Source organism: Vanacampus margaritifer, chromosome 4, assembly GCF_051991255.1.
Source record: "Vanacampus margaritifer isolate UIUO_Vmar chromosome 4, RoL_Vmar_1.0, whole genome shotgun sequence".
Classification (NCBI taxonomy): Eukaryota; Metazoa; Chordata; class Actinopteri; order Syngnathiformes; family Syngnathidae; genus Vanacampus; species Vanacampus margaritifer.
This window is the reverse complement of record NC_135435.1, coordinates 6,828,300-6,972,478: the sequence shown is the minus strand read 5'-3', so window position 1 is coordinate 6,972,478 and position 144,179 is coordinate 6,828,300. Positions and strand designations below refer to the sequence as shown.

Sequence of the window (144,179 nt, the reverse complement as noted above, 5' to 3'; positions counted from 1 at the left end):
GGCTCCTGGCTAGCTCAGCTGGAGATATTTTTATAGTTCTGGTGTTGGCCAAATTGTCACAATGTGGTTGTTTTTCTAATCTACAGGACACAAGGTGTCTGTTTTTTTTAAGCAGCAATTTGGAAGCGGCTGCAGTTTTCACATTCAGGTCTGAAATGATCAAAATTTATCTTTATCAGATGGGGGAATGACTGGTCTGTCTGTGTATGGTTGAAAAGGAAGTCTGATGTGAGAATGAAGTTTGGTGTGAGGAATTTACAGGCAGCGAATGAAGAGGATGGGAGTTGGAAAAATAAGTTCTACAAAGATGACAAAAGACGACCCTTATAGCAGAAATACGGTAAGTATGTTCCATCTCAGAAACAATTGAAAAGTATAATTTCTAGAGCCCATGGAATATGCCATTTAGGTGTGGAAGGAACATTGACACACCTAGGTGACATTTTTTCATGAGACAAGTTGTTAAAAATGAACTGCGGTGTTTATTTAAGGTATAAGTATAAATCTCTTCTCAGACTGTTCATGGCCCGGCCGGACATGAATAGTTCTGAGTTAAGATGATGTTGTTTTTAAATGATTTACACTGCTATAATAAGAAACCAGCGTTAAAAATACAGAAATTTGATGTACGACAAAGAGCAACATTATGCTCAGGCATTGGAGCTGTGGATTGAGACCACAGGTAAACACCCAGGCAGCTACCCTGAAGCTGAGATGATGTTCAGGACGGCGATGCTGAACGGCCTCCCAAATGAGGTGCAAGCGATTATGAGAATTGAAACTAAAGGACAAAAGGGGTACCATTACTCACAATTGCGCCCGGCCCCAGACTTTGTGCCTGCCAATGGTGAGCTTAAAGATTGACTGCCCGGACGGGCAGGTCAAGAGAGGGAATGTGACGATGGCGAGAATTGGATCAAAAATCGGACTCGGAAGTGTCTGAACAAAATCGACGACGATGCAAATGTTTAACTTTATTGACTATTTTGTTTGCAGCCTTGTGCTTTGTGTGGACTATGTTAGCGTTTGAACATATGGTGCGGGATGATAGAAGTGATGGAACGAAAGGAGAACGAGTGATGGTGTATCATTCCTGTAATGGAACGGTATGGTATGAAGCAGAGCAAGATGGTGGTAAGACGCTGACACTGACACAACAACGACTGTTAAATCTGAAGTGTAAACAACCAACACAGGTGAACACTTGGGTGACAATTTTCAACTGGACTCAACAATGGCTTGATTTGTTAGATAAATTGGCCAAGGAAAGTGCAGCCAATTGGATTCGGCCTTTCCACTGACAATTATGGAAAAGCAAAAGCCCATTTTTGACATCCATGTTGCATAACAAAATTTTACCTGCCTAAAGTTACATGGGAGTGGCCCTGGGATTGGAAACATCCAGGAGTCATGGTGTAATGAAAATGTGTCTTTGCCAGCAGGAATACCTCTCGCTCGTGCTGATGTTTGGCTGTGGTGTGGAGAGAGAGTGTTGTACGATAGGCTTCCCCCCAATGCCTCAGGTAAGTGCGCCCTAGTAACGCTGATCATGCCAATTAGTGTGACAGCATTAGACATGGCTAGGATAAATTGGGAAGGAGTTAGACAGTGGGGAAGAATCCCCTTCCTTGGGAGCAAGAAAAGGGACATGCAAGAATGGTTGAATGCAGGAGACCCCACATACATAGATGCAATTGGAGTTCCGAGAGGGGTCCCTGATGAATACAAATTGGTGGATCAAGTGGCGGCAGGATGGGAGAGTATTTTTCTGTTTATTACAGTAAACAAAAATGTGGACCGGATTAATTATGTCCACTATAATGTCCAACGATTGGCGAACTTTACCACTTCGGCACTCCAGGCAGTGCACGAGCAATTAGCAGCCACGTCTCTTATGGCATTCCAAAATAGAATGAGTTTAGATATGGTGTTAGCTGAAAGAGGAGGAGTGTGTGGTATTTTTGGGGAGCAGTGTTGTACTCTGATCCCCAACAATACATCTCCTGATGGTCGCCTTACTAAGGCATTGGAGGGTCTGCGCACGCTAAGTAATAAAATGAAAGAGCATTCAGGCTATCATGGTGTTATGCGGATGTTGTTATATTCCATGTATCAGATCATTGACTGTTAAGACAATTGAACGCACGTTGGGGCCACTACCGCCGGGTGGTCAGTATATGATGATCCCTCAGAAGGACCCCCAGGAAGCGGAGACAGCTGTGGCCCTCCGGGAGTCCGGGATGTGAGTATGTGAAGGTAGCCTCAGGGATCTGAGGCCATGAGAGAGAATGAAATTTTATATTGATTTTCTACTAGAATGAAAGTTTATACTGATTTTCTACTAGAATGAAATTTTTTACTAATTTCTAGTTGTTTATCGATTTTTAGCTCATGTTTAACAATAAAAAACAAGGTATTCGAGTGATGACCTCAGTCGTCTGAGGTCATGAGAGGGAATAAAGGAATATAAGAGTTTGTGTGCGTGGGGGTGAAATACAGGATGTGTGTGATTAAAGGAATATAAGAGTTTGTGTGCGTGGGGGTGAAATACAGGATGTGTGTGATGGATGTGGGCGTGTTAGGAATGGAATGTTGCCAACAAAGGATGCTAATTGCAGGGGGAGATGCAGAACCGTGATAAGATCAAAGTATGTTGTAAACCACATTTGTTTGACAACGTGGCGGAAAAGTACAAAACAGGAGAAGCCACCCAGTGACGCTGCGGATGAAGATCGGCCAATGAAAAGCAAGCTAAAGTTAAACTGCAGAAAACACATAGCCAATAGAATAATGCCAGGATGCCTTTGTTTCTGTGTCATTTAAATATTGTGTAGTATAACTATTCACTGGGGCAACTCGGATGAGACTACGTTGGCTGCTTGAGACAGAGACGTATAGAATTGTATGAGTAGGAACCCGGGACCCCAGCTGTTTGTATTAGATTTGAATGTTAGGAATAAATCCACTCGTGTGTGAAAATGCCGGCTTCCTGATACCTTTCTATTGCAGAACGAGCATGCTATTGTTGGATGGGTGATAGTTTGGTAAGGTCACAAATTGGAGTCAGATTATTAACTTAAGTTTATATTAATATAGAAATAAATTCCAACAGTATCACCAAGAGGCATTCTGCATGAAGACATTTCTTATTTGTTACAAATTTAAGAGACTTAAAGTAATTTTCTATTTCAATCAGATACAATTTGAACAAAGGTTTCAATTTAAAAAAATTTACATTTATGGATATAGAATTTTCCCCTTAAAACATACAAGTTATCCAAAGTTCACAATTTTTTGTTCTTAAACTCAAAGAACTCAAATAATGTTTTTGCTTTCCAATATAATCTTGTTTTTTGATCCACACATAAAATAATTTTTAATATCCTTCCAAAAAGCAGCACTAATGGGGCAATCAAAAAATAAATGTGTTTCACTTTCCGGTACAACTTTACAAAAACAACATTTGTCATCAATATTTACAAAATGTGAAACATACATGTTTGTTGGGTAAATATTATGTAATATTTTTAAATGTACTTCTCTAACTTCATTTGTAATGAAGAACGTAAAAGGAACAAGTCATGCTTTATTCCAACTAATAATTCTTAACTGAGCATTAAAAAAAAAATTCCCACGCGGCATCATTTTTTTGTATTACTTTGTATAGAGATTCTCTGATGTGTAGTAAGTGAAGGAAATGGGTGGTGCCGAAAAAATAACATGGAAGAAAATATAAAGGCTTCATGAAAGTGCAACCAAATGTGCAAAAATGACCGAGCTTTTTAGTGTAGGAAGGGGGCCCATAGGTGCTGAGGCAGGTTCCAGCAGCACGTCGACAGGTAGGCCCGGTGGAAAGCACATTTAATATGGCTCAATATTAGAGCAAGTAGTCCATACATTTAATGCAAAGGATTTGGTAATGGAGCATCATTGATTGATTGTTGTTGCAATGCTCACCATCAAGAAATCATCAAGAAGACCTCCAACTCACATAAGCACGTGTGTGTGTATGTGTGATGGGGGGAGGGGGTGGGCGTGTGTGAGAGAGATATTTATGTGTGTGTGTGTGTGTGTGTGTGTGTGTGTGTGTGTGTGTGTGTGGTTTTCTTACATCAATTGCTATTTGTCTTAAGAACACAATAATTAACATTTTTATGATCACATATACATTTATTATTAGCAACAGAAACATCAGCTGTTAAGGCCACTAGTGGAGGAAGTATTGAAGGACTGAGTGACTCCAGTCACGGTGATGAGAAGGTGGTGCCGTTCTTGTTGGAGAAGGAAGGGGAAGGTGTGTTGGCCTCATTAAAGGAGGAGGTGGAGGAGAAGGAACCGAATGAAGCAGGAGGTACTAGTAAGCAGACTTGTACAGATTGTGTTGGGCTCTTGTACTGGGTCGGCAATTGTCCTGTATTATGCGTAGAATTAACTGTTACACAATAATTTTACGTTTATGTTACATTTAAGTTTTATTTAATTTTATTACATGACAAATTAGCATTTACCCTTTTTACATAATTTTAACACAAACCTAGCAAATAAAACGTACGTGGTACATATTCATTAGTGTATTAAAGCCTATTTATTTGAAATGCATAATCCTCAGATTTATGTATTTAGTATTAATAAATAATAATTACTCCAATTAAGTAATAATGAGAGTACAGTGGTACCTTGGCTCACGAACTTAATTGGTTCCCACAGAGAGTATGTGAGCCGAAAAGTTTGTCTTCCAAACAAGTATTTCCCATAGGAAACCATTGAAATGAGAATAATCCGTTCCCAGGTCCCCATAAAACACAATTTTCTACTAAAAAAGCCTTAAAACTACACAAAATATACCTTATTTTATGTATAATAAATGTGCTATTGTATTGTAATTAAAGAAATACACTGTACTGTATAATAAAGTGTTTTTATTTGCAAAACTTGCAACTTGCCTTTGTAATGGTACAGTAGTTGAAGGCTTGATGGAATGGAGTGGGAGGAGGAGGGAGGGAGGGAGTTACTGTTTGGAAGGAGAGTCCTCCGGTGTGGCTTTTCTTCTTTGCTTCTTAGGAGACTCTTTATCCTTGTTGCTGACTAAAAACCTCTTAATTGACACCTGTTGCTTTCTGAGTTGTAAGGTCTTATGAAACTGAGGCATCACATTATCATTAATCATGTTGATGATTCTCATAGCCACAGTCTTTTCTGAATGGTACTGTTCGACAAAATCCTGCACATCACTCCACTTTGCTAACATGGTCTTGATGCTCTCACTTGATGCTGACAAACGCGCACCTCGTTCGTGTTTGTCGATGATCTCCTTCTTCTGCTCAACCGTAATTTTCTTCAATGTCTTCTTTGGCTTAACACTAGCCTTTTGTGGGGTCTTTTTCGGTCCCATGGTAGCAAAAGTACACTCCAAAAGTACTCCAAAATGTCTACTGAACACAAACCACGTCCGCACTCAAACAAAGGGGGCGACGAACTGGGACGCCGTGAGCGTGCGTCAGCTTCTCGTGATTTCTCGTGTCACGAGATTTGGTTCGTCCGCCGAAAACTAGTTCGTCAGCCGAGACAAAATGCTCGCGAATTTAATGTTCGTGAGGCGAAAAGTTCGTGAGCTGAAGCGTTCGTGAGCCGAGGTACCACTGTATTTATTTAAAATACATAAAATATATTGTTTGAATTGCATAATATTCAGGTTATCTATACAAGATGAATAGCATATACTTGTTTGAATTACGTTTTATTGATCTTATCTAATACAAAGAATTATTCAAAATACATGACATTTATGTAATTATTTTCCATTCAATACAAATGAACATTCAGACCGCCTTGTTGATTTAACAGATTTATTATAATTTACACTTCACCATTCAGGCATAGCCACTGTTAACCTTTAAATAACAGTAAAATGAAGTTGAATTTTCAATTGTAAAAACATTTTTTTTGCATACGATACAAAACATGACATTAGGCATAAAACAAGTTCAATAAACCCGTCAGAATAATTCATCTCAACTAGAGCAAAGTGCAAAACTCAGTGGAATAACTTGAATCACACACATGCACGGTAAAAAACAAGAAAATGTTTGAATGTAAAAAATATTAAGACAAATAAAATTCTTTGAAACACTTATTATGCAAGTTCCTTTTGGACGAAACTAAATTTATTAAATTAGTTATTTAAAAAAAATAATAAAAGGTGCAAATGTATTAATTAAAGCAACTCAAAATGAGTATTAATAATCTTTGTTTTTGTTTTGTTTTACAATTATGCTGATTTTGTAATTGTTTAGTGTAATAATTGTAATTCAATTTCAATTACAGTAATTTCTAGACTATAAGCCGCTACTATTTTCACTTGCATTCGACCCTGCGGCTAATACAAAGATGCGGCTTATCCATCAGATCAAAAGGGGGCGCACTATAAAGGAAGCGCAAGAGCGTCAGCAAAAGCAAAACAAACTAAGTGAGCCTAAATACAGTAGGAGAGACAGAATGAGTCTCAAGACAATTTGCGGGAACCCGGTGCGGTAACAATAAAACACCTGCGGCTTACACTCGGGTGTGGCTTATATAGTATTCCCCAAAATTAGCTAGCGCGGCTTATAGTTAGGTGCACCTTATAGTCCAGAAATTAATGTAATTGCACAGCCCTAACTGTATACTATATAATATATCATGTGGAGCAATTCTACATTTTTCAGCCCCATGGCCAGATTGACTCAAATTACAGATATGAATTAATACATGTTGCAGTACACTAAAAAAACTACTTGATTCTTTCAGATATAACCAGTCTTATTGGAGGTTGTGATGTCAAAGACACAGTTTGGCGTGGCAGCTCAGCCTGGCAAAAGGAGACAAATTTAAGAGGAGTGAATGGAGAAACATCTATGGCGCCCCTCGACTTAAAGGCTGTCCTAAATGGTCAATGTTCAGATTTTTCAACCTATTCAAATTTCTGTTGTCATATAATTTTGTCACATTGTATTTGTCTTGTACTAACAAAATGTTTCTTTATTAAATGTGTAGCGATTATTTGGGTTGCCGTAATGGCGAACGAGAAATTTAGAGAGTACTGAGGGGAGTTGTAGTTTCCTCAGCAACCTCTAGGAGCACCACGTTGACTTTGCTTGTTTGTAGGAGAAAAATAAACGATAAAAATCCTATTATCAAGTATTTATTATTTGAAGTTGCTACTTTAGTTAATCATAGAGTTCTTTGCTTTAAAAAAGAGAATTACTAATCCACTCAGAAAACACAAATGATTCAGCAGAAATTGAATTTCTAGACACCAAATGTATTTAGTAAACACACACATATATCAGTCACAGCCTAACCTATTAATGAAACTAAATAAAAAAAATGTGAATCAAAGATAAAAAGAAAACATGTAACCTAACAAACTAAAATAAAAAAGGTAGATGGGGAATAGAGATGGAAGCGTTGTGACCTGTCAATCCTTTTATATTTGAATCAAAGCGTTGCGTTAGTGGTATGGTCCGATTGCAATGAAGATGCACTTACAGACTGGTTCAAGTGCACGGGAAAGAGAGGGACTCGGCGAGCGTCAATCCTCAGTTGAAGAAAACTCAGTTGGAGGCGATCTTGGCAGTCGGCGCACACGCAGCTGGAATGCTGCACTGGAGTCTCTGGCTGATGGTGATTGGCGCACGACTGAGAGGCCGCTGCAGGTCTCGGGTTGGTGGCGAGGTGCGCGTGGAGGCCGCGACAGGTCCTTGGCTGGCACACGTGCGGGTTGGTGGTGATGTGCTTCCGCGGTTGAGAGGCCGCAGTCAGTTGGTTTGGGTGCTGCGGGGCGTCTCGGGCGCACGGCTGGAGCAGAAATGGGTCGCTGGCGCGCAGCGGCTCGGTGCCTAACAGCCGTCGTGGAACCGGGTCGGCGGGGCGCTGCGTGATTCAGAGAGCGGAAGGTAGGTGGGTCGGCTCTTGGCAGGAACAGCCACGTGTGTTTTGGGACGCGCATCCTTGCGTGATGCGTGCTTTGGGGGCGGTGCGGCGTGGCTCAAGTCCGGGGCTCACAAAAGGAAGGCACGTAGTCGCTCTCAGCTTGGTCGCTCTCAGCTTGGTCGCTCTCAGCTTGGTCGCTCTCAGCTTGGTCGCTCTCAGCTTGGTCGCTCTCAGCGTGTTCGGCGACCACGTCTCTCGTGATGGTCAGGAGGAGTTCGTGGGGCAAGAGGAGAAGAGGGAGAGGAGCGAAGAAGAGCGCAAAGTTCCTTCGCGCACCGGCCTTTAAACTGGTGTCCCAGGGGGTTGGAGTAGTAGGCCCGCCTCTTCCATGCGCTTGAAGCAGACTTGGTCAACTGAGACCAAGCTTTTTTTGGGGGGATCATTTTTTGATCAGAATTGACAAGCCAGATGCTTCATTTATCATTCTGAACACATATCAAACATTACCGCAATAATAAAGTTAATGAATCCGCTAAGCTTACACATTAGCTAAACATAGATGGCTGCAGAAGTTACACACATCATTCATTTGAGATAGACATACAGGTTGTGTACAAAGACAACCAACAGAAGTCACTTGATGTGAGTCAAGTACATAGAGTCCGTTTATGTCCTGAATTATGTAGACTTCAGATGAATTACGAGTGGCATTATTCTTGAGGATAATACCGATAGTGAGGGCACTGTACCGTATAACTTCCAAAAGGTGTTGTTTCCAAAAACACATGGCTGATTCCTGTGGATAGCCCAGACTATTAAAGTGGTCTGGTGACTGATAAGCAGTCTTATCGCTAGTCTGCTTGCTAAACAGGCTTTTAGATCTCGGTAGGCGCTGAGGTATGTGTTTCCTGTGGGTTGTAAAAACGAAATCCAGTCCCTGCTGGAGGGAAATTCAAAAGAGTTTTTCCTTATTTAACTGTCTCTGGTTGGGTTGAGAAAACACAGGGTTGAGGCTTGCACACACATTCCCCAGAGAGAAGTGTTTAAAAAGGCAAATAAAAAAAATTGAGGGTGACGGGCAATATTCGTTACAAATGGTTGTCTGTTTCAGATGCTGTCATAAAGAGCTGAGCTAGAGTGAGAGGTCACAACAGCCTCTCAACACGAAATTGAGAGCTAAATAAAGAGATTGTTGCACGCAGCAGACAGAAGAGGGAAGAAAACGGCAAGTCAGGATGAGTGACAGTTTAAAATTGGGGTTCAAGTCTGGAAATGTGCATGTTTTTAATGCGTCGTTTAACACTAACTGTTGTTTTTTTGAGGAATAAATGAATCGCCTTTGTGATAAAAAGTTAATTGAGAATGGTCTATTCATGTATATTTTTACTTTTCAGTTTTCACAGAAACACTCATGTACATACACATATTTCAGGTCTGCTGCACTAACTTTTGTTTCCATATCTATTTCTGCATTTTTCACTGGTGTTTCTGAAATGCTGAAACATACTACTCAACTTAATAATATAATGTTTTGTTCATATCAAAGCAGGGATCACTTGCCATTTTTAGCACTTTTTTTAATCCATTCAACAATTGCAACAAAGTCAGACTGTTCTAATAAGATGATTTTATCTAAATTTTTAACAGCAATCTGGAGTGTCATGTTTCAGCATTTTAAAAATACGGCTGGACAAAAGACACTGCACTCTCAAAAGAGAATTGTTGAATCAATTTAAGATTACGAATTGAATTGTTGACCAACTTAAAAAAAATGCTTCAACTGGTAACACACAATTGAATTATATTAGTCCAAAGTGAATATTGAGTTTAATTGTGTTATGTGTTCATTAAACTATTATATATTCACCTGAATTAAGTTAATCCTGTCACACCGCGGTGAGGCTGTCTTGTCATTTCCTGTTTTATTTTGAAAATTCTGACTCCTTTCGTTTCAGGTCACTTGCCTTTCCTCATGTGGTGTCAGTGTCAACCCTGATTCCTGATTGTGTCCACCTGTTACCCATTACCCTCATGTGTTAAATGGTCTGCGTCTCCCCTATCTTGTGCCAAAGTTTTTTCCGTCAGAGCCAGTCACAGTCCTCAGCCTTGTTGTCCTGTCTCTTGTGTGAACTTTGGTTTGTAACTTTGTATAGCCACAGTATAGTTTTAGTTAATGAGTGATATTGTTTAGGTTTGTAGTTTAGACATCCGACCTTTTGGAGCGCCTTTAGTTTAACATTTAATAACCTTTGTTTTTTTCCTCTAAATGAGGAGGTTTTTTTGTTTAATAAATATCTGCCTTGGCCTCTAGTGATGGGACGATGATACCTCAAGGAGTGTATTGACACATTACACAAACTGTATTGACACTGTAGTGACACTGTGTTGGTCACTCAATAGTGACCTCTGCTGTAGATCTAAATCATTGCAGATAAACAAAATGAAAATAAGATGGTAAAACGTGCATGCTGTAAACCTTAATATTAGCTTATGAATTTATATTTATAAAATAAATTTAATAAATTTTATTTATTCACTTGCTAGTCTTTTACTTAAAATACGATCTCATCTTTGTATAATTTCAGTTGGTCCATTTGCTTGCTGAGTTAAGTTGTTTATTAGATGCTCATATGAGTTGGCTTGTAAAATATAGCAAATTTGTATGTAATAAAATAATATTAATATAATAAATAAAATAAAATGAAATAAATAATAAAAGTTAAAATGTTTAACTTCTGTATGGGATTTTGTTAAAAGTTTTAAACCATATGTAATAACACACTAAAAACAGATTCTGTCATACATTTTTATTGAAAAACAAAAGTTTTTGAAGTGTGATTGCTCCAAGGCGATTTCTCCTCTTGGACACCAGTTCCCCTGCCTTAGAGAACAATCGTTCACAGGGAACAGAGGAAGCTGGCGTGCATAAATATTTAAGTGCCAGTTGATAAATGTGTGGATACTTTCTCTGATCAAAATGATTCCAGAATTGTGAAAATTTTCTAGAACGATCCATGAGTGGAAGCAAACAAAAATCCAACAGGCACAGGTACAGGTAAATTTACAGCAACAGCAAACAGTTTAATCTCCATCCAACAAACACGCAACATGTTGATACAGTTTGTCTACCTATAAATACAATTTGGCGCGGCACATCCAAACGACACACTTCCTGTTTCGGTCACGGGATTTTTTATTAAAGCGATACACGCGCCGATACGGGGTTTCACACTTGCGCACTCGGCACAGTGCTGGCGCGCCAGTGTTGTTCGTCCCATCACTACCTCAAACCACAGTATAGTTTTAGTTAAGGAGTGATATTGTTTTGTTTGCAATTTAGACATCCTCCCTTTTGGAGCGCCTTTAGTTTAACATTTAATAGTTTAACAGTTTTTTTTGTTTAGTAAATATCTGCCTTGGCCTCAAACCCCTATCTCTGCATCTGAGTCCTAAATCTGCCATGTCATGTCAGTACACTTTGGCCAGTATGGATCCAGCAGAGAGGGAGCAAATGGCCGCAGCGCTGCGAGCTCAGGAAGCCCGTCTATCCCAGCAAGAGGGATTTCAGACAGCCATGGCAGCGCAAATGGTCCAGCTCGCAGCACAGGTACAGGACTTTCTGGGTCACCTGGGTCGCACCACTAGCCCTCCTGCCGTGCCAGAGACTCAAGCAGCCATGCCGATTCCGCCTGTGCCGTATGCCAGGTCGGGGATCAAGCTAGCCTCCCCTGAGCGATTATCTGGGGAGCCAGGACAATGCAAGGCATTTTTGACTGACTGTGACATTCATTTTGAGTACAGCCTGATAGACTGGGGGCTTGTGAGACATTTTAGTGCCAAGACTGGGCCGCAAATTAAGCCCATTAAGGCTAGGGCACTAAATGGTAGTGAGTTATTCACCATTACACACATCACAGAACCCATCCAGCTTCAAGTTGGCAAACATAAGGAGCACCTAGTTTTTCATGTGTTTCAGTCTCCTTCGCAGACTCTGGTCCTGGGACACCCATGGTCGTGTGAACACCACCCAGATGTAAACTGGTTGACCGGTGAAGTTCTGGGATGGGAAAAGAATTGTGTGAGCCATGGGGTTGGTTCACCAATTCAGGAAGTGGACATTACGACTGTTAATCATATTTCTGTTAATTCCCTCACAGACTCTGAATACCCAAATCTGAGCATCGTGCCTCCTTGCTACCATCACCTCCAGGAGGTATTCAACAAGACCAAAGCCATGTCGCTCCCACCGCATCGTACCTATGACTGTGCCATAGAGCTGATTCCAGGTTCCACCATTCCCAAGGGACACCTATATTCTGTTTCAGGACCAGAGAAGGCGGCCCTGTAGGAATACATCGGAACTTCCCTGAAGGCTGGACTGATTCGTCCTTCGTCATCACCAGCGGGAGCGGGTTTCTTTTTTGTGGAGAAAAAGGATGGTTCCTTACAGCCTTGTATATGACGTTTTGAGAGACTTTCTGGACCAGTTTGTGTATGTTTAATTAGACGACATACTTATATACTCGTCAGATCTAGCCACACATCAAAGCCATGTTTCCAAGGTGATCAACCCGGCCGCTGGCCGTCTTCGCCTGCCTCGGTCCCTTTGTGTTCACCCAACGCTCCACGTTAGCCAAGTCAAGCCAGTCAAGGAGAGTCCCCTGGTTCCGGCTCCCTCGCCCCCGCCGCCTCCTGTGATTGTGGGTCAACAAAGTGAAGCGACTGCTGGCCGTCCGCAATCGGGGCTGGGGCAGGCAGTTCTTGGTGGACTGGGAGGGGTATGGGCCCGAGGAGAGACGGTGGGTTCCTTCCCGCTTCATTATGGATGACTCTTTATTTGAATACTTCTATAGGGATCAGCCTGGGCCGTCGGGAGTCGGCCCTAGAGTGAGGGGTACTGTCACACCGCGGTGAGGTTGTCTTGTCATTTCCTTTCCACTTCCATTTTTCGTTTCAGGTCACTTGCCCTTCCTCATGTGGTGTCAGTGTCAACCCTGATTGTTTCCCATTACCCTCATGTGTTAAATGGTCTGCGTCTCCCCTGTCTTGTGCCAAAGTGTTTTCGTCAGAGCCAGTCACAGTCCTCAGTCTTGTTGTCCTGTCTCGTGTGTGAACTTTGGTTTGTAACTTTGTATAGCCACAGTATAGTTTTAGTTAAGGAGTGATATTGTTTTGTTTGTAGTTTAGACATCCTCCCTTTGGAGCGCCTTTAGTTTAACATTAAATAGCCTTTGTTTTTTCCCTCTAAACGAGGATTTTTTTTTGTTGTTTAATAAATATCTGCCTTGGCCTCAAACCCCTATCTCTGAGTCCTAAATCTGCCACGTCGTCAAAGTTGGCCATTACAGTACACTGAAGAAAGTGGTGTTACAAGCAATAAATTGCAACATCAGAATGTCTACCTCACTATGTTCTTGGGTCTATTCATCACATTCGGTGGATCATGGATCAGCTTGCATGCATAAAAATACTTTGAGCAGCATCTTGGTTATACACCCACAAAAGCAAGTTATGGCGTGGTAAACCTAATCCCTGGACCTTAATCTAATAGAAACGTTTGGGGGTAAAAAAGAAATGAATAATAAAAAACGCTGTGTCTGTTTATCATTATTTTCATGCTATGGTTTGGGAATTTTGGTGAACAGAGGGGTTATTAGACCAGCTAAAAGCAAGTCTAATTTGTGGTGCAGGTGGTGTGACCTAATTTTTTTGTACAATTGATCGAGGTGCAGGCAAATTCTGAGCTTGGATGTCATCGAACCCTCATAAATAAATTAACTGAACTGAATTGAATTGTTATTGATGTTATTATTTTTTACTATTATTATGAATTAATTTTTTATCATCGATCACATTGGAAAATAATTAAATGCGCATTCCACAGCAGTAATCTGATCATCCTGCCCAACTTTACATCATCCACCCGAGGAGGTCTGCTTCGATTTTCCGCGTGAACTCCAGCAAATCTATTTCTGTTTCCGCAATGTCAAAGACCGAGCAAGCTGATTTTAAAGTGTATGAGGGGAGTCACTTACATTAGCTGGCAAGCACTCCCGCAACGGTGCCAACGCCCATGTCAAATTGTCAATTGTCAAATCATACTGGGTTGGAATAGGTTAGGTTAGATTTTTTTTTAACACAATGTTACATAGATAACACTGTTTGTACAATTAATACTGGTTTATTGATTCACAAGAATGCTAAATCCTGATTAAATTACTCTGAGATTGTATAGAAAAATAAAGTTATTTTGAATTATTGGGTGCGCTTTTGTTGAATTTTGCTTGTTTTGTAATTTTTATTTTATTGTGTTCTTGTTGTATGTTTATTACTGTTTTTGTTTTGTTTTCATTCTTTTTCATGTTCAAATAAACTCAGCCCAATACTGACTTTTCTTCTTTTTTTGGGAAAGTATCTAAAATATGGAAAAACTTATCTATGTTTTGATTTACTGTATATTATGCAATGTTTCCAACTGCTATTGTTTTGAACACAACGGGACCATTATTGCTTATGAACAAATGAGGTGACGTGGAATGCATAAGCTATGTAGTAACACCACATTCCCATGACACAGAAACAATCACATTTGTTCTCAAACTCTTATATGGAAAGTTCAGTACAAGTGCCTCAACGATGAATCAGTGACCGCTGGGCATATTATGCATATACTAACCACTATTTGTTTGTATTTTGACATAATTAATGTTGTTTGTATATACAATAATAGGCATAATAGGCAGCTTGAAGCAAGAAAGTTTTGTTTGAACGACCTTGTTCTGGGGTCATCCAATTTTATATCAAAGGAAAACATTCAAGGAAAATATGCATCATATATTAGTTCTTCCAAGACTTTAGCTCAGTAAACATTACATGACTAATTCTAGGTGTGTGTTTTTCTTTTTCTTTGAATTCTTTTTGCAAAAATTCTCAGTATTCCAACTGTATATCAACACAAGCTAGTTTTCATTTGTTGACAAAATTATGGCAGTGTGTTTTATTGTGCTTACATTTGATATTTGCTCAAATCTTGTACACTTGTGTGGTTCGTGAGAATGCTAAAAAAAAATAAAAAAAAAAACCTGAAAACTCACTTGAGAATGCTATCCCGTAAAAGAAAAGAATTTGACTGACAGGAAAGAAAACTACATATTTTTTTAAAAAGTCAGACACACCCTTTTTTTGAGACAAATATAATCAGCAAGAGCTGAGCAGAGCTGAAACATCCAAGAATTGGGGCTTTTGCAAGACAGGGAAACCTGCTCTCCACAACTGCATCAAAATTATTCTTGTTTTTTCCAATATAGAAAATTCACTCAATCAGACTGCAATCATGACTGCAATTTTTTCAATCATCATCCTACTGTCACTGATGGGCATTCATCCAGTAAGACCACAAAAGCATACATATTTTTGGCTTAAGCGCCATTTTTTAAATCTTGTATTAGAGAGAACAAAGATAATCTAATGAAATGCAATTGGTTTTAGATCACATGCAGGAGGAAGACGACCTACGTAAGTAAAACCTTGCTGCAATTGACACACAATCTTGCTGTAAATACACAAATGCAGAAGTAATTGTGCTATTTTTTATTTTAAGCAGCATTTGCTCCCCCAACAGAAAACCTAGGTGTCAGTCAAAGGGTGGAAAAGGCAAACGTTAACACAAGTAAGAGAACAATATACACACTTCGAATTGACTAATTCATCAAACTACAGTGTTGTTTAATAGATTTGGGGAATTTCTAGCTCATATATTAAAAGTGGACAAATCATCTGACACATTAAAGCGCCTATCATGAGTGTTTGAAATACATGTTTTATCCGGTGCCTGTTTGACAGCAACACGTCTGATACATGGTGACATTGCCCCAAACGTGCAAAGGAATGCAGATCCTTGCACAGCCACAGGATGCAAATGGAGAAAATATGAAAAATATGTCTATGTGCCCATCAGTATAGGCTCTGAATTCAGTAAGTTGCACATCCCTCTTTAAAAATTGTGTGTGCAAATGTTGTAAATTAGAGCATGAGAGAATTGTTGTTTTCATGTTTTCATACACGATCCCAAAAAGCTATATAATGCATACCTCAAGCTTAATCAAAGGTTTTACCCTTCAACTGTGAGAATCTTAAAGAAACCCTGTACTTGGTTGAACATTGCCGCTTACGGACAGTTCTGTACTTAACAGTACAAAATACCCCCAAGAAACGACACAGAAGGTATTTCGGGCTTGTTTTGTGATATTATTCAGCAGTATTAGAAACATCGACTTTCGAACGTAATAAACATGAACCTGATGACATTGACGCAGGGATAAATAGTTGGACCAAGCAGAGGAGCATCGCCTTCTGTCACAAAACAGTCTAAAATGCTTAAAATCAATTAATGTCCGAAAATTACACTCAACCATTGTTTCAATACAAAAGAGCTAATATCAATCCTTTACATTTATTTATTTATTTTGGTTTCTCATGGGTCCCTCACGCAATCCCTTTGTAGTGCATGCACCAATGACAGCAGTAGGAAGCACTGGCGGTAACAATTTTTTATTTTTTCATTTTAATTATATATATATATATTTTTTTACAATGAATGACATTTTACACTAAGAGCCATATTATGCCTCGTTTGAGCTTTCCCAACTATTGGTTGAGCTAGGTGTTGGTGTAGCACAACATATAATTATCGTATTATGTGTCAAGACTAGCTTGGGCGGCTGATGATGCAGAAGAGCGACAGGGACTAAGAATATGAAGATTATTACTACAGTGTAACTTTAAACAACTAGGCATGTTTGTGTTGAGGATATGGCATGTTTAAGAACCCAACAAGAAAGTTGAATTTGCAATGCAAAAAACAACAAAAAAACAACAGCATGTTATTTAATTATGAACTTAAAAGTACTTGGTATAGGTCTGGGTATCGACAATACTGGCACCAGTATTTACTTGGTAATCAATACCAAAATCTCAAGTATCGCACAGCTCTAGAAAGTAGTGATTATTGGACCATGCCCACTGAAGGACTTATTTATCTTAAAAAATTATTGCAAAGACAAATATGAGCTGCCAAAGTCATCCAGACAGTTACGGCGGAGCTAGCTAGCTAACTGGCTATCTTGCCGCACCGTGGCTTAAGTGAGTATTTTGCCTTCTGTCCCAAAAAGGTGTCTTCATAAGTTATATTTGTCCTTTTATATATATATATATATATATATATATATATATATATATATATATATATATATTTGTTTTAATGTTTACTCATTGTATCACACTTGGGTTCCAGAGGTTAAGTATCACAAACAATGTTATGAAGTTGTAAGTAGCACCAGCATACAGCAGTGCTTTTAGCTTCACGACAGGAGTCACAATTTGTTTTATTTAACCATTTATTTACCAAAATAGAAATGACATTTCAGCTCGTGTTTTTGTTGTTGTGGGTGAAAACATAATTTTGTTTTGAATATTACAGCATTGATGCATATGTGGTATGACCGACCTCAGTAGATACGATGACTTTCATTTGAGTACCCCAGATATAGTCCATGTGCTGTTGTAAATAAAGTCCATTTTCCTATTTAATGTACAGACTGTAAATTTATGTACTGTTGACCTCTGTGACTAAGACTGTGAATTGTGAAATTTGTTGTTGCTAAGAGAACACTTTTCAGCAGTTCAATATTTGTCTCCACACACCGTCAAGAGTGCACAATCATCATCCGTGCTTTACTGAGTTTCTATGAAACACCTGCATTCGCTTTATGTGGAGGCACTAGTGGCAAAGAAGCTACCTGCACTTCTTCTCTGGATCTGGGTAGGGTTATTCGCACAATACATTTAAAGCTATAGACAGTATTCACTGACGTCACGGGATGACGGGATCTCACAAGTCAGCGCCATTTGGTGTGTCTAGTTTTACAGTGCCTGCTGTTGTTTTTCCACCAAATGTTATTTTGCTTTCGCTAATGTCATCCTCTCACACTACTTGTAGGCCAATAAACAAGGATGGATGTTGAAGGTATTATTTGATTACTATATTAAGTGTAAACTTTGCGTGTTCCAAATAATTGCATTGAGATCTGATGAAGAAGGTTTCTTTGCAAAGATTTATTTAGAAGCTTCTAAAGACACAGTTAGGACACTCACGTCTGAATGCAACGTGGAGCCCCAAGTGTGTACTCGAATACAAAACATCCACTTATTTATAGTCAAAAGATAAAATGTTCCTCTTCCCACCTCTTGATTGAACAAAGGACAGACATGTCGACTCCTAGGTTGAACAAAGGTGTAATGTTGAACAAAGGACAGACATGTCGACTCCTAGGTTGAACAAAGGTTAAATGTTGATGGTAAACAGACATCTTTATACAGTTCCCCTTCTTGCTTGGGGGAACAGATGCAATCAGTATCTGACCCCAGACCTTCAGTCCCTAATGACAAGAGACTCTGATAACATCATGCACATTCCTATCTTCAATAGCTTTGAGGGTACGAAGATCAAATAAAGTTCACAAAATCACCATCCCACTGTATTCTTTTATACACTCATGATTATATCACATCTATATGCCTATAAGTAAATTCCAAAACAGCAAAACTATAAATTGAAAATGTTAAATGTCTTCAGTTCCCCCATTGAACTTCTATAAATTCAAAAACCGGACATTTAATCCCACAATAGTCTAGAGAGAAAGTCCAGCGCGGATATTGATCGTCGCAAAATGAAGCAATGTTTATGTGTGGAGTTCAGAAAATAAGAACAGCAGGAGAGAGAGCGAGCGAGAGAGAGAGGGTAGTTTAGCAGTCATATGGCATTAAAGAACAATTTGATTCCTTAAGAAATTTTCAGTGGAAGGGGCATATCATATGAAAAATGACCCTATGTGCCATATCTATATTCAACAAAATGTGTCACGACGCAAAAGAAGATGTGTTTGTGCAGTGAAGTCATCTCCTGGTGAAGATCCCCCCATGGAATAGTGCCTCGGAAAGCACTTAGCATCCTCCTGGAACAGACAGCCGGGGCATCTGGGTCAGCAGCTTAGTCAACCCCCTCGGTCGGGGTCAATTGATGTGATTGATGAGCCTGGGACCACATGTGGCTCACATGTGGTGGATGTGGCCCCCACTATCATGATCAGCAAACCAATCTGTGTGCAAAATCATTTTCATTTAGTCACTTATAACATACATAGTCTTCATTCTTTACTTTGAAAAGAGCACCTGGTAGTTTTTAGCAAATGTTAATTGTTTAAGTTCTGTAGGTCCTGGAACGTGCTGTTGCACACGGAAAAAGTTATTTTTGTTGTGGCATTCTAACAGAATCCGTTTAATGACATTTGCACATTCAATGACACAATAATGAAAGTCTTGTAGCCATTGAAACTTTATGAGGCCAATTGTTTAATATTTCTATTTTTCTTTAATGTCCTTGAGATCAGAGATAATATATTAAATCAAATATGTTTTAATCTCAATGCCTTTTCTATATCTTATGAAGTTTTGTTTGTTCAAATGGGTTCGTCTGATCCAATATTCCTAGGAAACCCTTATGATGGTAGATAATGATTAATCAAATATTTTACTATGATATGTACTGTTGTAGATTTAGCATAAATGTGCTTTTTGTCGTACATCAAATTTCTGTATTTTTAAATGCTGTTTTTTTATTATAGCAGTGTAAATCATTTAAAAACAACATCATCTTAACCCAGAACTATTCATGTCCGGCCGGGCCATAAACAGTCTGAGAAGAGATTTATATATATACTTATACCTTTAATAAACACTGCAGTCCTGCAGTTCATTTTCAACAACTTGTCTCATGAAAAAATGTCACCCAGGTGTCTCAATGTTCCTTCCACACCTAAATGGCATATTCCATGGGCTCTAGAAATTATACTTTTCAATTGTTTCTGAAATGGAACATACTTACCGTATTTCTGCTATTAGGGTCATCTTTTGTCATCTTTGTAGAACTTACTTTACTCCAAGTCCAATCCTCTCCATTCTCCGCCTGTAAATTCCTCACACCAAACTTCATTCTCACATCAGACTTCCTTTTCAACGATACACAGACAGACCAGTCATTCCCCTCACTCACATACTGTAGAAGTATCACTTCATTCACTCACATACTATAGAAGTATCACATTCAGACTAACTTATAGTCCTATATTTATTTAATTCAACATAACTTGTTTGTGTGCATACTTTCTTCGTGATACACACATACAGACCAGTAACTGACTCCCTCTCATCTGATAAGGATCAACTTTGATCATTTCAGACCTGAATGTGAAAACTGCAGCCGCTTCCAAATTGCTGCTTCAAAGAGGGGAAAAACAGACACCTTGTGTCCTGTATATATGAAAAACAAGCAAATTGGGACAATTTGGCCAACACCAGAACTACAAGAAGATCTCCAGCTGAGCTAGCCAGGAGCCATAAAAACAAAAGCCTTTGAGGCAAGAGTTTGTAATGCAAATTTGAATCCTGTTCAGGCAACTCAAAGTGAGAAAAACAACTCAAGCAGATGTAAATTAAGATACTGCAGTGGAGGACTTTTAGGGTCAGGAAGAGAAGAGAAAAAGATTTAAAACAACCCCATTAATCTATTGCAGGTCACAAATCTTCCAAATATCTGCCATCTCAACTAGTAAAAGAAACGAGTTATAATCAGAAAAACAAGACAAAATCCCTACTTTAAACCAACCAAAAAGTATTCTTAAAATGCTAATTAACCTCACCTCTTTTACAGAGTAGTGGGGGCTTGTAAAACACAGCAGGGAACTTTGTAGAGAGCCTCCCCATTGGATCCAAAGATCACAGTGCTGTGAGCTTAATCAAAATTAAAAAATTTAACCAGCAAATTCGCCATAAGTGTTCCACGTCTGAGTCCAATCTGAGAAGCCAAAGTTATAAAAGAGAAATGGGAAAATAAATTAGAAGACCAAATTCAACAAGCATTAAACAACGGAAAATATAGTATTAAAGATTGAAATAAATTTTATCCTACTCTAATTCACATAAGCCGTTTTCAATTTCCGAAACTGCGTTGCTATAGATCACATCTCCTTTTCCGACACAGTACAGAGTGCAAATGTACACACACAGACCAAAATATGACTCAAGGAGCTAATCTCAGATGACTCGAGAACTTTGAGTCAACAACTGGAGTTCATATTCCTTCCTGTCCTTGCAGATAGCAGCAGTTTATGCAGGGCAAAGTTGAAAGCAGGCCTTAGCTGTCACTGGAGACCCCTGACAGTTTCATCAAGACGGCTGTGATGAGAGTTCGAGATGTCTGCTCAAAGAGTTGATGGACATTTTGCTCAGATAATTTATAAGAGTCATTGAACAATCATATGGCGATCGGATATAGTGTACCATCCTTATCGCAGTCTGTTTGACCACTTCCCCTCCCGAAAGTGGCCTTCTGTGCAGCTTGCCGTCCACTCTGTGCACCAAGCAGAGCAGGAGAACGCTTGTCCATATTCCCAACAGCCAGGTTATTCCAGCACGTTTGAGACACCCAAGAACAACACCCCTCATCAAAGATTGAACCTGCCTGAAACATTTATACACTCGGAACAGACAGAGGGAGATGAGATCAGAGCAAGAGATCCTATCTGCTTGTTGTAATTTAAAAAAATAAAAAATAATCTCAAAAAATATATATTTTGTAGTTTTATTTAAATGTGTTCACTACACTATAGCAAGTAGTATTACTATATTTACGCATATGTCTACCATAGACTTCTTCTTCATTACATGTTACCTCAAATTATGCTTAAAATGTGACAGCTCACAGTCACCCTGGCCACTTGGAGGGAGGTCCTCTCAAATTTCAGGACTCCTCAGACTTCTAGAATGGGACTCAGATAAGGACAAAGGTTAAATCATTTTCACACCTACGAATGAGTTATCAGAGATGCAGGGGAAATATAAAAAATGAAAAGTCTTTATCAAAAAAAAAAATATTACTCCACATTCAAATAGAAGCAGAACCAATTAATAAAATAAGAATAGTGACCTGTAGTATCATCTTGGCCTCTATATCTTTCCGCTTAACAGGAACAATTTGATCTTAACAGATTAGCATCAGAAGACCCCCTGCTATTTACACACACACACACAAGATGACAACAAGGTGTCACTTTGACACAACAGACTACAAGTCTCCCAAATTGAACTACAGCTCCCAAATGGAGACAATGGGAGAGGGGAAAAAAAACTTATCACACACACTCCCCTGTCCTTTTTATTTAGTTTAATTTAATTTTAACAGACAAAAGTACAAATCACCACCTTCTTAAAACAGCAGCTCACCCCCACCCTTAATTCCACAGGCCTGTTTTAAAACAAGAGCAGGAGGAAGAGCTTAAAGAATTCTTACAGACAATAGAGGAATCCTCCCCCACAACAAAATATGCAGAATGAGTCTCTGCCAACTCCCAATCTCACACCCCCATTTTTTTAGGACAAAGGATTTTTGGAGGAGAAAAAAAACTACTTTCCACTCTTCTTTTTCCATTAAAACCTGCCTATCTTTCTGTCTTCCGCATTCTACAAACGCTATCATATCATATCTCACAGTCTCAACTCACCAAACTAGGTTCAGCATACACTCAACACAAACTCCTCAAATTAATTCAGTGACGTCTCACTTGTTGAACCAATTCAAAAGGCCATAATTCTCACCTCAACGTTGCTCATTTCTCCTCCAAAAAATAAAATAACCACAGACGAACACAAACATCTCCGAAGTGCACGGAGTCACTATAAAATACACCGTTACTTCGTCGAATAATAACTTCACCACGTACGTATAGCTCAAATGTCGACTTATTCGCGCACAATCCATCGCAACGTTACGGCCGCGACACAGACACATCGCGCACATTGTAAGACAAACAACGAAAAACCGCGTGGCCACAACACACACCACGGAGCTTAAAAAACAAACGCGTACACTCAACAATTCATTTCTAAACCAAGAGCTCTCGCTTGGTTCAATTTTTCCCGCGGGTCATCTCTCACAGCCAACACTTCATCCAATTTATGTTCCAATTTCTTAACAGATGCGGCTGCCCGCAGCTAACTCATCCTCAGCCTTAAAAACAGATTTGCGCGGTAGCGTCTTACCAAAAACTCATCTCCTGCGCGTGGCAACTCGTACGCTGGCAGAGCCGCTAGCTTAGCATCAGCCTCCTTGTTCTCAAAATCACTTAACACCGCCATCCGCGCAACTTTCACAGAGCTATGAAAGAGGAATAAAATTATTTTGTCCTCTTTGCGTGTTCCAAAAATGAAGATAGATTTAATGTAAGAAAAATACACCTTTGCAAAAATGATTTTTAATCAGTCAGAGATCTCTGGACAGATAACAGCCTCTAATTCATCACTTAAACAGGTGGGATTCAGAGCGTCAAATGTAGCTCTTCCTTGTGCACAACGGTTTCTTATAGTTAAAAAGACCTCCTGTCTTTCATTTGTAGACAAAACATACTCTCTGGGTATTTTTCCATGAGCGATGGCGAAAACAGAGTCAGGGGTGCGTGTTCAAAACTGATTCTGTTCTCAAGGACCAAATGTGTTTTCGCACAAAGCGCTGAGAAGGAACTTTTTTAGACTAAATAGTATGTCCCAGCTTAAGGTCAGACTATACGAAGTCAACACCACCTGCTCTGCCCAGGACACAAAACATCTCGACAAGGTCAATATAAAGAATTAAAATGTTAATAATGTGTAACAATGGTTAATAAAATGAAATTAAGTATTAAAAATGTTATAATATCTATCAGTCCACCCTTTGGGTTTATTTAAAATAAAGCCCAATAACTAAATATTTAAACATTTTTACCAAAGGATTCCAGCGGGATTTGCATCATCGCAATGGCAGGTGCAACAGTAGAATAAAGTAAAAAATAAAATAAAAAACATTCTTTTTAGCAGGAGAGGAGGTCAGTCATATGTCAAAACAATGTGATTCATCAAAATATTTTCTTTTCTTTTCTTTCAGTAAAATAAGCATATCATATATAAAGACAATGTGTTGTGATTATGTTAAAAAATTGTGGTGGGGGATCCCAAAAATAGCAAATTGGCATGACAGTCAGTATGAGAAAGAGTGTCATTATGTACGTGCAATTGGAGACGCGATTGAAGACTTGTTGTCGTTTGGGCTAGGGAAGTTTTTGTTGACGTTTGTCAGTTCCGTTTTCGTTCTTGCGTTTGTTTTTTAAACCGAGTCCTTCAGCTTTGCGATTGGCTGGCAACCTGTTCAGGTTGCACCCCGCCTACTGCCCGAAGCCAGTTGGGATAGGCTCCAGTACGCTCACAATCCTTGTGAGGACAAGCGGTCAAGGGAATGGATGGATGGATGGATCCTTCCGCTCTTTTAGAACCCACATCAACTGCCAGAGATGATCACCGGGCCCAAGGTGTGACTCATTCTTTGTGGAACGCCCCGGAAAAGGGACACATTCCTCCTATCTCCATTGGGTAATCCTCAGGTCGTCTGGTGGGAACTGGAAGCAGTTGAATGGCCTCTCAGCTGGCACGTCTGGTCACTGGAGCAGTTGACTGGTTTCTCAGTTGGCTCCCGCTGGTGGCTGGCTCCTGAAGGTGGGGGTTGAGCAGAAGGCGGACCCCCTGCTTGTCTGATAGGCAAGATGTGGAACCAGGTGCCCTGTGGACTGTACTAGATTGACCTTTTCATCACCTCATCTGGGTGCAAAATATTTTCATTTAGTCACTAATAAACATTTATTCACATCCCTTCTTTTTGAAAGAGCATTTTGTTAGTGTTATTAGTTAGGAGTTAGTAAATGTTAGTAAAGTTCTGTAGGCCTCTCCTGTGGGAAAAAAATTCTGTTTGTTGTGACATTCAATTAGGATCCAGCCTTTGGCTGACTTTAATGACCTAAGCACATTCATTAATGCAAAAAATGAAAATCTTAGCCAATTCAAATCTGACGAGGCCAATTTTGTTTACAGAATATAATGATTATTGAAATGTTTTATTATAATATTTACTGTTATAGATATGGCATGATTGTGCTTCCAGCCATTAAATAAATGCAACTTTTGTCAACAAATAAAATCAAAAAAATAACATCTAACCCCAGGGCCCCAGGGAAAAATAGAAATGGAACATATTCACCTTATTTTCACCGTTTCTGCCAAAACTTACTCCTTCTCCATGGTCAAGGAAATCCCTAATTGTCCTCCTGTAAAATTCATTCTCACGGACTATCTATAATTATCACATTAAGACTAACTTTTAATTTTATATTTATTTAATTCAACATGGACTGTTTGTGTGCTTCGCGACGATATACCCAGACCGACCAATAATTCCCCCATCTGAAAAAAATCGACTTAGAGAATTTTTCAGACTCTAATAATATACAAGTTCTGCAGTAAATAAATATTGCTTGTGTTTTTGTTTAAAAAAGAGGGGAAAATTTTACATTTAACCAGTAAATTCGACAATGCGCCCCAAGCAACGATTCAAATTTCAAAAGAAAATTTGGAAAATATTAAAAGACTAAATTCAATAAGCGTAAAATATAATAATTAAGATTGAAATAAATTTTATCTTATCTTTATTCACATTAGCTGTTTTCAATTTCTGAAACCACACGAAATTTACCTGTATTATCTTTTGTACTATAAAAATATTGTAGCTTAAGCCAATGAATTTTACAAAAAATCTCAGTTTTCAGCCAATCCATCAAATATTATTAATACATAAAGTTACCCTTAGTTTTAATGTTACCATTGAGCTTGCTAGTCCCCCTTGTTGATGTTTGCTTAAAAAGCTGACTGTTTTAAAATAGACAGAGATAAACAAATCAGATCAAATCAAAATAGACATCAAACGTTTTTAAAATGTAATAAATCTGTGTGTATAGAGTGTTGTTAATCAGTTCGTTATATTTACGAAATGTTTTACTGTAAATGTTATCACCTTATATCTGTCAAAAATATAGAGTGCAGTGTAAACAGTCAGTATCACATCATATGGTCTGGTATAACTAACTCAAGGGAACATTGTTGGTGGGGGCTGAGTCACCAGCGTAGTGGAGCAGTTTTTCACAGGACAGTTCGGGACGTAAGAATGCATTAAGGAAGCATTGGAGCAGTTTTTCATTTAAGACTTTTGCATGTGAGTTCAGGGTGCAGTCATTGTGGAAACTTTCCACCAGGTGGCGCCAGGAACCTCTGCTCTCCATCCGGTGGTGGTAGGCCGAGTAGGTGGAGTAGGTATATTTTGTGATGATGGCTGCATCACGCCCCTCTGGTGGTGGTCTTTGTTGGTGGGGGTTTTGTTTTGAAGAGATCTGTGTCCCGCTCGTATTGGTCCAGTTGACTTTGTTTTGAAATAATGACCCCGACCAATGACCCTCACTCGACTGAAAACATTAAAATCTGCCCCAACAGTATTTAGGTTATAACATGTCAGTAAATATTAAAAACAAAAAAACTTCCTTTATTTCAAAAAAAAAATTGAGATTTTTTTTTTTTAAAATAATAAAAAATAATAAAAAATAAAATAAAAATAATTAAAACAATGAAAGTTTACAATTTTAAATAATTGCTAATTATATGTCAATATTTGTTATGGTTTACAATATTTAATTTAATATGTTTTGCATACCTTCATAAATAATACTTAGGATGAGATAGGACAGATATACTCTAACAATTTACAAATGTAGTCAATTAATAAGTGTGTAGTTTTCAATTAATGTTTTCAAGAAACGCCTAGTCCGCTTTTTGGTCAAACATCAGAGCAAAATTTTTTTTTTAATTACATAGTCAAAAATGTGATTCTTCCAGACAGCTCCCCCATGGAACGGTCCAATCTCCAGGACTCACTTGGCCTACTCCAAATTCTGAAATGGGGCTTCAGGCAGAAATTTACAGGTTAAATATATACAGGAATAATTTAAAAAAATATTTCCTACTTATAAGCATGGGAAAAAAAAACTTTTAAATTGTAATTAACACATTACTTCATCCCCAGGACCGGAATATGGCAGTTGTTGCGGAATTCTCTCTATAATGGGTGTGGCTCCTGAGTCTGTAAAGATATTCAAAATTAAATAATGTTCTCACGTACGAGAAAAATCATAATAGAAGAAACAATCATCTTATAACAAAATATTCCACATTAGTTGCCATCCAAATTATTCGTTTTTAATTAATTATTATTATTATTAAAATAAGAAAAAATATGGCTGAAATATGTCATATATACCTCTTTACATTAGTTGATTTGCTCTTGGCATTTTTAATTTGAAAAAGGGTGACACCTGGCGGTCAGAATGAGTCACAGCAACTACAATCTGCTCCATACTGCGGCCTGCCCCAACCGATGACCCCCCCCCCCCCACCCCAGTTGTGTGGTGCATTAAAATTGGAGGGGAGCTGCAGGGCGGAGACGGTGTCTCCACCCTACCCCACTCCCCCCCAAAGTGAGTTATGTGCCCTAAAATGTATTGTGCAAAACTAGTGCAGTGTGTTAAGAGGAGCGATCAGCTGGGCCCCCCCCCAACCGGGCGGGGGGGGGGGGGGGGGGGGGCGCATCCGCCCACCAATCCCCCACCCACCCCACCGGGACCCCGGCGGGGCTCGCCCCCCGGATACCGGCACAACACCGATCCCGCCCACTCTCCCGGCCCCCGGAGCGCCGAGACCCGGGCCACGGATGGAACCCCCGGCCTAGGGGAGGTGGAGGAGGGCGGACAGGGGAGGGGGAGGGGACGGGGGAAGGAGACGACAGGAAGGGCAGGAGGCAGCGGCAGGGCCGCAGAGAGAGGGGAGAGGAGGAGGAAGGGCGACGAGGGAGAAGGGACAGGGAGGCGGAGGACGGGCGGGGAGAGGAAGCAAGGGGGAGGAAGGGGGAGGGGAGAGGGAACCACGGGGCACCCCGGCGGTCCACAGGCTCCGACCCGCGTCGCCGGGCCCAGAGCGACGGACCGCGCCGGGGCGGCGCCGCCCCGAACACCAGGGAGAGCCCCGCAACACAGCACCCCCCACGAGACCCAGGGAACGACCAAGACGCAGCCGCCACCCAGCAGGCAACAGAGGGGCAGACCCGCCCACGCCCAGCCAGGGGGGGACAGCACCTGTAGAGTTAGTCCCCTGGCAAGCAGTGAATCCGAATATTAGCCTTTAGTGCCCATTGGAGGTAAATCTGCTCGATCCTGTTGGCAGCAACTGGGTTCCTGACTATAAAAATACAACCATTAGTTACAAACTGTCAAATGCAGAGACATCAATGTAAGTTATCACAATGTGGTGGCTCTCGCTAACAGGCAGAATTAAATAACCAAAATTAGGTTCAAATATTCTATATACGTAGACCATATTTCTATGAATTTTGATATTTGTTTTTTTATTTGAGGCCATAAATGGTTATAACTTCACCAAAATACTTAAAGCTAGTATTCTAGCATTATTCATCATCTTATCCAAAAATACAAGATTATATCTCGCTTTTGTTCTACTCGAAGAAACCACAAATACAATCCGTACTTCACGTCAAACGCCCGGCGGCGCAAGCCTCAACGTCCCCCATCAATAAAATTAACTTACCGTAGCTTATAACGGCGCCATAAGATTTATTCCACCGCAATCGTGCAATTGTTTTTATTTTTCGTCTTTATTTCATAGATAATTCTCCGTCTTATAACGGCGCATGCGCTCTCAACTTTTTCAAAGCGTCATCCCATGGTTTAACGGAAGCTTATTCGGGTCAAACAATTATATTACGCGCTCGAATAAAGCGTACATTTCTCTTCTTATTTATTGACGCGTATGTTATTAGCTTATTATATTATATTATATTATATTGTAGTTAAGTCATATTAATATTTAAAAATGAAGTGACGTCTCACTTATAACAGAATTAGTCAACTGTTCTCGTCGCGGTCACTTTAAGATTTTACCGTGACGTCAGATTTTATTCACCGACAAGACAGCATACAAACACATACAACGGACAGACAAGATATGTCGCTTTGTACGACATACCAAAACATATAAAATCCGGATAACTGTTCTTGTCACAGCTGAACAGTATTGTCTAAGAATTTTAATAACGAATATTCAAAAACCTAGCGACTGATCTCAAAACGGCGTATCAAATCTGCTTATGTCAGTCCGACTTCCACAAGTTGAGCAAATATATCTTGTCTAAGAATATCAATAACCAATTATTCAAAAGACCTAGCGATTAATCTTAAAACGGCGTATTAAATCCGTTTTATGTCAATCCGACTTCCATAAATTGAGCTTGTCCCGATTACATAACAGCAGTCGTCCTTCCTGCTGTCAATCGCTGACTTACTTTTATTCAAGGTTCATTTCTAATCACCCAAGAATCTACCGCTTGTAAAAACAAAATGCTTTTCTTGTAAAGACAAAAATGCTTTTCAAGCTGACTTCCCCTCAACTTAAACACATATATATGGACTTCAAACCAATAATCCAAATATCTAACGCTTGTAAAAATAAAAATGCTTTTCAAGCTGACTTCCTCTCAACTTCAACAACTTAAGCAACTTCTCAAACTGATTTCCAAACGATCGCGTACAATACAACGTAAACACATATACATAGACTTAAAATCAATTATCTACGTATCCATCGTCTGTAAAAACAAAATGCTTCTCAAACTGACTTCTGAGCGATCGCGTACAATCTAACATGACAGCATTTCCGTATACAATGCTACGTCACCACGTACGTGTATGTTCAAACACCGTGGTAAAACCCGAAATCTGGGACTTTGCGTCCAACCACACGACTTCAAAATTTATCACTATTTTTCTTACACAAATTCCATCCTCAATATAATTTTGCAAGACGAATTTACCAGCCGCAGCGTTCTCAGACAGACAGAACTCCTAAAACGTGGATAAAGTGTCCACTTACCTTGATTAATGTGGCCGGGAGTTCCATCCGTCTGTGAACACACCGCTATAAAACGTTGTTCTACGTCGGGGTTCACCATTTGAAAGAGGAATAAAATTATTTTGTCCTCTTTGCGTGTTCCAAAAATGAAGATAGATTTAATTTAAGAAAAATACACCTTTGCAAAAATTATTTTTAATCAGTCAGAGATCTCTGGACAGATAACAGCCTCTAATTCATCACTTAAACAGGTGGGATTCAGAGCGTCAAATGTAGCTCTTCCTTGTGCACAACGGTTTCTTATAGTTAAAAAGACCTCCTCTCTTTCATTTGTAGACAAAACATACTCTCTGGGTATTTTTCCATGAGCGATGGCGAAAACAGAGTCAGGGGTGCGTGTTCAAAACAGATTCTGTTCTCAAGGACCAAATGTGTTTTCACACAAAGCGCTAAGAAGGAACTTTTTTAGACTAAATAGTATGTCCCAGCTTAAGGTCAGACTATACGAAGTCAACACCACCTGCTCTGCCCAGGACACAAAACATCTCGACAAGGTCAATATAAAGAATTAAAATGTTAATAATGTGTAACAATGGTTAATAAAATGAAATGAAGTATTAAAAATGTTATAATATCTATCAGCTACCCAACGCTAACATTCTAGCACAAACCAATATTTGGTCCACGACCTTATATTGTCGTCTAACTTTTCTTCCATTCGAAGAAAATATAGATGTGTTTTTCACGGAGGTAATCAGCGTCTGGCGCTGTTTTACACAATCAAGTTCCACGAACACACCACATTTTTCAACGGTAAGAACCAACCACTATCACAATTAGTGCGCATTCATTCATTTAAAAGATTTTTCAACTTACTTCGATGCCGTGGTGGAAATGCGTCCAGCATCATGAACGTTACAGCCTTTACTGTTCGCTTAGCGACCAATTCTGACTATCGACCGGAAGTGTATGCAAATCGAACCATCCTTAGTTACGGTCAAAATTTTTCGTCCATAATATGTAGTAATTAGTCATTTTTAATATTTATAAAGTCAGTGACGTCTCACTTATGATACTACAATATAACAGATCAAAACTATTCTCATTAATCCCCCCCAAAAAATTATTATTATATATATATTTTTTTAGAAAAATAAAAACAAGACGAAAATAAAACATAATATTAAATACCGTTTGCGTGACTTAATAAATATAAATCCAGGATCTTCACGGGCGGCTTATCACACAGCACTCACACCGTAGAAATATACAGGCGGCTAATACCACAACACACACCGTAAAAATATATGGGCGTCTAACAAACAGCACTCACTCCGTGTGATCAATACGGGCGGCTAATACCACAACACTCACAGCACTCACTCCGCGTGATCAACACAGGCGGCTAATACCACACAAAAATAAAAACAGCCTATTCCTCCGTGGAAACTTAATCTCATATGCCGTTTCGAACGGCGGAGCGCTCCTACTTGACGTCACTTCCGTACACAACGGGCATCACTTCCTATGCATAGTTCAATGTTGTAGTAATTTTCAAAATCGAGGACTTTCGCGTCCCTCCGTAAAAAATATGACTTTAACCCCACTAACTTGTTCACAGATCCCAAATACAATTTGGCACAGATGAAATGCGTCTCTGAATGATCCCAAACAAAACAGAATTTCTCTATGTGGATAATTGTCCACTCACCTTGTTAATATTTTGAGCTTTTTAGAAATCCGGTGTTCAGGATCAATCACAGCTGTCGCAAAAACGTCTCAATTTGTCTCCGTCGGCGTCACCATTTTGAAGGTATTTTTTGATTACTATATTAAGTGTAATCTTTGCGTGTTCCAAATAATTGCATTGAGATCTGATGAAGAAGGTTTCTTTGCAAAGATTTATTTAGAAGCTTCTAAAGACACAGTTAGGACACCCGCTTCTGAATGCAACGTGGAGCCCCAAGTGTGTACTTGAATACAAAACATCCACTTATTTATAGTCAAAAGATAAAAGGTTCCTCTTCCCGCCTCTTGATTGAACAAAGGACAGACATGTCGACTCCTAGGTTGAACAAAGGTGTAATGTTGAACAAAGGACAGACATGTCGACTCCTAGGTTGAACAAAGGTTAATTGTTGATGGTAAACAGACATCTTTATACAGTTCCCCTTCTTGCTTGAACAGATGCAATCAGGATCTGACCCCAGACCTTCAGTCCCTAATGACAAGAGACTCTGATAACATCATGCACATTCCTTTCTTCAATAGCTTTGAGGGTGATCAAATAAAGTTAACAAAATCACCATCCCACTGTATTATTTTAAACACTCATGATTATATCACATCTATATGCCTATAAGTAAATTCAAAAACAGCAAAACTATAAATTGAAAATGTTAAATGTCTGAAAGTTTAGATCAGGGATGACGAGATCCGGTCATTGAGGGCCGGAGCCCTGCAGGTTTTGGATATTTCCTTTCTTCATATGGGCACCACTTGGTCTAGTTGGGCATTGGCTGGGCACTGGCTGAGAGTGGGCTTCTTTGTTGGGCACCACCTGGGTGGGCAGTAGATGGACAAAAATAAAAATGGGCAATAAGTGGGCTTTGGCTGGGCTTCACTTCAAATTTTGTACAATAACAGCATGTGCGAGAGAGCTTACTACCTGGCCTATATTTCTTATTTTCTTTTTGAAAATAAATGCACAAAAATCTATATTTCAACTTATTATTGGCACCTTCTTAAATAAATCGCCTAAGTCATTTCTTTCCACCAACCATTTGCATCATGAGATTATTTAGGCAAAAAATAATAATTTTTGCACACAAAAAAAAACTTAGGCCATTATTTTAGGAGGGTGACAATATGTATTTTTTGGACTAATGGGTCTTTTCATACAAGTTTGATAGCACAAGATTAATATTCAAATCTAAAAGAAAGTGCTGCTCAGCACTCCGAAAAGATATGGGAAAACCCCTCTCCTTCGAGCCAATTAAAGGAAGTCTGGCAACTGGCAACATGCCACCTCAACGTAGTACTTCAGGCTCCAGGTTCATTTGAGTTGGAAAATGAATAATTCGGTTTGACAGTGAAAGAACAGAACACTGACCATTTATTGTTCTTTGGCGTTCAATGATAATAAAAAGGTAATTAATCGTATTATTGGTTTCTTTGTTATTTAAGCTTGTAACAAAATAACTGTGGCATGAGTGCGAAAGAGGCCCTTGTAAGTACAATCAGGAACACCATAATTAGCCCAGTGGGCCCCAGATGGGAGATAAATGGGTTGCCCATGTGGGTTTTAGCTAAGGCCCATATGAGGCCCAACTTGAGCCCTTCTGAAGAGCAAAAATTGGTTAAAAGTAGAGGGTGATTGACAAAGAATACACCAAAATCATTATGGGATATTTAAAAAATGAAAAACGAAAGAAAACACGTGTTGTACATACGGTACCTTCACGTTTTTATTTCAGGTTTTACAAATGCTCAATGTGGCCACCACCGGCAGCACAGACAACATCAAGCCGATATGAGAATTCCTCCCAAACCTCAGAATGTCGCAGTTTACCGTATTGTTGATTGTAGCTGTTATTTGATCTTTCATGTCATCGATATTTGCTGGAAGTGTTGGTACATTAACTTTGTCTTTGTCTAACATATTCAGGACCTACAACCGCCCCAACAACATGAAAAAGTTACATGCAGTGAGGTCCGGGAATCTGGCAGGCCATGAGTAGAGAGCGAGGTCTGTAGCACCTTACCTACCAATTCAGCGCTGATAAGCTTGAACCCCAAGATATTAATGGGGGAGGTGCTCCAACTTGTTGAAAAATGAATCATCGAATAACAGCTGCAGAATCAACATGGTGGACCATGACTTCCTGAGTCACGTTTGAGAGGAATTTTCATATCGACTTGATGTTGTCTGTGCTGCCGGTGGTAGCGACATTGGCCACGTGTGAAGCATGAAATCAAAACTTGAAGGCACGTACAACTAGTGTCCAAGCTTGAGTTTTCTATTGTTTTGAATTTTTGAAATATTGCATGTTGATTTTTGGCATATTATTTTTTTAATCACCCTGTAAGTAAAAAAATCAGGCTGAGATTTTTGGGAGCAGATTTCAATTCCTGAAGTGTAATTGTAATATTTTCAGATTTAAATTGTTCGAGCAAAATAAATTTGGGCACTGGAAGTAATTTTCATTTATAGAAGAGACTTCCCAAAACCTGGACTGCTAATTTTTGATCTTAAATGATAGGCCGATGTAACGTTAAAAGTATTTAAAACATCAAACTTGTCTTGTGGCTGTATAGCTAAGTGGTTAGGGCTTCTGACTTTGCTTCCATGGTACCCTGTTTCAAAAGCCTCTCACGATAATCATTTTTTAGGAGTCAACTTTTTGCTTTATTGATTGTTTGTTATAATATAAAGCTATGTTTGGCTTTTGAAACATGACATATTTATTTGATGAAGCCATACAGTAAATGAATCATGACGAAAAGTCAGTATGTGCGGACACATTTGACTGTAAAATTGATACTCTTGGGGTTTCATCTCTCCATCGCTCACATCAATTTTTACAGCCAATGTCAATCAATAAATCATTACTTTCACACCACAGGAAGCAAACCCCATGGCTGAGAAGTCTTTTTTTCTCATACCATCCAGAGTCATGGTTTCATGAACTAAAATGCACACATATGTATACCAGTGTTGTTCAACATTTAGAATTGTGAGGAATTAACAGATTTTTGTGTCATTGTGATTTTTAGAGGTGATTTCAATGAATGGACCATCAATTGCAATATATGCAAAGTGGTGTAGGCCGCTGGTGATAATTGATCACTGATTGGCTGTTATCTAGCCAATCAGTGATTGAGATAGAAGTAGATTATAAGGTAGTACACAACAGCAAAGCAATGAATAATAAATAAAATAGCTAGTAAATGAAGCGCCACAAAAATGTGTTGTATTATGTGGTATATAGATTTCTATATATATATATATGTGCATTTTATTTCATGAAATTAAAAGACTGTGGATGATATGATAAACAATGACTTGTCAGTTTCAGCGTGGATTGCGAGCAGATGAGCATACACATGCATGCACGCATGAATGCTGCTCAGTGAAATGTTGTGTCACCCTGGCCACCAACTTGAAACAATTCTGGCTATACCCCGAACATCACCTCTTCCTCGTTATTTTTAGGGAAGAAGAAAGACAAAGAGATGATGTTATGTAATGCAAAACACACCCAGGCACAAGTTTCCAACACCGGAAGGACGCTAGCGCCTACTGTTTGCAAATATTACAAAACGTTGACCTGCCAAAACAATATTATATTTTCTCGAGGTGATAATTGCCCAACTGCACAACACGGAAAAAAACTAAATAATAAGCCTTTCTTCAAATGACAAGTAAATTGCACCTTACAGTAGAGCACCAAATTCCTTTCAACCCGGAATATTAGTCATCATTTTAGGTGTCAATCTGGAACAATAGAGTAGACGGAACTCTTTAATGATGTTTTTTCCCTTTCAATTTTTCAAATTTACTTACAAATTAAAAATGTATGGTGGCAGACAACCACAATTTTTCCACCAAGCAATTCGTAGTAATATGATGGATGGGAGATTCAATAGTAAATGGTCTTTCACTTGTATTGCGCTTTTCCACCTTTTCAGGCCCTCAAAGCACTGCACACTAACATCGCATTCACCTACTGGAGGTTCAGTACATTACTCAAGGATACTTCAAAATGGGAAAACTGAGCCATGCCGCCCCACAATGACTTGTACAATGGAGTTCATGGCATTATTCATTTACTACCCTTAATGACATTCTCTGGCATTTAGAACCAATGACAACGCAGAGAATTCACCAATTCACAAAAATAATAATTGAAGAAAGAAAAGAGTCATTATTCCTGACAACAAACCATGGAAACTTCCATATAAGGGCTTGATTTGAGGCGATGGAATACACACACACTATGTCCAAACTATAAAATGAGATGAAGCACCAGTTACCAAAAGCACACCTGGCAGCACTGGTAAGTATTACTCCTTTGTTACCTGCATTGTTTTGACTTCAAATTCTCTCTCACACATACTTAAACACTTTTAACGATTTGCCTTCAGTTTTGTTTTAATTTTTTTCTTAATTTTTAGACAACAGCAACACCATGACGCCAATTGTCATCACTGTTCTGCTCCTGTCTGTTGCATCTGTTTCTCCAGTAAGATCAAGTTTACAAACCCATAATAAACAGTTTAGCAGTAGATAATTATAGGATTTGGTGTTTTGAAAGTTTAAGTTAAACTTTTTGCATTGTATTTGCAATGTATGTATGGGTTGATTTCATATCATTTGTTTAATGACAGTGAAGACATAAGACACATTTATTTGTTTTGCTAATATGACTATTTGAATTTTTGGCCGTTGTTATCATTGAAATTGTGTTGCTACTAAGGAAAAATAAATCTCAAGTACATTAATATTTTTCACACTTTTAATGCCAAAAAGTATTTACTGTTATGAAATGAACATTCATGATTTACGTGTGAACGTTCTGAACATTCTAATTCCATCTTTGGATCCATAGGATTTTTCTCCTGTCACTCAAGCTTTACCGTTAATGCAATTGTTGAGATCCTCATTATGTTGTTACAATACACCAGAGGGATCTGTGAGCTAAATAACTAGGATGAAACAGCCATGAAAACCAAAATTTAAAAACTGATTTATCTTTTGTTTGTTTGTTTAAGGTCGCAATAAATAGAAAAAGCAGAACGACAATTGGTACGTAAAATCATATGGAACTGTACAACTGTTATAGTGCTTCTTTGTGACTGCATTTTGTTGTCGTTATTTTTCCAGAAGAATCTGGAACTTTTGTGAAAATTGAAAAGGCAAATGCAAATGTTATCTCAAGTAAGTATTTTCATTTGAAAAATAAAACATGTCAATGAAAGGCAGAATTTTGCAGACATATTATGGAAATATTGACCTAATGACAGTTTGAACGACACTGTCAGTTAAACATGACATATCTCACTGTCTGAATATTTGTTGTCTGTCATTCTACAGCTGCCCACCTGATACACGGGGACATTATGGTTAACACGGACAATGATGATGGTATTTTGAGGAATGCTGTCCCCTGCACCAGGGCGGGATGTAAATGGCCTAAAACCGGAAGGAATGTCAAAATCCCCTATGAAATCTCCAATGTGTTCAGTAAGTCATAATGTAACCCTCAGCTGTTATTGTTGTGACATTTGTTCCCATCTGGGGTCGCCAAAGAAAGTCCGTTAAATGATTTGTTTGGCATGATTTGAACACTAGATGCCTATCCATACAAAGCCCCCTTTTTTCCCCATACCCAAACAGGGTTTGGACCCCAGCAGTGGCTTTGTAATGGGGCACTATGACCTCAGTGTTAAGTGTAAAAGTGATAAATGATCAAGCTTACCATAAGCTGATGTATCTGGCATTCGGTCCTTTCCAGCTAAATAAACAATGGGACATGTGTTGAGACCAATCCCCCTTCAGAAACGTCAAATTAGATGACCGCACACTGCATAGAATCATCAATAATACTACCGTATTTAACATCAGGATATATACATTTTAAAAAAGCTATTTTTTAAAAATGAATCGTCATATTTTGACAATTGTTTTTATATAAGATAGTCCATTGATGAGCTCAAATTTTGTCCACTGTAAGATTAGCTTTTATGTCAAAGAAATTTTAGTTTAGTGACAAAGTGACTCATCCTTAAAGGGTTACTTTAAGTAGCACTTTGATCAATGAGTGTGTGTGCGTGTGTGTGTCTGCAGCCAGAAAACAGAAGAGAACAATAGAAAAAGCCCTGAGAGAGTTTAAAGAAGGCGAGCACACAACCTGCATTCGCTTTGTCAAGAAGACTGAAAATGATACAAACTTTATATCCTTCATATCTGCTGCCACTGGGTAAGAATTATATAAGCATTTAGCAACTCTATGACCTTGACTAAACTCGTTCATGGAAGTTTTTATTTTGTCAATGCTATTGTTTTTCAGCTAATGTGCACACAAAAAAAGTCCTCCATCTTTGAGTTGATGGACTAGAATTGCTCAACTTTGCAAATCATGCAGTTAGGATGCTGATTTCCATAACTTAACTTGATATTTATTGAACACTTTAAAAAAAAACACCGCTGTTTTTTCAAGATAGAGCCCAGGGGCAGCATATGCAATGAAAACAGCCGAGGCCTCAGAATTGAACCCTGCGGAACACCATACGTTGCATTAGACATGTGAAGTCATATTGCACATATCGATCACTTTCTTGTTTTGCTCAACAGTATGAAGGGATTACAATAATAAATAAGTCACACATCTTACAATCACAACAGTTACTAGTGAGCAAACCAAATTCTCGGCAGCACAGACAGGGTTATTACAGTTTTGGAATTTTAGTTATTTTTTATTTCATTTCAAGTTTTGTTTTTTACATTTACTCGCAGTTAATTCTAATTAGTTTTCAGGGTGGTTCTGTTGGTTATCATTAGTTGTATTTAATTTTTTTTTAAATGTTGAGTTTTAGTTTAGTTGTACTGTAGTTAGTTTCAGTATTAGTTTTCATCTTCTTTTTTTTTTTTTTTACTGTGTAAACTTAATTTTAGTTAGTTTTGTAAACATAAAATGTAGTTTCAGTTCATTTTCGTTTTTTTAAGAAGCATTTTCATTTTTGTTTTATTTTATTAGTGATATTGTTTTTGGAATTTTTGTTTTAGTTTTTTCGATAACTAAAATAACCTTGAGCACAGATAGGCCAAGCAATGTAGCGTGATCACCTGCAGCCAATGATGGCAATGACTGACTCACCAAACATCTGGGGCTCGAACAAACCCAAGTGAAGAACCATTGATTTAAATAGAGTATTTTCTACATCCCCCTCCATTTTGCTGAAACTTAAGAATTCAGATAAGTCAATGAGATCATGACATCACTTGATTTTGTTTGTTTGTGTGCCAGGTGTTGGTCCTACCTTGGTCGACAAGTATATGGACAGCAAATCTCCTTGCAGCAAAACGGTTGTGTGTTCAAAGACATTGTGCAGCACGAGGTTCTCCATGCACTTGGATTCCATCATGAGCACGTCCGATCCGACAGAGACGACAACGTCATCATTAATTTTCAGAACATTCAACCAGGTCAGCTTGTCAACATATCTTGTACAGAACTAGTACTGGAAGCACTTGAGAGCATTTTGTAAAATGGCTCCGGAAATTTGCTGGTGTAAAGTAACCACTTCGCGCTTACTGTCAATTGGATGATGGATACTTTTTGTCAGAATGGCATTCACATTATCTTGTGTGTCTTTCGTCTTACTGAAAGAATTTTAAATGAAGTTCCATGTTTTGTTTTGCTTTATCCTTGTATGCAGGTGTGGAAAGAAACTTTCAGATTGCAGACACAAACAACTTGGATACACCCTATGATTTTGACTCAGTGATGCATTACGGCAAGTGAGTAAATCTGTCCAACCATGAAAAAAATCCCATCCATTTCTATGTACACGCCTTGTACATGTAATATATATTGTCATTTGTTTTGTAAAATTTTCAAAAACATGAATGGTCATCTGCAATGGGATGCTAACATTTATTTTATAATAATTTAATATTGTGGTGATGTAAATTGATGACAAAACCCACAAGTTAAATTGTGTTGTTTGTAGAAATGACTTCAGCAAAAATGGACAACCAACCATCGTTGCCAGAAATAGTTCTGTCACAAGTTTTGGCACTGCGACAGAGATGAGTGCCAATGATTATGCACGTGTCAACAAACTTTACGAGTGCTGTGAGTTGACACTTTGTCTGATACTTTATGAAGAAACACTTGCTGTAAAACACACGTCTGCTTTACTAGATAATGTAGCCTGTTAATTGTTTTTTTGTTTTTTGTTTTCACCAATCAGAAACTTCCTGACACAGGTCCCATTGAGGTCACCAGTGATACGTGCGTCACACGACAGCAAATTGAAGGACTCAGCATATCATTTTAAACGCATTGGCACTTATTTATATAATGCAGTAATGTAAATATACTTGAATTAAAAAATAAATCAATACATTTTAAAGAAGTCATTGTGTGACTTTTGTCATTAAGGTTCCTTCTCATCATTTTTGTTTTTGTTTTACATTTGTATTTGACTTTGTTTCATGTTGTGTCTTGTCTTGTTGTTCATATCTTGTTCTGTTAAGTTTTTTGTTTCCACCTGTGCTCGTCAATCCGATCCCTTGTGTCTTTCAATCAGCTCCCTCAGCCACTTGTGTCTTGTCCAGATGTTCCTCGTTGTCTATTCAGTTTGCTTATATTTAGGCCCCGTCCGGCTTCGTTCCTCAAACAAATCTGGTACACACAGAAGCGTTACAAGACTTGCGTGTGTCCAAAAGAAGAAGAATCAGCTAAGAAGACGAACACTTATTTTTCTTCAACTGTATTGCAATCTACAGAACAAACATGGCTTTTCATGTATCGAAACAGCATGAAGAAGACGAACACAGGAGAAGTGACAATGGTGGGTGATTCAAGTACAACACCGCTTGTTGAACGTGGGACTAAAGAAGCAAAATATTATGCTGCAAAAGCATAAGCAAGCAAAGGAGGCTGCGCAAAACGACTACGACACGGTTATCTGCCATTGTTATTGACAGACTGGCGGCTCGCGCGGAGTCACGTGAGAATTGGCGCATACGTCATCATTCTACGACAATGCGTCGTCATCGAGCTGCGACCATTACATCATCACTGGAGGAATATCCTGCATATGTTGTCCAGACGGACACACATTGAAATCTTTCCACTCTGGAGCCCGGTTTCAAAAGTGATCGGTTTCAAGCTCCTAAACCGCGCCATCGTATGGACAAACGGCCTAAATGGTAAGAAACTTGTGAGGATACATTGAAACGGGCTTTAGTGTGGACGGGGCCTTAGTTCCCTGGTTTCTTTTCTGTCATTGGCTACGTTCACACTGCAGGTCTCAATGCTCAATTCGGATTTCTGTCTGCTGTCATATGCCTCCGCAAAGTGACCCGCGTGCACAGAAGTAGAGACGAAGTCACTCACAATCTTGTGTATACAGAAGTAAATACGTGTGGTCCAGTGTGTCAGGTCCAAAGAATTTCATAAGCCCATCGTCGGATCTCATATTTACAGAGGAGCGATGTGGGAGAAGGTAAAAATAATATTTTGGGAAAAGGAGACAAGCCTTTTCGATCTCCTCGTTGTGAAAGTTCCGTTTCGACAGGTTTCAGAGTTAGTCGGAATATGTCACATTTGTGTTCGGAGTTATTCGTAGTTGTCGCCATTATTTATTGAACATTTAAAATTGCCTTGCGAACCGATTGTTTCACCAACATGCGCATTTGCTCGTAATCCCGTCGTAATTCATCGTAATTTGTCATAAATGTGTCGGCAAAGTTAGTTCCAAGGTCCCAGTCATAAATTCATTCTGGCGCCCAAAAACTTTGGTGAGAGAGCACTTGTGTTGAGGCGGAGCGCGCTCTGTCTAAAGATGTGCGGCATTAAAATCATATTTCAAAAACGAAAAACAAAAAGCTAACATATTGTTGCAAATTCCCTTCTAATATTTCCAGATTTCTACGTCTGCTGTGTACTCATAAATTTTGGTGACAATCAGTCGTATTTCTTTTTTGTTTTGTTTTATTTTTAACAAAGTGACATAATGTTTTGTGTCTAGCGGCCGGGAGTCATCGCGACGTGAACAATAATAATAATAATACTGCAAATTTAGTTCTAATATTTATTATCATTAGCACATGTATGCATGAATTTTGGTGACACGTTTTTCATTCATAATGACACTGAAGAGGGTCTTTTGCCCAGATTTAGTCATAACTGTTTTAATTTATTTATTTCCTCAGTAGCACTTTTTATCTTTGGATGTGTCTTTGTGAGTGATGTCGCAATTTCTGCATGTTGCCGGCAGGTCTGGGGGGTTCATCTATTTCCACAACAATAGACCATTTGTCTGTGGTCGGAGTCATGTGTATTGAATGCTGTAAAAGTCTGGGGGCTGTTTCCTGAGGATTTGGGATTTTTATGTTACTGCCTTTCAAGATAGTATAAGAATGCTGTGAGTCCGCTGTAACTACACACTTGCGAGAAGCTGCAGCTGTGTTCTGTAAACTCGCTTGTGTCCGGAATATTCTGCAGAAATAAAAGCTTTAAAGTGACTGTTCGAGCAGACAGAACATCTGGTGCCAAAGTAACTAAAAGGTAAGAGGACACTTGATTTTCTGTCTATTGACTATTCTCCAATACCTTTAATTAGATTTGTGACTAAATTGTATATGAGATCTGGGTGAACAGATATTAGTAAATCTAAAACACAAGGTAGTTTTGTTCCATTATGGAATCCTAGAAATTAGAAATCCTTGTTTTTGGTTTTACTAGGACATTAAATATACAAGGTGATTTCGTTCCTTTTTAGAATTCTAGAAACCGAAGTCCTTGTATATGGGGTACAAAAAAATAAGCGCGTAAGAAAGAAGAGAAATAAGAGATTAAGAAGTTCGAGTGGTTTTGATAAATTAAGGTTTGAGTGCTTTTGTTTGGTCCTAGTGAAGCACTCTTGAAATAAGAGGAAAGGTTTGACCACTTCTGAGAAATTAAGGCTCGGACACTTTTGTTTGGGAATTAGCAAGTGTCTTTGAATAAGAAAAAAGGGAAGGCCTATGGGAAACTGGTACCACAAAACACGTCAATGAGTAACAAAAATAAAGTAATGAATAATAATAAATAAATAAATAAGGAATTGAGTAAATCAATAAATAAAACAAAATAAAGGGAAAATTTCATAGGGACAGTGAAATAGTTAAATTTGCGGCAAATACCAAACCATTCTGAATAAGTGCATGAAAGAGAATGAAACAGGAATGCATGTGACTTCGGGGTGTGAAGAGAGAATGGGGGGGATGAGAGAGAACAGGTAAAAATGCATGTGAAGTATAGAGAAGGAGAGAAAGAATTGTTGAATCACTGGATGAGAAGTGTTGCGAGAATGGATGGTTTGTTTGGTGACAATAATGAGAGAAACGGAAAAAAAACTTATGTTGGAGGAGCGGCGGCTCTGGAAGGAAAAAAAAAAAGAAAAAAGAGGGAAGGGAGGGCTGAACTGGCGGGTTGTCTCCAAGGGGGGGGTGAGAGAGAATGGTGGGAGGGTTGTGGAGGTGGCGCTGCGGGGCACGCGGCTACAGGCCCTTCGAATGAGGAAGTGGGAATCAGGTTGTACATTGCTCAGTTACAGAATCAAGTAGTATAATTAAAGTGTCATGTCCAGAATCTTTCAGGTGCCCACCCGAACTAGAGGAATCTTCCAAAGGTCCAGCTTTTCCTCATCGGCCTGTGGCTCGTTCCCAAATCTTGCAGGCACCCATGTTAGCTAAAGTAGACCCGCCCACTGATAACTCTGCTATGTTTTACAAACTTTTCTCTCCCACTGATGTGAGTGCGTGTTGATGCAGTAACTTCCTCCTATGCAATCTGGTGGTGCCAATTGGCTTCAAGCAGTGCAGAGAGCGGTTACGGGACAACTGTTAATAGCAGGTGATATCCGTGTTCTTTTTACACAATTATGCCCGCTTTTATAGTTGAATATTGAAGTAAGACGAATACTTACTTTTCCCGTGTTCATGATGTTGATTATCAAAACATACAATGAGATCATTGAATTCAGGCTTTTCCTAAGGATTTTATTCACAAATTTGTGGACAGTGAGAATATGCAGCTACCCGTGCCATTTTGGTTCTCAACTGTGACGCCCAACCCTCTGCTTGTCCCTCATATTCTTTGTCCTTGCAGAAAACCCTCCCAGTTAGTCACATGGTACACAGAAAATCAGATAAGAGAGTTGAGTTGTTTTTCAGAAGAGACAGAGAGACTGGGGAGCTGTAGTATAAACAAAGGTGTCTAATTAACACATCCGCTTGCCCCCACCACATGTTCTCAGGAGAGCACAAAGAGAAAATCCCCCCCTTCACATCATTTGAATTCTCACACAAAACTATATTGAGTAAATCAAAGCAATTTTGTCCAATTCTAAATAGTTATAACTAAATCAAAACAGTTATAATTCAATTGAAACAGAAGATTCACTTCAATATTTTAATGCAATTTTTTTATTTTTTGGTCTCTCTGATAATTAGGCTCTTAAGTGAGTAAATTACTTAACCTTGTCGTTTTAGACATTTGTTTCCCCTCCCTGAGTGTGTTGTTTCAGATCTGGTGTTCGCTCCCAAAGCAGATGAGCAGGCCGCGGCTTTTGTTGATCTGGCCCTCACTGATTACACTCTAAAAACAGGACACACCCCTACGGCCTCCACTTTGCATTCGCAAGTGTTCCGAGCAGCCATTTTGAAGGGCATTCCCAAGTCTGTGACACAGGCCATGGAGGGATCTTCCCGGCGCTGAGGTTGACCGGTGGTTGTCACATCTTAAACATCATTTAACTCTTTGACTGCCATGGACGTTAAAAGATGTCAAGTAAAAACCTACGGAGGGCCGCCAGTGACGTTAAAAGACGTCATCCAATTTTATTTAAATTTTTTTTTGAAACGGGTGGAGGAACGCCTTGGCCAGCTGTGGTGAAAGTTTCAAGCAGATCTAGTTAGCCTAATGACTATTTTTGGCCCCTAGATGGCAGCAATGACTCTCTTTTGACAAGATTGGGTAGGCGTCAGTAAAAGACGTGAGGCGGAGCTAGAGTGTTGAGGGGACAATGGCTGAAGAAGCCATAATGGTGACCGGTTGCAAGCGGCTCACGCTCGAGCAGTTTTTTTCAAAGACGAAAAGCATCGACCAACGCTAAAGAGCACATTGATGACGACGATGATCATCATCGATGATGATGATGGTGACTCCGAGGTTGGAAGCATTGACGCGGCAGTAGAAGACGTGAGGCGGAGCTAGATGGCCGAGGAAGCGAACAATGGCGACCGGTTGCAAGCAGCTCACACTTGGGAATTTTTTTCAAAGACGAAAGGCATCGACCAACGCTAAAGAGCACATTGATGACGACGATGATCATCTTCGATGATGATGATGGTGACTCCGAGGTTGACGCCGAAGTTCGAAGCGCTGACGCTGCGGCTATGACGACGTCATAAAGGTTCACGGGCTAGCGATGCTAACACCGGAAAACGCGGAGCACAACCGAGCACGCTCAGGCGGACGTTCAATCGGACAACGAAGAGTGCCCCGAGGCAAATGCATATTCATCGGAGTAGTAGGTACAGTCTGCTACTTGCTATTCCCCGGAAAAAAAGGCCGTCAAGAAAATGCAACGTCTGCACGCGAAAAAGACAATCGAAGTGAAACGAATCTGTTGTCCAAATCCTGCTCCTTCTCCTTGTACGCAGGGTAGTGTTACAAAAAGAAAAACTGTATTTGAAACATCCACATAATTGTAAATAGTACCACAGTTGCACACATTTGTAAATAGTTTGCGAAATTGTTTTGTCAAATTGTTACACTGTTGAATGAAAATAAACGTATTTTGCAAACTAAAAACACTTTTTCATTGTTGGTGATAGTGTTTTACAGAAGTGAAGCACTATTTAAGTGTTTGTGGCATCATTCATGGACAAAAAGAAGTGTACAATTCACTAGAGTGCATGAAATAACATTGTTTCACAAAAAGCTCTTTTTCTCCGCTTTTTGTTTCAAAACAGAGCATTTCGGTAAAACTAACCATTTTCTATTGTTGATTACTGAAGAACGGAATAAGGTAGAAACAAACTTTTTTCTGATGAAAGATGAGAGTTCAATCTTTCATTTGGCAGTATGTGTGTTTCCATAGTCCAAACACAACATTTTCTGTGGACCTTGAAAGATCAGTCAAAATGCTTAAATCGGCTGGCACTGGCGACATCCCGTTTCTGAAAACGTCTGACAGTCAAAGAGTTAAGGAGACATGCTAAAAAAAAAAAGAGAGTCTAAGGTAGACAAACACAAAAGTACAGAAACACAACTTGCTCTGGTGCAGTTGAAATTTTTGAAAAAGCAGGAAGAAAACACTCTTGCTGTGATCTCATCTCCCTCTGTCGATTCCGAGTGCATGATGTATCAAGCAGGTTCATTCATATGGGTCAAGGTGCGCCCCCTGGTAACCCAACATGTGCTTCAATTGTGAACGGCCTGGTCATTGGGCCCGCGATTGCAGACAGCGACCTCAAGCGTCTGGGTGGAGAGGCAGAGGCCAACAAACTGCACGCCGCAGCAACAGCATTCCCCTGTGCCAAACCAACAGTATCTGCCTCTATCTGGTGGACAGTTTCCACAATGATGGTGCCCTGAATCCACATGCTCAGTGACTGTTCAGTGTTTTTTTCACAGACTCTTTTGCATTCTTTTGTGTTTGCACCTAACTGTCCAGTCAATCTTTTGGGCAGAGATCTCCTCATCGCCACATGCCCTCTCATCAAATGCAGCCCTGATGGACTTATCCTGGAATTTACGGATGATAACATGTATTTTTATATAGAGGAAAATCCAAGACGTAACTTTAAGAAAAGTGTATTAAATGATGATTAATGCTGAAATGTTGACTTTGGATGGTTTCGTAAGGACAACTCGTATGGTTTTGATGTGTCTAAGTAAATAGCTTTCTATTTTTATTTTCTCGCTTTGTAAATAAAAACAGCGGTACAACACGAATTACGTAATAAATAAATGAAACCGTTTAGTAAACGCTGAATGGGATAAATTGATTGGGACGGTAATATTACTAATAAAATCTCCAACGCTAAAACCGCGAGCGTCAGTGTCTACGTTAAATAATTAAACGACATTACATAAATTGTTGACGTAACTGATTTTCTAAACCCCTCATTTAAATCTCCTAACGACAAATGTTGAATACTTAATCTGGCCTCACAGCGCAAGTGCGTCATATTTAAAATGATGTTTAATACAAAACGAACGAATATATAACACGCACATAACATGGAGAGGTAGAGTGTTAAAATATTGTAAAGCTTTGATGCACACCTCACGCTTATTAAACATATATAACTGTAAAACTGAATATATTGCTGTGATATTGAGATATAAATTGAGGACGCCAGTCAGTTTGGAAATTGTAGTTGTTGTGACTCTAGCTGACCGCCAGGTGTCACCCTTTTTCCAAATTAAAATTGCCAACAGCCTTACAACTTTTGTAAAGGAGGAATATATATTTAATTTTTTGGGATTGTTTTTTATATGAAATATTTCAGTCTCCACTCTCCGCATTTTAATAATAATAATTAAAAAACGAATAATTTGAATGGCAACTAATGTGGAATATTTTGTTATAAGATGATTGTTTTTCCCTCATAATTTTTCTCGTGCGCGAGAACATTATTTAACTTTGAACATCTTTTCAGAATCTGGTGTCAGCCATTATGAGGGGAAAACGACAAGTTCCTTAACTCCCGTCCTGGGGGTGAAGTAATGTATTATTTGTATGTAAAAGGAGACTTTTCTCCCTTTGTTAATTACAATTTAAAAAGGGGCTTTTCCAATGCTTGTAAGTAGAAAATTTATTTTTAATTTTTCCTGAATATATTTAACCTTTGAATTTCGACATTTGAGGTCCCATTTCAGAATTTGGAGTCGGCCATGCGGGTGCCTGAGACTGGACAGACCATTCCATGAGGGAGCCATCTGGGAGAATCACATTTTTGACATAATTTGAGGCGATATGTAATTAAAAAATAATCCCTGACTTGATGTTTGACCAAAAGCTGACATGGGGGCTGCGGCCTTCATTTTTTCAGAAATATTAATTGAAAACTACACACTTGTCAATTGACTCCGTATTATATTTGTTAATTGTTAGAGCACAGCTGTCCTATCTCATCTTAAGTATTATTTATGAAGGTATGCAAAACATATTAAATTAAATATTGTAAAAGATAACAATACTGAATTATAATTAGCAATTATTTAATTGTAAACTATTATTGTTTTGATTACTTTTATTTTATTATATATATTTTTTAAATGAATTTATTACTTTTTATTTATTTTTAGTTTTTCATTTTTTATTATTTTTTAATTTAAAAAAATATATATATATATATTTTTTTTTATTGAACTAAAGGAGGATTTTGTTCTTCCGACTATTTACTGATATGTTATTACCTAATACTGTTGGGGCAGATTTTAATGTTCAGTCGAGTGAGGTTCATTGGTTGGGATCATTATTTCAAAATGAGGTCAATTGGTACTGGATGTATCGATGCAGACAGCACACAGAGGTGGCATCTGGAGCAGAGGGGGCGTGATGCGGCCATCATCACAAAAATATCTGCCCTTTTCCCCTGATCAGCACTCCACCTGCTGGGCCTACCACCACCTGATGGACAGCAGAGGTTCCTGGCGCCACCTGGTGGAAAGTTTCCACAATGACTGTGCCCTGATAGACAAATGTGATAAATGAAAAAACTACTCCAATACACACAGTGCTCCGCACAAACTTCCTTATATGCATTCCTGCGTCCCGAACTGTCCTGTGAATCCTATAGGTCAACATCTTCTGAAATGCAATACGCTGATGACTCCGCCCTCACCAACAATGTTTCCTTGAGTTAGTGATCTCAGACCATATGATCTGATACTGACTGTCTACACTGCACTCTATTTTATTTTTATTTTTTGACAGACCTAAGGTGATAACATATACAGTAAAACATTACGTAAATAGAACGAACTGATTGGCAACACTCTATACACTGAGATTTATTATATTCTAATATTCTTGATGCCTATTTTGATTTGAACTGATTTGTTTATCTCTGTCTATTTTAAAACAGTCAGCTGTGGTACTAACATCAACAAGGGGGACTAGCAAGCTTAATAATGACATGTTAAAACTAAGGGCAACATTATGCATTAATAATAATTGCTACAATATTTCTAATTTTATAGTACAAAAGATAATACTGGTAAATTTTGTGTGGTTGCGGAAATTGAAAATTCACTTATATGAATAAGAATAGGATCAAATTTATTTCAATCTTAATTATTATATTTTCCGTTATTTGACGCTTGTTAAATTTGGTCTTCTAATATTTTCCCAAATTCTCTTTTGAAATTTAAACAATTGCTTGGGACGCATTGTCGAATTTATTGGTTAAATTTAAAAAAAAATTAAAAATCCCCTCTTTTTAAAGCAAACATTTATTTACTGCTGCAGTTCTACTTTTATTATCAGTCTGAAAATTCTCTAAATCGATCTTTTTCAGATGGGGGAATTATTGGTCGGTCCGGGTATATCGTCGCGAAGGACACAAACAGTCCATGTTGAATTAAATAAATATAGAATTATAAGTTAGTCTTAATGTGATAATTATCCGTGAGAATGAATGAAATTCACAGGAGGACAATTGGTGATTGGACTTTTGACCATGGAGGAGAGTAAGTTTTGGCAGAGACGGCGAAAATAAGGTGAATATGTTCTATTTCTATCTCTCCCTGGGGCCCTGGGGTCAGATGTTTTTTTTTAATTTTATTTGTTGGCGAAAGTTGCATTTATTTTATGGCTGGAAGCACATTCATGCCATATCTATAACAGTAAATATTATGGTAAAACATTCCAATAATCATTACATTCTGTAAACAAAATTGGCCTCGTCAGATTTGAATTGGCTATAAGATTTTCATTGTCATTGTTGCATTAATGAATGTGCTTAGGTCATTAAATTCGGCCAAAGGCTGGATTCTAATGGAATGTCACAACAAACAGAATTTTTTTTTCCACAGGATGGGCCTACAGAATTTCACTAACATTTACTAACTCCAAACTAATAAAAACTACCAGATGCTCTTTCAAAAAGAAGGGATGTGAATATGTATGTTTATTAGTGACTAAATGAAAATGTTCTGCACCCAGATGAGGTGATGGAAAGGTCAATATGGTCCAGTTCACGGGGGGCACCTGGTTCCACATCTTGCCTACCAGACCTGCCGGGTCCGCCTTCTACTCAACCCCACCAACAGGAACCACCTGACGAGCCAAATGGAAAACCATTCAACTGCTTCCAGGAGCCACCTGACGAACCAACTGAGAAACCAGTCAGCTGCTTCCAGTGTCCAGCTGACGAGCTGAGGACATCCCTCATTGGAGATAGGAGGAACGTGTCCCTTTTCCGGGCATCGTTCCACAAAGAATGAGTCACACCTTGGGAAAACAAATCCCGGTGATCAATCCCTGCATCTCTGGCAGTTGATGTGGGTTCTAAAAGAGCTGAAGGATCCATCCATCCATCCATCCATCCATCCATCCATCCATTTCCTTGACCGCTTGTCCTCACAAGGATTGTGAGGGTACTGGAGCCTATCCCAACTGGCTTCAGGCAGTAGGCGGGGTACAACCTGAACGGGTTGCCAGCCAATCGCAGAGCTGAAGGACTCTGTTTAAAAAACAATACAAAAAAAAACAAACGCAAGAACAAAAATGGAAATGACAAGTGTCCTTCTTTTTGAACAAAGAACTTACATCGCTCAAAACGACAACAACAAGCCTTCAATCGCGTCTTCAATCGCGTCTTCAATTGCGTACATAATGACACTCTTTCTCATACTGACTGTCATGCCAATTTGCTATTTCTGGGATCCCCCACCACAATTTTAAACATAATCACAACACATCGTCTTCATATATGATATGCTTATTTTACTGAAAAAAATCTTTTAATGAATCACATTGTTTTTGACATATGACTGACCTCCTCTCCTGCTAAAAAATAATGTTTTCATTTTCTCTTATTCTACTGTTGCACCTAACATTGCGATGATGAAGATCCCGCTGGAATCCTTTGGTAAAAATGTTTAAATGTTTAGTTATTGGACTTTTTTATAGCCCAAAGGGAGGACTGTTAGACATTATTAACATTTTTAATTCTTTATTTTATATATTAACCATGTTGAAATGTTTTATAGATGTAGAGTAGGTGAAATAGTGTTGAACTCAGTATAATTTGACCTTAACCTTGTTTTCGTCTAAAATTCCTTCTCAGTGTTCTGTGCGAAAACGCATTCTGTTCGTGAGAACATATTCTGCTTCGGGGGAGCGCACACACACCCACACACACACCACTGACTCTGTTCGCATCATCACTCACGGCCACTCTAGATATTGTTTTGGGACGAAAAGTATCCTGAGAGTATATTTTGTCTAGAGATGAATACAGCTGCAGTCTGTGTACGAAAATAATATTATGTAACATATTGAGTGAGAACCAATCTGTTCAACTCATTCTTAGTAGGAGAAGAAAAGGCGTTTTACTTTACTATAAAAGGCCCTCTCTCCCAAGGGAGGGGGCACATCGGCACTCTTTAATTCCACCTTTTACGTGATGAAAATTGTTGCCGTGACCGTAGAATTCTCTGTTTAATAAATCATCCTTGCAAGGTGTTTTTTTCTTACAAGAAATATGTCTTCAAGTTTTTGGAACACGCGAAAGAGGACAAATAATTAGCCTCTTTCAATAGGCACCACGGAAGTGAAACAACCGACAGCAATTTTGCTGGTTACCTTCTTGATTTCTTTCCCACTTCGCTGTGGTCCATAAATCCCACTGATGTTGGTCTCTGTAACGTCTCACCTGTTGTGTTTCAGATGAAACCAGGGCAAATATATGTTGCCCAATACTTTGTAAAAGCGGCTGGGATGATTAGCATTTCAGAAACAATTGACGGTTTGCTTAAAACAGGAGTGTTGTGTGAAATTTCCGGCTCTGATTATAACACGCCTATTTTACCCGTTGAGAAGAAAGATACTGGAAATTTCAGCATGGTCAATGACCTGCGAGCGATTAATGCGGCCGTCTTAACTCCTACTTTTTCTCTCTGGGATCCTCACTCGGCATTGTCTCAAATTGCATCAACCCACACTCATTTCACTTGCATTGACCTGGCTAATGCTTTCTTTTGCATTACATTCGCCTGCCTCAAGGCTTTGTCCTTTCACCCGGAGTTTTTAACGACTGTCTTTGCCAGTTGCTGTCTCCACTTGAACTGCCCCCTGTTGTTCTCCTGTTGTAGTATGTGGATGACCTCTTGCTGGCAGCTCCATCTGAAGCTTCTTGTCTTAAAGCCACCAGGTCTCTGCTCTTCATCTCCTTGAAACAGCATCGTTCCTCTGCTGCAGCTTTTGTGATTCCTAATTACAGTCGCATGTTCTATCTTGACGTGTCTGAAAAGGTCAGCAGTGTTTCTGCTGCCCTTTATCAGAAGGGGGTAGGAGGAAGTCGACAAGTTTGTTTATGGATGTTGCTTCAAAGGCAACGATGGCCTACAATCTGGATTGGCAGTAACCCAACCCACAGAAACAGTTTTGAAGAAGTCCAAGCAGAAAGAATTTCAGGCTCTCAGTGAGCACAAAGAGCTGAAATTTTGGCATTAACAGCAGCTCTCAGATTGTTAGAAAACTAGTCAGTAAATATTAACACAGATTCGGCGTATGCACACATGACAGTTCATGCTGCATTAAAAAAATGGTAGCGAAACGATTTCCAAACTGTAACGGTACACCCATTAAACATCAGGATGATATTCATAAATTGCGAGACGTTTTAAGGCTCCCAACAGCGGTGGCAGTAATAAAATGTAAAGTTTGCTCTGGAACTAATGATTTTGTATCAGCAGGAAACGAATCAGCAGATCAAACAGCAAAAAAAAAGGTTGCGGGGTACCGACCTACACTCCAACTAACTGTAAGTGAGTCTGAATGGGACAATCCACAGGAGGTGATAGTAGAAACAGCTAAGTTGTGGCAGGAAGAAGCAACTCCAAAAGAAAAGAGTGTGTGGATGTCCAAAGGGGGACAAAAAGATGAAGTAGGTATATGGCGGAAAGAAGGTAAATGTATTCCAACTCAGAAACAATTGAAAAATCAAATTTTTGAAGCCCATGGAATATGCCATGTAAGGTGTGGATAAAACACTGAGACGACTACACACCTGATGGCATCCTTTCATGGGACAAATTGTTAAAAGTAAACTGCAGGACTGCAGTGTTTGCAGCAGGTATAACAGTATGCCTACATCTAAACCTCGCCATGGACACTCACGATCCGGCCAGACGTGACTGCTCCTGGTCAGGTGGTTTCGATGGATTTCATTGACATGATAAAACCAGTGTCAGGATACAGATATTTGCTGGTAATAGTGGATTCTTTCTCAGGATGGCCAGAGGCAAATCCCTGCAAATCTGAAACAGCAAATATCGTGGTAAAACATCTGATTAATCATTTCATACCATCACATGGGTATCCTCGAAAAATTTGATCAGACAATGGAACCCTTTTCAAAAATAAACATCTACAAGCAGTAGAAAAAGCTTTGGGGCTAAAATATACATTTGGTTCAGTGTATCATCCCCAATCCCAAGAACAGGTTGAGGGAATGAATAGAAATATTAACTCTTTGACTGCCAGACGTTTTCAGAAAAGGGATGCCGTGGGTGCCAGCCGATTTAAGCATTTTGACTGATCTTTCAAGGTCCACAGAAAATTTTGTTTTTTGGACTATGGAAACACACATACTACTGAATGAAAGATTGAACTCTCATCTTTCATCAGAAAAAAAGTTTGTTTCTACCTTATTCTGTTTTTCAGTAATCAACAATATAAAATGGTTAGTTTCACCCAAATGCTCTGTTTTGAAACAAAATATGGAGAAATCAAGCTTTTTGTGAAACGATATTATTTCATGCACTCTAGTGAATTTGATACCTTTTTTTCCCCATGAATGATGCCACAAACACCCAAACAGTGCTTTACTTCTGCAAAACACTACCACCAACAATGAAAAAGTTTACAATTGTGTGGATGTTTCAAATACAGTTTTTCTTTTTGTAACACTCCCCTGCGTGCAAGGGGACGCAGCAGGATTTGCACAACAGATTCGTTTCACTGCGATGGCTCCTTCGCGTGCAGACGATACACTTTCTTGCCGGCCTTTTTTTCCGGGGAATAGCAAGTATATACTGCAGTGTGTGTTTGGCCATGTTGCCATCAAATCAAATCTCTCAGGATCATGATACGGTGACGTTACGGTGGTGTTACGTCTGGCTTCCTCATGTCCTTCTGTTCCTATACTGGGTTGTAAGAGATGTTCTGATCCATCGTAACCGCTCCATTCATGGTGGCATCGTAGTCCAGGACCAGTGTCTTCTCCGTGATCAGACTGTACCCACTCCGATGAATATGCATTGGACTCGTCGTCCGATTGAACGTCCGCCGGAGCAGAAGTGCTCGGTTGTGCTCCGCGTTTTCCGGCGTTAGCATCGCTAGCCGGTGAGGCTTTATGACGTTGTTGTGTGGAAAACACCACTTCACCTTTATATTTTTTATGCAGGATCGTGAGTGGTCGGCGGCAACAATGAATACACTGAGAATTGATATGCTTTGCTAGAACAACTGTGTCTTTTATTCCCCGCAAACAGCAATCAACATTTGTACTGTGCTAGGATAATCGTACGTTTTATCCACGCAAACAGTAATCAACACCTACGCTGTGCTAGAATGATTATACCTTTCATTCCCCGCAAACAGCAATAATCACAACTCGTTTTGCTAGAATAAATGGTGTATTTTATTCCCCGCAAACAGCAATCAATACACTACAACATTAAGCAGCATGATATGATCAAAAAACAGCGCTTACCTTGACACTAGTCCGGAGAGCCTACGGTCTGGGTAGAACGAGCTGCAAAACGGCTGGGCAATCGTACGGGTTCCGCAGCTGACTCTGTCCGGACCGTGTGCCGCTCCGTTTTTTATTCGTTAGCGTGGGAAACCAGCCAACTAGCCAAGCCCTTTCTCAGACACTTTCGAAAGCATGTTTTGCAAAGCAGGGAAAACTGTAGTATAAACAAGGAAGAGTTCCCAGGCTGATCCCGCCCTTTATTTACAAATTGTTGGGCACCCAGATTCACACAACAGTTCAGGACAACAACATATCCTTACATAAGAGGTTACATGAGAACATATCAAACTATGTTTTTTCCCCTTCAGACGTGATCATAGCCGCCGCGTCAACGCTTCCAACTTCGGCGTCAACCTCGGAGTCACCATCATCATCATCGTCGTCATCAATGTGCTCTTTAGCATTGGTCGATGCTTTTCGTCTTTGAAACAAATGCTCAAGCGTGAGCTGCTTGCAACCGGTCGCCATTATGTCTTCCTCAGCCATTGTCCCCTCAACACTCTAGCTCCGCCTCACATCTTCTACTGACGCCTACCCAATCTTGTCCAAAGAGAGTCATCGCTGCCATCTAGGGGCCAAAAATAGGCATTATACTAACTAGATCTGCTTGATACTTTCAGCACAGCTGGCCAAGGCTTTCCTCCACCCGTTACCCCCCAAAAAAACACGTGAACGTCTTTTAACGTCTTTGGCGCTCCTCCGTAGGATTTTACTAAACGTTATTTAACGTTTTTGGCAGTCAACTCAAATTTTTGGCAGAAAAATTGGCTCAAATCAATTTGAATTAGCTACAAGCTCTTCATGTTGCATTAATGAATGTGCGAATGTCACTAAACTCAGCCAAAGGCTGGACTCCAGGACATTCCAGGACCTCCAGAACTCAAACAACTAACATTTACTAACAAAAAACAACCAGATGCTCCAGAAATAAATGATTGTGAATATGTATGGTTGAAAGTGATTAAACGAAAATGGTCTGAGCCAAGGTGGACTGGACCCCACAAGGTGACGGAGAGGACATCTTCTGCAGTTCGCCTGCATGGAAAAGGTGATACGTGGTATCACATCTCCTCCACCCGACCGGCAAGGACACCTGCTGGAGCAATTGTCCTTGCACCAGGCAATCACCCAACAACTACCGAGAAGCAAGCCCACTCCCACTCACATCGTTCTATTAACTCTTTGACTGCCAAAAACATTTAATAACGTTTAGTAAAATCCTACGGAGGACTCCCAAAGACGTTCACTTTTTTTGGAAACGGGTGGAGGAAAGCCTTGGCCAGCTGTGCTGAAAGTATCAAGCAGATCGAGTTAGTATTATGACTATTTTTGGGCACTAGATGGCAGCATTGACTCTCTTTGGACAAGATCGGGTAGGCGTCAGTAGAAGACGTGAGGCGGAGCTAGAGTGTTGAGGGGAGAATGGCTGAGGAAGCAAAAATGGCGACCGGTTGCAAGCAGCTCACGCTTGAGCATTTTTTTCAAAGACGAAAAGCATCGACCAATGCTAAAGAGCACATTGATGACGACGATGATGATGATGGTGACTCCGAGGTTGACGCCGAAGTCGGAAGCGTTGACGCGGCGGCTATGATCACGTCATAAAGCCTCACCAGCTAGCGATGCTAACGCCGGAAAACGCGGTGCACAACCGAGCACTTCTGCACAGGCGGACGTTCAATCGGACGACGAAGAGTACCCCGAGTCCAATGCATTTTCATCGGAGGAGTGGGTACAATCTGATCACGGAGAAGACACTGGTTCTGGACTACGATGCCACCATGAATGGAGTGGATAAGATGGATCAGAACATCTAACATCCGGTATAGGAACTGAAGGACATGAGGAAGCCAGACGTAACACCATCGTAACGTCACCGTATCATGATCCAGATAGGAGACTTGATGGCAACATGGCCAAACACACACTGCAGTATTTACTTGCTATTCCCTGGAAAAAAAAAGGCCGGCAAGAAAGTGTAGCGTCTGCACGCAAAGGGGCAATCGCAGTGAAACTAATCTGTTGTGCAAATCCTGCTGGGTCTCCTTGCACGCAGGGGAGTGTTACACAAAAAGAAAAACTGTAGTTGAAACATCCACACAATTGTAAATAGTAAGTACCACAGTTGCACACATTTGTAAATAGTTTGCCAAATTGTTTTGTCAAATTGTTACACTGTTGAATGTAAATAAACGTATTTTGCTATCAAAAAACACTTTTTCATTGTTGGTGGTAGTGTTTTACAGAAGTAAAGCACTGTTTAGGTGTTTGTGGCATCATTCATGGGAAAAAAAGGTGTCAAATTCACTAGAGTGCATGAAATAATATCGTTTCACAAAAAGCTTGATTTCTCCATATTTTGTTTCAAAACAGAGCATTTGGGTGAAACTAACCATTTTCTATTGTTGATTACTGAAAAAACGGAATAAGGTAGAAACAAACTTTTTTTTCTGATGAAAGATGAGAGTTCAATCTTTCATTCGGTAGTATGTGTGTTTCCATAGTCCAAACACAAAATTTTGATGAAAGATCAGTCAAAAGGCTTAAATCAGCTGGCACCCACAGCATCCCTTTTATGAAAACGGTTGGCAAGCAAAGAGTTAATTTCTGCCTTGGCCTCAAACCCCTATCTCTGCGTCTGAGTCCTAAATCTGCCACGTCATGTCAAATCCAAAGTGACTCCAATCCAAATAATTAAGCTTAATTAACTCATAATTAATTAAACTTAATATATTCGCTTTAGACTAACTTAATTCAATCGTGTGTTACCAATTGGAGCTTCTTTTTTTTTTTTAAATGGTCAACAATTCAATTTGTAATCTTAACTTGGTTCAACAATTCTCTTTTTAGAGTGTGAATGGGACACAAGATCTCCATGACAGCACAACCTTTCATGCAGTGCATGGGCCAGGTTTGGGCCAGCAGCACATCTTAAAATTTGATATCAGTTTGTCGTGTATGGGCCGGAATTGGGCCAGCAGCAGAGTTTTCATTTGAAATTGGTATGTCGTGTATGGGCCAGAGGTGGACCAATTTAGCCTGGTTCACACGGCAAGATTTTAAAATTGTTGGCCGACTTCCAAACTGTGAGAGACAACACACGAGAAGAGAAAAAATCACGGGAGTAACAGTTTTGAACGTACCATGTGTGGTGTGCAGCCACACTGCACAATCAACAGACCACACACGAGCAGAGTTCATTCATGAAAGTGACGGGAAGTCTTGCAAAACCTCTCGAGATTAAACGTGACTTCCGAGTCAACAAACATCGCAGGACCAGTCACGATACTTCCTCGTTTCCAGATGAAAAAGCAGAATAAAAAGAAAAGCCGTTGTTTAAAGGAGTTTAAATGGGCTCTGGGTAGCGAGGCATCACTTGCCCTTAGTGCTGGCGGCAAGGGTTCGTGTCCTGCCCGGAGACGGTACGTACGTTCATTTGTGCAGTATGTGTGTGCTTATATAAAAAAAATTATTAAATTAAATTTAACAAAGGAGTGTAATGGCGCAAGCACGGACTTTCTGCTGCGTCCTGCTGTTTTGATTTTGGAATCCGCACCGGCTTCCTCGCAGGCTCGCTTTCTGATTGGCTGCGCATCACTGTCAACTGTCTGTGCGGTGGTTTGTCCTTGAGGCACACCGCACATGGAGCGAAGTCGGACCAAAGCAATCCAACATGTTGAATATCCCCGATTTCAAGTCGGAGGTCCTTCCGAGCGCAGATATCGGGATGCGCCGTGTGTGGTATCAACATTTACGGCAGGATTATCTGTTAAGATTATCGTTTGCGAGTCAGTGAGTCCTTACGATTGTTGGGGAAATTGGGGGCTAAAATCGGGCCAATTCTTCTGTCGTGTGAACCAGGCTTAAGATGAACAAAGAACTCACTAAATTGTTAAGGACTGGACTGTATTGTGCTATAAAAATTGTCAAGTATTGGCATAATTTATTCATCTATTCTTCCTTTGAGAAAGAAAGAAAAAAATAGTCGCAGGTAACACGCAATAACCGGTCCCTTTTGGTGTCATTATGAATGAAAAATGTGTCACCAAAATTCATGCATACATGTGTTAATGATAATAAATGATAATAAATATTAGAACTAAATTTGCAGTATTATTATTATTATTGTTCACGTTAAGATGACTCCCGGCCGCTAGACACAAAACATTATGTCACTTTATGTTAAAAACAAAACAAAACAAAAAAGAAACATTACTGATTGTCACCAAAATTTATGAGTACATGTCAGATGTGGAAATCTGGAAATATTAGAATGGAATTTGCATTGGGCGTCAGAATGAATTTTTGACTGGGACCTTGGAACGAACTTTGCTGACACATTCATGACAAATTACGATGAATTACGAAGGTATTACGAGCAAATGTGCATGTTGGTGAAACAATCAGTTCGCAAAACAATTTTAAATGTTCAATAAATAATGGTGACAAATACGAATAACTCCAAACACAAATGCGATATATTCTGACCAATTCCGAATCCTGTCGAAACGCAACTTTCACAACAAGGAGATCGAAAAGGCTCGTCTCCTTTTCCACAAATATTATTTCGACCTTCTCCCACCTCGCTCCTCTGTAGATATGAGATCCGACGATGGGATTATGAAATTCTTTGCACCTGACACACTGGACCACACGTATTTACTTCCGTATACACAACATGAGTTCGTCTCTTCTTCTGTGCACGCAAGTCACTTTACGGAGGCATATGACAGCAGACAGCACGATGGCGCGGTTTAGGAGCTTGAAACCGACCACTTTTGAAACCGGGCTCCAGAGTGGAAAGATTTCAATATGCGTCCGTCTGGACTCCATATGGAGGATACTCCTCCAGTGATGACGTAATGGTCGCAGCTCGATGACGACGCATTGTCGTAGAATGATGACGTATGCGCCAATTCTCACGTGACTGCGCGCGAGCCGGCAGTCTGCCATCAACAATGGCAGATAACCGTGTCGTAGTCGTTTTGCGCGGCCTCCTTTGCTTGCTTATGCTTTTGCAGCATAATATTTTGCTTCTTTATTCCTACGTTCAACAAGCGGTGTTGTACTTGAATCACCCGCCATTGTCACTTCTCCTGTGTTCGTCTTCTTCATGTTGTTTCGATACATGCAAAGCCATGTTTGTTCTGTAGATTGAAATAAAGTAAAAAAAAAAAAAAAGTGTTTGTCTTCTTCACTGATTCTTCTTCTTTTGGACACACGCAAGTCTTGTAACGCTTCCCGTGTGTACAAGATTGTTTGAGGAATGAAACCGGACGGGGCCTAAATATAAGCAAACTGAATAGATAACGAGGAACATCTGGACAAGACACAAGTGGCCGAGGGAGCTGATTGAAAGACACAAGGGATCATATTGACGAGCACAGGTGGAAACAAAAAACTTAACAGAACAAGATATGAACAACAAGATAAAACACAACAGGAAACAAAGTCAAATACAAACGTAAAACAAAAACAAGGAAGATAAGAAGGAACCTTAATGACAAAAGTCACATAATGACTTCTTTAAAATGTATTGATTTATTTTTTAATTCAAGTATATTTACATTACTGCATTATATAAATAAGTGCCAATGTGTTTAAAATGATATGCTGAGTCCTTCAATTTGCTGTCGTGTGAAGCATGTATCACTGGTGACCTCAATGGGACCTGTGTCATGAAGTTTCTGATTGGTGAAAACAAAAAACAAAAAAGCAATTAACAGGCTACATTATCTAGTAAAGCAGACTTGTGTTTTACAGCAAGTGTTTCTTCATAAAGTATCAGACAAAGTGTTAACTCACAGCACTCGTAAAGTCTGTTGACACGTGCATAATCATTGGCATTCATCTCTGTCGCAGTGCCAAAACTTGTGACAGAACTATTTCTGGGAACTATGGTTGGTTGTCCATTTTTGCTGAAGTAATTTCTACAAACAACACAATTTAACGTGTGGGTTTTGTCATCAATTTACGTCACCACAATATTAAATTATTATAAAATAAATGTTAGCATCCCATTGCAGATGACCATTCATGTTTTTGAAAATTTTACAAAACAAATGACAATATATATTACATGTACAAGACGTGTACATAGAAATGGATGGGATTTTTTTCATGGTTGGACAGATTTACTCACTTGCCGTAATGCATCACTGAGTCAAAATCATAGGGTGTATCCAAGTTGTTTGTGTCTGCAATCTGAAAGTTTCTTTCCACACCTGCATACAAGGATAAAGCAAAACAAAACATGGAACTTCATTTAAAATTCTTTCAGTAAGACGTAAGACACACAAGATAATGTGAATGCCATTCTGACAAAAAGTATCCATCATCCAATTGACAGTAAGCGCGAAGTGGTTACTTTACACCAGCAAATTTCCGGAGCCATTTTACAAAATGCTCTCAAGTGCTTCCAGTACTAGTTCTGTACAAGATATGTTGACAAGCTGACCTGGTTGAATGTTCTGAAAATTAATGATGACGTTGTCGTCTCTGTCGGATCGGACGTGCTCATGATGGAATCCAAGTGCATGGAGAACCTCGTGCTGCACAATGTCTTTGAACACACAACCATTTTGCTGCAAGGAGATTTGCTGTCCATATACTTGTCGACCAAGGTAGGACCAACACCTGGCACATAAACAAACAAAATCAAGTGATGTCATGATCTCATTGACTTATCTGAATTCTTAAGTTTCAGCAAAATGGAGGGGGATGTAGAAAATACTATATTTAAATCAATGGTGTCATGTTTATTTTCAGTCTTGTTTACTCCCTGTCATGTTTAGCTTGTGTTTTCCCCTTGTCTTGTCATTTCCTGTTTTAGTTTGAAAATTGACTCCTCTCGTTTCTGGTCACTTGCCCTTCCTCGTGTGGTGTGTGTGTCAACCCTGATCCCTGATTGTTTCCTCATTACCCTCATGTATCATCCAATCAGTGCCCTCAGCCACTTGTGTCTGGTCCAGGTGTGTCTTGTTGTGTCATTAGTGTTGGTGTATTAAGTCTGCTGTCTCCCCTCTGTCTGTGTCGGTTCATTGTGATTTGTACGTCTTTCCTCATGTCATGCTGCCTGTTATTTGTTCCCTCCCAAGTCATAGTTCAAGTTCAAGTTCAAGTTCAAGTTCAAGTTCATGTTTTGTTGTTGTTGTTGTTGTTGTTGCTGTTGCCACTGTCGTAAGTCATTCGCCACGTCACGCTGACCTTTTTGCCTTATCAGGATCCATGTCATGCTGTTAGTTTTGCCTAAGTTGTTTTGCCATGTTTAGCTTCATGTTTTGTTAGTTCCGTTTATTTTGCACTTTGTAGTTAGCTTTTTGATTAGAAATTAAAACCTTTTTTTTTGGACTGCACCTCTGCCTTCCCGCATCTGGGTCCTAAAGCCCCCATCCTACTGACAAATGGTTCTTCACTTGGGTTTGTTCGAGCCCCAGATGTTTGGTGAGTCAGTCATTGCCATCATTGGCTGCAGGTGATCACGCTACATTGCTTGGCCTATCTGTGCCCAAGCTTATTTTAGTTATTGAAAAAACTAAAACAAAAAATCCCAAAACAATATCATTAATAAAATCAATTAAAAATGAAAATGCTTCTTAAAAAAATGAAAATGAACTGAAACTACATTTTATGTTTACAAAACTAACTAAAATTAAGTATAATTATGGTTTAAAAAAAAAAGAAGTAATGTCATCTAGCAGCAGCCTATAGAAAAACACCTTTAGATAACGTCGCTCCAATTTTGCCTGCTTGACTTTTGATGGCTCGGCTCACCTGTTTTTTTTTTTTATTTAACTCAGTCCAAATGCAACGCTAGGTAAGAAATGTGTTACCTTTTTTCATTTTACCATGCTGTTTATTCAATATTGCGCAAAAGTAAAACAGTAAAAAAAAAAAAAAGATGAAAACTAATACTGAAACTAACTACAGTACAACTAAACTAAAACTCAACATTTAAAAAAATTAAATAAAACTAATGATAACCAACAAAACCACCCTGAAAACTAATTAGAATTAACTGCGAGTAAATGTAAAAAACAAAACTTGAAATGAAATAAAAACTAACTAAAATTTCAAAACTGTAATAACCCTGTCTGTGCTGCCGAGAATTTGGTTTTCTCACTAGTAACTGTTGTGATTGTAAGATGTGTGACTTCTTTATTATTGTAAACCCTTCATACTGTTGAGCAAAACAAGAAAGTGATCGGTATGTGCAATATGACCTCACATGTCTAATGCAACGTATGGTGTTCCGCAGGGTTCAATTCTGAGGCCTCGGCTGTTTTCATTGCATATGCTGCCCCTGGGTTCTATCTTGAAAAAACAGTGGTGGTTGTTTTAAAGTGTTCTATAAATATCAAGTTGAGTGATGGAAATCAGCATCCAAACTGCATGATTTGCAAAGTTGAGCAATTCTAGTCCATCAACTCAAAGATGGAGGACTTTTTTTGTGTGCACATTAGCTGAAAAACAATAGCATTGACAAAATAAAAACTTCCATGAACGAGTTTAGTCAAGGTCATAGAGTTGCTAAATGCTTATATAATTCTTACCCAGTGGCAGCAGATATGAAGGATATAAAGTTTGTATCATTTTCAGTCTTCTTGACAAAGCGAATGCAGGTTGTGTGCTCTCCTTCTTTAAACTCTCTCAGGGCTTTTTCTATTGTTCTCTTCTGTTTTCTGGCTGCAGACACACACACACACACACACACTCACTCATTGATCAAACCCTTTAAGGATGAGTCACTTTGTCACTAAACTAAAATTTCTTTGACATAAAAGCTAATCTTACAGTGGACAAATTTTGAGCTCATCAATGGACCCTTATATAAAAACAATTGTCAAAATATGACGATTCGTTTTTTTAAATGAGCTTTTCTAAAATATATATATCCTGATGTTAAATACGGTAGTATTATTCATGATTCTATGCAGTGTGTGGTCATTTAATTTGAAGTTTCTGAAGTGGGATTGGTCTCAACACATGTCCCATTGTTTATTTAGATGGAAAGGACCCAATGCCAGATACATCAGCTTATGGTAAGCTTGATCATTTATCACTTTTACACTTAACACTGAGGTCATAGTGCCCCATTACAAAGCCACTGCTGGGGTCCAAACCCTGTTACATTATGACTTACTGAACACATTGGAGATTTCATAGGGGATTTTGACATTCCTTCCGGTTTTAGGCCATTTACATCCCGCCCTGGTGCAGGGGACAGCATTCCTCAAAATACCATCATCATTGTCCGTGTTAACCATAATGTCCCCGTGTATCAGATGGGCGGCTGTAGAATGACAGACAACAAATATTCAGACAGTGAGGTATGTCATGTTTAACAGACAGTGTCGTTCAAACTGTCATTAGGTCAATATTTCCATAATATGTTTGCAAAATTCTGCCTTTCATTGACATGTTTTATTTTTCAAATGAAAATACTTACTTGAGGTAACATTTGCATTTGCCTTTTCAATTTTCACAAAAGTCCCAGATTCTTCTGTAAAAATAACGACAACAAAATGCAGTCACAAAGAAGCACTATAACAGTTGTACAGTTCCATATGATTTTACGTACCAGTTGTCATTCTGCTTTTTCTATTTATTGCGACCTTAAACAAACAAACAAAAGATAAATCAGTTTTTAAATCTTGGTTTTCATGGCTGTTTCATCCTAGTTCTTCAGCTCACAGATCCCTCTGGTGTATTGTAACAACATAATGAGGCTCTAAACAATGGCATTAACGGTAAAGCTTGAGTGAAAAAGACGACGGACCAGTTGCAGAAGATTTAAAAAAGAAAAAGAAAAAAAAGGGAACACTATAGGCACTTAAGTGGTTTTGCGTTCATTTTTATGTAAAGGCATATTAAGCAACAGGAGAACAATCCTATAGATCCAAAGATGGAATTAGAATGTTCAGAATGTTCGCACGTTGTAAATCATGAATGTTCATTTCATAACCGTAAATACTTTTTGGCATTAAAAGTTTGAAAAATATTAATGTTCTAAGATTTATTTTTTCTTAGTAACAACACGATTTCAATGATAACAACTGACAATAATTCAAATACTCATATTAGCAAAACAAATAAATGTGTCTAATGTCTTCACTGTCATTAAACAAATGATATGAAATCAACCCATAAATACATTGCAAATACAATGCAAAAAGTTAAACTTTGAAAACACCAAAATCCTATAATTATCTACTGCTAAACTGTTTATTATGGGTTTGTAAACTTGATCTTACTGGAGAAACAGATGCAACAGACAGGAGCAGAACAGTGATGACAATTGGCGTCATGGTGTTGCTGTTGTCTAAAAATGAAGAAATAAAATAAAACTGAAGGCAAATCGTTAAAAGTGTGTAAGTATGTGTGAGAGAGAATTTGAAGTCAAAACAATGCAGGTAACAAAGGAGTAATACTTACCAGTGCTGCCAGGTGTGCTTTTGGTAACTGGTGCTTCATCTCATTTTATAGTTTGGACATAGGGTGTGTGTATTCCAACGCCTCAAATCAAGCCCTTATATGGAAGTTTCCATGGTTTGTTGTAAGGAATAATGAGACTTGAGGCTGGAATGAATCAATAACAATAACAAGACAATAATAACAACTAAAGGTGTGTGTGTGTGTGTGTGTGTGCGTGTGTGTGTGTGCGTGTGTGTGTGTGTGTGTGTATGATATATACTTGTGTGTGTGTGTGTGTGTATATATATATATATATATACACACACACACACACACAAGTATAAATCATATATATATATATTGATCTTTTCTTTCTTCAATTATTATTTTTGTGAATTGGTGAATTCTCTGCGGTGTCATTGGTTCTAAATGCCAGAGAATGTCATTAAGGGTAGTAAATGAATAATGCCAGGAACTCCATTGTACAAGTCATTGTGGGGCGGCATGGCTCAGTTTGCCCATTTCGAAGAATCCTTGAGTAATGTACTGAACCTCCAGTAGGTGAATGCGATGTTAGTGTGCAGTGCTTTGAGGACCTGAACAGGTGGAAAAGCGCAATACAAGTGAAAGACCATTTACTATTGAATCTCCCATCCAGCATATTACTACGAATTGCTTGGTGGAAAAATTGTGGTTGTCTGCCACCATGCATTTTTAATTTGTAAGTGAATTTGAAAAACTGAAAGAGAAAAAACATCATTAAAGAGTTCCTTCTACTCTATTGTTTCACATTGACACCTAAAATGATGACTAATATTCTGGGCTGAAAGGAATTTGGTGCTCTACTGTAAGGTGCAATTCACTTGTCATTTGAAGAAAGGCTTATTATTTAGTTTTTTTCCGTGTTGTGCAGTTGGGCAATTATCACCTCGAGAAAATAGAATATTGTATTGGCAGGTCAACGTTTTGTAATATTTGCAAACAGTAGGCGCTAGCGTCCTTCCGGTTGGAAACTTGTGCCTGGGTGTGTTTTGCATTACACAACATCATCTCTTTGTCTTTCTTCTTGCCTAAGAAGAACGAGGAAGAGGTGATGTTAGGAGTATAGCCAGAAACGTTTCAAGTTGGTGGCCAGGGTGACACAACATTTCACTGAGCGGTATTCATGCGTGCATGCATGTGTATGTTCATCTGCTGGACAAGTCATTGTTTATCATATCATCCACAGTCTTTTAATTTCATGAAATAAAATGCACATATATATATATAGAAACCTATATACCACATAATACAACACATTTTTGCGCCGCTTCATTTACTAGCTATTTTATTTATTATTCATTGCTTTGCTGTTGTGTACTACCTTATAATCTACTTCTATCTCAATCACTGATTGGCTAGATAACAGCCAATCAGTGATCAATTATCACCAGCGGCCGAACCCACTTTGCATATATTGCAATTGATGGTCCATTCATTGAAATCACCTCAAAAAATCACAATGACACACAAATCTGTGAATTCCTCACAATTGTAAATGTTGAACAAGACTGGTATACATATATGTGAATTTTAGTTAATGAAACCATGACTCTGGATGGTATGAGAAAAAATGCCTTCTCAGCCATGGTGTTTGCTTCCTATGGTGTGAAAGTAATGATTTATTGATTGATATTGGCTGTAAAAATTGATGTGAGCGATGGTGAGATGAAACCCCATGAGAATAAATTTTGCAGTCAAATGTGTCCGCACATACTGACTTTTCGTCATGATTCATTTACTGTATGGCTTCATCAAACAAATATGTCATGTTTCAAAAGCCAAACATAGCTTTACATTATAACGAACAATCAATAAAGCAAAAAGTTGACTCCTAAAAAATGATTACCGTGAGAGGCTTTTGAAACAGGGTACCATGGAAGCAAAGTCAGAAGCCCTAACCACTTAGCTATACAGCCACATGACAAGTTTGATGTTTTAAATACTTTTAACGTCGTACCACCGGCAGCACAGACAACATCAAGTCGATATGAGAATTCCTCTCAAACGTGACTCAGGAAGTCATGGTCCACCATGTTGATTCTGCAGCTGTTATTCGATGATTCATTTTTCAACAAGTTGGAGCACCGCCCCATTAACATCTTGGGGTTCAAGCTTATCAGCGCTGAATTGGTAGGTAAGGTGCTACAGACCTCGTTCTCTACTCATGGCCTGTGAAGACATTTAACATTTTCAATTTATTGTTTTACTCTTTATGAATTTACTTATAAACATATATTGGAAATATAACTGTGTATTGTAATGAATATAACTGTGATGATGTTGTTGTGAAGTATATTGGAACTTTTTCACTTCCTTCCAGCTGGTGAGATAGGAATGTGATGGGAGTCAAGTTCTCAAGTTCTCATGTAGATAACACTGTGGGTTTGAGGGAGTCAAGGTCTCATGGCATTACCTGTCTAATAATATATTTCCGGCTTGGACGGGGAGTTGGAGTAAAACATGTCGTGTATCACTTGTCTGCCTAGTATAATTACTAACCCTTTGTCCAGCCTCAGGGGGAGTATGCTTTTTTCATCTATAAAGCGACTGTGTGTTTTCATATTGACACACTCGAGGCTTAACATCACCTTCGAATGTAAGCATTTTCTCTTGTGTCTTTTAGGAGCTCCTAAAATCAATTCTTTGCAAAGAAGGCTTCTTCATCAGATCTCATTTTTCAATTATTTTTGAACACGCAAAGATTACATTTAATATAGTAATCCAATAATACCTTCACCTGCCAGATACCCGGACCTCACTGCATGTGACTTTTTCATGTTGTTGGGGCGGTTGTAGGTGCTGAATATGTTAGACAAAGACAAAGTTGATGTTCCAACACTTCCAGCAAATATCGATGACATGAAAGATCAAATAACAGCTATAATCAACAATACGGTGAACTGCGACATTCTGAGGTTTGGGAGGAATTCTCATATCGGCTTGATGTTGTCTGTACTGCCGGTGGTGGCCACATTGAGCATTTGTAAAACCTGAAATAAAAACGTGAAGGTACCGTAAGTACAACACGTGTGTCCAAGATAGAGTTTTCTTTCGTTTTTCATTTTTGAAATATCCCATAATGATTTTGGTGTATTCTTTGTCAATCACCCTCTACTTTTAACCAATTTTTGCTCAGATGGGCTCAAGTTGGGCCTCATATGGGCCTTAGCTAAAACCCACATGGGCAACCCATTTATCTCCCATCTGGGGCCCACTGGGCTAATTATGGTGTTCCTGATTGTACTTACAAGGGCTTCTTTCGCACTCATGCCACAGTTATTTTGTTACAAGCTTAAATAACAAAGAAACCAATAATACGATTAATTACCTTTTTATTATTATTGAACGCCAAAGAACAACAAATGGTCAGTGTTCTGTTCTTTCACTGTAAAACCGAATTATTCATTTTTCAACTCAAATGAACCTGGAGCCTGAAGTACTACATTGAGGTGGCATGTTGCCAGTTGCCAGACTTCCTTTAATTGGCTCGAAGGGGAGGGGTTTTCCCATATCTTTTCGGAGTGCTGAGCAGCACTTTCTTTTAGATTTGAATATTAATCTTGTGCTATCAAACTTGTATGAAAAGACTCATTAGTCCAAAAAATACATATTGTCACCCTCCTAAAATAATGGCCTAAGTCTTTTTTTGTGTGCAAAAATTATTATTTTTTGCCTAAATAATCTCATGATGCAAATGATTGGTGGAAAGAAATGACTTAGGCGATTTATTTAAGTAGGTGCCAATAATAAGTTGAAATATAGATTTTTGTGCATTTATTTTCAAAAAGAAAATAAGAAATATAGGCCAGGTAGTAAGCTCTCTCGCATATGCTGTTATTGTACAAAATTTGAAGTGAAGCTCAGCCAAAGCCTACTTATTACTTATTCCTCAAAGGCCTGGCGACGTCCATCCAAGAGCAGCTCATCTGTTGATCTGCCACCGGACTTGGATTCCCTCATTGCCTTTGCCATCCGGACGGATCATCGGCTGCAGGAGGTTACGCAGACCCGCAGTCACAGGGCAAGGACGACGGAGGGATCCCCGCTCTCCCAAGCATCAGGTGTGTCAGCTCCTCTCGGTTCCTCGTCAGTTCTTTAAACAACTAGGCATGTTTCTGTTGAGGATATGGCATGTTTAAGAACCCAACAAGAAAGTTTAATTTGCAACACAAAAAACAACAGCATGTTATTTAATTATGAACTTAAAAGTACTTGGTATAGGTCTGGGTATCGGCGATACTGGCACCAGTATTTACTTGGTAATCAATACCAAAATCTCAAGTATCGCACAGCTCTAGAAAGTAGTAATTATTGGACCATGCCCACTGAAGGACTTATTTATCTTGAAAAATAATTGCAAAGACAATTGTGAGCTGTCAAAGTCATCCAGACAGTTACGGCGGAGCTAGCTAGCTAACTGGCTATCTTGCCGCACCGTGGCTTAAGTGAGTATTTTGCCTTCTGTCCCAAAAAGGTGTCTTCATAAGTTATATTTGTCCTTTTATATTTATATATATATATATCCATCCATCCATCCATTTTCTTGGCCGCTTTTTCCTCACAAGGGTCGCGGGGTGCTGGAGCCTATCCCAGCTGGCTTCGGGCAGTAGGCAGGGTACACCCTGAACTGGTTGCCAGCCAATCGCAGGGCACACAGAGACGAACAACCACACTCACATTCACACCTAGGGACAATTTGGAGTGTTCAATTAACCTGCCATGCATGTTTTTGGAATGTGGGAGGAAACCGGAGTACCCGGTGAAAACCCACGCAAGCACGGGGAGAACATGCAAACTCCACCCAGGAAGGCCGAAGCCCGGACTCGATCTCACGTCCTCTGCACTGGGAGGCGGACGTGCTAACCAGTCAGCCACCGTGCTGCTATATATATATATATATATATATATATATATATATATATATATATATATATATATATATATATATATATATATATATATATATATATATATATATATATATATATATATATATATATATATATATATATATATATATTTATTTATTTATTTATTTATTTGTTTTAATGTTTACTCATTGTATCACAAAAAATGTTATGAAGTTGTAAGTAGCACCAGCATACAGCAGTGCTTTGAGCTTCACGACAGGAGTCACAATTTGTTCTATTTAACCATTTATTTACCAAAATAGAAATGACATTTCTATGGAGGTAAATATGGTGCAAAACTAAAAAAAAGTCTAAATTTGTATCTGTAAAAGTCGTGATTTGTACCTGTAAAAAAAATCAATTGTATCCGTAATAAAAATGTGTACCTGTGTAAAAAAAATTTGTACCTGTAAAAGTCATGACTTGTACCTGTACAAAAAAAAAAATTGTACCTGTACTGAAAGTGTAAATTTGTATCTGTAAAAGTTGTGATTTGTACTTGTAGAAGTGACAACTTGTAGTGAAAGAAGTGGCCACTAGGAGTCACAAGTGTTTTTTCTGCTGCTTTCCAGTGACGTGAGTTTTGCACCAAATATCCCGCGACGAATGGGGCAAAACTGATTTGTACTTGTAGAGCGCCGTGATTTGTACTCGTAGAGAAGGGGGCGGGCTCTGGTGCAATGCATGGTTGTTTTGACCAATCAAGTGAGAAGGATTTGAGCGGACTGAAGCGCAAACTCATTGGTTTAGCGAGCGACGGTGGCGGGACTCGCGGAAGGATACAAGCAGGACACATCGTCGCCAACCACATACAATTAAGAAGACTACAGTCTCTTTTGGTTTCTGGTATTACAAGGTAAGTATTATGTTACTTCATCATTCTTTCAAATATTTTTGTTTAAACGCTGGTCATCCAACCTGTTTTTATGATTAGCATCACATATTTCGCTTTTTAGCTAGCTGGCATTTGATTTCATGCTAAAGCAGTCTAGTCGTTATCATCATTTTTGGCGCAACAGACTTAATTGCATCTCATGCTTTGGAATACTGTGGCTATATGACAACAATGAACAACTAAACTACTTCATTATATGCCAAGAATGGTGCAGTGCGCTGCTCCCCTGTGTTGGTTAAAATTGTTATTTCTTGTATTAAGTTAGCTGGCTAACAAACAAATTCATGTCGCTGACATATGCGCCATTGACAGGTACTGCAGGGAAGATGCACCGAATCGATGTTATGTATGTACACATTTGACTCCATAGTGTACTTTATCTTGTTTTGCCTTCTAGAAAAATGACCGATCAGTGCAACAGCTCTTCGCTGCAGCAGCAGGTGAGCGGAATATCGCTACTGTCTTGACATTAATGGTTTGGTTATCATTATTATTTCTTCCTGTTTGCATAATAATGTAATCAATTATCATGCACATTACACACGACCTATACAAAGTGTCCCAAAAGTCTCTTTACAATTATAACAATTTTGAGATATTTTAAGTACCTTTCTTTTTGTGAGGTTTTTTTTTTTAAACTTAATTGGATAGACCTCTATATGGTCATCATCATTTACACCAGGCACATGAAAACGGTACTCGATTTGTTGCCATGTTTGCTGTACGTTTACCATCCATCAACACAGTATCTGAAACAAATAAATTCAATATGAATAAATACTTTATTTAATAAACACTGGTTAAAATAAAACAAATCTGGTTAAGACATCTCAACAACTGCCTTTGTAATATATTGTTTTAAAAATTGTAAACAGATGTTATGGACACCCTGTATTTCTCTCTAGGAACTGCTGCTGAATCTTTTACTGGCCCGACTCCATAACAGACTATCAGGTGCCCTTGAGCGTGCCCCTCTGGACCTGGACTATCTGCAATTTATAATTTCACAGGACATGGTTTTACTGAGTGCACTAGCTAACCAAATTCAGATCCCTCAGCAAGTGTATGAAGCCCTTACTGATGTGCATGGTCTACTCTCTGCCCAAGATGAAATGGAGCTTTATGTAACGGTTCCTGTGGGGAGAACAAAACCTGGTTGTCCAAAAATTTTAATATGTAGGGAATATGTTTCGGAGCTCCTCAGCATAGGGCTATCTGCAACGTACATTGCCAGACTTTTAGGAGTTTCTAGGTGGACGCTGCAGAGAAACATGAACAGCTGGGGTATTTCTGTTAGGGCCTTGTACAGTCAACTGACTAATGATGAGCTTGACAACCTGGTGTCATAAACACACCTCTGCAACCCACATGCTGGGTACAGATTAATGATGGGATTGTTTTGGGCACAGGGGCATCGTGTACAGTGGCAGAGGATTCGTGAATCGATGCATAGGGTTGACACAGCAGGAATTGTGCTGAGAATGTCAGCGTTGAGGTGTGTTGTTCGCAGAACATTCTCTGTCCCAGGCCCAAGATCGCTGATGCATATAGACAAACCACAAACTTATAAGGTTGGTTATGTTTTTCAAATCAAAACATATTAGCTGTACATGACTTAACTATGTACAAAAAAGTCATAATACCTAATGTTTTTCTTTATCTCAAATGTCATTGAAGGTACAATATGATGATATTTGGAGGAATCGATGGTTTCTCAAGGAAGGTATTGTTGGAATTTATTTCTATATTAATATAAACTCAAGTTAATAATCTGACTCCAATTTGTGACCTTACCAAACTATCACCCATCCAACAATAGCGTGCTCGTTCTGCAATAGAAAGGTATCAGGAAGCCGGCATTTTCACACACGAGTGGATTTATTCCTAACACTCAAATCTAATACAAAACAGCTGGGGTCCCGGGTCCCTATCAATACAATTCTATACATCTCTGTCTCAAGCAGCCGACGTAGTCTCATCCGAGTTGCCCCAGTGAATAGTTATACTACACAGTATTTAAATGACACAGAAACAAAGGCATCCTGACATTATTCTATTGGCTACGTATTTTCTGCAGTTTAACTTTAGCTTGCTTTTCATTGGCCGATCTTCATCCGCAGCGTCACTGGGTGGCTTCTCCTGTTTTGTACTTTTCCGCCCCGGTGTAAAACAAATGTGATTTACAACATACTTTGAGCTTATCGTGGCTCTGCATCTCCCCTTGCAATTAGCATCCTTTGTTCTGAAACATTCCATTCCTGCAACCCCCACTCTCACAAACTCTTATATTCCTTTATTATAAATAATTGGATATTCCCTTTAAACGTCTAAACTTTTTGTTATCGAATCAGGTATTTAAATTGTGATTAGTTGTTTTTTGTTTCTGAAGACCTTCAGATTGTAGCACTAGTTTAGGATGGCTACCTCAGAAATCGGTTTCATTTTCTTTGGGAGCACCTTTGTATTTGTATTCTTCAATGGTAAAATAATAGTACTGTAATACTCTTACTTACAGTCATTTTAGTTGTAAAGCTTTAATTGGACTTACAGTAACAAATCAAAACTCCATCATCTGTTACCTGTGACTTTATGCTAAGACTTCGCTGGCACTCTTCGTCTGAGAATTAGATTACATGTTTTCTTTTTTGACATTTTATAAAGACTAGTGCCATTACACCAATTGCATTGAGTATTATTGTTGCATTTTACCTTTTTAAATATAATCCTGTTTAAACTACTACATGACTGTTAGGGGTTATTGAAATTGTATTTGTTAAGAGCTTTGAAATTGACACTTAAAATTGCTATTGTTATTGTTAACCCACTTTGATCATTTGGAAATAAAAAGTACAGTTGTTTGAAGTCATAATGGGACAATTATATTCTTCTCACATAGATAATGTATCTTGCTGTTGCAAATAATAACAGAGCCTCCACAACCCTTGCCTTCTTCAATGAAGCTGTTGAGAAGTATGGCTTACCTCAAAGGTTAGTCAGACATCATCACCTAGCCTATCCTTCCCTTAATAATGTCAATCTACCTGTTCTAACCATTGACTTGTTTTAAGGTTTTCGTTTCAGTGAAGTGTAATGCATAATTAATAGGAGTTCTCGTTTTTGTTACATTTTCTTCTCAAGGGTTCGTAGTGACCATGGGGTGGAAAATGTGGATGTAGCCCAGCTGATGTTCTCCACAAGAGGAATCGGCAGAAACAGCTTCATTGCAGGGAAAAGTGTGCATAATCAGAGGTACTTTAGAAGACACTTCATTTTTATGGAACTACCACATTCATAACCTTGTAAGTTTACAGGATGAGTAAAAAAAAAAAAGAATACGCCAAAATCAATACACAATATTAAAAAATAATAATAATAACAACACAGAAAACTTCCGGTTAGACACATGTTGTAAATACGTTCAAATTATTCTTGTTTTTGAAGTGGTTAATGTGGCCACCACCAGCAGCACGGGCAACATCTATCTTATTTGAAAAAGAGAAAAGAGCTTAACTGAATGAAAACTTCACTTAGCAGTCGATGGCTGTGATTGGCCTGGCAGAACCTCAGTGTGTGTGATTTTATTTTTTTCTTCTTGTGGTGGTATGTTAAAGACAAAGTTTATGTTCCACCACTTCCATCAAATATCAATTACTGTACATGAAAGACCGAGTAACATTTGCAATCAACATTGGCAACTTACGGTTGTCTTTACTGCCAGTGGTAGACACTAGTCACGTGTAAAACCTAAAAACTTGAAGCTATTTACAACACAAGTCCAAGCTACAGTTTTCCATTGTTTTTCATTTTTGCAATATCGCATGATTTTTAATTTTCATTTGACTTGTAGCTTTAAAGGATATCCCCTTGAGATGCAACATCTAATTTTCATAGGTGACATTCCAACACATACAAATAGTAATAATGTACAAAATAAAGGTAAAGAATTCCGCTGTGTTCTTTTTTCAATCACCCTTACTTTCTCATTAATTGAAATTAATGGAATATTTGTTTAATTTATGAAACTGCATTTATCATTTTTAAACTACTTTTTTTGTTGATAATAGAAAAAAAACATTTGCTATTGAAATGCTTAAATTTAAAAGGATTTGGAACAATTCAAACATGCTCTCAAAAATGGTTAAATAATTAATTGGATAGCCAAGTAGTTGATTAATTGTTGCACCCAGTTGCTTGTTTTTCCAAATATGATTCACTCTTTTACATGGTTTAAAAGGTTATCTATATGTCTTCTTTAATTAAAAAAAGGGGGCGGGGGGCACAATTACATTGACTTTACAGAATTGAACGTCTTTGGCGAGATGTCTACACAGCAGTCACTTGCCGTCACTATGCTGTGTTGCACCAAATGGAGGAAGATGATCACCTGGACCTGTCCAGCAGTGTTCACCTTTTCTGCTGCCATTATGTCTTCATTCCTTGCTTACAAGCCCAGCTTGATGTTTTTAAAGATGGCTGGGACAGTCATCCCATGAACAGCGAGGGAAATCGTACCCCGAACCAACTGTGGCACATGGGACTGCACTATAATTTACAAGAGTCTAATGATGTTGTAAGTACTTTTAAAAAATTGGTAAGCAAAACTTACTTTAAACAGTAGACAATGATTATTTTTTTCATATCAACTACAGGATTTGAACATTCCCCTGATAAACTGGGAGAGTAGTGGCCTTGTGTCCAGCGACACAGACTCTTGTGTCTATGTGCCTGAAACTGACTGCCCTTTGACACCTCAAGAACTGGCTGGACTCCATGCTGTTGTGGATCCAGCAGGACCTTCTACATGCATGGGAGTAGACCATTATTTGGCTGCAGTGAACTACATGCACAGTATAAACTATGTGTAGGGTCTAGCCAAGCGCTTCTGGGCTGTTATTTGTTTAAAACTGCCTGCACTAAATGACATTTTATGATTTAGTACTATATTAAGTTTGTATTTTTTTTTTAAATTGCTTACACTTTAAGAAAACAACCTGTTAAAAGTGGAGCACATTCATTTACAGTAAATGTATATTTAAAAAAGAAACTATTCAATCAGCAAGCAGGCTCTTTATTGACATTGACATAACAATTTGGTTCATTGATTGTGCTGCAAACTACACTAACACGTTGATAGTTATTTGAATTGTCTTTTCGTACAAATGGACAATGAACTGTAATAAGAACCTATCTAGCGAAACATCAGAACTACATTATTTAAAGTAATGAAATAAAGATTTTGATCTATACCAAACCAAAACCAGTATCAGTTGTGGCTATGCAGTTCTTTAAATGGTCACTGAATTCTGTGTAATGGCTGTAGTGGCCAGGCAACTTTAAGTTTTGGAAGCATGTAGAAGACGTGGGATGTTCCGCTCTCACCACCTCCACTTTCATATCTGGCATGGGTATCTCCCATCCCACCCAGAACTTTAGGAGCCTTTAAGATTCTCTTGAGACTCTAAAAAAAAGAAGAAGAAAAAGTGAAATTAAGTTGTGCATGCTATTAAGTAACAATAATCAATTAGATTACAGTTTTTATAATTGTTTTTATTTTATTTATGTATTTTTTGGGGGATGAAAAAAACAGGGGTTCTGCAACATCAGGGAAAAAAAGTGATCCCTGCTAGAGGATGATCATTTAAGAAAATCAAATCACAGATGTGATTAAAATTCTGCCTTGTAGCAATATGTGTATGCTTATGCTTAATACTCATAATACAACTTGTGTTCATAAACAAGAAAAAATGGTTAAAACAAACTTTTAGTTTTCAACCACATTTGAAAATCTGCATTTATGCATTACAAAATGTGTACAAATATCAACATGTAATTTACCTGTCCTCACAAACTGACGCAAGTACCCCATTATTCTACATCTACAGTCAACGGAGTAACCATCTTCATCGTCCAACCCAGATTCCTCAGGCCATTTGATTAGGTCCAAAACAACCTCGGACAGCAAATGAGACAATCATTATGGCACCATAGTTGTCATTGAACCAATTCATTCTATTTTACAATTTTCTCTCTAATTTATACAAATGGTCAATCCACACATGGGTGTTAATTGTGTGAAGGGTGATGTTGTGGTCTCAACAGCTTAACAATGAAATCTGTATCCTGCTGAGGGAAACAACATGTGATTGTTGATTTCTCGTCAGACTTTGTTCAAGGTTGGAATTGTTCACTGAAAATGATTCCAAATCAAAATTTCCTTGGAACAAGGAAAAACCATTAAAAATGTTGGCAAATGTTTGCATAACTGAACATATGATGACGAATATTCAATACTATAACCCTAACCCTAAGCAAACACTCTCCCTCTCATTTGGATATGGGCTTAAAGGTTGTATCTAACTGTGCGTCAAAGGTTTGCTGCAAGGGACTGTGCATGTAGCGAGTTTTTCTTTTGTTGTCAGTTTTTTATTATTATTTATTCTAAGGTTGCAAAGATGTTCTCAAGACACTTGCAAAGTCTATTTACGGCACCAAATATTCTATGTAAATTGCAAAGGAATAATGAACATGTTGAAATTTTGATGGGGAGCATAAGAGTTCTTTGCGAGTGTCTGCCAAACAGGCCGTAATGAGTTTCTTCCGTTGGGGGTCCGGGCTCTCCCTTAAGAGATTTGGTGAGAAGCTCAGTCATCCGGGAGGGACTCAGGGTCGAGCCGCTGCTCCTCCGCATGGAGAGGAGCTAGTTAAGGGGGCTCGGGTATCTGGTTCGGAAGCCTCCTGGACCCCTCCTGGAGAGACTATGTCTCTGGGCTGGCCTGGGAACGCCTTGGGATCCCGCCGGAGGAACTGGTTCAAGTGGCTGAGGAGGTCTGGGCTTCCCTCCTAAAGCTGCTGCCCCTGTGACCCGACCCCGGATTAGCGGTAGTAAATGGATGGATGGATGGAAGGGTGGTGGGTCTGGCAAACATCTTCGCAACGTTAGCTTCACGCACATCCAGCGAGCGCTTCAGTGCCTGCAGCTATCTTCCTGCGCCCTCTCGCACACACGCGGAAAGAGGCGTGTTGCTTACTTAAGGCGTTTTCCACATACCGGTAGATATAAAACAGAGTTGGTGGGCTGTCTCATTTTTTTTTTTTTTAAGTACCGGTACTAAGAAAAATTATACTGAGCCGTTTTTGACACCAAAACATCAAGGTACGGTACTGGCACCAGTATCCCGTGCAACACTATTTTCATTACACTTTTGCGAAATACTTGTATTTAGACATGTCTCAAAAACAATGGGAGCGTAAATTTTTTGGGGCGTTTTTTTTCCATTTTTTTAAATTACAGTGTTTCCATTAACAGTTTGCTTTTGCGCAACTTGCATTTTGCGCAAATCTGAGGGTAATGGAAACACACATATACAGAAGGAAACAAAATATTAAAAAACAATACAAGACTCAAGTGTAGAATTGTCTTTTAGGCTTACCTCTGCGTGATCGGCATTGTCACCCATTTTTATGGTCCTCCTCCCAAGACCCGCTTCCAAGAGAAAAGTTTCCTCTTTTGGCGTTTTTCCATGTTTGTTGATAGCAGACAGAACTGCAGTTCTATCAATTTACAGACAGAAACATTAAGAGGATTTGCCAAACTTCTTTTGCGCTTCTGACCTCGAGAAGCAAACACTGGGAAACATCTATGAAGCACAAAAAGTTTTTAATTAGTGAACATTAAATTGTCAAGGATCTAATATCTGTCAGTAACTCAAAGACAAATATATATTCTAAATATATTATATTTAATGCATTTTTTTAATTCAATGGTACAAAGTTGTTTTTTAAAGCTACATACCACATGAGTACTCTCATTCTAAAATCGTAATATCGTTAACCAATGTAATATTGGCTTCCATTTTTCAAAAACAAGCTATCACATTGTAATGGTCACTTACCTCTGCATCTCTTGCTGCACTGTGCCTGGTCTGGCTATGACACTGGTGGTAGGCGTCATAGCTGGTTAAACAGTGCGCTGGGATGTAGGTTGAGCAACAGGTGTAGAACTTGTGGTGCTTCCAAGCTGATGACTTAAGCAGTCAAGCAGCACACGGACTGCTGATTCCACATTTTGTGTATTCTGAAAATATAGAGATATGTGAAGGCTACATACAGCAATTAGAGACAGCTGGAACATGAGATTTTTGAGTGACTAAATGGATGTGTTGTCACATGTAAAGAACAGCTGAAAAATGAAAAGATACATTAATTAAATAATTGTTTAATGGATCAAATACAAGACATTCCCAAAAAAGAGGGGGAAACAACCAACTACAGCACTACAAATCACACAAAAGGGCTCATCTCGATTGTCTTAATTGAAACATACAACTAGGAGCTCCAAGTTGTCCCTCAAATCTTTGGAAGCAACTCAAAAGATGTTCTTATGCAGCCGTTTTAAGGAGGGAGTAAATTGTTTTAAAGACACATCTTGGAACAAGGATGGACCACTGAAAAGATTTCATGGGTCAGCTTAAGTAACGGGTCCGCCGATAGATCCTCTAAGGAAGTCATATAGCTTCTTGATGTTGAGGTTTGAAAACCAGCTGGACTGTAAATAATCCTAAACTAATATTGCATTGTTTATCATATTGGATAGTAAATCATATTTCAGATTTAATATACAGTAAATATTTTGTTGCAGTATGTCTGTTCTTTTTTGTGAAGTGTTTGATACTAATGACTTAATTATATGGGTGTTAAAAAAAAAGATTCAGCAATATATCACAAAATTACAGCGCACAGCACAATTCTTGAATCAATTTGATATGCGGCCGAATCTATTTTTAAACCTCAATTTTTTTAATGGAGATATTCAACCAAACGTCTTACTTTAGAGTTAGGGTTCATACGTTAAACATGGAATAATGTTATATTAATGGACATTAAGCCTTAATATTTTATTTCAATGCTGTTCAAACATCAAACAGATTTCAACAGATTGTTTGTTAAATACAGTGGCTCATAGTTATGAGCCTGAAGTTTAGTACTGTATTAGTAAATAAATAAATGTTCATACTAATCGTACAGTGTACACGTACAAGTTTACTGATGAGTATTTTCTAAATTTGAGTTAAAAACAAACAAACACACGCAATAAACAACTTATAGATTTGTATCAGGATTAATTGGTATTGAATAGAATCGTGACCTATGAATCATGATACGGATCAAATCGCCATGTACTAGGCAATTCACACCCCTACTTAATTACACTGGCTCATGATTACCACATCTAAGAAAGTGATACCACCTACGCCTGAGGTACAGTATTTGTCAAATGGCACAATCAAGGGATGACGTCTCACTTTCCTGAATTATTTACAAAAGGCCAGTTTTTTTTTTTTAAAGGTTGGTTGGGTTATTCGAAATGCTTGTCCTGTTTAGTGTAACAGTAGTAGTAGTACGGCATCATAACTGATCAATTAATATTAAAAATGGAAACTCTCATTAGTCAATTAGTTGTTATGTAACTATTGTATGTATATATATATATATAAACTTGCTACCGGTAACTCCCCTAAATTAAACTACATCAGGCTCACAACTTTGCGTTTAGACTACTGCATAACTATTACTTTGACAAGAACCGCACCAGGCCCATGGTGTGCGTGCTGAATAATGTATGCAAAACAGACCTGAAAAGACGCTGCGTTAAAGCTACGAGACGCTCAAGGAAGCGCTGGTGAACTATATGTCGACCACCCACTTAAAAAAAAAAAAAAACAAATTTGTTTTTACAGATCCAAATTTTTTTTACAGGTACAAATTTTTACTACAGATACAATTTACAGATCCAAATTTTTTTTACAGGTACAAATTTTTACTACAGATACAATTTTTTTTTTTACAGGTTCAAATTTTTATTAAAGATACAATTTTTTTTTTTTTACAGGTACACATTTTTTTAACAGGTACAAATCACGACTTTTACAGATACAAATTTAGACTTTTTTTACAAGTTAGTTTTGCACCATATTTACCTCCATAGAAATGTCATTTCTGTTTTGGTAAATAAATGGTTAAATAGAACAAATTGTGACTCCTGTCGTGAAGCTCAAAGCACTGCTGTATGCTGGTGCTACTTACAACTTCATAACATTGTTTGTGATACTTATCCACTGGAACCCAAGTGTGATACAATGAGTAAACGTTAAAACAAATAAATATATAAAAAAATATATATATATATATATATAAAAGGACAAATATAACTTATGAAGACACCTTTTTGGGACAGAAGGCAAAATACTCACTTAAGCCACGGTGCGGCAAGATAGCCAGTTAGCTAGCTAGCTCCGCCGTAACTGTCTGGATGACTTTGACAGCTCACAATTGTCTTTGCAATTATTTTTCAAGATAAATAAGTCCTTCAGTGGTCATGGTCCAATAATTACTACTTTCTAGAGCTGTGCGATACTTGAGATTTTGGTATTGATTACCAAGTAAATACTGGTGCCAGTATCGCCGATACCCAGACCTATACCAAGTACTTTTAAGTTCATAATTAAATAACATGCTGTTGTTTTTTTGTGTTGCAAATTAAACTTTCTTGTTGGGTTCTTAAAAATGCCATATCCTCAACAGAAACATGCCTAGTTGTTTAAAGAACTGACGAGGAACTGAGAGGAGCTGACACACCTGATGCTTGGGAGAGCGGGGATCCCTCCGTCGTCCTTGCCCTGTGACTGCGGGTCTGCGTAACCTCCTGCAGCCGATGATCCGTCCGGATGGCAAAGGCAATGAGGGAATCCAAGTCCGGTGGCAGATCAACAGATGAGCAGCTCTTGGATGGACGTCGCCAGGCCTTTGAGGAATAAGTAATAAGTAGGCTTTGGCTGAGCTTCACTTCAAATTTTGTACAATAACAGCATGTGCAAGAGAGCTTACTACCTGGCCTATATTTCTTATTTTCTTTTTGAAAATAAATCTTAAATAAATCGCCTAAGTCATTTCTTTCCACCAACCATTTGCATCATGAGATTATTTAGGCAAAAAATAATATTTTTTGCACACAAAAAAAGACATAGGCCATTATTTTAGGAGGGTGACAATATGTATTTTTTGGACTAATGAGTCTTTTCATACAAGTTTGATAGCACAAGATTAATATTCAAATCTAAAAGAAAGTGCTGCTCAGCACTCCGAAAAGATATGGGAAAACCCCTCCCCTTCGAGCCAATTAAAGGAAGTCTGGCAACTGGCAACATGCCACCTCAATGTAGTACTTCAGGCTCCAGGTTCATTTGAGTTGGAAAATGAATAAGTCGAAATTCAAAAAATTCAAAGAACAGAACACTGACCATTTGTTGTTCTTTGGCGTTCAATAATAATAAAAAGGTAATTAATCGTATTATTGGTTTCTTTGTTATTTAAGCTTGTAACAAAATAACTGTGGCATGAGTGCGAAAGAAGCCCTTGTAAGTACAATCAGGAACACCATAATTAGCCCAGTGGGCCCCAGATGGGAGATAAATGGGTTGCCCATGTGGGTTTTAGCTAAGGCCCATATGAGGCCCAACTTGAGCCCATCTGAGCAAAAATTGGTTAAAAGTAGAGGGTGATTGACAAAGAATACACCAAAATCATTATGGGATATTTCAAAAATGAAAAACGAAAGAAAACTCTATCTTGGACACACGTGTTGTACTTACGGTACCTTCACGTTTTTATTTCAGGTTTTACAAATGCTCAATGTGGCCACCACCGGCAGTACAGACAACATCAAGCCGATATGAGAATTCCTCCCAAACCTCAGAATGTCGCAGTTAACCGTATTGTTGATTATAGCTGTTATTTGATCTTTCATGTCATCGATATTTGCTGGAAGTGTTGGAACATCAACTTTGTCTTTGTCTAACATATTCAGCACCTACAACCGCCCCAACAACATGAAAAAGTCACATGCAGTGAGGTCCGGGTATCTGGCAGGTGAAGGTATTATTGGATTACTATATTAAATGTAATCTTTGCGTGTTCAAAAATAATTGAAAAATGAGATCTGATGAAGAAGCCTTCTTTGCAAAGAATTGATTTTAGGAGCTCCTAAAAGACACAAGAGAAAATGCTTACATTCGAAGGTGATGTTAAGCCTCGAGTGTGTCAATATGAAAACACACAGTCGCTTTATAGATGAAAAAAGCATACTCCCCCTGAGGCTGGACAAAGGGTTAGTAATTATACTAGGCAGACAAGTGATACACCGACATGTTTTACTCCAACTCCCCGTCCAAGCCGGAAATATATGATTAGACAGGTAATGCCATGAGACCTTGACTCCCTCAAACCCACAGTGTTATCTACATGAGAACTTGAGAACTTGACTCCCATCACATTCCTATCTCACCAGCTGGAAGAGAGTGAAAAAGTTCCAATATACTTCATAACAACATCATCACAGTTATATTCATTACAATACACAGTTATATTTCCAATATATGTTTATAAGTAAATTCATAAACAGTAAAAATATAAATTGAAAATGTTAAATGTCTTCACAGGCCATGAGTAGAGAGCGAGGTCTGTAGCACCTTACCTACCAATTCAGCGCTGATAAGCTTGAACCCCAAGATGTTAATGGGGCGGTGCTCCAACTTGTTGAAAAATGAATCATCGAATAACAGCTGCGGAATCAACATGGTGGACCATGACTTCCTGAGTCACGTTTGAGAGGAATTCTCATATCGACTTGATGTTGTCTGTGCTGCCGGTGGTAGCCACATTGGCCACGTGTGAAGCATGAAATCAAAACTTGAAGGCACGTACAACAAGTGTCCAAGCTTGAGTTTTCGATTGTTTTGAATTTTTGAAAAATTGCGTGTTGATTTTTGGCGTATTCTTTTTTTAATCACCCTGTAAGTAAAAAAATCAGGCTGAGATTTTTGGGAGCAGATTTCAACTCCTGAAGTGTAATTGTAATATTTTCAGATTTAAATTGTTCCCCAAACTAGGCGTTATTTAACAGAGTTGCTGATTAGAGAAGTAATTAATTAAGCTCCAACTTCTTCGAATTGGCACTTCTCAGGTTTCCATTTCCTTTTTCTCGCTTGTCACAGGTAACACTGACATTCGGGCAAAAGAAATTTGGGCACTGGAAGTAATTTTCATTTATAGAAGAGACTTCCCAAAACCTGGACTGCTAATTTTTGATCTTAAATGATAGGCCGATGTAACGTTAAAAGTATTTAAAACATCAAACTTGTCATGTGGCTGTATAGCTAAGTGGTTAGGGCTTCTGACTTTGCTTCCATGGTACCCTGTTTAAAAAGCCTCTCACGGTAATCATTTTTTAGGAGTCAACTTTTTGCTTTATTGATTGTTTGTTATAATGTAAAGCTATGTTTGGCTTTTGAAACATGACATATTTGTTTGATGAAGCCATACAGTAAATGAATCATGACAAAAAGTCAGTATATGCAGACACATTTGACTGCAAAATTGATACTCATGGGGTTTCATCTCACCATCGCTCACATCAATTTTTACAGTCAATGTCAATCAATAAATCATTACTTTCACACCATAGGAAGCAAACACCATGGCTGAGAAGTCATTTTTTCTCATACCATCCAGAGTCATGGTTTCATTAACTAAAATTCACACATATGTATACCAGTCTTGTTCAACATTTAGAATTGTGAGGAATTAACAGATTTTTGTGTCATTGTGATTTTTAGAGGTGATTTCAATGAATGGACCATCAATTGCAATATATGCAAAGTGGTGTCGGCCGCTGGTGATAATTGATCACTGATTGGCTGTTATCTAGCCAATCAGTGATTGAGATAGAAGTAGATTATAAGGTAGTACACAACAGCAAAGCAATGAATAATAAATAAAATAGCTAGTAAATGAAGCGCCGCAAAAATGTGTTGTATTATGTGGTATATAGGTTTCTATATATATATATATGTGCATTTTATTTCATGAAATTAAAAGACTGTGGATGATATGATTAACAATGACTTGTCAGTTTCAGCGTGGATTGCGAGCAGATGAACATACACATGCATGCACACATGAATGCCGCTCAGTGAAATGTTGTGTCACCCTGGCCACCAACTTGAAACGTTTCTGGCTATACCCCGAACATCACTTAGGCAAGAAGAAAGACAAAGAGATGATGTTATGTAATGCAAAACACACCCAGGCACAAGTTTCCAACACCGGAAGGACGCTAGCGCCTACTGTTTGCAAATATTACAAAACGTTGACCTGCCAATACAATATTATATTTTCTCGAGGCGATAATTGCCTAACTGCACAACACGGAAAAAAACTAAATAATAAGCCTTTCTTCAAATGACAAGTAAATTGCAACTTACAGTAGAGTACCAAATTCCTTTCAGCCCAGAATATTAGTCATCATTTTAGGTGTCAATCTGGAACAATAGAGTAGAAGGAACTCTTTAATGATGTTTTTTCCCTTTCAGTTTTTCAAATTCACTTACAAATTAAAAATGCATGGTGGCAGACAACCACAATTTTTCCACCAAGCAATTCGTAGTAATATGCTGGATGGGAGATTCAATAGTAAATGGTCTTTCACTTGTATTGCGCTTTTCCACCTGTTCAGGCCCTCAAAGCACTGCACACTAACATCGCATTCACCTACTGGAGGTTCAGTACATTACTCAAGGATTCTTCGAAATGGGCAAACTGAGCCATGCCGCCCCACAATGACTTGTACAATGGAGTTCCTGGCATTATTCATTTACTACCCTTAATGACATTCTCTGCATTTAGAACCAATGACAACGCAGATAATTCACCAATTCACAAAAATAATAATTGAAGAAAGAAAAGATCAATATATATATATATATATATATATATATATATGATTTATACTTGTGTGTATATACTGTATATACTGTATATATACAAGTATATATCATATATACATACACACACACACACACACACACACACACACACACACACACACACACACACACACACACACACTTTTAGTTGTTTTTGTCTTGTTATTGTTATTGATTCAGTCCAGCCTCAAGTGTCATTATTCCTTACAACAAACCATGGAAACTTCCATATAAGGGCTTGATTTGAGGCGATGGAATACACACACCCTATGTCCAAACTATAAAATGAGATGAAGCACCAGTTACCAAAAGCACACCTGGCAGCACTGGTAAGTATTACTCCTTTGTTACCTGCATTGTTTTGACTTCAAATTCTCTCTCACACATACTTACACACTTTTAACGATTTGCCTTCAGTTTTATTTTATTTCTTCATTTTTAGACAACAGCAACACCATGACGCCAATTGTCATCACTGTTCTGCTCCTGTCTGTTGCATCTGTTTCTCCAGTAAGATCAAGTTTACAAACCCATAATAAACAGTTTAGCAGTAGATAACTATAGGATTTTGGTGTTTTCAAAGTTTAACTTTTTGCATTGTATTTGCAATGTATGTATGGGTTGATTTCATATCATTTGTTTAATGACAGTGAAGACATTAGACACATTTATTTGTTTTGCTAATATGAGTATTTGAATTATTGGCAGTTGTTATCATTGAAATCGTGTTGTTACTAAGAAAAAATAAATCTTAGTACATTAATATTTTTCAAACTTTTAATGGCAAAAAGTATTTACGGTTAAGAAATGAACATTCATGATTTACAACGTGCGAACGTTCTGAACATTCTAATTCCATCTTTGGATGTATAGGATTGTTCTCCTGTTGCTTAATATGCCTTTACATAAAAATGAACGCAAAACCACTTAAGTGCCTATAGTGTTCCCCTTTTTTTTCTTTTTCTTTTTTAAATCTTCTGCAACTGGTCCGTCTTTTTCACTCAAGCTTTACCGTTAATGCCATTGTTGAGAGCCTCATTATGTTGTTACAATACACCAGAGGGATCTGTGAGCTGAAGAGCTAGGATGAAACAGCCATGAAAACCAAGATTTAAAAACTGATTTATCTTTTGTTTGTTTGTTTGTTTAAGGTCGCAATAAATAGAAAAAGCAGAACGACAACTGGTACGTAAAATCATATGGAACTGTACAACTGTTATAGTGCTTCTTTGTGACTGCATTTTGTTGTCGTTATTTTTCCAGAAGAATCTGGGACTTTTGTGAAAATTGAAAATGCAAATGCAAATGTTACCTCAAGTAAGTATTTTCATTTGAAAAATAAAACATGTCAATGAAAGGCAGAATTTTGCGGACATATTATGGAAATATTGACCTAATGACAGTTTGAACGACACTGTCTGTTAAACATTACATACCTCACTGTCTGAATATTTGTTGTCTGTCATTCTACAGCCGCCCACCTGATACACGGGGACATTATGGTTAACACGGACAATGATGATGGTATTTTGAGGAATGCTGTCCCCTGCACCAGGGCGGGATGTAAATGGCCTAAAACCGGAAGGAATGTCAAAATCCCCTATGAAATCTCCAATGTGTTCAGTAAGTCATAATGTAACCCTCAGCTGTTATTGTTGTCATATTTGTTCCCATCAGGGGTCGCCAAAGAAAGTCCGTCAAATGATTTGTTTGGCATGATTTGAACACTAGATGCCTATCCATACAAAGCCCCCTTTTTTTTCATCCCCAAACAGGGTTTGGACCCCATCAGTGGCTTTGTAATGGGGCACTATGACCTCAGTGTTAAGTGTAAAAGTGATAAATGATCAAGCTTACCATAAGCTGATGTATCTGGCATTGGGTCCTTTCCATCTAAATAAACAATGAGAAATGTGTTGAGACCAATCCCACTTCATCCATCCATCCATTTTCTTGGCCGCTTTTCCTCACTAGGGTCGCGGGGGTGCTGGAGCCTATCCCAGCTGGCTTCGGGCAGTAGGCGGGGTACACCCTGAACTGGTTGCCAGCCAATCGCAGGGCACACAGAGACGAACAACCACACTCACATTCACACCTAGGGACAATTTGGAGTGTTCAATTAACCTGCCATGCATGTTTTTTTTTTGGAATGTGGGAGGAAACCGGAGTACCCGGTGAAAACCCACGCAAGCACGGGGAGAACATGCAAACTCCACCCAGGAAGGCCGAAGCCCGGACTCGATCTCACGTCCTCTGCACTGGGAGGCGGACGTGCTAACCAGTCAGCCACCGCAATCCCACTTCAGAAACGTCAAATTAGATGAACGCACACTAAATAGAATCATGAATAATACTACCGTATTTAACATCAGGATATATAAATTTTAAAAAAGCTATTTTTTAAAAATGAATAGTCATATTTTGACAATTGTTTTTATATAAGATAGTCCATTGATGAGCTCAAATTTTGTCCACTGTAAGATTAGCTTTTATGTCAAAGAAATTTTAGTTTAGTGACAAAGTGACTCATCTTTAAAGGGTTACTTTAAGTAGCACTTTGATCAATGAGTGTGTGTGCGTGTGTGTGTCTGCAGCCAGAAAACAGAAGAGAACAATAGAAAAAGCCCTGAGAGAGTTTAAAGAAGGAGAGCACACAACCTGCATTCGCTTTGTCAAGAAGACTGAAAATGATACAAACTTTATATCCTTCATATCTGCTGCCACTGGGTAAGAATTATATAAGCATTTAGCAACTCTATGACCTTGACTAAACTCGTTCATGGAAGTTTTTATTTTGTCAATGCTATTGTTTTTCAGCTAATGTGCACACAAAAAAGTCCTCCATCTTTGAGTTGATGGACTAGAATTGCTCAACTTTGCAAATCATGCAGTTAGGATGCTGATTTCGATCACTCAACTTGATATTTATAGAACACTTTAAAACAACCACCACTGTTTTTTCAAGATAGAGCCCAGGGGCAGCATATGCAATGAAAACAGCCGAGGCCTCAGAATTGAACCCTGCGGAACACCATACGTTGCATTAGACATGTGAGGTCATATTGCACATACCGATCACTTTCTTGTTTTGCTCAACAGTATGAAGGGATAACAATAATAAAGAAGTCACACATCTTACAATCACAACAGTTACTAGTGAGAAAACCAAATTCTCGGCAGCACAGACAGGGTTATTACAGTTTTGAAATTTTAGTTAGTTTTTATTTCATTTCAAGTTTTGTTTTTTACATTTACTCGCAGTTAATTCTAATTAGTTTTCAGGGTGGTTTTGTTGGTTATCATTAGTTTTATTTTATTTTTTTAAATGTTGAGTTTTAGTTTAGTTGTACTGTAGTTAGTTTCAGTATTAGTTTTCATCTTTTTTTTTTTTTACTGTGTATTACTTTTGCGCAATAGTTAATAAACAGTATGGTAAAATGAAAAAAAGTAACACATTTATGACCTACCGTTGCATTTGGACTGAGTTAAATGAAAAAACAGGTGAGCCGAGCCATCAAAAGTCAAGCAGGCAAAATTGGAAGGTGTTTTTCTATTGGCTGCTGCTAGATGACATTACTTCTGTGTGACACACTTTCAAACGTCTTTATTCCAGTTAATATCGAAAAAAATATACTTAGAATCACATTTGAAATCATCCCTAAAAGCTCATGTATTAAATTAATTACCAAAGCCTAAAATGAAGGACATTTTTTTTTCCATAATTATACTTAATTTTAGTTAGTTTTGTAAATATAAAATGTAGTTTCAGTTCATTTTAGTTTTTTCGATAACTAAAATAACCTTGAGCACAGATAGGCCAAGCAATGTAGCGTGATCACCTGCAGCCAATGATGGCAATGACTGACTCACCAAACATCTGGGGCTCGAACAAACCCAAGTGAAGAACCATTGATTTAAATATAGTATTTTCTACATCCCCCTCCATTTTGCTGAAACTTAAGAATTCAGATAAGTCAATGAGATCATCACATCACTTGATTTTGTTTGTTTGTGTGCCAGGTGTTGGTCCTACCTTGGTCGACAAGTATATGGACAGCAAATCTCCTTGCAGCAAAACGGTTGTGTGTTCAAAGACATTGTGCAGCACGAGGTTCTCCATGCACTTGGATTCCATCATGAGCACGTCCGATCCGACAGAGACGACAACGTCATCATTAATTTTCAGAACATTCAACCAGGTCAGCTTGTCAACATATCTTGTACAGAACTAGTACTGGAAGCACTTGAGAGCATATTTAAAATGGTTCTGGAAATTTGCTTGTGTAAAGTAACCACTTCACGCTTACTGTCGATTGGATGATGGATACTTTTTATCAGAATGGCATTCACATTATCATGTCTATTACGTCTTACTGAAAGAATTTTAAATGAAGTTCCATGTTTTGTTTTGCTTTATCCTTGTATGCAGGTGCGGAAAGAAACTTTCGGATTTCAAACACAAACAACTTGGGTACACCCTATGATTTTGACTCAGTGATGCATTACGGCAAGTGAGTAAATCTGTCCAACCATGAAAAAAATCCTATCCATTTCTATGTACACGCCTTTAACTTGCTGTTTTCTAACATCCACTCACAACAGATGTTTGATCCATCGATAATATGTACATGTAATATATATTGTCATTTGTTTTGTAAAATTTTCAAAAACATGAATGGTCATCTGCAATGGGATGCTAACATTTATTTTATAATAATTTAATATTGTGGTGACGTAAATTGATGACAAAACCCACACGTTAAATTGTGTTGTTTGTAGAAATTACTTCAGCAAAAATGGACAACCAACCATAGTTCCCAGAAATAGTTCTGTCACAAGTTTTGGCACTGCGACAGAGATGAATGCCAATGATTATGCACGTGTCAACAGACTTTACGAGTGCTGTGAGTTAACACTTTGTCTGATACTTTATGAAGAAACACTTGCTGTAAAACACACGTCTGCTTTACTAGATAAGGTAGCCTGTTAATTGCTTTTTTGTTTTTTGTTTTCACCAATCAGAAACTTCATGACACAGGTCCCATTGAGGTCACCAGTGATACATGCTTCACACGACAGCAAATTGAAGGACTCAGCATATCATTTTAAACACATTGGCACTTATTTATATAATGCAGTAATGTAAATATACTTGAATTAAAAAATAAATCAATACATTTTAAAGAAGTCATTATGTGACTTTTGTCATTAAGGTTCCTTCTCATCTTCCTTGTTTTTGTTTTACGTTTGTATTTGACTTTGTTTCCTGTTGTGTTTTATCTTGTTGTTCATATCTTGTTCTGTTAATTTTTTTGTTTCCACCTGTGCTCGTCAATCCGATCCCTTGTGTCTTTCAATCAGCTCCCTCGGCCACTTGTGTCTTGTCCAGATGTTCCTCGTTGTTTATTCAGTTTGCTTATATTTAGGCCCCGTCCGGTTTCATTCCTCAAACAATCTTGTACACACGGGAAGCGTTACAAGACTTACTTGTGTCCAAAAGAAGAAGAATCAGTGAAGAAGACGAACACTTTTTTTTATTTTTTTACTTTATTTCAATCTACAGAACAAACATGGCTTTGCATGTATCGAAACAACATGAAGAAGACGAACACAGGAGAAGTGACAATGGCGGGTGATTCAAGTACAACACCGCTTGTTGAACGTAGGAATAAAGAAGCAAAATATTATGCTGCAAAAGCATAAGCAAGCAAAGGAGGCCGCGCAAAACGACTACGACACGGTTATCTGCCATTGTTGATGGCAGACTGCCGGCTCGCACGCAGTCACGTGAGAATTGGCGCATACGTCATCATTCTACGACAATGCGTCGTTATCCAGCTGCGACCATTACGTCATCACTGGAGGAGTATCCTGCATATGGAGTCCAGACGGACGCATATTGAAATTTTTCCACTCTGGAGCCCGGTTTCAAAAGTGATCGGTTTCAAGCTCCTAAACCGCGCCATCATGTGGACAAACGGCCGAAATGGTAAGAAACTTGTGAGGATACATTGAAACGGGCTTTCATGTGGACGGGGCCTTGGTTCCCTGGTTTCTTTTCTGTCATTGGCTACGTTCACACTGCAGGTCTCAATGCTCAATTCGGATGTCTGTCTGCTGTCATATGCCTCCGTAAAGTGACCCGCGTGCACAGAAGAAGAGACGAACTCATGTTGTGTATACGGAAGTAAATACGTGTGGTCCAGTGTGTCAGGTCCAAAGAATTTCATAAGCCCATCGTCGGATCTCATATCTACAGAGGAGCGAGGTGGGAGAAGGTAGAAATAATATTTGTGGAAAAGGAGACGAGCCTTTTCAATCTCCTTGTTGTGAAAGTTGCGTTTCGACAGGGTTCGGAATTGGTCAGAATATGTCGCATTTGTGTTCGGAGTTATTCGTATTTGTCGCCATTATTTATTGAACATTTAAAATTGTTTTGCGAACTGATTGTTTCACCAACATGCACATTTGCTCGTAATCCCTTCAGAATTCATCGTAATTTGTCATGAATGTGTCGGCAAAGTTCGTTCCAAGGTCCCAGTCATAAATTCATTCTGACGCCCAAAAACTTGGTGAGAGAGCACTTGTGTTGAGGCGGAGCACGCTCTGTCTAAAGATGTGCGGCATTAAAATCTTATTTCAAACAAGGAATAACAAAAAGCTAACATATTGTTGAAAATTCCGTTCTAATATTTCCAGATTTCCACATCTGACATGTACTCATAAATTTTGGTGACAATCAGTCATGTTTCTTTTTTGTTTTGTTTTGTTTTTAACATAAAGTGACATAATGCTTTGTTTCTAGCGGCCGGGAGTCATCGCGATGTGAACAATAATAATAATAATACTGCAAATTTAGTTCTAATATTTATTATCATTTATTATCATTAGCACATGTATGCATGAATTTTGGTGACACGTTTTTCATTCATAATGACACCAAAAGGGACCGGTTATTGTGTGTTACCTGCGACAATTTTTTTCTTTCTTTCTCAAAGGAAGAATAGATGAATAAATTATGCCAATACTTGACAATTTTTATAGCACAATACAGTCCAGTCCTTAACAATTTAGTGAGTTCTTTGTTCATCTTAAGCCTGGTTCACACGACAGAAGAATTGGCCCGATTTTAGCCCCGAATTTCCCCAACAATCGTAAGGACTCGCTGACTCGCAAACGATAATCTTAACAGATAATCCTGCCGTAAATTGAAGACATTTAATATTTTCAATTTGTGGTTTTACTGTTTTTGAATTTACTTATAAAGCATATATATATGATATAATCATGAGTGTTTAAAAGAATACAGTGGAATAATGATTTTGTGAACTTTATTTTATCCTCTCACCCTAAAAGCTATTGAAGAAAGGAATGTGCATGATGTTATCAGAGTCTTTTGTCATTAGAGACTAAAAATCTGGGGTCAGATCCTAAATGCATTTGTTCCCCCAGTCAAGAAGGGGAACTGTATGTAAATGTCTGTTTACTAATAAGATTACACATTTGTCCAACCTGGAATCAACATGTCTGTATGTAAACGTCTGCTTACTAATAACATCACACATTTGTTCACTAGGAGTCAACATGTCTGTCCTTTAATCAACTTAGGAGGGGAAGAGGAACCTTTTATCTTTTGAGTATAAATGAGTCGATGTTCTGTAGATTGACACACACTTGGGGGCGCCACATTGCATTCAGATGTGGGTGTCCTGACTGTGTCTTTAGAAGCTTCTAAATAAATTCTTGCAAGAAAACTTCTTCATCAGATCCTGAATACAATTATTTTGGACACGCAAAGATTACACTTAATATAGTAGGTAATAATTCCTTCAAAATGGTGACCCTGACGTGAGCTTTTTCAACAGCTGTGATTGCTCCTGAACACCGGATTTCTAAAGCGCAAAAATATTGACAAGGTGAGTGGACATTTTATCCACGTAGAGAAATTCTGGTTGTTTAGGATCAATACAGTATTTCGTCTGTGCTAAATTGTATTTGGGATCTGTGAACAAGTTAGGGGGGTTAAAGTAGTATTTGTTACGGAGGGACGCGAAAGTCCTCGATTTTGAAAATTACTACGACATTAAACCATGCATGGGAGTTTTTTCCACGGTGGAATAGGCTGTTTTTTTTTTATTTTTACGTATGAATAAGCCGTCCGTATAATTCTACTGGGCGTGCGGAGTGGATTAGCCGCCTGTGTGGTATCATTCACACAAGGTGTGTGCTGTGTGGAATTACTAAACCGAGGGACATAATTCCTCGGTGTGTGTGTGTTGTGTTAAATCAAGCCGCTCGTGTGATATCATTCACATCGGAGTGAGAGCTGTGAAGAAGCCGCGAAAATCCTGGATAAGTTTTTATTAAGTCGCGCATAAAGATGCCCCGTGTTTACGGAAGTGACGTCAAGTCGGAGCGCTCCGCCGTTTGAAATGGCATAAGACATTGAGTACCACGGGGGAATAGGCTGTTGTGGTTGTTGTGGTGTGTTATAAGCCGCTAGTGGTGATCGCACTATGTGTGTGCTGATGTGTGTTGTGAAATAAGCAGCTCGCGTTGATCACGCGTAGTGTTTGCTGAGTTAAACGCCCGTATATCGCGTGTATCGCTACGGTGCGTGGAGTGATATAAAGCCTGCCGTTTTTACGGTTCAAGTGCTGTGTGATATAAGCCGCCCGTGAAGATCCTGGATATATTTATTAAAGTCGCGCAAAAGGTATTTAATATCTGTTTTATTTTCGTCTTGTTTGTATTTGTCTGAAAAAAAAAATAATAATAATAATTTTTTGGGGGGGATTAATGAGAATAGTTTTGATCTGTTATATTGTAGTATCATAAGTGAGACGTCACTGACTTTATAAATATTAAAAACGACTAATTACTACATATTATGGACGAAAAAATTCGACCGTAACTAAGGAGGTTCGATTTGCATAGACTTCCGGTCGAGAGTCAGAATTGGTCGCTAAGCGAACAGTGAGTTCATGATGCTGGACGCATTTCCACCACGGCGTCAACGTAAGTATGAAACTCTTTTATATGAATGAATGCGCACTAATTGTGATAGTGGTTGGTTCTCACCGTTGAGAAATGTGGTGTGTTTGTGGAATTTGATTGTGTAAACAGCGCCAGACGCTGATTACCTCCGTGAAAAACACATCTATAGTTTCTTCGAATGGAAGAAAAGTTAGATCGTGGACCAAATGTTGGTTTGTGCTAGAATGTTAGCGTTGGGTAGATATGTGAAAGTTGCGCGGATGGCGGTGTTAAGTGATTTTTGAGAATGAGGAGGCTGATGCTAAGCTAGCGGCTCTGCCAGCGTACGAGTTGCCATGCACAGGAGATGAGTTTTTGGTAAGACGCTACCGCGCAAATCTGTTTTTAAGGCTAAGGATGAGTTAGCTGCGGGCAGCCGCATCTGTTAAGAAATTGGAACATAAATTGGATGAAGTGTTGACTGTGAAAGATGACCCGCGGGGAAAATTTGAACCAAGCGAGAGCTCTTGGCTTAGAAATGAATTGTTGAGTGTACGCATTTGTTTGTTAAGCTCCATGGTGTGTTGTGGCCACGCGGTTTTTCGTTGTTTGTCTTACAATGTGCGCAACGTGTCTGTGTCGCAGCCGTAACGTTGCGATGAATTGTGCGCGAATAAGTCGACATTTGAGCTATACGTACGTGGTGATGTTATTATTCGACGAAGTAACAGTGTATTTTACAAATGAGTGCGCACTTTGGAGAGGTTTGTGTTCGTCTGTGGTTATTTTATTTTTTGGAGGAGAAATGAGCAACGTTGCGGTGAGAATTATGGTCTTTTGAATTGGTTCAACAACTGAGACGCCACTGAATTAAGTTGAGGAGTTTGTGTTGTGTGTGAGTGTGTTCTGGGTCTAGTTTGGTGAGTTGAAACTGTGAATATGTGAAGCATGTGTGAATTGTGAGTTTAAAGGGGGGATTTGATTTCTTCTTGGTTTTGTGTTATTTCTCCTCAATGCCTTTATGACAATGGAGAGGAACTGAAGTTAAGTGAAAGAAGGACTGAGTTTGTTGGAAGGCAGGTATTTTGTGTCTCCAAAAAAGAGCGAGATAAGATAGGGGGTATATGAATGGCGTCCAGTTTCTTTGTCCTCAAAAAAGGGTGAAAAAGAATGGTAAGCAGGAAATCTGCATATTTGTAAAGTAGGGGAGAATTCTGCCTTTGTCTGTGACAATTTTTAAAGCCCTTCCCCCCATGCTTGATTAGGGACTAAAGGTCTGTGAGGATGGGGGCCGAGAGCTGCTGTTATAAGAAGGTGGTGATTTGTACTGTTGTCTGTTAAAATTAAATTAAACTAGATAAAAAGGACAGGGGAGTGTGTATGATAAGTTTTTCTTCCGCCCCCCTTCTCTCTCTCTCCTTTTTGTCTCCTGTGGGGAGGGGGGTGTGATAAGTTTATTCCTCTCTCCCATTGTGTCCATTTGGGAGACTTGTAGTCTGTTGTGTGTGAATAGCAGGGGTCTTCTAATGCTAATCTGTTAAAATCAAATTGTTCCTGTTAAGCAGAAAGATATAGAGGTCTAGATGATAACTACAGGCCACTATCATATTATTTTTAAAATCAGATCTGTGTTTTTTTATAGTTGAATGAGTAATAAAACCAAATTTTAATATAGTTGAATAAGTAATAAAACCAAATTTTAATTGAAATAGACTTTTCATTTTTGATTTTTTGATTTCCCCTGCATCTCTGATAACTTATTCGTAGGTGTGAAAATGATTTAACCTTTGTCCTTATCTGAGTCCCATTCTAGAAGTCTGGAGAGGACTTTCCTCCAAGTGGCCAGGGTGACTGACAGCTGTCACATTTTCTTAAATTTGAGGTAACACGTAATGAAGATGTCTATGGTAGACATATGCATAAATATAGTACTACTACTTGCTATAGTGTAGTGATCAAATTCAAATAAAACCACAAAATAAATAAATGAATAGATTAGGGGTTTGAAAAAACAAAATATTTTGGGGGAATTTTTTATTTTATTTTTTCTTGGAAATTGAATGACAACAAGCAGTGTTCTCTTGCTATGACAACAAGCAGTGTTCTCTTGCTATGATCTCATCTTCCTCTGTTACGAGGTGTAATGTTTCGAGCAGGTTCAATCTTTGACTGAAAGGTGTTTCACTTGGGTGACTCAACCAAAAAGTGCTGGAAATGGAATGAACAGCATTCTCCTGGTCTGCTTGATGTTCAGAGTGGACGGCGAACTGAACAATGGTCACTTTCGGGGGGGAAGTGACCACACGGACTGCGAAAAGGATGGTACTCTGTAAATCCGCTCGTCCTGTGACTGTTCAATGACTCTTATGCATTGTTTGAGCATAATGTCCAGCAACTTTTTGAGCAGACAGGATTATCATCAATTCTGCCATGATGAACTTTTCCTGAGAACTCCAGTGCACAAAGCCCAGTGCCCGCTTTGAACTTTGCCCTGCATAAACTGCTATCTACAAGGACAGGAAGGAATATGAACTCCGGTTGTGGACTCAAAGTTCTGGAATCATCTGAGTTTGGTGCCTGAGGTCGTATGTTGTATTCTGTTTGTAGACATTTTGCACTCTGTCAGAAGGGAAGATGTGATCTATAGCAACGCAGTTTCGGAAATTGAGAACAGCTTATGTGAATTAGGGTAGTATAAAATTTATTTTAATCTTTAATTCTATATTTTCCGTTGTTTGATGCTTGTTGAATTTGGCCTTCTAATTTTTTTCCCATTTCTCTTTTATAACTTTAGCTTCTAGATTGGACTCAGATGTGGAACACTTACGGCGAATTTGCTGGTTAAATTTTTAATTTTTGATTTATGTCGCAGCACTAATTTTTAATTGGGTCATGATCTGCAAAGTTGCCTGCTGTGTTTTTACAAGCCCCCACTACTCTGTAGAAGAGGTGAGGTCAGGTAGCATTTTAAGAATACTTTTTGGTTGGTTTAAAGTAGGGATTTTGTTTTGTTTTTCTGATTATAACTTGTTTCTTTTACTAGTTGAGATGGCAGATATTTGGAAGATTTGTGACCTGCAATAGATTAATGGGGTTGTTTAAAAAAAAAGATTTTCTTCTCCTCCTGACCCTAAAAGTCCTCCGCTGCAGTATCTTAATTTACATCTGCTTAAGTTGTTTATTTTTCTCACTTTAAGTTGCCTGAACAGGATTCAAATTTACATTACAAACTCTTGCCTCAAAGGCTTTTGTTTTTATGGCTCCTGGCTAGCTCAGCTGGAGATCTTTTTGTAGTTCTGGTGTTGTCCCAATTTGGTTGTTTTTCTAATCTACAGGACACAAGGTGTCTGTTTTTTTTCCTCTTTGAAGCAGCAATTTGGAAGCGGCTGCAGTTTTCACACTCAGGTCTGAAATGATCAAAATTGATCTTTATCAGATGGGGGAATGATTGGTCTGTCTGAGTTTGTTGAAAAGGAAGTCTGATGTGAGAATGACTGGTCTGTCTGTGTATCAAAAGGAAGTCTGATGTGAGAATGAAGTTTGTAAATGAAAATGATTTTGCACACAGATTGGTTTGCTGATCATAATGGTGGGGGCCACATCCACCACATGTGAGCCACGAGGTCCCAGGCTCATCAATCACATCAATTGACCCCGACCGAGGGGGTTGACTAAGCTGCTGATCTGCGCCCACACCAATTGGAGCCATCTAACGGATCCCACCACACCCGTTTGGAGTGCCTTTTCCCTGGGCACACGGAGGAGGTCGCTGAAAGAAGATTCATTGGAGTGCCTTTTCTCTGGGCACGGATTGAGTCACACTGGGAATGAAGTCCCGTGACCTTTCCTGCGATCTCTGGCAGTGAGCCAGGGTTCGGAAAGAGGCTGACAAACGCCTCTTTTTAAAAAAAAAAAATTGACCAACTGTCGAACGCACTTTTCATTCAACAAAGACCTTCATCACGAGATGGCTTCGAGGGACAGACACATCTGCTATTGCGTCGTGACACTTAACCACATCACATAGGGTTATGCCTCACATTTATTATGCCCCTTCCACCGAATTTTTTTTAATGAATCAAACTGAATTTTGACTGCTAAGCCCCTCTATCTATCTTTCTCTCTCTCTCTCTCTCTCTCTCACCTGCTATTCTTATTTCTAAACTCCACACATAAACATTGCTTCATTTTGCGACGATCAAGATTCGCGCTGGACTTTCTCTCTAGACTATTGTGGGATTAAATGTCCAGTTTTTGAACTTATAGAAGTTCAATGGTAGGACTGAAGACATTTAATATTTTCAATTTGTGGTTTTACTGTTTTTGAATTTACTTATAAAGCATATATATATGATATAATCATGAGTGTTTAAAAGAATACAGTGGAATAATGATTTTGTGAACTTTATTTAATCCTCTCACCCTAAAAGCTATTGAAGAAAGGAATGTGCATGATGTTATCAGAGTCTTTTGTCATTAGAGACTAAAAGTCTGGGGTCAGATCCTAATTGCATTTGTTCCCCCAGTCAAGAAGGGGAACTGTATGTAAATGTCTGTTTACTAATAAGATTACACATTTGTCCAACCTGGAATCAACATGTCTGTATGTAAACGTCTGCTTACTAATAACATCACACATTTGTTCACTAGAAGTCAACATGTCTGTCCTTTAATCAACTTAGGAGGGGAAGAGGAACCTTTTATCTTTTGAGTATAAATGAGTCGATGTTCTGTAGATTGACACACACTTGGGGGCTCCACATTGCATTCAGAGTGGGTGTCCTGACTGTGTCTTTAGAAGCTTCTAAATAAATTCTTGCAAGAAAACTTCTTCATCAGATCCTGAATACAATTATTTTGGACACGCAAAGATTACACTTAATATAGTAGGTAATAATTCCTTCAAAGTGTTGATACCACACACGGCGCATCCCGATATCTGCGCTCGGAAGGACCTCCGACTTGAAATCGGGGATATTCAACATGTTGGATTGTTTTGGCCCGACTTCGCTCCATGTGCGGTGTGCCCCAAGGACAAACCACCGCACAGCCAGTTGACAGTGATGCGCAGCCAATCAGAAAGCGAGCCAGAGAGGAAGCCGGTGCGGATTCCAAAATCAAAACAGCATGACGCAGCAGAAAGTCCGTGCTTGCGCCATTACACTCCTTTGTTAAATTTTATTTAATTATTTTTTTTTATATAAGCACACACATACTGCACAAATGAACGTACGTACCGTCTCCGGGTAGGACACGAACCCTTGCCGCCAGCACTAAGGGCAAGTGATGCCTCGCTACCCAGAGCCCATTTAAACTCCTTTAAACAACAGCTTTTCTTTTTACTCTGCTTTTTCGTCTGGAAACGAGGAAGTATCGTGACTGGTCCTGCGATGTTTGTTGACTCGGAAGTCACGTTTAATCTTGAGAGGTTTTGCAAGACTTCCCGTCACTTTCATGAATGAACTCTGCTCGTGTGTGGTCTGTTGATTGTGCAGTGTGGCTGCACACCACACATGGTACGTTCAAAACTGTTACTCCTGTGATTTTTTCTCTTCACGTGTGTTGTCTCTCACAGTTTGGAAGTCGGACAACAATTTTAAAATCTTGCCGTGTGAACCAGGCTAAATTGGTCCACCTCTGGCCCATACACGACATACCAATTTCAAATGAAAACTCTGCTGCTGGCCCAGCTCCGGCCCATACACGACAAACTGATATCAAATTTTAAGATGTGCTGCTGGCCCAAACCTGGCCCATGCACTGCATGAAAGGTTGTGTTGTCATGGAGATCTTGTGTCCCATTCACACTCTAAAAAGAGAATTTTTGAACCAAGTTAAGATTACAAATTGAATTGTTGACCATTAAAAAAAGAAGAAGAAGCTCCAATTGGTAACACACGATTAAATTAAGTTAATCTAAAGCGAACATATTAAGTTTAGTTAATTAAGATTAATTATTTGGATTGGAGTCACTTTGGATTTGACACGATGTGGCAGATTTAGGACTCAGACGCAGAGATAGGGGTTTGAGGCCAAGGCAGAAATTAAGTCTTTGACTGCCAACCGTTTTCAGAAAAGGGATGCTGTGGGTGCCAGCCGATTTAAGCCTTTTGACTGATCTTTCAAGGTCCACAGAAAATTTTGTGTTTGGACTATGGAAACACACATACTACCGAATGAAAGATTGAACTCTCATCTTTCATCAGAAAAAAAGTTTGTTTCTACCTTATTACGTTTTTTCAGTAATCAACAATAGAAAATGGTTAGTTTCACCCAAATGCTCTGTTTTGAAAAAATACGGAGAAATCAAGCTTTTTGTGAAACGATATTATTTCATGCACTCTAGTGAATTTGACACATTTTTTTTCCCATGAATGATGCCACAAACACCTAAACAGTGCTTTACTTCTGTAAAACACTACCACCAACAATGAAAAAGTTTTTTTTGATAGCAAAATATGTTTATTTACATTCAACAGTGTAACAATTTGACAAAACAATTTGGCAAACTATTTACAAATGTGTGCAACCGTGGTACTATTTACAATTGTGTGGATGTTTCAAATACAGTTTTTCTTTTTGTAACACTCCCCTGCGTGCAAGGGGACGCAGCAGGATTTGCACAACAGATTTGTTTCACTGCGATGTCTCCTTCGCGTGCAGACGATACACTTTCTTGACGGCCTTTTTTTCCGGGGAATATTAAGTATATACTGCAGTGTGTGTTTGGCCATGTTGCCATCAAGTCTCTCAGGATCATGATACGGTGACGTTACGGTGGTGTTACGTCTGGCTTCCTCATGTCCTTCTGTTCCTATACCGGGTTGTAAGAGATGTTCTGATCCATCGTATTCGCTCCATTCATGGTGGCATCGTAGTCCAGAACCAGTGTCTTCTCCGTGATTAGACTGTACCCACTCCGATGAATATGCATTGGACTCGTTGTCCGATTGAACGTCCGCCGGAGCAGAAGTGCTCGGTTGTGCTCCGCGTTTTCCGGCGTTAGCATCGCTAGCCGGTGAGGCTTTATGACGTTGTTGTGGGGAAAACACTACTTCACCTTTATATTTTTTATGCAGGATCGTGAGTGGTCGGCGGCAACAATGAATACACAGAGACTTGATATGCTTTGCTAGAACAACTGTGTCTTTTATTCCCCGCAAACAGCAATCAACATTTGTACTGTGCTAGGATAATCATACGTTTTATCCCCCGCAAACAGAAATCAACACCTACGCTGTGCTAGAATGATTATACCTTTCATTCCCCGCAAACAGCAATAATCACAACTCGTTTTGCTAGAATAAATGGTGTCTTTTATTCCCCGCAAACAGCAATCAATACACTACAACATTAAGCAGCATAAAATGATCAAAAAACAGCGCTTACCTTGACACTAGACCAGAGAGCCTACGGTCCGGGTAGAACGAGCTGCAAAACGGCTGGGCAATCGTACGGGTTCCGCAGCTGACTCTGTCCGGACCGTGTGCCGCTCCGTTTTTTATTCGTTAGCGTGGGAAACCGGGCTAGCCAAACCCTTTCTCAGACACTTTCGAAAGCATGTTTTGCAAAGCAGGGAAAACTGTAGTATAAACAAGGAAAAGTTCCCAGGCTGATCCCGCCCTTTATTTACAAATTGTTGGGCACCCGGATTCACACAACAGTTCAGGACAACAACATATCCTTTTATAAGAGGTTACATGAGGATATATTAAACCATGTTTTTTTCCCCTTCAGACGTGATCATAGCCGCCGCGTCAACGCTTCCAACTTCGGCGTCAATCTCGGAGTCACCATCATCATCATCGTCGTCATCAATGTGCTCTTTAACATTGGTCGATGCTTTTCGTCTTTGAAAAAAATGCTCAAGCGTTAGCTGCTTGCAACCGGCCACCATTATGGCTTCCTCAGCCATTGTCCCCTCAACACTCTAGCTCCACCTCACGTCTTCTACTGACGCCTAGTGCTTTACTTCTGTAAAACACTACCACCAACAATGAAAAAGTGTTTTTTGATAGCATAATACGTTTATTTACATTCAACAGTGTAACAATTTGACAAAACAATTTGGCAAACTATTTACAAATGTGTGCAACTGTGGTACTATTTACAATTGTGTGGATGTTTCAACTACAGTTTTCTTTTTGTGTAACACTCCCCTGCGTGCAAGGAGACGCAGCAGGATTTGCACAACAGATTAGTTTCACTGTGATTGCCCCTTTGCGTGCAGACGCTACACTTTCTTGCCGGCCTTTTTTTCCAGGGAATAGCAAGTATATACTGCAGTGTGTGTTTGGCCATGTTGCCATCAAGTCTACTATCAGGGTCATGATACGGTGACGTTACGATGGTGTTACGTCATGTGTGTTTCCATAGTCCAAAAAACTGAATTTTCTGTGGACCTTGAAAGATCAGTCAAAATGCTTAAATCGGCTGGCACCCACGGCATCCCTTTTCTGAAAATGTCTGGCAGTCAAAGAGTTAATATTTCTATTCATTCCCTCAACCTGTCCTTGGGATTGGGGATGATACACTGAACCAAATGTATATTTTAGCCCCAATGCTTTTTCTACTGCTTGTAGATGTTTATTTTTGAAATGGGTTTCATTGTCTGATCAAATTTTTCGAGGATACCCATGTGATGGTATGAAATGATTAATCTGATGTTTTACCACTATATTTGCTGTTTCAGACTTGCAGGGATTTGCCTCTGGCCATCCTGAGAAGGAATCCACTATTACCAGCAAATATCTGTATCCTGACACTGGTTTTATCATGTCAGTGAAATCCATCGAAACCACCTGACCAGGAGCAGTCACGTCCGGCCGGATCGTGAGTGTCCATGGCAAGGTTTAGATGTAGGCATACTCTTATACCTGTTGCAAACACTGCAGTCCTGCAGTTTACTTTTTTTTTTTTTTTTTCTGGGGAGATCATCAGATGTCATCATCATTGTTCTCCCTTTTTTTTTTTGTATGTGTGTTTGTGCGTGTGTGTGCGTGTGCGTGCGTGCGTGTAAAAAAAATAAGAATTCCCATACCGTTCACCTAAACCGAACACTTCAAAATTCAGCCAGAGTCGTGGGGCCGCCAGGAGACCCGAAGAGGGACCAAAGAAAAGAAAGAAAAGCGAAGCCCAGCACCGACCAGACACCACCCACCGGGCCACTAACCAGAGTCCTTCACCAACCCCAGAGACATCTAAATTCCAACAAATCAGGGAGACCTCAAGGGCCCAAAGGAGAAACTGAGGAAAGGTAGAAAGGACAGACGAAGCAGAGTGAGATCCACAGACACCAGCCTCCACCGAATCAATGACCCGAGGGAGAAACAAATTGTGTCTGAGTTTCGATAGATGCTGGTGTGGTGGATCTGGCATGCATAAGAATCTCCACCAAAGAGGGGAGCCGTCGACCCCCGCCAGGACAGAGCAAGCGCAACACCTCAGGGCCCCCCAGGCCGCAGCAGCGCCAAAGGACGACCCCCGGGCCCCGCAGGGGCCACCGGCCGGAGAGCAAACCCAGGAGTAGGAGCGCCCCCCACCCCAACGCGGCCCGCGCCCCCAACGCAGCAGGACGGGGCACTGCAGGCCCACCAGGCACCCCACCGGCCCACAACCCCCGCTCCCCCCACGACCGGCGTATGTGGTGCATTAAAAGAAATTAATGGGGGGGGGGACAGGCGACCGCAGCACTGCTCCATACTGCGGCCTGCCCCAACCGATGCCCCCCCCAGTTGTGTGGTGCATTAAAATTGGAGGGGAGCTGCAGGTGTCTCCGCCCTACCCCACTCCCCCCCAAAATGTGTTATGTGCCCTAAAATGTATTGTGCAAAACTAGTGTAGTGAGTTAAGAGGAGCGACCAGCTGGGCCCCCCCCAACCGGGCGGGGGGGAGGAGGAGCATCCGCCCATCAATACCCCACCGGGACCCCGGCGGGGCTCGCCCCCCCGGATACCGGGGCCCGCCCGAAGTGCCCGGAGGCCCACCGGAGCGGGGCGGGCACAACACCGATCCTGCCCACTCTCCCGGCCCCCGGAGCGCCGAGACCCGGGCCACGGATGGAACCCCCGGCCTAGGGGAGGGGGAGGAGGGCGGACAGGGGAGGGGACGGGGGAAGGAGACGACAGGAAGGGCAGGAGGCAGCGGCAGGGCCGCAGAGTTAGGGGGAGAGGAGGAGGAAGGGCGACGAGGGAGAAGGGACAGGGAGGCGGAGGACGGGCGGGGAGAGGCAAAGAGGGAGAGGAAGGAAGGGGGAGGGGAGAGGGAACCACGGGGCACCCTGGCGGCCCACAGGCCCCAACCCGCGTCGCCGGGCCCAGAGCGACGGACCGCGCCGGGGCGGCGCCACCCCGAACACCAGGGAGAGCCCCGCAACACAGCACCCCCCACGAGACCCAGGGAACGACCAAGACGCAGCCGCCACCCAGCAGGCAACAGAGGGGCAGACCCGCCGACGCCCAGCCAGGGGGGGACAGCACCTGTAGAGTTAGTCCCCTGGCATGCAGTGAATCCGAATATTAGCCCTTAGTGCCCATTGGAGGTGAATCTGCTCGATCCTGTTGGCAGCAACTGGGTTCCTGACTATAAAAATACAACCATTAGTTACAAACTGTCAAATGCAGAGACATCAATGTAAGTTATCACAATGTGGTGGCTCTCGCTAACAGGCAGAATTAAATAACCAGAATTAGGTTAAAATATTCTATATACGTAGACCATATTTCTATGAATTTTGATATTTGCTTTTTATTTGAGGCCGATATTTTTCCATTAAAATGTGATTTATGAGGAGGTTAGACCATTGGTCGATATTCAGAGTTTGTTTATTTTTCCAGTTAACAAGAATTGTTTTTTTTGCGATAGTAAGGGCTACAAGTGTAGATTGAAATTGTTTATGTTGTAGGTCAGTTGTTGTTAGGTCACCTAGCAAACACAAGTTTGGAGATAAAGGTATCCTATAGTCCAAGATAGCGGAAAGTTTTTCTAAGACTTTAGTCCAGAAATACATAACCGGAGTGCATAACCATAAAGCATGAAAATAAGTGTCTGTAGTGTTTTGTAAACACTGGAGACAAATGTCGGAGTCGGAGAGTCCCATTTTCTTCATCATATATTGAGTAATGTATGTTCTATGGATAATTTTATATTGGATAAGTTGTAAATTTGTGTGTTTTGTCATTTTAAATGCATTTTCACAAACTTGAATCCAAAAGTCAGATTCTGTCTCCCATTTTAAGATGGGTAAAGACATTTTATCCGTATATGAAAGTAACCTATATATTTTTGAAAGTTTTTTTGTTGTTGTCGGAGAAAACTTGGTAATATCTTTAGCGAAACCAGGCGGTTGGAGCGTACCCTGAAGTGTTGGAATTTGTTTCTTTATCATATTTTTAACTTGCAGATAATGTAAAAAATTTCCGTTTTGTATTTTTGGAGCAAGGATGTATATGATATAAACATATTATCTGAGAAGAGATGATGGAGATGTGTAATTCCTTTCTGCTCCCACACACCTAAATAAAACGATTGGTTGTTAATTCGAAAGTCAGGGTTATGCCATAGGGGAGAAAGCCCACAGGGCTCCACTTGGGCTTTTGTAATTTCTAATGCCTTCCACCAAGCAGTCAGGGTGGCGGAAATCATTGGGTTTTTAAAACAATTATGTCGCTTAATTGATGTTGTAATAAAGAGTAAATCTAGAAGTCTGAGGTTATTACAATCCTTCTGTTCTAGTTCCAGCCAACAGTTAGTATCTCTGTTGGGTTGCGCCCATAGAACGATATATTGTAGCTGGTTAGCTATATAGTAGTACATAAAATTTGGTGCCTCTAGACCACCTTTGGATTTACTTTTCTGAAGAGTAGATAGACTAATCTTTGCTTTTTTTTTATTCCAGTAAAATTTTCTAACGGCTGAGTCCAACAACTGGAACCAGTTAGCCGTAGGTTTAAATGGAATCATTGAGAAAAAATAGTTTATTTTAGGTAAAACTTTCATTTTAACGGTGGCTATTCGTCCTATTAAAGAAATAGGAAGATTATTCCAGCATTCCAAGTCACTATGAATGTTATCCAGAAGTGGAGAAAAGTTTAAATGAATTAAATCAGTTAATTTAGGTGAGATTTTTATGCCTAAGTATTTTAAATTACCTATAGGAAATGAGTAGTGTGGGTCCTGGCTTGCAGGGTTCCATTCATTTTCTGTAATAGGTAGAAGTGTTGATTTTGTCCAGTTAATAGAATAATCTGACAACTGTGAGAATTTAGTTATTAAGTTAAATACTTCCCCTAACAAAATCGCCGGGTTTTCTAAATAAAGTAAAATATCATCGGCATATAGATTAATTTTATGTTCTGTTACCCCAGAGTGAATTCCTTGAATCCTTCTTTCCTGGCGTATGGCTATTGCAAGTGGCTCAATAAATATTGCAAATAATAAAGGGGACAGTGGGCATCCCTGTCTTGTGCCTCTCAGTAAAATAAAGCTCTTAGATATAATCCCATTAGTAGTAACTGTAGCTTTGGGAGAATCATATAATACTGACACCCAGTGGATAAATGATTTCCCAAAGCCAAATTTATTTAAAAGAGCAAAGAGGAAGGACCACTTAACTTTGTCGAAAGCTTTTTCTGCATCCAACGATATAATAACTGCCTTCTTATCATGCCACTGTGACATGCTAATAAGGTTAAAGAGCCTCCTAATATTATTAGTAGAGTGACGATCTTTAATAAAGCCTGTTTGGTCGCTATGAATAATTGTCGAGATTACTGTTTCTAGTCTAGATGTGAAAGCCTTAGTAATAATTTTAATATCAGTGTTAATTAGTGGAATTGGACGGTACCTTGATGGAAGGTTGAGGTCTTTTTCTGGCTTTAATAAAAGTTTAATTGCTGCTGTATTCATGTGTGGACGTATGTAACCATTAGTTTTAATTTCTGTTACTACTCTTAAGAATAGCGGAGCAAGTATTAACCAGTAGTGCTTAAAAAATATAGCCGGATAACCATCTGGGCCAGGTGCCTTGCCATTAGACATACTATCTAGAGCACTGTACAACTCGTTTATAGTAAGTGGCGCTTCTAACATATCTTTATATTCAGTAGTTAACTGAGGCATATTTAAGCTACTGAGGAATGCCTCAATATGCTCAGGGTTAGGCTTGTTAGTTTCTGAGTATAGGTTGCGATAATAGTTATAAAAAATTTGATTAATTTCTTCTGGTGATTGTGTACATTCACCAGTTGTCCCTTTTATAGCCGTTATAAGAGATTTTTACCGATTGCGTTGAAGTTGGTTTGCAAGAAATTTACCTGATTTGTTATTATATTCAAAGTTGTTGTATCTCAATTGTTGTATTATAAACTCTGTTTTTTTAGTTAGCATATCGTCTAACTGTATTTTTGTATTTTGTAAGTCAGTCCATATTTGGTCATTTGGGTTTATTGCGTACTCATCCGTCAGTTGTTTAATTGTATCTTCCAAGTCATTTTCAAATTTTTGATCCTGTTTCTTTTTATAAGATGAATATGATATAATTTTACCTCTAATTACTGCTTTCCCAGCTTCCCAGAGAAGAGATGGCGATAGGCCTGGAGAGTCATTTATTTCCAAAAAGTCTGCCAACTCTTTCCTTATAATTTTATCAAACTCTGCATCGTTTAGCAGTGAGATGTTAAAACGCCATGTTGGTGGTGGTTTAAAGGTATAATAAACTTGTAGGGAAAGTGAGACTGGTGCATGGTCGCTAATAATAATAGGATGTATTTTTGTAACAGTTTTATCAGCAATAGAGTTATTTGTAAGAAAATAATCAATTCTTGAAAAAGACCGGTGCACAGCGGAAAAGAAGGTAAATTCCTTCTTATTTGGGTTTTTAAGTCTCCAGCTGTCGACGAGGCCAAAATCATCCATATATTCCCCTATTACTTTAGTAGATTGTAATCGCCTTATACATGTTGTGTTATTAGAATGGTCTATTAATGGATTTAAGACTGTGTTAAAGTCTCCTCCAATAATAATAGTAGAGTTCGCTGCTAAATCAAACAGCTGAGAGAAAAATTCATGGAAAAAGGCCGGATCATCATTATTAGGGGCATATAAATTGCCAAATGTATATATTTTATTAAATAGAGTTACCTGAATAATAATGTATCGGCCCTCTGGGTCTGTTATTGTATTATTTAGAGTAAAGAGTAAATTCTTATGTATGAGTATACAGACTCCTCTTTGTCTGCTGTTATAAGGGGCAGAGTATGCTTGGCTAAAATTCTTATCAATAAGTATTTTTTCTTCAGATTTTTGTAGGTGGGTTTCTTGCAGGAGGCAAATATCTGCTTTTAATTTTAAGAGATGGTCTAAATTTTTTATTCTTTTTGCCTGTGAGCGAGCGCCACAAACATTCCAGGAAACCAGAACTAATTTATGCATACAAACAATATAGGCTCAGTCCTGTGTATATACTGTATCTGCATAGGCCATTTTAAGCTTTAAGCAAACCATCAATTGTTTCTGAAATGCTAATCATCCCAGCCGCTTTTACAGAGTATTGGGGAACATATATTTGCCCTGGTTTCATCTGAAACACAACAGGTGAGACGTTACAAAGACCAACATCAGTGGGATTTATGGACCACAGCAAAGTGGGAAAGAAATCAAGAAGGTAACCAGCAAAATTGCTGTCGGTTGTTTCACTTCCGTGGTGCCTACCCAGAAGCTGGTGATCCAAAACGGAAGTGGGTAAAAATGTATAAGACTGAATCCAATAAGCATCAAGTGACGGGAAATAGAGCAATTAAGAGTGGAATAAATTTTGACAATCATCCTATGTTCAATACCCATATGTTGTTTTCAATTTCCTGAAATGTCTTGCTATAGATCTCATCCCCTGAGCTGTCATAGTACAGACTGCAATGCATACAATCAGTTACCATATCATAAGATCTGAGGTTACGAACCCAAGGTGACCAGAGAGCTCAGAAGTGCTTAGCTTTTGAGTCAACAACTGGAGTCAATATCCACTCTTGCCCAGTAGATGTCGGCAGTGGCGCATGCCACAGGGCATTGTTCAACAAGCGGGAACTGGGAGGTGGCACTGGAAGCAGAGCAGCAGAGCAGCAGAGCAGCAGTAGGTGTTTATCATCCGGAAATTCCAGGATAAGTCCATCAGGGCTGCATTTGATGAGAGGGCATGTGGCGATGAGGAGATCTCTGCCCAAAAGATTGACTGGACAGTTAGGTGCAAACACAAAAGAATGCAAAAGAGTCTGTGAAAAAACACTGAACAGTCACTGACCATGTGGATTCAGGGCACCATCATTGTGGAAACTGTCCACCAGATAGAGGCAGATACTGTTGATTTGGCACAGGGGAATGCTGTTGCTGCAGCGTGCAGTTTGTTGGCCTCTGCCTCTCCACCCAGACGCTTGAGGTCGCTGTCTGCAATCGTGGGCCCAATGACCAGGCCGTTCACAATTGAAGCACATGTTGGGCTACCAGGGACCACACCTTGACCCATGAATGAACCTGCTTGATACATCATGCACTCGGAATCGACAGAGGGAGATGAGATCACAGCAAGAGTGTTTTCTTCCTGCTTTTTCAAAAATTTCAACTGCACCAGAGCAAGTTGAGTTTCTGTACTTTTGTGTTTGCTCGTTTGTTCATAAGCAATATTGGTGCCGTTGTGTTCAAAACAATAGCAGTTGGAAACATTGCATAATATACAGTAAATCAAATCATAGATACATTTTTCCATATTTTAGATACTTTCCCAAAAAAAGAAGAAAAGTCAGTATTGGGCTGAGTTTATTTGAACATGAAAAAGAATGAAAACAAAAACAGTAATAAACATACAACCATGTCTCCAGAAGAAAAAAAAACATACAACAAGAACAAAATAAAATAAAAAATAATTACAAAACAAGCAAAATTCAACAAAGCGCACCTAATAACAATTCAAAATAACTTCATTTTTCTATACAATCCCAAATATTTAAAGTAATTTAATTAGGATTTAGCATTCTTGTGAATCACTAAACCAGTATTATTTGTACAAACAGTGTTATCTATGTAACATTGTGTTAAAAAAAAATCTAACCTAAACTATTCCAACCCAGTATGATTTGACAATTGACAATTTGACGTGGGCATTTGCACCGTTGCGGGAGTGCTTGCCAGCTAATGTAAGTGACTCCCCTTATACACTTTAAAATCAGCGTGCTCAGTCTTTGACATTGCGGAAACAGAAATAGACTTGCTGGAGTTCACGCGCAAAAAGCAGGCCTTCTCGGGTGGATGATGTAAAGTTGGGCAGGATGATCAGATTGCTGCTGTGGAATGCGCATTTTATCACTTTCCAATATGATCGATGATAAAATAAATAAATAAATAATAATAATAGTAATATTAATAATAATAAAATAAAATAAATAAAATAAAATAATATTAACACCAATAACAATTCAATTCAGTTCAGTAAATTTTTATGATGATTACGAGGGTTCGATGCACGCTGTTGTCATATTCATGAATGAAATACGATGACATCCACCAAGCTCAGAATTTGCCTGCACCTCGATCAATTCCACAAAAATTAGGTCACACCACCTGCACCACAAATTAGACTTGCTTTTAGCTGGTCTAATGATAACTCCTCTGTTCACCAAAATTCCCAAACCATAGCATGAAAATAAAGATGAGAAACAGACACAGCATTTTTTATTATTCTTTTTTTTATTACCCCCAAACGTTTCTACGTATTAGATTAAGGTCCAGGGAAAAGGTTTACCACGCCATAACTTGCTTTTGTGGGTGTATAACCAAGATGCTGCTCAAAGTATTTTTATGCATGCAAGCTGATCCATGATCCACCAAATGTGATAAATAGGCCCAAGAACATAGCAAGGGAAACATTCTGATGTTGCAATTTATTGCTTGTAACACCACTTTCTTCAGTGCACTGTAATGGACAACTTTCTGCACACAAAAATAACAATTTTGCTTTCATCAGTCCACAAAATATTTCTCCATTTCTTCTTTCCATCACATGTGTAGTGATTAGACTTTACTCTTCACTTCACTTCTTGTTCAGGTCGTCATTTTTAACGATTTGTCTGTAGAAAGATGAATTGCTTGCAAACCCCATACAGAAGGTCACAACCCAAAATAATTATTCATCATGTGAAGCAGCTATGGTACCCAACATACTATCTGTAGTGTATTCATGTAAAAATCTAAATAAAAAATCCTTCACAGCATTGATAATATCATCATGTCATTTGGGCGTATTCAGGGATGCACATTATGCCTTTGGTCTGGTTTTTGTTTGGTTTTTGGCTGTGCACAAATAGGTGGCGACTTGAATTGAGATGCAAATTTGCTGAGTTATAATTTTTATATGACAATTGCTGCGTTTTCATTACAGTTTTTTCGCAAAAATAAAAGCGATATTGTACTATTTCGATAAAGTGCAATTTCGAATTGCCGGTGTTTCCATTGGAAGAGTGTTTCGCTTCTGAGGCGCAATTCTCGTAATGTCCCGTCTCGCGGGATTTCGCAGTTATGTAGGAGGTGCTTATGATGTTTACGGAAGAGAGAAGACCGGAGTTGTTAATATTACTTAAAAAACATCTCCCTCCCCTCACCGGGCGGGTTCGGCCATTTGGTGTTGGTGTGTGTTTGTGTGTGCGCGCTAACTCGTGTTATGATGCGGACAGATGGATTTCAACGACAACGTGCGCCGGATGTGTCTCGTTTGCTCGTTGCCAGGGGCAATGGCCATTTCTCATGCAACAATATGGGACGTACGTTGAACGGCGGAATATTGGTTCCATAACTGAATCGCTTTGTGCTTAAAAAGACTTGTTATCCCCTCCGGAGGCAGCTCCGACACGAAAGCGAGTGGACCCGTATTTCCTACTTCCTTTCCTCCGTGACCGGGAGGGGGTCACATGACTACAGGGAATGGGCAAAAAGTGTTTCCACTACACTTTTGCGAAATACTTCTATTTCGACACGTCTCAAAAACCACCTGAGAATGAATCAGCATATTGTCATGTGTACTAGTGTCACATGAACGTTTGAATGGGAATGCATGTGACGTGTGTATGTACTTATGTGGTAAGTCTTCGAGAGTGACACCCAGAAATGTTTGCGTGTGAATAATACAAAACAGGACGAGGCATTCCGCCCTCGAGCCCTCGTATCACATGTAGAATGAATGGGTTTGTCAACGCTGAGCAGTGCAGTGTAGTGCTGCAGACTAACCTTTTTTATTACCGCTGTAACGAATATTGCCCGTCACCCTCAATTTTTCCATTTTATGTGCCTTTTTAAACATTCCCCCCTGGGAAATGTGTGTGCGTTTTTTAACTCTGTGTGTTTCAGTTCAAAAGGACTGTTTTGTGGAAAACACTACTTCACCTTTATATTTTTATGCAGGATCGTGAGTGGTCGGGGGCAACAATGAATACACAGAGACTTGATATGCTTTGCTAGAATAACCGTGTCTTTTATTCCCCGTAAACAGCAATCAACATTTATACTGTGCTAGGATAATCGGACGTTTTATCCCCCGCAAACAGTAATCAACACCTGCGCTGTGCTAGAATGATTATACCTTTCATTCCCCGCAAACAGCAATAATCACAACTTGCTTTGCTAGAATTATTGTACCTTTTATTCCCCGCAAACAGCAATAATCACAACTTGTTTTGCTAGAATTATTGTACATTTTATTCCCCGCAAACAGCAATCAATACACTACAACATTAAGCAGCATAATATGATGATCATCAGCGCTTACCTTGACACTAGACCGGAGAGCCTACGGTCCGGGTAGAACGAGCTGCAAAACGGCTGGGCAATCGTACGTGTTCCGCAGCTGACTCTGTCCAGACCATGTGCCGCTCCGTCTTTTATCCGTTAGCGTGGGAAACCGGGCTAGCCAAGCCCTTTCTCAGACACTTTCGAAAGCATGTTTTGCAAAGCAGGGAAAACTGTAGTATAAACAAGGAAGAGTTCCCAGGCTGATCCCGCCCTTTATTTACAAATTGTTGGGCACCTGGATTTGTACAACAGTTCAGGACAACAACATATCCTTATATAAGAGGTTTCATGAGGACATATCAAACCATGGTTTTTTTCCCTTCAAGGACTCTTTGAGTTTCCCTCCAGCAGGAACTGGACTTCGTTTTATAACTCCCAGGAAACGCATATCACAACTCCGACAGACCTGAAATCCTGTCTGATAAGCAGTCCCCAGACCATCTTTTATGGTCTGGCCTATCCACAGGAATTAGCCATGTGGTTTTTTTTTTAAACACTGCCCCTTGGAAGTTGTATGGTACAACAGTGCCCTCCAGCAATCACTATCGGTTATCCTCAAGAATCCTGCCACTCCTAATTAATCTGAAGTCTACATAATTCGGGACAGACACGGACTCTATGTACTTGACTGACATCAAATAACTCCTGTTGTTGATCTTTGTACACAACCTGTATGTCTATCTCAAATGAATGATGTGTGTAATTTGTGTAGCCACCTAAGTTTAGCCAATTAGTAAGCTTGGCGGGTTTAATAACTTTATGATCGCGGTAATGTTTGAAATGTGTTCAGAATTATAAATGAAGCATCTGGCTTGTCAATTCTGATCCAAAAATTATCAAATACTATTTCAGTCGACCAAGTCTGCTTCATGCGCACGGAAGGGGGGTGACACAGCATTCCACCATTCAACTGCGGATCGACGCTCGAGTCTCTCTCTCTCTCTCTCTCCCGTGCGACTGAACCAGTCCGTAAGTTGCACCTGCATTGGAATCTGACCATATACCACTGGTGCAACGCTTTTATTCAAACATAAAAGAATTGACAGGTCAAACGGTTCCATCTTTATCCCCCATCTACCTTTTTCATCTACCTTCTTTTATCTTAGTTAGTTAGGTTGCAAGTTTTCTTTTTATCTTTGATTCCCATTTTTATTCAGTTTCATTAATAGGTTTGGCTGTGACTGATATATGTGTGTTTACTAAATAAATTCCATTTCTGCCGAATCATTTGCGTTTACTGAGTGGATAAGTAATTCTCTTATGAAAGCAAATAACTCCATGATTAACTAAAGTAGCAACTTCAGATTATGAATACTTGATAATAGGATTTTTATTGTTTATTTTGCTCCTGCAAACAAGCAAAGTCAACGTGGTGCCCCAGAGGTTGCTGAGGAAATTACAACTCCCCTCAGTACCGTCTAAATTTCTTATCAAGCCCTTACGGCAACCCAAATAATCGCTACACCGCCTTGAAGCAGCTCCCCACAATCTCTTTAAATTCAGCGCAGAGATAGAACCGTGCAGTCTACATATCATGTAGATGCAGAAGATCGGCATGGGCAAAGCACATTTAAATAAAAAAAAACTGCAAAAAGATCTCCACTTGTGGATGATGTACATTTAGCCACTGTAGATGGGCGCTTGGAAAACGCCTTCCACCCCGAGTCGTGCGTCCGTGTGTGCTACAAGTCAGAGGAGGAGCAACTGGCATCAAGAAAATTGTCATCTTTTAGTTTGAAACAAAACAAAGAGATCATTAAGGCCAATTTGAAAGCCTTAAATTCATTCCAGGACAAAGGCACAGAGTAAAATACTGTAGGCTTCTCTTACTGGCCTCAGTTTGCACAGACAGCATTGTAGTCCGTTCACACTCCAATAAGATAACCTACATCAGGATTTTTAAGGGTTTATTTTTTGTTTCAACATTCATTCCTTTACGAGAAAGCAACTTTTAAAATCAACAGCTGTCTACTGGACACTATCCCTGTTGCAGGACGACCGATGTGATATAATTAGCAATTGCTAGACTTATAATTATATATATATTTTAAATTAAAAGTACATTGATGTGATATATTTTTGCGTATCATTAAAATTAATGGGTTTTAAAATTAATAAACAATGAAGAATTGAAAAATTATACAATGTGTCCCTTTAGAAGTACTGTACATCAATTACAAACACTAGGCCAAGATGTTCAAATGGTGTAATCTGGATCAACAGTGTATTCAGATTTTTTTGCTATCAATGCAATTTGGATTGGATCAGCCTGACCAATAACTTCTGTAAGATCACCAAATCCTAATAACTAGTGCTCTAAATTAAACTTCATATCATACTGAAGGCTACATTAAAAAAAAAAAAAAAAACCTGGCCAGCATGGGATCACTCACTGTATTTACTTAATGAAACAGAAAGCACAGAAAATACAAATACCCAATTTTCAATTATGTCTTTTCAACAGCCCAAACTAATTTCCCTAATAAAAAAAAGCAACGCTCTGCTTCAGATTCAAACTTAAAGGGATACTTGACTCATTGAGCCATTTTCAGCAGTAATAAGTTAATAATTTGTCCAGAATGTATTTGATAACTTTATTATTTTTCATGTAGAATTATTACCTTTAAAAGCGACTTTTTCCACTTGCTGTCAAATGAAGATGGCATCACCTGTGCTGAGGAAGTAGGCAACGACTAATCATGGCTCAGTTTGCTGACCAAACGCAAAAAACAGATGAGCCATGATTGGTCATTACCTAGTTCCTCAGCACAGGTGATGCCATTTTGAGTCAATAGCAAGTGGAAAAAGTAGTAAAATAATGTAGTTATCAAATTCATACTGGACAAAATATTTACTTTTTACTGCTGAAAATGGCTCAATTAGTCAAGCATCCATTTAAATTTGAAACCTTTAAGTATTAGTTGAGGCGATTTGTGTGCCTCAACTACTTGCAAGAGGAATCCCAAGACATGTGCAACATTTGCTTGTATTGTACTGCACAATATTGCTGCAAAGCACTCTGTCCTTCTCTGTGATGTGCGCGTGGGCCATCTGAAAATGACACACCAAAACATTCTGTAGTATGACAAGTTTCCAATTTGAGTTAGAATGGAACACTTTATTTTTTATTTGTACAGCTTTTGAGACACAGGAAACACCCAAAGTCATTTGATTTTATTTATCTTTTAATGGTCTGTAGTGTGAAGTAGTGTATCATTTCAAACAGCTCAGGGGCTTACTTCTATCGTGTTTTTTACGCTTATGCTCCATCTTGTGTTGGAAATAAGGACTGATATGTAAAATGTAAAACCAACAAAAATATTGTAATATGGCTTCAAATTGTAGGTTAAAACATGATAAAGCCATTCTAAAGCCTTTTTTTACTTTTACATAATTTGTAAATTTTAATACAATAGTTTGGATTATTTTGTTTTATGAAGTTACATCCTCATTAGCAGTGGCATGCTTAAACAGTAACTTTTTAAGGTAAGCTACAGTATTTGAGCACCCATTGAGTAAGTAAGCGAAATAACATTGAACTTTTTTTAGACATGTGGTTAGCAGTAACATGTCTACGATGATGGTCATTGTTCTGCACTAGATTGAAGAAGACGGCTTTATCAAAAATTAGCATTTTGTAATAATTGCAATCATGATTCATACAATCATTTGTTTTTTGGGTAAAAAACAAGAAAATGTTCAAACATGTAAAAAAATATTAAGACATACATTTCTTTTAAACACTATAATTATGCAAGTTCCTTTTGGACCAAACAAGATTTATAAGTCATTAAAAAAAAGTGCAAATATATCAATTCAAGCAACTCAAATTTTGTATTAATCTTTTTTTTTGGTTTATGATTATGTTGATTTTGTAATTGTGGCATGTAATAATTGAAATTGTCATTGAATTTCGACTAATTGCACAGCCCTATAGTAATTATTATAATGAACATGACATTGAGTTCAAACCCCAGGCTGTTGCTTGAACAGAATTCCACAGCTTGATTAGAGAAGGGAATATGCAGCATTAATAAAAATACACAACACATCTCTTCAATTTTATTTTATTATTTTCTTTTAAATTGCTCTAGTGAGGCACCAGTGTTTATTTTAAGCTTGCTATTGCTTTAAAGAGTTTCTTTGTTTTTTAGTGTTTGAGTAAATACAAATATAATTGTAGAAATGTAGCCTACGGGCACATCTCTCCTTTACCTGGCAAATACAGTATTATGCCAGTGTACAAAAAGGAAAAGAGCAAACGGCATAATAAAGCTAATCAGAAAGTGGAACGAGACTTTAGCGAACACAGCGTGGATTTCCCTTCTTCAGTTTGTTTCCATGGCAGATGATGTCATCTTGTGTAATCATGATGAAAAAAAAAAAGACTTGGGAGAATCTGATGGACAACCCCTCTCTTATTAACCTGGGGAAAAAAAGTGTGAATGTATGATTGAATTGCCAAATGACGACATCCTTGTTAATGTAAACTACCATATCGTGTTTTCAATGCATACAAGATGAAACACAGATTACTACACATTTCAGTTTGATTAGATAGATTACAAGCAATTAGATGAGAAGTTACGTTATCTGCAAGGTCATTGAGCAACTTATCACACTTAAGACAACTGTGGTTTTCAAACCTACCACATCCATATAGCGCATTGACACGTTCAATGTCATTGCTGCTCATCTCACGTGAAAGACCAAATGTAAGGTCAGGATCACTTTTGGCAACAATGGTTGGTTGTCCGTTTTTGGAGAAGGCAAATCTGCATGTAAGATAATATCAAAATAAACAGCTTTGGATATATATGAATGAAAAGCAGTTTGGTTTATGGAATTATTGAACATATAAACATAAAGAAAACACAAAACACATAACAAGTTTAAAATATAAGTTGAAGTAAATAAAGAAAAACAAGAATAGGAAGAGAGAAAAGAGTTGATATGTTCAAAAGGGGTAGGAGGAAGTTAAAAACGTATCTAGTTCAACCCCTTATTCGTTTTATGTTGATAAAATTATAAGGTTAATGTATTTCAACAAAAGGGAATGTATAAACCTAATCATATATACAAGTGCACTTTAACACACGCACATTGCCCAGCGACACATGTACAGGAAATTCATAGGCATATATCATAATACATTTATAAATCATATCCTCTTACACTTCACATATACAATTTTCATTACACTCATACCGATACATCCAAAGAAATGACAGCATATATACAATTTTAACAGCTCATGTCTGATTTAAGTTATTTTTTTGACTTTGCTTTTAAACCATTGTTTAAATTCAGCAAGTGACTGACATCTTTTCAGGTCACTTCCAAAATCATTTCACAAATTAACACCTTTTACAGAAACACACCTTTGCTGAATATTTATTCTTGTTTAAAAAAAATTGGAGACACTTGTACACCTTATGGTATAAGGACTCTCTCTAATTTCATTAATTATACATAAAGCTTATTATATTATAACTTCTATTTGTCATTGGGGTAGATTCATTGCTTCACCTTGCAATTTTATTTAAAGAAATAAAGACCATGGATTCTATTTTCATGAGGTGTGGTGTCAATCTATGCAGGGGTGGTATAGATTAGGAAATCCAGATTTATTGTTCCTTGTATATCCCAGAAAACTGTCAACATAACTTTGTGTGTTATTCTTTGGGTCTTGAACATTTGAATGCAGTCTTGAGCGTGGCACGATAACTCCTCAGTAATTGTTTAAAATTTGAAGGGTTTCTACAGAAAGAAGAATTATGACAGAATTCCTGATACCTTTTGTAGATGGATAAAGTATTTCATTTTAGATTTGCCAAACACTCACTTGCTGTATTGCATGATCGAGTTTAAGTCGTAGGGAGTACCCAAGTTATTCGTCTCCTCCTTCTCAAAGTTGTTTTCAGCTCCTATACACAAAAGGAGACAGGAATAAAATATTGAAATGGTGATGCTGTCTAGAACAATCCCCCCGCTCTCTCTCTCAAAAATACTTTTCTATAATACTGCATCCTTAAAGTTGGTATTATACAATACCTTATATACACTCACCAACATTAACACATCTCAACATAATCATGCTAAATTGATCATTTAACTAGATAAAACAACAACAATAAAACACTAATTTATAACTGTTTTTGTGGGAGTGCAAAAGTTTATGCCGACACTTTAGTTAAATCATAAAACACTGAATGCAGTGAAGTGTTTAGCTCTGAATGCAAACGTTGTCTTTGATGTACTTCAATGTGGTTAAACACGGCCTCTTTGAGGTTTTATCAGGAAGGCTCACCTGAAACAATGTTCTCAAAGTTAACGGTGATGTGATCATCTCTGTCAGACCGAACTTGCTCATGGTGGAATCCAAGAGCATGAAGAACCTCGTGCTGCACAGTGCCAAGGAACACACAGCCATTTTTCTGCAAGGAGATTAGCTGTCCATTCGGCTGGCGACCAAGGTACGACCAACACCTGAGCAAATAGGAGATGTGTCTTAAAAATTGCAGGGCTGCTGTCACAAAATATATCTTTCAAACCCAAACTACAGTAGAGTTTTCCCCTTTCAAAATTGCCCTCTCTGTGGTCCAGATGGTCAACCCGTGCATCCACTAAGAGATCCGGCTGGTTGCTTCGTTCAGTGAAAGGCTATGAAAGTGTGTTTGACCCCAGGTGGATTACTTCAAAGAGGAAGACTTGTACTAGATTTGAAGTATGTATTTTACACCAGTAGTCTTGGAACCTTTCTTACACATCTCATGTAAGGGTTTAAGGGAGTTAAAAAAAAAACATGAGATTGACTTCTTTAGAGTCCATCCATCCATTTACCTAATCATTCAGAGTCAGATTGCGGGGTCAGCAGCTTTAGCAGGGAAGCCTAGATTTCCCTTTCCCCAGCCACTTCATCTAGCTCCTACGGGGGTGCCCATGGCAGCCGAGAGACAAAGTCTCCCCAGCGTGTCCTGGGTCTCACCAGGGAGGCGTCCAGGAGGCATCCTAACCAGATGCCCAAGCCACCTCAGATGACTCCTCTCAACGTGGAGGACTCTGAGTCCCTCTTGGATGACCCATCTTCTTACCCTATATGTCAGGGAAAGCCCAGATACCCTGCATAGGAAAATTCCTCTTTGTTGCTTGTATCTGACGGTAGCTACGGCTGGAACAAAAACTACACTGCTCCTCCTGAATTTGAGATTCGAGTTCCTGATGGACTCTCCTCTCCAGCTTCCCTAAATAGACCTTACCACGGAGGCTGAGGAGTGTGATCCCTTTCTAGTTTTAACATACCCTCTGTTTCCCCTTTTTAAAAAGTGTGACCACCACCCAAGTCTGCCAATCCAGAGGCACTGTCCCCGAAGTCCATGTGATGTTGCAGAGGCGTGTCAACCCGGAGAGCCCCACAACCTCAGAGCCTTTAAGAATTCTGGGCAGGTCTCAGCCACCCCCGGGGCCTTGCCTCCATCTCGGTTACTTCAACCCCAGAGATAGTAGAGCCCACCTCAGATTCCCCAGATTCTGTTTCCTCAAAGGAAGGCGGAATTGAGGAGGTCTTTGAAATATTCTCCCCATGACTTGCGACGTCCCAAGTCGAGGTCAGCAGCGCCCCATCTCCACTATATATATAGTGTCAATCATACACTGCTTTCCTCTCCTGAGACGCCAGATGGTGGACCGGAATTTCCTCAAAGCCGTCCAGAAGACTTTTTTTTATGGCCTTACTGAACTCCACCCACGCCAGTGACTGCCAAAGCTGTGTTCTGCTTGGCCAGCCAGTACCCGTCAGCTGCCTGCGGTTTGATGGCATCCCTTACCCCTGGTGTCGGGTTCAGGGATTGCCTCCACGATAGGCACAGACCATCTTATGGCTACAGCTCCGATCGACTGCCTCAACAATGGCGGAGAAGAACATGGTCCACTCTGACTCAATGTTCCTCGTGTCCCCCGGGACTTGGGCGAAGTTCTGCCAGAGGTGATACACTGTAGTAGATAGATGGCTAGATCCACCAAATCACACCCTTCCATGTGTCACTGTCATTGCGCCTATCAGCATTGAAGTCCCCCAGTAGAACGAGGGAGTCCCCAGGGGGAGCGCTCTCCAGCACCGCTCCAAGGACTCCGAAAAGGTTGGGTACTCTGAGCTGTGCATAGGAACAAACAATAGTCAGGATCCATCCCTCCACCAGTGGGTGCGAGTGTTGGAATACTGCCATCAGTGGCCGGAAACTACGCTAATGTGTGAAACTTGGAAGTCGGAAGTCCGTGGCATCTACCCAATTTAGCGTTATGGTGAGTGACGTACTCATGGACTTTATATTTGTTCTGTGATGCCTTGTAATATTGGCGGCGCCAACATATCATGCCCTCCTTAAATCTATCTCTTAAATGCGCCAACTTGGCACATTTAAGGAGGGCGCTGCTAATATAGTTACATAAAAATGTGGCTTCACATTTATTGTTACATCTACAAAATACCCCAGTTTTTGCATTTCTCACAGCATTCATAAGCATTACCATAGTGACCTCACCCTTATTATGGTGTTTGTGCTGCTAGTACAAGTACATCAAAATGCATAGTGGATTTGTGTTTTTTTTGTTTTGTTGTTTTATTAATCAGCCGCTGAACAGCCAAGCATCCTCCCCCAACTCACTGGGTTTCCGGTCCGCGAAAGTTGTGGACTTGTATGGACCGGTCCGTGGTGGAAAAAAGTTTGGGGACCACTGCTTTTGTGTGTAAACCCCAATGTACAAGCAACAAGGCGGCGACCAGTAAGTATGCCATTCGTAGCTGCGCCTCTCACTATGGGCAACTCCAATGTGCAATAGAGTCCAACCCCTCTCAAGAGGACTGGTACCAGATGTGCGTGATGGCGAGCCCGACTATGTCTAGTCAGAACTTCTTGGCTTTGCACACCAGCTCAGACTCCATCCCCGCAAGGGAGGCGACATTCCATGTCACAAATAGCTACAATCAGTCCGCCAAGGTCCCCATCCTTGTCCGCCGCCCAACTCCCTACATACCCAACCCCTTTGACCCCTCCCATAGTTGGTGAGCCAATGGAAAGGGGGGCCCACGTCGCCTCTTCGTGCACTACCCAGCCAGGCCCCATGAACGCAGGTCACTAACGGGCCCCACCTCCAGGCCTCCAGAGTGGGAGTACGGTTACCCGCGTCCCGGGCAAGGGAAAACGTGATCCAATAATCTTTTTCATCATAAAGGGTCTGTGAGCCATGCTTTGTCTGGTCCCTCACCAAGGACCTGTTTGCCATGGGTGACTCTGCCAGGAGCATAAAATCGCAGAGAACTTAGCTCCTAGCTTCAGATCGTTGGGACACACAAACCCCTCAACAACGGTAAGGTAACGACGCACAGAGGGGCTTTAGAGTCCAATCGCATTTAAAAAGGCCACCAACACATAGCATCTACAGTTAATGTACTGTGTGCATATCTCTACCCAGATCCAGAGATGAAGTGAAGGTAATCTCTTTGCCACCAGCGCCTCCACACAAAGCGAATGCAGGTTTTTTCATAGAAACTGATCAAGCCTTGAATGATGATGGAGCGCTCTTGCGAGCCTGTGGAGTAAAATGGTGAACAAGAAAAAAATAAAACAACAAATAATAACAAGGTTTATTTTTTTATTTTTTTTAAAGTTGCAGAATCAAAATTCAGAGAGGTCTAGAGGATTTAATATAAAAATAACTGGTTAGCTCCTTTATTTAAACCGGTGGTGTGCAAACTTTTTCTTCCAAAAGCCACCTACTGAAAAATGGAAATTCTGATGTTTCCAGATGTTTCCCAACAACCAGTTTGCTTGGAGATTTGCATGTGGTGAGTATCAAATTGTAATATTATATATTTTTATATTAGTTATTCATATGTTGGTACAACATAAATATTTTGATTTGGGAAATCAAGAGATGGTATTCCAATATTCAGCTCTTCAGTCTCATGATACATGTAGTACAATAACAACAGACTTACTGAATACACTGGAGATAACGATGGGCACATAGACATAATCCCCACTTTTAGGCCATTTACATCCTGTGGCTGTGCAGGTGTCTGCATTCCTGAGCAGATTCATTGCAATGTCCCCATGTACCAGATGTGCAGCTGTCAAAGAACAACCAGAAGCATTTTTCTATTAGGCAATCAAGATTGATCGTTTAATTAGTCTGCATTTTTTCACTTTTAAAACACGAACTGGAAAATCCTGAAATCTATCAAAGAATTGTTTTGTTTATTGTTTACTTGTTTAGAAATGTGTTCCCTTACTTGTGTTAGCATTTGCCTTCTCAATTATTCCATTGACGTCCATGTTTTCTGTGTGAGGGAAAGATCCAACAGTTAAAGAATATCACTATAATTAATGAAAGTATACTTCTGCTGGGTATGTTTAGTTAGAGGAATGCTATAAAATGGTTTTGTGAATGATTTCACTTGCCTATGTCATCGCCACTCACAGATACTGTCTGAAACCCAAAATAATCATTATATTACACATTTTTAATAAGACAAAATGAAAAAAAAGTAATTGAAATAACACATATTTATCTAGTCTACTGTATGTAGTCTTACTGGAGGAAGACCCATCAGTAACAATTGGAGTATAAAGAGAAATGTTGGAGTCATGATTGGAGTGATGATTGCTGTCTGATTGTAGTCTGTTGTTAATCTTCAAATCTGGGGGAATAAAGCAAAAATAAGTTGTTTATAATATGTATATTGAATGTACTACTGTAAACTTGGTGTACCTGTTGTATCAGCTCCTGGATTCTTGAATGCCGTTGCTCAGCTCTTCATCTTTATAGTGCTTTCATGAAGGGTGTGTCTGAGTTCTGAATACCTTCATAACATCAATGAACATCAATGGATGAATTTGAATTCAGCAAATGTACCTTAAAGGGATTTTCCAAGTATTATTTTTGCATAATGTCCAGCATCATTTGTAAGCACAACTAAGTCGGTGTATTAACAAACAAGGAAATCAAGGATGATTTAAAAAATATATATAATTTTATAGTTTTGATTTTTTGCTAACTTGCCTGAAGCTAAATTACCATCGGACATAAAACAAATTGAAATAGTGAATGCTTGCTTTTGTAGTTTAGTTTAAACAATATCATAGTGTGCATGTGCCTAATCTGACCAAAAACAAAACAAAACAATGGTACTGTGTTAATTTCTGTCAGTTGTATCTTATATTTACAAAATTACAAAATAAGGAATAAGCAGAAGTGTCAATAGGAACCTTTGGGTGAGTCTGGTGAATCTCTGCAATTTCTGTGCCGGCCATTTTGTTTAGTTTACAGAAGATTACTGCAGCGTCATCAATTGTTCAAGTTGTACTACGACGAGTGACGAACGAACAAGAAAATGTGTCAAAATGCATCCGTAAAAAGAGAGTAAGTTTGTTGTTGAATTTTAGCTGGCGTTCAGCCTTGATTTTAGTAGTTATTTCCATTTTGCAATTCAAAGACATCAATGCATTTAGGCATTATGTTATGGAATCTGCTGATTACCATCAACCTCATTTCAAAGTTTTTCATCTTGATGAGATCTAGAATGGTGTTTGTTCGTTAAGGTAATGGCAAAGTATCCACTTTGTGAATTATGTGTTGGTCTCTGTCTGTCCCTGAATTTTCTGATGCCTATTTATTTAGTGCTTACAAGGAGTATAAATAAATCTGCTTGACACACATCTGTCCAATAATATACTAAGGTACACTGATTCAGTTATTTTATCATACTCAAAATGCGATGTGGATATGTTGACCCCTGTTCAAAAAATGTGTTCACGCTAACGTTGATAGATTTCCCCAACTATACTCCCATAATCGGACATTTCATTAAGTTGGAATGTTCAATGACTATCGAAGAAAAGGTGAAAAGGAGTTGAACAAGCCCCCCCCAAAAAAAAAATTAATTCGAAGAACATCACTATATAGCAATATATATTGAAAGATATCCAACGTTTCGACTAGCCAGTACTCATTTTCAAGGTGTAATGGCTACAGATGGTGAAAATTGGGGATGCGAACGTTTTGCAGCAGCTGCTTATTGTGATGACGCTTCTGCTCTTAGTCCTTATTCTGTGCTGAAAACCATGCTTTGTTACTTATTGCTTATTAGATTTTTGCTTTCATTTCTACCTACTAACAATTTTTGCACACACACCATCCTCATCATGCCTAACCATGAACCATTGCCATTATTCATACGTTTTCTACCAAACGTCCAAGGCGATATCACAAATGACTAGCATCAACTTTGCATCAACTTAGTAAAAGGTCAAAAGCATTTTAAATATACTGTTCATTTACCATGACTGTACTACTGCTTGTTCTTCTACTAATAGCAAAAACTGTGGCCTGTGTGGGAAAGGGACCCCATGCAAATGTAATCCATACATTTGCTGGACATAAATTGGTTGTTTTGTTGGTTAGTTGGTTCATTTATTCTATTAGCCTCAATCAAAAGATAAACAGATAAAACTGAATTTTTATGGGCAAACAAGCCAATCAAAAATTTAAAAATGAGTTGAAAATAAGGAACGGACAGACCAACAGTGGTGAAAAAAGCATGTCTTCGGTATCAGACATAACGTGTCGTGAACCTAAATACAATAATGTTTTAAACACATTTATCCTTAATATAATGTCTGATGGATAATTTGATGAAGTGTGGTTATTATCCTGACTGACTGTGGCAGCTAACAAGTTAATGCAGCTTTATCAATGTCTCTTACCAAAATTGCAGGTCACAAAAACACAAGCACTTAAATATTAGAATAAAATTCAATTATTACCCCCCCCCCCCCCCCCCCACACACACACACACACACATTTTTATCATGCGTCGTTTTAATTTTTTTGTATTAAAATTTTTAAAATAATAACAACAGTCACTTTTATAATTTTCAGATTTTTTTAAATTTTCAAATGAAAATGGAAAGAACGATAAGAATGATAGATGGATTCATGAATCAGTGTGGGAAGCTTTAGAAGCTGTCAGTTAAAGTGTTGACTCATAATTGGAATTTGAAATTACCTCCTGAGACAGTGTTTCAGAACATACAGTTCTCCATTTAACAGGAATGCAGTGTGGCTACATATTGTTCTGTGTATTCCTTTTTTCTGATTATGCTTGTTGCTTATCAGCATTGCACAGGCAAAGAAATGGAAAATTGAGGTAGTATTTCTTGTGTATTGTATTTATGTTGAAAATATAAATATAAATCCACTTTTAGTAGTAAAAATAATAGCGCTGTATTTCATCTCCCAATGTTTTTCATCCACCTGACGCATGTGCACTGCGCACTAACACTCGGTGAGAGGAGAGGGGCCACCATTACTGAACTGAACACATGGTTTGGAGTGTTCCGCAGATTTTTTTGTCAATTTTCGTTGTACATTTTATTGCCATTTGGCACAAATGGATAAAGTGTCAGACTGGCACAGAAGCAGACAAACACATAAAGCACTTTAGGTCAGTTTGGCACACCTCTTTTTTTCCCTGTTTGTGTACATATGGCAATTTTCCAGTCAGCCACAGAGACAGACGCAGACAGAGACACCAAGTCATATATATATATAGATACGGAGACACAATGTGTTTCAAATCCTCGGTGGACCAGACTTTAGTCAAAGTGCAATTTCCAATAATAATCATTGTCTAATTATTTAACATCCTCTGTGAATCATCAACTTATTGTAGCGGAGGGGTTTGCGTGTCCCAATGATCCTAGGAGCTATGTTGTTTGGGGCTTTATGCCCCTGGCAGGGTCACCCATGGCAAACAGGTCCTATGTGAGGGACCAGACAAAGAATAGCTCAAACAGAGCCCTTATGATGAGTAAAAACACCGGGGGGCCCTTTTGGAGCCAGGCCTGGGGGCGGGGCATGAAGGCGAGCATCTGGTGGCCGGGCCTTCACCCATGGGGCCCGGCCGGGCAAAGCCCGAAAAGGCAACGTGGGTCCCCCTTCCTATGGGCTCACCACCTGTAGGAGGGGCCAAAGGGGTCGCGTGCGTAGCGAAGCTGGGTGTCGGCCAAAGGCGGGAACTTTGGTGGTCCGACCATCACCTCTAAGGTGGGGATGGAGCCCGAGCTGGTGTGTGAGGCAGAGAAATTTCTACTAGATATAGTCAGACTCTCCTCTACACACTCTCCTCTACACACTTGGCTTGGGCTCTGGTAACAATCCTCTCGAGACAGGTTGGACTCTCTTCCACTCTGGAGTTGCCCATGGTGAGAGGCGCAGAGCAGATGCGGGCATACTTATTGCCCCCCGGCTTGACGCCGGCCTGTACATTGGGGTTCACCCGGTAGATCACAGGGTAGCCCTCTGTCCCTCTGCCTTCGGGTGGGGGGACGGGTCCTGACTGTTGTTTGTGCATATGCACCAAACAGCAGTTCGGAGTACCCACCTTTTTTGGAGTCCTTGGAGGGTGTTCTGGAGGACTCTGCTGTGGACTCCCTCGTTCTGCTGGGGGACTTCAACAATCACATGGGCAATGACAGTGAGAACTGGAGGGCCGTGATTGGGAGGAACGCCCCCTCCGATCTGAACCAGAGTGGTGTTCTGTCATTGGACTTCTTTCTTCTCGTCACAGACTGTTCATAACGAACACCACGTTCACACATAGGGGTGTCCATATGTGCACTTGGCACCAGGACACCCTAGGCCGCAGTTCGATGATCAACTTTGTAGTCATGTCATTGGATTTTGATACTCGGGTGAACAGAGGGGAGGAGCTGTCAACTGATCACCACCTGGTGGTGTCGGCTCCGATGGTGTGGAAAGATGGCGCTCAGACCTGGCAGAACTAAACGTATTGTGAGGGTCAGCTAGAAACGTCGAAGTCACTTAGGTGGTTGGAAAGCTCCTCGTTGGCAAGGCCACGGCGGTGGATGAGATCCGCCCGTAGATCCAAAAGGCTCTTGATGTTGTGGGGCTGTCAGGGTTGACACGCTTCTACAACATCACGTGGACATCGGGGACAGTGCCTCTGGATTGGCAGATCAAGGTGGTGTTCCCACTTTTTAAGAAGGGGGACCGGAGGGTGTGTTCCAACTATAGAGGGATTACACTCCTCAGCCTCCCTGGTAAGGTCTATTCAGGGGTACTGGAGAGGAGGGTCCGTCGGGAAGTCGAATCTCGGCTTCAGGAGGAGCAGGGTGGTTTTCGACCCGGTCGTGGAAGAGTGGACCAGCTCTACACCCTCGGCAGGGTCCTCGAGGGTGCAGGGGAGTTTGCCCAACCAGTCTACATTTGTTTTGTGGGTTTGGAGAAGGCGTTTGACCGTGTCCCTCTGGAATTCCTGTGTGGTGTGGTTCCATTTCGTTCCATTGTCATCAGCCAATCAAACTGCCTTCTTTCCATTTCGTTCCACTGCCTCCTCATCCATTGTCATTAGCCAATCAAAATGCTTTCTTTCCATTGCCAATCAAAGACGTTAGCCACAGGGTGGAAGCTGGACGGCGGCCATCTTATCACTCCCATTTAGCGACCACATTACTGTATAAACTATACGTACAGTACAGGCCAAAAGTTTTGGCAGACCTTCTCATTCAATACATTTGCTTTATTTTCATGACTGTACATTGTAGACTCTCACTGAAGGCATCAAAACTATGACTACAACTATGACAACTAACAAACACATTTGGAGTTATGTACCTAACAAAAAAAAGTTGAAAATAATAAAATAAATACATAAATAAATAGCTACCCTTTTCACTGATTACTTTTTTGCACATTCTTGGCATTCTCCCGATGAGCTTCAAAAGGTAGTCACCTGAAAGGGTTTTCCAACAGTCTTTAAGGAGTTCCCAGAGGTAAGAATGTCAAGAGTATGCAAAAAAAGTAACCAGAGCAAAGGATGGCTATTTTGAAAAATCTGTAATCTAAAACATGTTTTCAGTTCTTTCATCTTTTTTTTGTTAAATACATAACCTGACATCAGTTCATACATAGTTTTGATGCCCTCATCTCCAAAGTAATCAGTCACAAGAATAAAATAAATGCATTGAATTAGAAAGAGTGTCCAAATTTATGGCCTGTACTGTATACGTACAGATAAGACATATATATACACAGTTTGTAGGCTCTTAGTATATAAATCATGCTGTTTCTACTAAGTACTGTCTCAAATGTTCGCCAATTTTTATACTGTAAATCAAATGTATAGGATCATATGCCGAGATACATTTCTTGGCAGTGGTATTATGGCGGCCTCGCGGCATCAAAGCGAAGCGACGTCCTGTGCAAACATAAAGGTAAAGCTAAATTAAATACAGTATATTTCAAATGTTATACTTCTAGTAAGTGTTGCATGGCCAAATATACATTGCATTGCACAGATTTTTTATAATTACATTTCCATTAAAGATAAAAAAACAACAACAACAACAACATTTTATTATAATTCAACAAACAACATAATAAATCCATTTAATAGTTGAAAGTACAAGCTGTGGCTTGATACTGTGTTAATAGATGTCCGTGTTAACTGATGTTCGACAGTACTTTACCTAATTACAGTATATTTTTGTTATTTGTGGACAAAACTTCAATTCAAACATGAAGAAAATATTTTTCTTCTTACATCAAATTTTCCTCAAAATTAGAATGATAGTTTTATCCGCATTGGTAAAATGGGTTCACAAATGCAATTGTTACTGTGTGAATCTGATACATCTAAGAATAAGGGAATACAAACAAGTTACACCACACTGTGACGTTGTCAACACGTTTTGAAAGGTATGCATCATTAAGAGACAATTTTAAAAGTTGCATATTTTAAATACAATATAGCTTATTATGATTGCATCTCTGAGCCCTCAACTGACATTGGAGAATTAAAAATAGAATTAAAAAGGGATGGAAAGGTTCAAATCCCACTTGGAGCACATTGTAATACAACTTCATATAATAATCATTGTCCAATTATTTAACATTCATTTTATTCAATGACAGCTGACATTATTGTTATAATAAAGCATTCCACATGCACTCAAATATTCACATGCAGCTTTCAGCATTCAAACGCAATTTCTCCAGAAATTGCACGTCTAGTTAAATCTAATATTCTCTTTCTTTGAGTGCACATTCTATAGTATATTTCAGTGTGGGCTGTAATATTTTGATTTAAAATTCAGCATCTGTGAGAGTAGTAGTTATCTAAACTGCATTTTGTAATCTGAAACAGCGTATGCGCATGAGTGCATCATGAGTGATTGACAGGTCCGAGTCTGCCTGTCCTCATTTTGCCTGCACAGAAACTCCAGGACACCACTGCTGAAGAACATACATCTGTGACTATGTTGATTCATAGGCATGTCTCTGTTGACACACCTGCGGAGTATAGTTGCTTCGTAAGGCACCACTCCTTAATTTTAAGTGACAGACCTTATATCTTTGTTAACTTCCTGGTCTGTCCTCTCACTTGCTCTCAATTTCTACACTTGTTTAGCTACTGTATAGCCACTCCCACCACAGACCAGTAGCCCTATCTGGATCACTACCCCGATTCTACCCTGCCTTGTCCGCCTTCTTGGATGGGTGAGGACAGAGTCTACCTGTCCTCATTGTGCCTGCACGGCAACTTCAGGGCACCTCTGTTGACTAGCATGCATGACGGTGTTGATTCAAGCCTCTGGGATTGAGTTAATTGGTGTGGTGCCACTCTCTAACTTGTGCAACCCTTCTTACTTTCGTAACACCTGGTCTCTGTATTTCTTGCGCTCAGTTTCTATAGGTGTAGTGGTACTGCATGCCCATAACCACCACAAACTGGTAGTACTGACTGGTTGACTATACCTGCCATGCCCTGTTATGTCCCATGCTGTCCTGTCCTACAGTCTCTCGTCCTAAATTACAGTATAGTGCTATTGTGCTGTCTTTTGTGTGCAACTGTATGTGTTTCGCCATGTGCTCTCTGTTCTTTCTGTCTGTCCCCTCTCAAACCTCATTTGGTCCAACTGCATGTACCAGAGTATATCAAGTACCCTTTTTTGCACACAAAAACAGCTTTTCAGACATTAAAAGGTAATTAGATGCCCTCCCTAATCTGCATGACCTAGCACCTAAACAGGACAAGTTTAAAGTAAATATGTCAAGAAGATGAACTGGCGGGAGAACGGGCCATTCACAAACACTTCAATATGGACCAAACTTGTTGCATTGCTTTAGGTGCTTCTGTGTGTGGGACCAAATTTCAATGTTGGTTACAGAGGTTGGTTTTCCGTCTATATTGATGGAAGCCGGAAGGTCCCTCAATCTGTTAATGACAGACAATTTGTTGACGATTGACGGGAAACTTCGAAGGATTAACGAACTAAGCATTGACGGCCCGTCAATGTAATTGTCAATCCGTTAATAAATTCGGCAATCCGTCAATGACGGACGTCCCATTTTGCTGAGGGATTGATGAATGACGGAAACATTGATGTTTGCTCATTTTGCTGAGCAATCAACGAATGACGGATTGACGATGACGGAAGTGTGTCCCGACTGTTAACGATTGCCAAATGACGGACGCTCAAAATTTTGTGACGCGCCCACCTCTGGTTGGTTACCACCATCTCAAGCAACTCACTCAATCCCACAGTTACCTAACAACATAAACTTGATCCTGTTATGTTTATGGACCGAGTCACTGCCACCTGTAATTAAGATTTGGAATATACGCTCTTCGTCTGAAGATCCTGTAAAATTTCCGGTCAAGCAGGTGCCAGCTGCTTGACTTCCACCTTCAAAGTGACAGTGCACCTGGCATTGCTTTTATGTTTTTGCGAGCAGTAAAATTTTCTGGCATCTTAAATTTCCATTCAGCGTGTCGAGAGAATGTTATTGAATTATGTTAGCAGTGCCAAATATATGGACGTACTAGCACAGTCACCGTGCATGAGCATGACACAGAGGCTGCAGTTATATGGAGGACCAAAACTATGGAGGACCAAAAGTGCCAAAATTAAATAAATGAATACATCATTAAATAGTTAAATAAATGTGTCATAATTTTGTTTTACATGTCATTTATTAATTAAATATGGAATTAAATAAACCAATAATTAAATAAATGTGTAATTAATTAAATTACCTACATAAAAAATGTGTGCGTGCGTGCGTGCGTAGCTCCTTTACTTTTATGTGTTTGATTCCTGAGCTCTGGGAGATGTTGCTGATGTCTGCAACTGCTGTTTTAAGATATTGCTTCCTGGCACTTAGAATACTTCTGTTTTCAACTTTTGTCGTTTGTTTTAGTCTACCCGTTCAATTTCTGTTTTGTTCACCTGTATTTTTTTTCTTTTTCCAGGCATTTCAAATGGTTGTATTGTTATATAATACTATATTGCTCAACTGTCACGATATAAAAATAAAGATTTGGCGTCATCTTGAGTACATTTCTTTAAACGAAAGGGAAGAGAGGGGAGGGAAGAAGAAAAGTGATGACTGATCAGGTGACAGTCACATGGTTCGGTCAGCTGATGCTAATGCTAATGCTTAGCAACCAGTCGGACGTTACTGCGGCAGAGGGAGAGAGATCTAACAATCAGACAAGATGCCTTTCTCCGAGCTTTATTTTAACGTCGATAACGGCTACCTCGAGGGCCTAGTCAGGGGATTTAAAGCTGGAATATTGTCCCAGGCTGATTATTTAAACCTTGTACAATGTGAGACCCTCGAAGGTGAGTTTAATGTGATAGCTGTTAGCTAGCTCTGCAAGCTAACTACACGAATGCTAGCTGTCATTTTGGATACACTTGCCGGTTTAGTTAGCAATAATAATGAATTGACCTAGCTGACTTTAAGAGTTAGAAACCGTTATTTATTTCGAGACTAACAATCTAATTGCTCTGCTTGTTTGGTATTTGTCATTTGTAAAATGCTAACTACAGTGCTACCGGCCGATTTTCCATAAAAAAAGAAAATACAACAACCAACATTTATTGAACATAGAACAATAATAAAAATACCAGTCAATCCAATTTACATAAAATACAAATTATAAACAGGGAGGAAAACAAACAAACAATAACATTCAGGTACATCTAATAACATTAATTCCAAGAGTTTTTTTTTTTATCTGCATGGATAATAATGATCAAATAACATTTCTTGTTTGCTACAAACTTAAGAGACTTAAAATAATTGTTAATTTCAATCAAAAATAATTTAAATAAAGGTTTCAAGTTTAGAAATTTACATATATGGATATAATAGTTTCCCAATAAAACATACAAATTAACCAAAGTTGACAATTTTTTGTTCTTAGATTAAAAAAGGGTAGTGTTTTTACTATCCAAAATAATCTTGTGTTTTGATTCACACATAAAATACTTTTCAATATCCTATCAAAAAAACAAAAAGAACATTAGTCATCAATACTTACAAAACGTGAAACATGCATATTTGTTGGGTAAATATTGTGCAATATTTTTAAATGTAGTTCTCTAACTTTATTTGTAATGAAGAACATAAAAGGAACAAGCCATGCTTTACTCAACAACTAATATTTCTAAATTGAGTATTCCCCAAAAAATAAATAAATCACGCGGCATAATCTTTTTAACTTTGTATAGTGATTCTCTGATGTATTTATTGGTATATTTGTTGCTTAAGATGTCCCAGTCGAATTTCGTTGCAACAGACTTACTGTACAATGATGACGTCATGTTAGTAAAAAATATTTTGATTGTGGATAAATGACAAGACTTAGGACCCTTGAAACTACATTTGTGCTACTACCTCGTTTTTATTGCGTCTAATTTTGTTCACAGGGAAAGGTTTTTTTTTCTCTCCTGTTTTTTTGTTTTTAAATATAACTTTTTTTTTAATGTAACCCACACAACTGACACATTCCAGCCGCAATTATACTTAAATTATTAATGTCAACGTCCGTTATGTAGCATTGACTGATGGTTGTCCTTTTTATAAGCTGCTTGTCGTCGAGTAAACTCTTGTCATGGCAGCCGTTTAGTCTTGTTTTTTTGTTGTTGTTGTTTTTTAGCTCAGTCCATCTTTTTTCTCCCTCCCTTGCAGACCTGAAACTTCACTTGCAGAGCACAGACTATGGCAGCTTCTTGGCAAACGAGGCTTCACCTCTCACTGTGTCTGTCATTGATGACAAGTTGAAGGAGAAAATGGTTGTGGAGTTTCGCCACATGAGGAACCAGTCATATGAGCCTCTGGCCAGCTTCATGGATTTCATAACGTGAGGAAGTCAAAATTGTATTGGAAGATTTTGATCATTTTCACAATCTATTGAGGTCCAGTACACAACTATTGTACCTTGATCTGTGTGAAACCAATGAATGCCGGACCATCATTATAAAAAGTTGTTAGCCTGATTGTAACTTTGCTGGTCTTTTGAGTGTAGAAAAACATTACTAATACCTCTTGTCTCTCTGGTGGTGCCCGCAGGTACAGTTACATGATTGATAACGTCATCCTGCTCATCACGGGAACCCTTCACCAGCGGGCCATCTCTGAACTGGTGCCCAAGTGTCACCCGCTGGGCAGCTTCGAGCAGATGGAGGCGGTCAATATCGCTCAGACGCCAGCTGAGCTGTACAATGCCATTTTGGTGGACACGCCCCTTGGTAACCGCCCTCTTGTCCTTAGTCAATGGACACAAAATTGTCTTATGGAAATACAGTATATGAGAAACAATTAACTTTCTGCCCTGCTTTGCTTTCAGCTGCATTTTTCCAGGATTGTATATCTGAGCAGGACTTGGATGAAATGAACATTGAAATCATCCGTAACACACTTTACAAGGTAAAACATTTAATGGTGGTCAAACACATGTTTTTAAGTTTTATTACTTCACTTCTGATATGTGGTTAAAACTAATATTTGGCATTAGAGACACTATTTTCAATACTGTGTTTCAGTACTGTTGAATTTACAGGGTTTTACCACTGACAATCATTTTATTTGTTTTCTGTGTATTAATTTTCTTAGGCTTATCTCGAAGCATTCTATAAGTTCTGTTCCAACCTGGGAGGAACTACAGCCGATACCATGTGTCCCATCTTGGAGGTAAGTGGCTTAAATGAAAAATAAAATGTTACATTTTGCAGGTTGTGCCTATAAATCCTCTTAATGGGGCTGATAAGCTCTGATTAGCATATGAATTTGCATGAAACTTTCAGGGTTTGCTTTGATGATATGAGCTTTGACTCAATGTGGAGGCATTCTCAGTTTGACCCGCGGTCAGCTTGGTGTCATTAACCATTTCTTTGCATGAAATCCGAAATTGGCATCTAAATGTGATAGAAATATAATTTATTTGTATATTTTTATGATTCTGAACAAGCGAAACTAATTGCTAATAAATCCAATCCCCCCAGTGACCAATAACTCACTACTAAGGGTCAAGGGTCAAAGGTCAAGGTCATTTGTCAAAGAAAAAAAACATACAAAATGTACAGCTCTTGTACACTTTCTCAAACAATTAGCATACAGGTAAATATGGGTGTAGCAAAGCCGGGCTAGGAATATGTGTTCAACAAAAATCTTGGCCCATTTCAACTTCAACATAAGAAAGGCAGAAACAGACTCGGACCCTTGAGAAACTTGCAAGTTTAATTAATGCCAGTAAGATTTCCAGTGCTACATAATAAAAGTTGAACAGATGACATTATAAGCATTCTGAAATCATTAAATACAAGTTATACAATTATCATACAATACAATGGGAGTTGTAAATGGCCTTGTCTGAGGTTTTACAACAGTTTTAGTTATGCAGTCACCAGAACATGTGCTCGCTGAGCTAAAATCCCGGTTAGTTAGCATCATATTTGATGGTGCAGGAAGTGAGGTTTTACTAACGTACACTCACACAGCTCAAGCTGGCATCCGCTAAGATTTTTTTTTATTTATTTTTTTTAAATCACTCAACTCTTGTATCAGCAACATTTTGTAGAAATCCTCCGTAACCTCTGGATAGACACACCATGGTCGATGTTCATTTGATATACTTATTTACTCAAAGTATTAAATGTTTTTGTTGGCCTGCAGGCCGGCTCTAACCTTTCTGTCTTTGCTGCAGTTTGAGGCTGATAGAAGAGCCTTCATCATCACCATCAACTCATTTGGCACAGAGCTTTCCAAGGAGGACCGTGCTAAACTCTTTCCCCACTGTGGCAAGCTTTACCCAGAAGGCCTTGCCCAGCTGGCCAGGGCTGACGACTATGAGCAAGTCAAGGCTGTGGCTGATTACTATCCTGTAAGTTCTAATGCTTTTTGGTCTTCTTTTTCACAGGAGGTCAGCCAAATGTAGTTATTTAGTCTGTGTGAAATGCATTTGTCAGCAAACAACTCTGTTTTCTACTTTGTGTTCAGCTTGTTAGCTTCCAAATGTGCAATTAAACCTGTGTGCGTCTTTTTCAGGAGTACAAGTTGCTTTTTGAGGGTGCTTGCAGCAACCCAGGCGACAAAACACTTGAGGATCGCTTCTTTGAGCATGAGGTGACGAACAGACGCGCAAAAGCACATCACCCACTTGCCGACAAATCCTTTGCTACACGTTTACTTTGTATTGAGCATATCTTATCTGAAAAAAAAAATACCAGAATTTTAAACCCGCTTTTTTTCCCCGACATTGTGTGATCAAGTAAGTATATATGGTAGTTCAGTCCAGTTAAGACTTGGGCATGGCTAAGATAGTATTTAAATAAGTAACAATTTTTGGCTAAATTAGACCTTTTTCAGCATCTGGCAGAAAAAAAGGCTCCACGGCCATGACTTAGATCTTGTTGGCATCCGTTAAATAGTTCAGCGGATAATGTATATTCTTTTGGTCGTTACTATTAATATAGCGGGCATTAAAGATACATGGTCCAGCAGAATTCCCCATGGAACCTGTCATACTTATTGTGACATTTCTATTGAGCTTTTTTTCATGTGTTTGTTGTTGTTTTTGTTTGTTGGTTTGTTTTTTATTGTTTTTTTCACATTGGTGCCATAAACCATGGGCAGCACCAAGCAGTAGCAGCACTTCAAGAAATGAATGGCAAACTCTACTCTTCTAGTCATCCTGACTGACTGCTATTGTCTCTTCTTGTTCTTCTTTTCCTCCTGCAGGTGAAGCTGAACAAATTGGCTTTCCTTAACCAGTTCCATTTCAGTGTTTTCTACGCTTACGTCAAGCTGAAGGAGCAGGAGTGCAGGAACATTGTGTGGATTGCCGAATGCATTGCCCAGCGACACCGTGCCAAAATTGACAACTACATTCCTATCTTTTAAGCTCCCTCCCATACGTTGCTTTTGTCCAGACCATTGTCATTCCATCTCTTGGCTCAGTCTGTCCACTCCCACCCACCTTGGTGTTAAAGCATCTGATGCCACCACGCCCAGCTGCCCTCAGTCTTTAGTTGTTGGTGTGAATTGGTCCTAAAACCATGTAATGATCCTTTACACAAGTCGTCATTGGTGAGGCACTGGTTAGAATCATTGAATGCATTGTATATTATTCGTAACTCTGTATTATGCGTATTCTTTGTGATGCCAGGTTGTGGAAGCATCTTTGGTTGGCTGACTAAAAAAAATCATGACTGGAACTCTTAACATAGTTTCTAGTAAGAGACCAATATTGGAAGCATTACACATGCAGCCAATAATCAAATGTTGACTTTAAAAGTTACTAAGATTTGAAACGTTGTAAATTGAGTTCATCAATCTTGTTTTTAAAACAATGAAATAATTTTCATCCCTATGCTCACCAACAAGTGAAGGTACCCTGTAACACACTCAGCTATGTCTGAAGAAAATATTACGTTACCTAAAGTTGGACCTGTATAAGAATGTCTTGTGCCCCAAAAAAAAAAAAATTGTAAAAAAAAGAGTAAATTGTTAGTCATTGCCTTTATGTTGGCTAACTTGAGTATTGTTCCATAAAAGATGCATAGTAGACCATGAGTTTCTGCATCAGACCTGTTGTGTGATATTTGAAGTCTAGAATGATACACTTGTAAGTGTATGAGATATACTATAATGAAAAGATGCTATTTAAAAAAAAAAAAAAAAAAGATGGACTGTTGTGTTTTTCCATGCTGTACAAATTACCTTAACAACATTGATGTTTCCTGTGAAGTGTGTTGTAAATGTGGCAGAAAATAAATAAGGCTATTGCATATTGTCTGGGTATGATTCAAGACTCGTGCAATTGATATTGAATATTCCTCACTCTCCGTGAGGAAAAATACACAAGAACTTGTACTGTCTATGGGGAGCGACCGCTGACTGCCCTGTTTATTCACACACTTTCCTCCCAAAACTATTCTCCTTCCTCCATCGCCCCGCTCTCACGTCATCATCCCGCGACCTTCCTTTTAACACTTACATGCATCCCTCCTAATTGGAAGAAATGTCCTCATTTACACAAGCAAGATTAATCGAAGGAAGGAGAAAATTTGCAAACAAGACAACAAATACACCCGAAACATCCAAAAGGTGGAAGAAAATAACTACAAAACAGTGAAACACAAGATTAAACCGTTTTTCATTTTTAAAACAAATTCATTTTTGGGGTGTATTGTTAAACCCAACACAAAATACAATACAATTTAAGTCAACGGGGTATTTTTACTGTTTGATTTTTTTCTTCTTTTCAATTGACACACATTAACAAAAACATACTGGCATGCATAACCCATTCAAGGTGTAGAACACAGGCATAGACGGCATTATCACCCCCATACATATTGCCCCAGCCAGGCAGGAGGTCGTGAGGGCCTACCGAAACGCCATAGCCTAGAAGCCTCAATTTTTGGCGCGGTAGACTCACCCAAACACTGTGCAGAAGAACCATCTCCGTCCCTATCAGTGAGACATCCACCAGCAAGGCCATCAGATGAAACAACATCGTCTGGCGGTGCCATGAGCAGGGCAGGAGAGGGGAGATCATAGTCATAGTGGGCGGTCTGCAGAGGTGAGTCCCCCTCAAACGGGCTACCAATCTGGTAAGTAACCCCTACCTCATCATCCCTATCCATGCCCCGCCTCACTACGTAAGGCCCTTTCTAATGTGGGGCCAACTTGCGGCGGCCCTCGGTGGGGTCATTCAGCCATACAAGGTCTACGACCTCGTAAGGGTCATGCCTCAACTTAGCATCATAGAGGGCCTTTTGTTTCTTGCTCGCCGCAATGTTGTTGTCCTTCGCCTGGCCGAAAGCCGACCCCAGACGCCTGAGGAGAGAACTAGTCCCAAGACCACCTCAACCCTACCATGAGTGAGGAAAAAAGGTGTAAATCCAGTACTAGAGTGTACACTAGTATTGTAGGCAAAGGCAACTTGCAGCAGGAAAGAGTCCCATTCCCCCTCACAGGACAGAATGGTTTTGGCCAATTGATCAATCAGCGTCCTATTGAACCTCTCAACCATCCCATCAGATATAGGGTTATAGGGAGTGGTGTGAGTTTTCTTCACGCACAAATGTTTCACCACATCAGACTCAAATTGTCTTCCTATATCAGTGTGCAGGGTCTCCATCACCCCATGTTCCAAGATATAGTTCTGGAAGAGACATTCAACAATCGTGGTGGCCTTCAAGTTGACAAACTTAGTGAAATAGTCTTCGACAACCAGAACTTAACGGTTGCCTTTGGAGGTGAGTGGCAACTCCAGTATGTCGGCTGTGACACGCTGGAAAGGCCTTTCCTTCTGCGAGGTTCTCATTGGAGCCTGATATTGCGGAACTGGGGATTTCCTCCTCTGGCATGCATAGCACTGATCACATCAGTCCCTGATATCATTTTCCATAGTGGGCCGATAACACACACTCCTGGCACGTGACACAACCCACTCATATGCCAGGTGAGCCGTCAGCGGTGTGCCATGCAGCTAAGACAGAACCTCGGAGACCAACGCAGCTGGGACCACTACCGGTGTCGTATATCAGTCAGCCACACAATTCTGCACAGTAAGCCATCAATGGAAACAAGCCGGTGAAACACACCATATTTCCTCAAGCTTTGGCTCGCTGTCTTCAACCGCCATCTGGGGTGTCTCCAGCCCTCCTCCAACCGGGCCAAAACCTGAGCAATGTCAGAGTCCTGCTGCTGGAGTTCCTGGACATGGGACAGTGTGACAAATGTAAATCAAGTTCTGGCTTAGTTTATCGGCCACTACAGGGGCGGCGGAGGACGACTCCACAGTGCATAGAGAACTGAGAGCATTGGCAGGTCCCGTTTGGGTACCCGTGTGCACGGGACCGCCTGTTAGATCATGGACATCCCCATTGACCTACTCGGCGCTGGGAACCGGCCTCCGTGATAGAGCATCGACGTTAGTATGCTGAGTCCCAGTTTTGTGTACGATTACTCAGGGGTCCAGTTCAAGGGCCCAACGGCTCCGACGCCCGTTCTGTCATTGTCGATATATGTCGTATATATATATATATATATATATATATATATATATATATATATATATACATATATATAAATATACATATACTGTATATAAAAACATACATACATGTATATATGTATATATATATATGTATGTATAAATAAGTATATATATGTTATATATATATATATATATATATATACATATATATTTATACATACATATATATATACATATACACATACATACATACATGTATGTATATATACTTATATACATACATGTATGTATGTATGTACTTGTTAACTTGTACTTTTTAACTTACTTGTTAACTAGTGAATGACAAAACACTGACATGTTAACTATTGAAAGCTTCTTAAAGTCTACATGTTGAACTAGTGACACTCAAACGTTTTTACTAGTTAACTAGTAATGCCCAAAATTTCCATTAGTTACACTAGTGAGACATTTTGACTGAACTAGTTCAACTAGTGAGGTCCAAAATGTTCACTAGTAGAACTAGTGGATGCCAACATGCTCACTAGTCAACTAGTGTTACAGTCTTTTGAATTTGCTAGGTAGCTATGATGCCCAAATGTTCACTGGTAGAACAAGTGAAAAACAAATTGCTCACTAGTGGCATTACTTATGCTAAATGCTAATCAGTAGGCCGGACAATGCCATAAGTGGGTAACTCCTATTGGCTCTATGATCAGAGTTCAACCCAGGAAAATTTGAACCCTGTAAAGCCGGAATTTTAGCCTACACATTCACTTACTGCCCCTTGTATCTATTCAAAATCAATACAGAGCAGTCACTTTCCACTTTATATGCTTTACTAAATAAAAAGGAATTTAGTGCAATAGTTCTGGAAAAAAAATTCCCTTCTTGAGGATTTGAATTGTCATTTGTTGTTAAATCTGTTCAAACTGCTGGTGGTAGGAAATGTATCATGATTGGCTGATTGGTTGTCCGAAGTCACGCAGATCTTGTCTGGTGCATCCTGGGTAATGTAGACGGAGTAAGAACACGTCTGGACGAGTGAGTGGTCAAAGTGAATTTGTTTATTTATTCCTTAAAGTGCCCACTAGAGGGCAGCATGTCAACATGCACACGAGGATGTCAACATGCACACCGAGCTTGATATCCGTGACATCAAGCTCTGCGTGCAAGTTACAAGTTAACAAGTACGCTTACATTGAGCATACATGTTAACAAGTAAGCTTACATTGAGTGTACAGGATCAAAAATCAGAAAAAGACTTGGAAGATAAAATTAAACAACTGACGGATGAGTACGCAAAAAACCCAATAACCAAATATGGACTGACTTACAAAATACAAAAATACAGTTAGACGATATGCTAACTAAAAAGACAGAGTTTATAATACAACAATTGAGATACAACAACTTTGAATATAATAACAAATCAGGTAAATTTCTTGCAAACCAACTTCAACGCAATCGGGAAAAGTCTCTTCTAACGGCTATTACAGGGACAACTGATGAATGCACACAATCACCAGAAGAAATTAATCACATTTTTTATAACTATTATCGTAACCTATACTTAGAAACTAACAAGCCTAACCCTGAGTATATTGAGGCATTCCTCAGTAGCTTAAATATACCTCAGTTAACAACTGAATATAAAGACATGTTAGATGCGCCACTTGCTATAAACGAGTTGTACAGTGCTCTAGATAGTATGCCTAATGGCAAAGTACCTGGCCCGGATGGTTATCCGGCTATATTTTTTAAGCACTTCTGGTTAATGCTTGCTCCACTATTCTTAAGAGTAGTAACAGAAATTAAAACTAAGGGTTACATACGCCCACACATGAATACAGCAGCAATTAAACTTTTATTAAAGCCAGAAAAAGACCCCACCCTTCCATCAAGTTACCGTCCGATTTCACTAATTAACACTGATATTAAAATTATCACTAAGGCTTTCACATCTAGACTAGAAACAGTAATCTCGACAATCATTCATAGCGACCAAACAGGCTTTATTAAAGATCGTCACTCTACTAATAATATAAGGAGACTCTTTAACCTTATTAGCATGTCACAGCGGCATGATAAAAAGGCAGTTATTATATCATTGGATGCAGAAAAAGCTTTCGACAAAGTTAACTGGTCCTTCCTCTTTGCTGTTTTAAATAAATTTGGCTTTGGGAAATCATTTATCCACTGGGTATCAGTATTATATGATTCTCCTAAAGCTACAGTTACTACTAATGGGATTATATCTCGAGCTTTACTTTACAGAGAGGCACAAGACAGGGATGCCCACTATCCCCTTTATTATTTGCAATATTTATTGAGCCACTTGCATTAGCCATATGCCAGGAAAGAAGGATTCAAGGAATTCACTCTGGAGTAACAGAACATAAAATTAATCTATATGCCGATGACATCTTACTTTATTTAGAAAAGCCGGCTACTTCGTTAGGGGAAGTATTTAACTTAATAACTAAATTCTCACAGTTATCAGATTATTCTATTAACTGGACAAAATCAACACTTCTACCTATTACAGAAAATTCATGGAACCCTGCAAACCAGGACCCACACTACTCATTTCCTATAGGTAATTTAAAATACTTAGGCATAAAAATCTCACCTAAATTAAACTGATTTAATTCATTTAAACTTTTCTCCACTTCTGGATAACATTTATAGTGACTTGGAGCGCTGGAATAATCTTCCTATTTCTCTAATAGGACGAATAGCCACCATTAAAATAAAAGTTTTACCCAAAATAAACTATTTTTTCTCAATGATTCCATTTAAACCTACGGCTAAATGGTTCCAGTTGTTGGACTCAGCCGTTACAAAATTTTACTGGAATAAAAAAAAAGCAAAGATTTGTCTATCTACTCTTCAGAAAAGTAAATCCAAAGGTGGTCTAGAGGCACCAAATTTTATGTACTACTATATAGCTAACCAGCTACAATATATCGTTCTATGGGCACAACCCAACAGAGACACTAACTGTTGGCTGGAACTAGAACAGAAGGATTGTAATAACCTCAGACTTCGAGATTTACTCTTTATTACAACATCGATTAAGCGAAATAATTGTTTTAAAAACCCAATGATTTCCGCCACCCTGACTGCCTGGTGGAAGGCACTAGAATTGACAAAAGCCCAAGTGGAGCCCTGTGGGCTTTCTCCCCTATGGCATAACCCCGACTTTCAATTTAACAACCAACGGCTTTATTTAGGTGTGTGGGAGCAGAAAGGAATTACACATCTCCACCATCTCTTCTCAGATAATATGTTT

The 144,179-nt window shown here is 39.2% G+C and overlaps 5 protein-coding genes and 2 long non-coding RNA genes across 9 annotated transcripts; 3 read left to right on the top strand and 4 right to left on the bottom strand.

Moving 5' to 3' along the window:
- Nucleotides 1-26,632: 26,632 nt before the first annotated feature.
- LOC144050282 (uncharacterized) lies at nucleotides 26,633-37,537 on the bottom strand. The gene is made up of 3 exons (XR_013293825.1): nucleotides 37,329-37,537; nucleotides 26,943-27,010; nucleotides 26,633-26,833 (listed from the first exon to the last, which is right to left on the bottom strand). It is a non-coding gene; the product is annotated as an uncharacterized LOC144050282 (long non-coding RNA).
- Nucleotides 35,875-39,975, top strand: LOC144050280 (high choriolytic enzyme 1-like). Its single transcript, XM_077563400.1, has 9 exons — nucleotides 35,875-35,906; nucleotides 36,025-36,132; nucleotides 36,734-36,787; nucleotides 36,944-37,093; nucleotides 37,697-37,829; nucleotides 38,877-39,055; nucleotides 39,289-39,370; nucleotides 39,583-39,707; nucleotides 39,826-39,975. Coding segments are annotated over exons 2-9 (819 nt in total). The 5' UTR covers nucleotides 35,875-35,906; nucleotides 36,025-36,038; the 3' UTR covers nucleotides 39,828-39,975.
- A 20,190-nt stretch (nucleotides 39,976-60,165) lies between these two features.
- Nucleotides 60,166-65,170, bottom strand: LOC144050281 (high choriolytic enzyme 1-like). Its single transcript, XM_077563401.1, has 9 exons — nucleotides 65,060-65,170; nucleotides 64,839-64,946; nucleotides 64,074-64,127; nucleotides 63,768-63,917; nucleotides 63,178-63,310; nucleotides 61,083-61,261; nucleotides 60,768-60,849; nucleotides 60,431-60,555; nucleotides 60,166-60,312 (listed from the first exon to the last, which is right to left on the bottom strand). Coding segments are annotated over exons 2-9 (819 nt in total). The 5' UTR covers nucleotides 64,933-64,946; nucleotides 65,060-65,170; the 3' UTR covers nucleotides 60,166-60,310.
- Nucleotides 61,679-90,873, top strand: LOC144050279 (high choriolytic enzyme 1-like). 3 transcript variants are annotated; one of them, XM_077563396.1, is made up of 12 exons: nucleotides 61,679-61,804; nucleotides 62,011-62,068; nucleotides 63,631-63,666; nucleotides 86,147-86,214; nucleotides 86,856-86,889; nucleotides 86,968-87,021; nucleotides 87,178-87,327; nucleotides 88,299-88,431; nucleotides 89,725-89,903; nucleotides 90,134-90,215; nucleotides 90,484-90,608; nucleotides 90,727-90,873. In XM_077563396.1, coding segments are annotated over exons 2-12 (903 nt in total). In that variant the 5' UTR covers nucleotides 61,679-61,804; nucleotides 62,011-62,028; the 3' UTR covers nucleotides 90,729-90,873. The 3 variants fall into 3 exon arrangements, with proteins under 3 accessions (XP_077419522.1, XP_077419525.1, XP_077419524.1); XM_077563398.1 differs by lacking the exons at nucleotides 61,679-61,804; nucleotides 62,011-62,068; nucleotides 63,631-63,666 and adding an exon at nucleotides 85,928-86,033; XM_077563399.1 differs by lacking the exons at nucleotides 86,147-86,214; nucleotides 86,856-86,889; nucleotides 86,968-87,021.
- On the bottom strand, nucleotides 75,938-78,427 carry LOC144050283 (uncharacterized). Its single transcript, XR_013293826.1, has 3 exons — nucleotides 78,316-78,427; nucleotides 76,721-76,835; nucleotides 75,938-76,343 (listed from the first exon to the last, which is right to left on the bottom strand). It is a non-coding gene; the product is annotated as an uncharacterized LOC144050283 (long non-coding RNA).
- A 9,146-nt stretch (nucleotides 90,874-100,019) lies between the features above and the next one.
- Nucleotides 100,020-124,156, bottom strand: LOC144050291 (uncharacterized). The gene is made up of 13 exons (XM_077563413.1): nucleotides 124,103-124,156; nucleotides 123,969-123,996; nucleotides 123,800-123,847; nucleotides 123,506-123,637; nucleotides 122,976-123,096; nucleotides 119,819-119,997; nucleotides 119,354-119,435; nucleotides 118,159-118,283; nucleotides 110,033-110,205; nucleotides 109,708-109,946; nucleotides 109,518-109,587; nucleotides 100,429-100,489; nucleotides 100,020-100,180 (listed from the first exon to the last, which is right to left on the bottom strand). The coding sequence occupies exons 1-13, from the start codon at nucleotides 124,154-124,156 to the stop codon at nucleotides 100,020-100,022; spliced, it is 1,473 nt and encodes a 490-aa protein (XP_077419539.1).
- Nucleotides 124,157-132,996: 8,840 nt separating this feature from the next.
- Nucleotides 132,997-138,670, top strand: LOC144050968 (V-type proton ATPase subunit d 1). Its single transcript, XM_077564677.1, has 8 exons — nucleotides 132,997-133,217; nucleotides 134,572-134,743; nucleotides 134,953-135,131; nucleotides 135,230-135,309; nucleotides 135,496-135,573; nucleotides 136,586-136,762; nucleotides 136,927-137,004; nucleotides 137,620-138,670. Exons 1-8 carry the CDS (start codon nucleotides 133,091-133,093, stop codon nucleotides 137,779-137,781), a joined length of 1,053 nt encoding a protein of 350 aa, XP_077420803.1. The 5' UTR covers nucleotides 132,997-133,090; the 3' UTR covers nucleotides 137,782-138,670.
- Nucleotides 138,671-144,179: the final 5,509 nt, after the last annotated feature.

What these genes read in the sequence shown, in the direction of transcription:
- LOC144050280 (XM_077563400.1), top strand. Translation starts at nt 36,039, where the DNA reads ATGACGCCAATTGTCATCACTGTTCTGCTCCTGTCTGTTGCATCTGTT. An exon ending in AAATGCAAATGTTATCTCAA is followed by an intron (nt 36,788 to 36,943) that starts GTAAGTATTTTC and finishes GTCATTCTACAG; the next exon opens with CTGCCCACCTGATACACGGG. An exon ending in TTTTCAGAACATTCAACCAG is followed by an intron (nt 39,056 to 39,288) that starts GTCAGCTTGTCA and finishes CCTTGTATGCAG; the next exon opens with GTGTGGAAAGAAACTTTCAG.
- LOC144050291 (XM_077563413.1), bottom strand. Translation starts at nt 124,156, where the DNA reads ATGACTCCAACATTTCTCTTTATACTCCAATTGTTACTGATGGGTCTT. An exon ending in CGTTATCTCCAGTGTATTCA is followed by an intron (nt 123,097 to 123,505) that starts GTAAGTCTGTTG and finishes TTTACTCCACAG; the next exon opens with GCTCGCAAGAGCGCTCCATC. An exon ending in CAATGCGCTATATGGATGTG is followed by an intron (nt 110,206 to 118,158) that starts GTAGGTTTGAAA and finishes TGTATCAAGCAG; the next exon opens with GTTCATTCATGGGTCAAGGT.
- LOC144050281 (XM_077563401.1), bottom strand. Translation starts at nt 64,932, where the DNA reads ATGACGCCAATTGTCATCACTGTTCTGCTCCTGTCTGTTGCATCTGTT. An exon ending in TGAAATCTCCAATGTGTTCA is followed by an intron (nt 63,311 to 63,767) that starts GTAAGTCATAAT and finishes GTGTGTCTGCAG; the next exon opens with CCAGAAAACAGAAGAGAACA. An exon ending in TTCATATCTGCTGCCACTGG is followed by an intron (nt 61,262 to 63,177) that starts GTAAGAATTATA and finishes TTTATGTGCCAG; the next exon opens with GTGTTGGTCCTACCTTGGTC.
- LOC144050279 (XM_077563396.1), top strand. Translation starts at nt 62,029, where the DNA reads ATGGTTCTTCACTTGGGTTTGTTCGAGCCCCAGATGTTTG. An exon ending in GTTCGAGCCCCAGATGTTTG is followed by an intron (nt 62,069 to 63,630) that starts GTGAGTCAGTCA and finishes TTGTTTATTTAG; the next exon opens with ATGGAAAGGACCCAATGCCA. An exon ending in TTCATATCTGCTGCCACTGG is followed by an intron (nt 88,432 to 89,724) that starts GTAAGAATTATA and finishes TTTGTGTGCCAG; the next exon opens with GTGTTGGTCCTACCTTGGTC.
- LOC144050968 (XM_077564677.1), top strand. Translation starts at nt 133,091, where the DNA reads ATGCCTTTCTCCGAGCTTTATTTTAACGTCGATAACGGCTACCTCGAG. An exon ending in CCATGTGTCCCATCTTGGAG is followed by an intron (nt 135,574 to 136,585) that starts GTAAGTGGCTTA and finishes TCTTTGCTGCAG; the next exon opens with TTTGAGGCTGATAGAAGAGC. An exon ending in CTGTGGCTGATTACTATCCT is followed by an intron (nt 136,763 to 136,926) that starts GTAAGTTCTAAT and finishes CGTCTTTTTCAG; the next exon opens with GAGTACAAGTTGCTTTTTGA.